The sequence below is a fragment of the Seriola dumerili genome, unplaced genomic scaffold (assembly GCF_002260705.1).
Source record: "Seriola dumerili isolate Sdu_G_001 unplaced genomic scaffold, Sdu_1.0 BDQW01000040.1, whole genome shotgun sequence".
Lineage (NCBI taxonomy): Eukaryota > Metazoa > Chordata > Actinopteri > Carangiformes > Carangidae > Seriola > Seriola dumerili.
In genome coordinates, this window is record NW_019174295.1 from 4,066,028 (window position 1) to 4,204,789 (window position 138,762).

At 41.2% G+C, this 138,762-nt stretch overlaps 12 protein-coding genes across 13 annotated transcripts; 4 read left to right on the top strand and 8 right to left on the bottom strand.

The window, feature by feature from the left end:
- Positions 1 to 2,602: 2,602 nt before the first annotated feature.
- LOC111217234 (lissencephaly-1 homolog B) lies at positions 2,603 to 16,967 on the bottom strand. Of its 2 annotated transcripts, none has more exons than XM_022739013.1 (11): positions 16,823 to 16,967; positions 10,334 to 10,620; positions 8,878 to 8,962; positions 8,683 to 8,757; positions 8,216 to 8,422; positions 6,598 to 6,766; positions 5,880 to 5,982; positions 5,406 to 5,634; positions 4,425 to 4,526; positions 4,178 to 4,334; positions 2,603 to 3,976 (listed from the first exon to the last, which is right to left on the bottom strand). In XM_022739013.1, the coding sequence occupies exons 2-11, from the start codon at positions 10,363 to 10,365 to the stop codon at positions 3,903 to 3,905; spliced, it is 1,233 nt and encodes a 410-aa protein (XP_022594734.1). In that variant the 5' UTR covers positions 10,366 to 10,620; positions 16,823 to 16,967; the 3' UTR covers positions 2,603 to 3,902. The 2 variants fall into 2 exon arrangements, with proteins under 2 accessions (XP_022594734.1, XP_022594733.1); XM_022739012.1 differs by having other exon boundaries at positions 16,819 to 16,967.
- A 187-nt stretch (positions 16,968 to 17,154) lies between these two features.
- Positions 17,155 to 30,867, bottom strand: LOC111217033 (clustered mitochondria protein homolog). Its single transcript, XM_022738714.1, has 28 exons — positions 29,352 to 30,867; positions 28,984 to 29,144; positions 28,708 to 28,879; positions 27,792 to 27,932; positions 27,562 to 27,692; positions 27,300 to 27,454; positions 26,631 to 26,756; positions 26,323 to 26,470; positions 26,093 to 26,185; positions 25,787 to 26,005; positions 25,308 to 25,483; positions 24,882 to 25,193; positions 24,625 to 24,758; positions 24,191 to 24,292; positions 23,972 to 24,072; positions 23,699 to 23,851; positions 22,403 to 22,465; positions 22,053 to 22,300; positions 21,894 to 21,978; positions 21,230 to 21,383; positions 20,339 to 20,478; positions 20,075 to 20,155; positions 19,817 to 19,942; positions 19,214 to 19,335; positions 18,890 to 18,983; positions 18,661 to 18,795; positions 18,499 to 18,572; positions 17,155 to 18,369 (listed from the first exon to the last, which is right to left on the bottom strand). The coding sequence occupies exons 1-28, from the start codon at positions 30,865 to 30,867 to the stop codon at positions 18,243 to 18,245; spliced, it is 5,289 nt and encodes a 1,762-aa protein (XP_022594435.1). The 3' UTR covers positions 17,155 to 18,242.
- Positions 30,868 to 34,543: 3,676 nt separating this feature from the next.
- LOC111217034 (F-box only protein 40-like) lies at positions 34,544 to 42,241 on the bottom strand. Its single transcript, XM_022738715.1, has 12 exons — positions 42,224 to 42,241; positions 41,360 to 41,927; positions 40,583 to 41,058; positions 40,313 to 40,492; positions 39,329 to 39,570; positions 38,865 to 38,996; positions 38,464 to 38,746; positions 38,223 to 38,374; positions 36,383 to 36,531; positions 36,182 to 36,229; positions 34,965 to 35,259; positions 34,544 to 34,820 (listed from the first exon to the last, which is right to left on the bottom strand). The coding sequence occupies exons 1-12, from the start codon at positions 42,239 to 42,241 to the stop codon at positions 34,544 to 34,546; spliced, it is 2,820 nt and encodes a 939-aa protein (XP_022594436.1).
- Positions 42,242 to 43,340: 1,099 nt separating this feature from the next.
- LOC111217035 (F-box only protein 40-like) lies at positions 43,341 to 48,047 on the top strand. The gene is made up of 7 exons (XM_022738717.1): positions 43,341 to 43,370; positions 43,955 to 44,536; positions 44,636 to 45,142; positions 45,836 to 46,122; positions 46,459 to 46,590; positions 47,028 to 47,364; positions 47,829 to 48,047. Exons 1-7 carry the CDS (start codon positions 43,341 to 43,343, stop codon positions 48,045 to 48,047), a joined length of 2,094 nt encoding a protein of 697 aa, XP_022594438.1.
- Positions 48,048 to 49,933: 1,886 nt separating this feature from the next.
- LOC111217036 (TLC domain-containing protein 2-like) lies at positions 49,934 to 52,163 on the bottom strand. The gene is made up of 4 exons (XM_022738718.1): positions 51,985 to 52,163; positions 51,808 to 51,890; positions 51,261 to 51,343; positions 49,934 to 50,143 (listed from the first exon to the last, which is right to left on the bottom strand). Exons 1-4 carry the CDS (start codon positions 52,161 to 52,163, stop codon positions 49,934 to 49,936), a joined length of 555 nt encoding a protein of 184 aa, XP_022594439.1.
- Positions 52,164 to 53,900: 1,737 nt separating this feature from the next.
- On the top strand, positions 53,901 to 62,595 carry LOC111217037 (apoptosis-inducing factor 3-like). Its single transcript, XM_022738719.1, has 19 exons — positions 53,901 to 53,919; positions 54,098 to 54,188; positions 54,882 to 54,991; positions 55,652 to 55,761; positions 55,843 to 55,887; positions 56,659 to 56,740; positions 57,153 to 57,265; positions 57,380 to 57,466; positions 57,613 to 57,704; positions 58,106 to 58,236; positions 58,644 to 58,759; positions 58,870 to 58,941; positions 59,102 to 59,165; positions 60,011 to 60,087; positions 60,207 to 60,324; positions 60,627 to 60,725; positions 61,225 to 61,300; positions 61,436 to 61,540; positions 62,562 to 62,595. The coding sequence occupies exons 1-19, from the start codon at positions 53,901 to 53,903 to the stop codon at positions 62,593 to 62,595; spliced, it is 1,641 nt and encodes a 546-aa protein (XP_022594440.1).
- Positions 62,596 to 64,459: 1,864 nt separating this feature from the next.
- cunh17orf97 (chromosome unknown C17orf97 homolog) lies at positions 64,460 to 80,201 on the bottom strand. The gene is made up of 4 exons (XM_022738720.1): positions 80,130 to 80,201; positions 67,720 to 67,853; positions 67,254 to 67,399; positions 64,460 to 65,621 (listed from the first exon to the last, which is right to left on the bottom strand). Exons 1-4 carry the CDS (start codon positions 80,199 to 80,201, stop codon positions 65,143 to 65,145), a joined length of 831 nt encoding a protein of 276 aa, XP_022594441.1. The 3' UTR covers positions 64,460 to 65,142.
- A 4,494-nt stretch (positions 80,202 to 84,695) lies between these two features.
- On the top strand, positions 84,696 to 85,479 carry LOC111217039 (tumor suppressor candidate 5 homolog). Its single transcript, XM_022738721.1, has 2 exons — positions 84,696 to 85,097; positions 85,303 to 85,479. Exons 1-2 carry the CDS (start codon positions 84,696 to 84,698, stop codon positions 85,477 to 85,479), a joined length of 579 nt encoding a protein of 192 aa, XP_022594442.1.
- A 1,303-nt stretch (positions 85,480 to 86,782) lies between these two features.
- LOC111217117 (Golgi SNAP receptor complex member 1-like) lies at positions 86,783 to 97,365 on the bottom strand. Its single transcript, XM_022738841.1, has 9 exons — positions 97,319 to 97,365; positions 96,043 to 96,163; positions 95,456 to 95,528; positions 95,001 to 95,108; positions 94,763 to 94,854; positions 92,023 to 92,097; positions 88,088 to 88,117; positions 87,702 to 87,784; positions 86,783 to 87,345 (listed from the first exon to the last, which is right to left on the bottom strand). Exons 1-9 carry the CDS (start codon positions 97,344 to 97,346, stop codon positions 87,221 to 87,223), a joined length of 735 nt encoding a protein of 244 aa, XP_022594562.1. The 5' UTR covers positions 97,347 to 97,365; the 3' UTR covers positions 86,783 to 87,220.
- A 3,278-nt stretch (positions 97,366 to 100,643) lies between these two features.
- Positions 100,644 to 102,248, bottom strand: LOC111217175 (beta-crystallin A1-like). Its single transcript, XM_022738929.1, has 6 exons — positions 102,206 to 102,248; positions 101,769 to 101,832; positions 101,490 to 101,608; positions 101,216 to 101,357; positions 100,985 to 101,127; positions 100,644 to 100,791 (listed from the first exon to the last, which is right to left on the bottom strand). Exons 2-6 carry the CDS (start codon positions 101,805 to 101,807, stop codon positions 100,644 to 100,646), a joined length of 591 nt encoding a protein of 196 aa, XP_022594650.1. The 5' UTR covers positions 101,808 to 101,832; positions 102,206 to 102,248.
- Positions 102,249 to 107,428: 5,180 nt separating this feature from the next.
- LOC111217246 (protein unc-119 homolog A-like) lies at positions 107,429 to 126,323 on the top strand. The gene is made up of 5 exons (XM_022739027.1): positions 107,429 to 108,065; positions 122,474 to 122,587; positions 122,787 to 122,886; positions 123,021 to 123,193; positions 123,870 to 126,323. The coding sequence occupies exons 1-5, from the start codon at positions 107,795 to 107,797 to the stop codon at positions 123,980 to 123,982; spliced, it is 771 nt and encodes a 256-aa protein (XP_022594748.1). The 5' UTR covers positions 107,429 to 107,794; the 3' UTR covers positions 123,983 to 126,323.
- A 90-nt stretch (positions 126,324 to 126,413) lies between these two features.
- On the bottom strand, positions 126,414 to 135,443 carry LOC111217092 (solute carrier family 13 member 2-like). Its single transcript, XM_022738803.1, has 12 exons — positions 135,287 to 135,443; positions 132,830 to 132,958; positions 131,624 to 131,760; positions 130,759 to 130,988; positions 130,498 to 130,675; positions 130,288 to 130,410; positions 129,994 to 130,203; positions 129,667 to 129,767; positions 129,383 to 129,498; positions 128,957 to 129,118; positions 128,734 to 128,871; positions 126,414 to 128,213 (listed from the first exon to the last, which is right to left on the bottom strand). The coding sequence occupies exons 1-12, from the start codon at positions 135,395 to 135,397 to the stop codon at positions 128,085 to 128,087; spliced, it is 1,764 nt and encodes a 587-aa protein (XP_022594524.1). The 5' UTR covers positions 135,398 to 135,443; the 3' UTR covers positions 126,414 to 128,084.
- Between the last annotated feature and the right edge of the window lie 3,319 nt (positions 135,444 to 138,762).

Here is a 138,762-nt window from a genome sequence, read left to right on the forward strand (position 1 = left end):
AACCCTCTCCCCAGAACATCAAAATTTAAACTTTATGTCAAAGGATGTCAAGCATCTCAGAGCGTGACAACATGCTGTCAATTTGAATTTTGTCAATTTGAATTTACTGTCAATGCGAAGACATAATAAATACAAAAACAAATTCACATTGATGTTTCTTTCTCTGCTGCCTCCGCTGAGACACAAGATGTTCAGGTTTATTATATTTTCCATGACATCTGTGCGACTGCTGCTCACTTGTGCACAGTGCAGAAAAGCGGCTGCTTTTTTCCTTATAGGGACATGGATCTCTCAACACATGCCACCACTAGAGAGCGCCACATCCTGTAACATACCTTGTCCAGAGCTGCTCCAAACCTCTCCCCATCGTCTTCCTCAGGCTTTGCAGGGATTATTAGAACGCTGGTCACGTCAACTATAGTGGGACACACGTAAGCTATACTGGGATGACACACAAACCTATATATTAACACAGACCCCGCAGCTGTCTGTGCTTGAATCTACTGGTATATGTCTGCATGTGTGAATAAAGAAAAGCCAGTCTGCTGTATGAAATTGTTCAGTTCTTTGTGAGAGAATCAATACAGCTGCATCTAACAGAGACAGCTCTGTTGTATACATTGACCTTGAAACCTCCTCAACACTTTCTCATCATGCTAGCTCATCTGAATCATTGCTGGCTTACACCCCTTTGCGGCACCTTTCACTGTATTTCTTTGCTCCAAAACTGTATTTACAGTTTTACAGTTTTGTCAGAGAGAAGGAGAGAAATGGGTGACCTTACAGCTAGACATATAAGGAACGTGACCCTCTTCTACCCTGTTTTGATGTCTTTTTCTTGCATGAGAGGAAAAAGTGTGCACTAGGCATGAGAGAGTGGTGGCAAGCGGATGTAGGCCAATGTTTCTACTCCAGTTCCTCTGTTGAGAAACAGAGTTTCAGACTGAGACAGGTTTATTATCCTTTCATTAAGTCCTATGAAGCTGCCTCTCACTTCTCTGCATACGTCTAGCACACCAGTTTCAGTTTGCTATATATGTGTGTGTGTGTGTGTGTGTGTGTGTGTGTGTGTGTGTGTGTGTTCCCATTATCGCTGTCCTTTTACTACATGAACCTTGTGCTGTAACCACCTTCCCTCTTGGCATTCGTCCTTGTGTTTTACTCTACCACTCCCTGTTTCTCCACCCTCACAGACCTGCAGGACCGAGCAAGGTGTGGTGGTTGCATGCCTGCTGTTCTGGTAACTGTTGCCAGGATACCGCAGAGCACAGAGAAAAGAGTAATTGCTGTGTGGGTGAGTGAGCAGGTGTGTATGTGAGCACAGAAGTAGGCTGGGGTACAGTGCATAATTGATAAGAGGGCCTGAACTGTCCCTGCTGCCTTCTGGTGTCTTTGCCTCTCCAGTCTGAGCTTGCAGTTTAAGTGACAAGGCTGAAACTGAGGAATAAACGTCACAGCTTATTATACTGTTCTCTCCATATCACACTTAACATCTGTAAGTCTTAGTACTGCATCCTCCCCATCACACAACTCTTCTTTGGTTACCATAACGACTAGGTCAAGACTGATCTGTTCCTCTTCTGTCTGCATCAATAACAGCAATGACAGTCAGTATCTGACCCATGTTCAGATAGAAGCTGCCAAAAGAAGCTAAGAGACCAGTGCAGCACCAGAGCCAGATAGTTATACATAAATAATATTTGCTTTCCAGAGCAGCAGCTTGAAAGTTTTGCCGAGTGACCCATTTCTTTCTAAACCCTTTGCGCTGATGATTCCAGATTTTGTAAAATATTAACACTCAATTTTGTGGGGCACAGGCTGCCATTGGTCTACATGTCTGGAAAAGATTTTTTCATGATTGAACCAAATTTTGGAAAGTTTCTCAGAGCACAAAAGTGCTATTAGGAGACTAGACTTAAGACTGGAGACAAGAAGCATTTTGTATATATAAATTGAACATATTATCGCCACTCTGACTGAATGAATAGTTAAGACTTTAGGGGTTCTCTTAGAAATTAAATTTTTCTTTGATTCTTTATTTTTATTTTGGCAAGTACTATACTTCTGGAGGACTTTCATTCTTTTAATTTGACCACAAGATGGTGCCATCATGGGAAAGGCAAAAAGTAACAATTCAGGTGACAGAGATGACATGATGCATTTATCCTGTAGGATTCTTTGGATGGAATTTGAGAATGTATATAATGTTTGGGCACTGGTGAAACTTTGCGCTTTGAATCAACTTTATGTGGTGTGAATAAAGACGAAAAATACGAACATGCAAAATCCTCCTCTTTCAAATTACCACATTGTACTTTCCCTTAATTTATTATCAACTATCACAGCACCACAACCAAAAAGTTTCAGAGACACTGATGAAATGGTTGAGAATACACTTACAGCTAAAAGTAGAATAAAAACTGCAATAGTCTTGTGCCTCCAGTTAGTTTCAAGTTATTTCATGTGGTATGGACAGGAAGGTGTGCTGTAGTATCTGACCTCACTATGAAACTGTGCGGTGGTAAATCCCGTCTGACTCCCAGAAGGTTTCCTTCATCTCATTTCACCTCCTTTCCTCAAATAAAGCACACAAATAGATAACTTATATATTTACAGAATTTTATTTCATTATGTTGCAAACAATGACATCCAGATATATTGATACACAACTTTTACTGTGCGTGTATGTGCATTTGTGAGTGTATGTGTATGTGTGTGTAAAGAGAGCAGTGAGACCACAGAAAGCAGAATGAAAATCCCGTGAGGGAGCCCTCAATGGGTTAACAAGGCAGAGATAGCGAGCAAGAGGGCACTGGGCGATTCTCTGGGGCGACATACACACACACAAACCTCATAAAAGGTGAGCAGACTTTTTCCTCTGTAAAACACACTTTTGCTATGGGGTGTGTGCCTGTGCTCTCAGCAGCTTAGGGATCATTAAGGTCCTGTGAGTGTCTACTAGAAAGCAAGTTTGTTAAAAGAGATGAAGTAGTATGAATGAACACAGTGGGTGAGAAGCTTTGCCTCCTCTCTGTCCTCCGACCATCAGAGCAGAGACAGTGGAGAGATTCTCCTGTCATAATATACAAACACACACACACTCACACCATGTATACACACATGTACACGTGCACTCGCCCACAGAACCTCGTGTGATTCAACTAGGGAGCAGCATCCTGCTTCGTTTTTTTCTTCAACTTACTATCATCTTCTCCTGGACAGCTTCCACTCATTCTTTCTCTTATACTCACTTTCCTCACATCTTCTCTATCACCATCTGGACAGTGACAGACCACAACAATGGAGGCATGGAGTAAAACTAAAAAAAAAAGACAAAAAAAAGAGAGAAAAAAACCTAAACCCCTTCAACAAGGGGTGCCATTGGTTTTCGTGCACTGTCAGTTAACTGGAATCCACCTGCGGCAGCACACAAGGATATTTACCCTTTGACCCGATGGGAAGTCATGACAGAAATGCAAATTCGGCAAATTTAACAGTATACAATTTTTTGATTGATTGATTGATTCACCATGCAAGGAATACTTCTTATCTTTTGAGTGTGTTTATGTGTCAGAGATTGCGTGACATTTATTAAGCGTACCCTACATCCAGAATAATTTACATAAAAGGACAATAGTCATCTTAATAGGGCTGGACTGATGTAGGGGAGGAGGGAAGGAGAGGGGAGCAAAGGGAGGGGACAGGGAGAAGGTAAAGCGCCATGGTCAACTATGGTTTGGAGTGCGAGAGGTGCGGGGCAGGGTTGGTTGTCAGGACAGAAGGAAGAGGGCTGAGGTGCAGGGGTAGAGGCTGGGGCAGGTTGGGGCTTTAGGGCTACTTTTGGAGTTGGGGTTGGGGGGTGGGGGGTGGGAAGCAGGACAGGGCAAGAGATGGAGGCAGTCTCAGCGGCACTCCCAGACTTTGACTGTCTGATCGACACTGCCTGTCACCACGTAGGGAGCAGTCTTGTGGAAATCTGCAAGAGGGATAAACATTTGTTCAGGTGCGCTGCATTAAAGATAAGCTCAATGATTAAGGCAAGTTCACCAAAATGCTGAAAATCTGACGTACAAAGTTAGCAATTCATTTTGGGCTTAAGTTCTGTATTTTCACAGGTTATTGTTAGACATTTGAGAAGCAGGAGATGCAAAATTAATTCCATTAATAACTGTCTTACCCAAAGAGGTAACAAAGTGTTCATGGGCACACAGGGTCTTCATGCAGCGTTTGTTCTTGTAGTCCCAGATCCTAATGGTTTTGTCATCAGCACAGCTCACTATGAATCTTCCTCCAGGGTGAAACAACACGCCACGCACCCAGTTGTCATGTCCCACCTGAAGAACCAAGACTAATTACCGTCCACTCCTCTCACACTAAGCAGTAACACTGAGACAGTCACAGAAACCATCGTTTAGACTACTCACCAGAGTCATAAGGCAGATGCCAGTGCTGACATCCCACATCTTAATGGTTTTATCTCTGGATCCAGAGAGAAGGAAGGGGCCAGGCTTTCCACTCTTCTTGCTCTATAAAACAGAGATATAGAAAAGATGTAAGAAACAGCGAATAGCTACATGAAAGAGAACAACGTATCACAAAGATGCTTTCTTGGAATGAAGAGGCAATTTTCAGCCATGATAGTGACTTGGCTCTAAGGACGGCAATGTTGGTTGAATTAATTCCCTGAGTTTTCGTCAAGCGCCAACATCAGGTCAAAATCTCAACTTGTCCAGTACTTTGCTTTGTGACTAAATACTTACAAAACTGACATTTCCATTAGTCTCAGTTGTACTTTGTGTTTACTGCTAATTAGCAAATGTTAGCATGCTAACACACTACACTAAGACTGTTAGACATTATTTCCGATGAACATCAGGATATTAGCATCGTCACTGTAAACATCTCAACATGATGTTAGGGTTTAGCTCTGTGTACCAGTGTACTTAAGTACAGCTTCACTGAGCCACTAGCATGTCTGTGGATGTGTCTATTAACAAACATTTAAATGCCATGTTTTTAAAAATCTCACAACCTGAAGATAAACTGTGGTGACTTCTTCTCACATCACCAGCTGTTTGGTCAGGTGTTCACATCATGTTTATTTTGTTATAAATAAACGAGTATGTCACAATCAGTGTAATTTATTGAGTTAAGTCTCAAAAATCCTGACAGTATTTAATCTTTTGTGATAAATTCAGTTACCAATCAGGTGTCCATCTTCCTCATGGGATAGGGCCTGTTCTGTTTTATACTACAGTTTCATTTAATAAAAGAGCATTAATTTGTTATGATACAGTCATTAACTCAGTACACAATAACAATTGTGGGGAAACCCTGCAGCTGAACCAAACATATACAAACATCCTCTGCAGGTTAATGTCAGATCCTGTAGCAGCTGTATTTACCTCTGAGCCTGTGGCCTCCAGGATGGTGGGGTGAGCACTGTCAGGGGCCCAGGCGATACACTCTACCACATGTTCATGCTCCCGCAACTCAGCTTTGCAATCCTTTGAGGCGACCACCCATACACGCACCGTCTGGTCGTTGGAGCAACTGGCGATCAATGAGCCGTCCTGGTTGGGACGCACCATCCTCACCCACTCCCTGTGGCCTGTGAAGGTCTTCACACAGTACCTGTAGATGGAAATATTGCAAGTTGGATTGAGATTGTGAAAGAGCAGCTTTTAGAATAAGTTAATTGTAAACTAATGCTACATCATAAGTCACAGAATTAAGACCATGGGGAGGAAGAATGATTTGAAATTCAAGCATAGAAACAAAAAAAGAAAGCAGAAATGCTCAAAATGTAACATTACATCAATCTCAGTCTCTGAGAGCTTGTGGTAGTGAAAGTTGAAACAAGACCCCCCCTCACTTACCCAGTGGCCACCTCCCACATCTTGATGGTCTTGTCTCTGGAGGCAGACACTATGTGGTCACCATTTGGCATGATGGCTACAGACGACACGTTGTGATCGTGGCCTGAACGACACAGTCAATAGTTTAGTTGTTTAGCTGGTCTGAGTTAATCTTAATACTTAAACCACCACACCTAATGTGTACAAAGTCACAGCAACCAAAATCATTTAAGATTTCTAAAATAAAACTAACCCTTCATTAGTAAAGACTTTTGTTTTCAGTTTCCAAAAAATAAACAGAAAATAACCAGAGTAAATACACATATGCTGTTTTGTTGGGATCATTTCTAGTGAACTGTAGTGAAATAGATTTCTTTCAAAATGTTTTGGTGAGTCCTCATATCGAGAGCCCCTCATAAAACTGCAGCCTTTGCTTCAATTACCTGTTGTGCTAACATCATGCAACATCATGATGTTAGCATCATGCACTGCTAACATCATGCACTGTGAACAAAATGTATATCTAGTGATATACAACCAAAATAATTGTACACCCACTTGCAGTATTTATAAAGGATCCATTTATAAATAATTTTGCATCATTAAAAAAAAATTAATTAAGTAGTTGCACTATTTCTAAATCAGATTGTATAACAATGTATGCATTTGTGTATTAGCTACACCACTTTTGCAGGAACTTTGTACTGTAACAATGATTATTTCTGTAAATATCACTTACCATGCATTGTTCGGATGCACTCAAACCCCTGAAAGTCCCAGAGTTTGATGCTCATGTCAGCTGAACATGAAGCCAGCAGCTTTCCTGTCTGGTCAAAGGAGATGTCCTGCACAGAGTCTGTGTGGCCCTTCAGGGTTCGTTCAAAGTCCCCCGCCTCATAGTCCCACACCTAAAATTACAGACAGACAGCGACACGTAGTTAGTGTGGCACCCTAGCATTACCCTCCCCAACTATAAAAGACAGATGTAAACCATACCACATTGCTAAAATTGGTCAAATTTTATTAAGTCTTGTGATCTAACAGCCAAAACGTGTTACACTGACTATTTGATTTTTTTAGAGCAGGACAGATTGTAGGTTACAATGTGTTTTGATACTGAACTCAAATATGGATATTGAAAACTGTGCAGTTAGACATATAGGTTTAAACACACAAAACTGCAATTTAATTCAAAACAATTTACATTAAGCAATCAGCTGACACCGTTTGCTTCTTTAATAAAAAGTCTTAAAGCAAAGGAAGAGGATGGGCTGAAAGAGGAACAGATTTACATGATACCCAAGGTGCTGTGCTCTGGGAGTGTTGCCTCTGACAACAAGTGCATCAGCCCATCTTCACACAGATGAGCAGTGACAAAGCAGAAAAGAGAAATAGAGTGAGGGAGGAAGAAAGGGTGGGAGGGAGGACGGGAGGGAGGGAGGGAGGGAAGAGAAAAAGGGGGAGGGCTGGGCATGCTGAAACAGAGGCAGTGAGGATAAAAAGGGAGAGCAGCCTCACATCTGCAGTACAGCTTTGATGTGAAGGGTCAGAGCTGCAGAGGCTATGTTGTGGTGAGCTGCAACACTCACTGATTGTGCTGCATTCAGCCATCACTATGCTTCAATATTCTTGCTAGAGACACATTTTCAAAGCGACATCCCAAAGATACATAAGAAAAGCAAGAGAAGTTTTGACATTTCCAAAGAGAGCAAACAGGACCTCATGATGCACAAATTAATGAGTAGTATATCAGTATGATAATGCTATTAATTGGTGTACAATTTTTTTAACGCTGTAAAAAATTCACCTTTATAGGGCAGTATTAAATGTAGGTCAAGACTGTGCTGTTCCCTCAATTTTCTCAAACTTTGGAAAAGTTTTTTCCCAAAAACTGAAGCACAAATATTATCAATGAATAATTATGTAATATTTAAATACCACTTCTCCCAATGTACTCTGACACATTTGTACAGTTACAAACTGCCAAATTACATTTGCCAGTTGTATTGTAGGTACACAAAGCTAAATGAAATATAATACAATGCAGTATCATACAAAAGCCCTGCAACTAAGCTCTTTGTTTACACTGTGTCAGAAGGGTATTGATTTAACTCTATAGGCGTTTTTGAGGCTACAGTGGTGTGGACAGTATTGCATCAGACTGAATGGTCTCTGTGTTTTCTTCTCCCATCGATATAAAGGTGGGTCATCAGCCTCAACATAAACTGAGTATGACAGGTTACAAAAAGTTGGGATTTATGAGCAGGGCTGTTGTATTGTGTTGTATCAGATGTAGCTAGCTGCACTTAATAAACCTGGCAGCTCATTGTGTAAACGCTGTTTGTAAACACACACACCTTTATGGTAGCATCCTCTGAGGCTGTGACCATGACAGAAAAGACAGGGTGGAAAATGACACGCGTGACTGGAGCGCGGTGCCCACTCAGGGCGTATCTCTCTGGGGGACGGGGGATCCACTCCTTGGGGTCTCGCTTCTGACCCACAGATCCTCCATGCGTCATCTCCTCCTTTGCCTCATTCAACTTTGACTCCAACTCCATCACCTGAGGCAGGGCGGCAACACAAGGAGCACAGGAGTCAGAAGTTCAGAGAGTCTGATTAGCAAATGCCTATGTGTGTAATTATTTGATTTACATAGGCAACAATTTAACACAATCACGCTTTCAATCTGGTGCTTTTGATTTTTATAAAGCTGCTGAAATAAACTTGTCTGTATTTAAACTTTTCTAGGTTAGGTGAGGGAACTGTTCAGCATGTATCAAACATCTCATACACTATCAGCAAGCACACAAACATTCCTTACCTTCTTCTGTAATCTGATGACTGAGGTCCATTTTTTTTCCAAAAGTCCTGCATACTTTTTATCTACCTCTTCATTCTATGAACAGAGAAAAGACACAGACACTGAGAAAGGGATCCACATTCCTCTTAGTAAAAACGAAAGTGCACTTTTTAAAATAATTCGTTTCAACATTTTGGTGCGTCTGTCGCTCCTTACCATATCTAACTCTGCCTCTTTCTTGAAGGTGGAATAGGCTTCCTCGTATCCATTGGAACGGAGATAGTCGGCTATAGCCCGGTTTCTGAGAAAAAGTACAATAAAACAGATTTTTGAAAGGTCTCAGGTGTTAACTCATCAACAGTTACAGACTTGGTCCTCAAAGATGCTACCACATACCAGCTGCCAATTTTAAGTTGTCATTATCAGGGCAATTCCATTTGATTGCTCCCAAAATAGTGATAAATGAATTACATGTCAAAAACTTGTGTAATGATAAATGAGATTATCATCTATTAAGATGATGAGATATGAACTCCACCTTAACAGAAATGCTCGTTCCTCCTTAAAAGAGAGGATACCACACCCTGTCTAACAGATGGGAGCAATGGGATTCAAGTTTCACAGTTCCACCTTAAATGTCAGCAAATCTGAATTAGTGCCAAAAGAAATTACAATCTTTCAATGAAGAAAACAAAACGTAAGGGCCACATCACTGGGAAACTGTTTTGTGCTGCTCCTTAGAAACCAGAGATTGGCCACGAGGAGAGAACACTGAGCATGGACGACGAAAGGACAGGGCAACCACAAGCACATGGAAACAACTTTAAACATTCAGGCAGACTCGTCCACAAATACACACAGACGTACATACACACCCCCCCACAAACACACAGAGTTATATAAATGAGTGGAACAGCTCCTTTATGAGATGAAGGGTGAATATTTCATGAGTAATGGTACTAAATTTAGGCTGCAGCTTAAGGGCTACTTTGAATTGCTTATAATTGTAACCCTAAAACTAACTGTTACAGATTGAATATTAGACCACCACGGGCAACAGGATTTCCTCTACATCATCCCAATCAAATCCCTTTTTAACTCTACATTAACAGCCCAGATTATCAAATTCAGACAAAGATGACAATATCTGCTGTTCTACATTGTCTTGACTGGGGTCTGCTGAACTGGGATGAATACCATATGACCAGCCAGCCAGATACCACTGCACAGAGCAGCTCATATAACCAACCATCATTTTTTTAAGTTCCTCCTCCTTCCCCATCCCCCTCACTTCTGTGCTCCTGTCCTGTGGGTTATGAAATATTCACTAAGTAGCTATCAAGTGAACCACCTTGAAGCTCACATCTTGTCACATTTCCTCAATGATTACACATTCTTGTAAAGGAATGCACTTTCTTACAACATCTAAATTAACCTCTTTTGGGTGACTTAGCCCAGACTGCTGATTTAATTCCACTGCTTTGTATCCAGAACATGTAATGTACATCTGTTTCTTGTGGACAAACTTCGAGGTATTGCTAAAAAGCCTATACAAACACACACTTTAATACACCTATAGATGAACTTTAAATGTGTGTTGGATCTACATGTCTGTTCTTGTTTGCATGTGTAATGAGCCTGCACACACACATATTTACATCCAGGCACTCACAGTTCATCTCTTTGTCTCTGTGACAGCACCATGGTGGCTGCTGTTCTCTCCCTCTTGGGGAGGTGAAGGGGAGGCGATGTGCTGAGGGAGTCTGGCTAGGAAGTGTGTAGTGGGGAGGTGTCTGATCCCTCAGCGATGTTTTTCCTTCAGAGACTCAGAGGTGGCAAAAAGAGTGCCACACAGAGGGAGGTGAACTGGAGATACGGCTGTCAATCAACTGCTGGTACAATGCTCCACGAGTATTCACAATGGCCAAATCTCACTCACTGATCACACGTGCCCATCACCTGGTGAGGAGAGATGAAGGGAGAAAAATGGGTTAAAAACAAGTAACACACAGGAAAAGCTACAAAGCTAATGGCAAAAAATACATATTTTTAGTAGTAGAGAATACAGACAGTTGGTAGCTCCTTATATAACTAAGTTACAAGACAAGAAAAAAAAAAAGATTAAAAAGTCAAATTCCATTCTTCTTGGTGATACAAAACCTTTAACAAAGGTTGGGGTAAATTAAGTAGGAAGGCAAGAAAGTGGCGAAGAACAACATCTAATTAAACTGTGCTGGGAAGTAAGGAAAAGCCATTTTAGGGGCTTTATCAACTTCCTGTTCATTCATGCACTCGTGTATGCATCTTCATTGCTGACAAAGCTTTTACATGATATCAATTTCAAAACATATTGAGAAAAAATATTTGTTAGATAACTTAGCTTGGAGTAAGAATTCTCTACCTTCTACACACTTTATGAAGCCCTGGATGTTGCATAAGATCATTTTTAAGAAGTTAGCAGCTGATTTTGTACAAATTATCTTATCAAAGATTTAATCTTAAGGCCTCATCAAGTGTGCAAATAATTACGGTGACTTTGACTGTTGGAGTTTAAAATGTTTTCTTTTATTATAGTTTCAGTCTGACTTTTGGGACAATATGACCATCCCACTAACTAAATACAAGAACAGAGATCAACAGCACAAGCTGCAAAATCAAAACACACCACTCAGTGATTGCGAAGCTAATAAGGAATCGCTTCCTGAGCTTCAACACTGCTGGCACCTGGGGCCACAATAGCACTAAGCTGCTTAGCGGCTAGACCAGGCAACCTACAGTCTCTCTGTGTGTGTGTGTGTGTGTGTGTGTGTGTGTGTGTTTCTAAGTGATAGAGACCACAAGTCCTCCATACAGCTGACAGTGCAATGTAAAGAAGGGACTGGACGGTTGCTAACAGGATTAACCCCAGACATTAAGAGAGGACCTTAACAGCAATCTGCCCTTGTCTGTATCATTGTCTGGTGCATTGTTCTTGTCCGTTTCTCCGTCCGTTGATAGTTGCTGCTTTGAAACATAAAAGACTCTTTCAAAAAAAAGAAGAAAAGAAAATCAAATGATGCCCAACTGGAAACTTTTCTTAACATTGAGATTTTTTTCTGCATGTATTACACTTTACAGATGAGCACTTGAGCATTTCTTTTCTTTTGTTGTCAACTGCTGCCATGCTTCGAAGCATGGAGGCAGCAGTCGACAACAAAACATTTAGCCAGGGATGCGCCTGAGTTGTCCTAGAAAGAACTCCTCTTTCCTGCCTGCAAACATTAGTGCTCTGAGCTGACAGGATAGAGCTAGTGATTTTAGCAAAGCAGCACTCTCAGCGTGATTCAAAAATAGCCATTTGACCAAACAGACCAACCTCCAAACTATTACGCAACTAAGACAATCTCAGTAGCTTCTGCACCTGCCTGAGACTCCTGAGCTTCACCAGCAACTGTATTTGAGAGATATGTTTTGAAGGAACTCAAAGATAAAATAAGTGATAGTATGAGGCCTGGTTTCAGATAGTAAAAAGTAATTTCAAGTCTATTTTCAAGTTATTATACTCCAGTCATTGAAATGAAACGCAAATGTGCAGTTATCTACAGTACAACTCAATGGGAACATGGTCAGAGTCATAAATCAAGAAGGGTTCAAGGTCCTGTCTATATATAAGGTTTATCAAAAGGAAATAATCTAGTGCGTGTCTGTTTATGACCAGTCGTACAGTCTGACCACTTAGTCCATTTCTCCTAAAAGGCAATGATTGCTTTGAATGTATCAGTTCATATTAGATTCTATCAAAGGAAGAGGAAAGCCAAAAGGTTTGTAATGTCAGCGTATCATATGTGTCTGTTGATGTGTTAACAGCACCTGTTCACATATCAACACATAACCTTGATAACCTTTGTTATTCCAGTATGAAGTCACAAATGTCAACTTCCTGTCACTCATGAAGGTGCCTCTTGAAACCATCACAGATCAGATGGTCAGGAGTTTGGTTTTGGAAAACTCAAGCTTAGATTACTAATGATTTTTAATTCTGAAAGTTTGCTTATATAAAAATAATTGCCAACTATTTTGATAACTAAATAACCATTTAAGTAATTTATGAAGCAAGCTTCTTAGGTGTGAGGATTTGCTACTTTTCTGGTCACTGCATTTGAAAACATGACCTTAGACTCTAGAAAACTGTGATGATGACAACTTTCACTCTTTTCTCACAGTTTATAGACTAATTAAACTAAAAATAACCAACAGTTTCATGAATCAATAATAAAAGTTAAAACTTTAACTTAGACCGTTGGAACACAAAACAGTTAGATCATTAATATAACCAGGCAGTTCTGTTTTAGTGAGACAGATCAACAGATAACAAGCCCATGCTTAAAGAAGCACCCCAGTAATTAGTAATTAGTCTGAAGTAGATTTTGCACATTTTCACAAATTCCTGTCAAGTGTTTCCAAAATAGACCGACTACAAAATTATGGCCTAGTGGCAGGGAGAGTATAACCCCAACTAAAGGGCCTCAGTTTGATCTCTAGTGTGTTCATGAGATAAGGTGATGTATCCTTGAGCAAGACACTGACCTGACCCCTTCCTTCACCTGGGGCACAATGACCTGGCTGACCTTGTCAGTAAAACAGAGGAGAATAGACCTCTGCAGTACTTGAATACATTATTCAATTTTATTGTCAATTATTCAAAAAGTACAATGACACAGCACTAGCCTGTATTTCAAGATATAGAACATCTAAATAAAATTTAATATGGATTCATTTAATGGAAATGCCAGTCGAGACCAGTTGAAATTATCTTCAGATATATTTGGTTTTCAGTTTTTTACCCAGATTAAATTAACTGGCTGTCCACAAATACAGAGCCATGAAGATGAAATTAAACATTCAGGCAAGCTGCAGAAGGCAGTTAACATGAAATTTGAGAAACAAACGTTCAATTTCCCATTTAAAAAAACGGTAAACCACAACAAGATGAGACGTTATGACTAATTCATGGTTTTAGTTCTTATAAAAATCAATGATAATCAGTGGGGTGATTACTACATGTGATTGTTCATTGACTTTCTCTAGATTGATATTGTATTCTGGATTGGTAGTACCTTTCTCTCCTACTTTTTCAAATCTCAGTGTGTATAAATCCTGAAAGAAAACAACATACAAACAAAAATTACATTTGAGCTATAATAATGTCTTTTAGATGGAGAATCAATCCAATCATGATATGTGACTGACTGTATGCATCCATGTGGAGGCCACTAAAAGCTTACACAGTGTGATGACACCCTTCAATTTACCTGCTGGTGAATGAAACGTCATTAGGAGACAAAGTAGGCTCCCATCTCTCTGCATCTGCTCATAGTCACAGAACAGATCTAACAACTTACACACCTCTCCTGCTTACTCATGAACTACAAAACGTTCCCATACCGTGTTGTCTTGGTTTAAACTGTGAAATGTAAAAAGGTGAAAAGATTAGCTGACTAAGCTCCCATTGGGCTATAATATCAGTCTGTGACGTCAATTATGCCTCATCTGTCTTTCTCGGAGCACCAACACAGAGCATGTTCAGTTAGAGAAGCCTCGAGTATAGCTGAGATGTGACGCAGACTTTACCTCTATTTTCCAAATGAATAACAGCTATCAATCCTAGCATCAATCAATCCTAACATCCTCTAAAACTGTGGAGAAATATATCTGTAAATGTAATAGCGGGATCCTTAAATGACTTACAGACATATGCACTACAAAAATGTCCATCACGGTTTCTTAAAGCCCACGATTTTGTGATCAAATGTCTTCTTTTGATCCAGTAAGAGGCTAAAACCCAAATATATTCAATTTACAATGATACTGCGTAAAAGAGAAAAAGCAGCAAATCATCAGACTGGCAAAGCTTGAACCGGATGGTTGTTATTCTTGTTTAATAATTGAATTACAAAATCAATTAATCAAAACAGTTCCTGACTTGTTTTCTGTTTATCAAATAATCAACTGATGAAGTAATTCTGTAATGGGGACTTGTCATTTTATGTTAAATTATTGAATATACACTGTTGAGTAAAATAATAGTTGGTGGGGAAACCTTCTGGTGGGGCACCCATTTATATATATACTGATCAGAGGTAGAGCCAGAGGATGCACATACCCTGACTCGCTGTTATGAAAGGATCATTTAATCTTGAGTCAAAGCTGCCATAATAAATAAAACAAATGCAAGAAGATTGTTCAGTGTTATTTTTTAAAAGCAGAAGTTATTAACAAAAAAAAGTAGCACTCAATATAGAGGAAGAGATAATCAATGTAAACAAAAGGCAATGAAACCAGCCACAGGCATTAATTCTGGCTGCATATCAAGCTTACAGTCATCATGCTCTGTTTGTGTCAAGCTGCTGAGCAATGCCCCTCCTTATGGGTGACCTTCAGGCCAAACAAGTCCCTGCTGGCACAAACTGACAAGGCAATGTTTGATTACAAATTCAACAGCAGGGCAAATCAGATTTTTTTCCTTTAACTGAAAGCCTACAGCACTTCATTACCTTTTTTTTTTAAAGCAACAATGTCTGTTCATACCAGGATTTCTTATGATACTAAGTAAATAATTTATTGCCCCACAATAAAAGCAGTGAGTTCAAAAGTTGCTCAAGGTTTATCAAAAACATGCCACATGTGTTATTGATGCCAACACTCTGGATTTAAATGTCCAAGACAGTGAGATGACACCAATGCATCTTTGATTTTCAACATAGTTAAGAAGTACTGCACTTTAGTAAAAGTAGTTCTTCTCATACAGAGGAGAAAAAGAATAAGTGGCAATTAGGTAGAAAAATAGCAAAAGTAAAACCTTGACTACACGTCAACAAGACCTTATTGAATCTCAAAACATGCAATAAGCAAAACCTTGAGATGGTAGGAGTAATTTGAAAAACTGAGCACATATAAAATATCTTTACACACTTAACAGTTCAAAACCTTTTCAACGGACATGGGCCTTCACGTTTGACGCCATGCAATAGCAGCTTCTCGACAATTAGTAAGCATTCAATTAGCTAGTGAAATTCAGCTCATTTTATACATCTCAAATGAAATCTGTATCCGTTAGCTTTGTTCATTATCATCATTTCGCACTGATCCTTGTTTAGACTCCACCCTGATTGTGAATCCTCAAAACTGGGTAGATTACCTTAAGGGAGCTTGCAGCATGCATAAAAACAACCCAAATAGACCAAGGGCCTCTTTGCTTTATGGTGTACAGGTTTGAGTTCAAAATCTGGCCCGGTGACGTCTTTCCAGGCTTCGATGGCCACAAGGGCAAAGTTGCAGCAATGGCTCAGCAACGCCCTTTCCAGCTAACGTTAGCTTAGCACCATAACCTACGCGTTTACTGGAGCTGTCAGTATGAGCAGACTAGATTTATGCTACCACATACACGGTCACCATACCAAAACACACAATGGGCGTTGGTCTACACCAACAAGTAGCTGAGCAACATAACTCACTGTTGAAAATAACATAACCCTTACCTGTTTCAATGTATAGGAGAATGGGGTATGCAACCCAAGTTTGATTATAGGGCTATTAGCTGTTATTCACCAATACAAGGCAGCCCTGTTTTAAACTTATAGTAAAACATATTCGCACAAATTAAACGATTTCCAACACAGTCAAGGCTTATTTAAGAATAGCATTTGATTTATGCATTTTCTAACATAATATTTGCAGCCCCGGCTGTAGAAAACATGGCAGCAAATTGACAGCACATTAGTTAGCCGGCTAACGTAACACGTTAGCTCGTCCCCACAGAACTTCCATAAATAGCCGTAGCTAACGTTAGACAAATGTTCAGCTAGGTTTCACAACAAGTGTCTCAATACAAGTCACGCGTTGACCGAGAAGCGCAAATTTGGTTTTAAGATGACAATCACATTCAGCATAGTTGAGTGATACCACCGTTAGATTATTTTAGCTTTCAGTCTCAAAATCGATGCTCTTGTGAATGCCAACTTTGCCACTTAGCTTAGCTTAGCTTAGCTTTCGGCCTCTCCGCCATTTTGAGATCGGAACGGTAGAGCGCAGACACTGCAGGCAATTCGTCGTCAAAAATAACAAGTCTTTTTAAGTGCCAAACAACAATACAGACGCGTGTAAGAACTACGAACTTACCTACTGACAAATGGTGATACTCATATCCCCTTGAGTGGTCAGAACTTGCGACGGAAAAGCCTGGTTTTGATGTGGTATTGTGACTTTTCACATCACCTGGCACGGCCGCTCAGATTTCTCTCCTCTTTGGTACCACCGCATTCGCCCGGCCCCAGCTAACGGTCGCGATTGGATATCGGTCGCGCGCACGTAGAGGTGAGCGGGGGCGCGCAGCGTGCACCTCCGCAAGCTTGTAATTAAAGGAAAACACACTATAATTTTTAAGTTATATGCGTTATTTTTATTACTATGACTATGTACACAATTTAGAATATGAACAATTTTAATAGTAAATAATATGTTTTTCTTTGAGATGAGCAGCAGAAGGACAGACTGGCCTAGTGATGATGACGAATCATGCAGCTGCTACATAGATGGTGAATAATGGGATGGTGAATAATGGAAGAACTCCCAGGAAACTATAACACTTCAAATAATTTTACACCAACTATTTGAATACATTTTCAGATTAACAGTTGTAAGCCATACAGTGAAATAACAGTTTCTTCGGAAATATCTAAAATGAATTCACTAAGCTCACAGTCAATGATACATTCTATGTCTGTGGACCAATTCCAGAAAATGTCACGTGATATAACAATAATGTAACAAATCATAACAATACCAGTTCAAACTGTAATGCTTTGATTTCCATCTTATGCCATTTATAAACCACTAATCTGACATGTTCTCATAGAATCTAGAACAATTTCTAAGATTATTATTGTTTCCCCACAGTCACCTGGATATTAATGACAACAATGTGTATTAAGGTGTAATGGGCTGCTAGTACACATCCAAAACACTCATAGAGATAATTTTAATATTCAGGCATAGACACATTTTCTGTCATGTTCTGAGAAGTGTTCATGGCTCAAGTGTGAAACCCGGTGGACACACAGGGAATTGCAAGAAGATATCAACAAAAATGTAAGAAATTTGGACTTTTAGTTCATAGATGCTATATTATTTTCTCAGTGGAAGTAGGCCCAGAAATACTGTGCTTTTCCAGTAATCTAGCAGTTTAATCCTTCATTTTATTTAGAGTCTAGGGTTTATGCATTTCTGTGACAAAAAGGATGAGAGTTATGTATTTGCCATCAAAGTTATAGCCTCCAGGGTTCATTCATGGATTCCATATATTTCAACAAACCCTATATCCTGGTTAGCTTGAATAAGATAAGGCTCTTTTCGACATCCAGTCCTTCACAGACAACTGCAGAACAAACTGTCTACACCTGTCTGTGCCTATACTGTAGTTGTTGTCCAAAGTAGGCTAACCAACTTATTAACACCAGCCATGTGCCTGGCTCTCCTTGGCCATTGTTGCTCATTGTCTGTGGTCATTTACAGAAGTCTGGCAGGAGATTGTAATTGTCCATAGTTCAGTGTAGTTGTCCTTTGTGTGCAGTTCTGCAGTCTTTTTGCTTTAATAACAGATTTTCCAGCTCTTCCACTTGAAGCTTTTCCTTTCCTTTGATCTCAGTCCTCAGGTCTGCAACTTCTTTTGCACTACAGAGAAATACATAATATGTAAAGTACTGCAAATGTGAGGATGACTTTCATCAGAATAATCAGCAGGTGAGGTTATCATTACAATCGCATTATTGATGCCATAACTGAGAGTGCTTTACTGTTCACCTGAGGGGGATGAGAATGATTCCACATGTCAGGTTGAGCTGCTGAAGGATTGCAGGAAGGCTCGGAGTGGAAAACTGGAGAGAAACACAGATGAGATAAAGTGTCACACAACCAGAAATGGGCGTAATACTTATGGAAATGGACTTAACAAACAATACAAACCTTTGGAGGTGGAATACAGGCACTAGGTGTGTTACTGTAGATATGGTTGATGGCTTTCTGAAGGACCACAGCCTGCTGAGTGAGGCTCTTCAGGTATTCTGAGCTTTCCTTCGTACTGTCATGGTTCTCACCAACCTTCATATGTGCAAAAATGAAGTCTCTCAGTTAGAATGACGAGCATATCAGCATAACACTAGCAAACATGGTATTGCAGCATTTTAAAACACACCTGGCTCTTATATATTGAATAAGCCTCTTTCTCGTGTTGCAGAGCTGATCGAAACTCTCCTTTGGTCTCGTAAACGGTGGCGAGCAGATGATGACTGCACAGAAGACAGACAGGGAGAGGCAGAGAGGTAATATTAATTAAATGAAGGAAGGGAACAATGAATGCATAGGACGATCCCAGAAACTTATATTTCAAAGCATATTGAGCTTTTTCTATAATCATTATGTGTTTATATCTGTGTGTTTTGTTTGTCTTTCCATTTGCTTCTGAACATAAGAATGTAAAGAAAAACAGAGGAACATGACGATAAACTTGTAATGTTACCTGTGTGCGTGCCTCAGGGATGTGGCACCGCGGTATTTCGAGGTTAAATTTAAGGCATTCTGTAGGAACTTCAGGGAAAGCTCATACTCCATCAGCCCGTGAAGCACTAGACCCAGCATACTCTGATGTCGTGGAGCACATCAGGGACGTTAATAGATCATTTCAAACACACAAATAAGATGTGATTATATCTTCTAGCATGAATAAAAGTGACTGCATGTAGAAGCCTTGCACCGAAAGTTACTCTCTCATGGTTGGATTCAGAGTTTTCCTACGATGTGCTTCAAGTTGTCTATTGCCTATTTGCATTTTCTTGTATTTTCTCTCACTTACCCTTTCTTGTTTGTTTGCAAAAAGTCTTTCCTTATGTTTTATTCAACACTAGGTCTTGATCCAACATTTTAATAATCCTATAAAGTCTCCCTAACAGTACTTAAAGGCCTTTTTTTCTTTCAATTTGTTCCTTATTTTCAAACTTTCTTAACTAACCAAATAAAGCACTGACTAAAGAATGTATATAAACTCCCTTTAATGTCTAGAACTGACTGATAACATCAAATTTATTTAGAGAATGCAACACTTCGCAGATGAGGTCTCACTTACATCCAGCAGTGCGACTTGCGGATGGTCTTCTCCACTCACAAGCAGGGTGAGGTACCGAGCACGATACAGCAGCTGCAGAGAGGTCAAATGCTGGCCTCCGGCAAAGCAGTACAGTGCCAGATAAGTCTGAATCACAGATAGGAGAATACTGTCACATGAGGATACAAGTATTAGATAATACATTAATAGAGTTAAGTGAGAGGTTTTTAAAAGAAAATCAATGTGTCAGTGGATCGCTGAGAAGGTGAAGGAACTCACATAGTCTTGTATGGTCTGTGGATGGTCTATACCTTGGACTCTCTCACTGCTCATAACAGCCTTTTCCTGGTGGCTGAGAGCCTGGGAGACACGGAGAGACAATTCTTTATGAAAGCTCACAGATGTTCATTTTTCCCTGTTTGTATTAAAATAGTCAAAGAGCAAATGACAGCTTTAAAAAAAACTTGATATGTGGGTAATTATTCACAAGTCTGGAACCAAGGTAGATAAAAGGTCATGACATAAATTGTAATGCATATTTACATCTGCATATTCCCCCAAGATGTAGCTGAGCCGTCCCAGGAGACGCAGGCACATGCACACATCCTCATGTAGGACCCCACATACGCTGCTGAACAGAGTCAGGGCTTGGCTGATCAATTCATAGCCCTCTTTGAGAAGCCCTAAAAGCAAACATAAAACACCAATGATGAGCACCGAATGCACCTACATTAATGATATCTTCTCTTCACGTGAAGTACACTGAATCCAGGGGATTTTACCTTTCAGCAAATCCAAATCTGAGAGATCAGTGTTGCATGGATGCATGATCTGTGTTTTAGAGGCTGATATTTCATACCTTTGTGTTAAATTCCACGGTAACATAAGAAGAGCAAATTTTGAATGCGCCACTGATGGGGTATCCACAAACTTACATCTTAAAGAAGGGTACATTGCCATTTTTAAGTCGACTGGTGAATTGTGAAGTTCAGCCGAAGCTAATATCGACCGTCTACGTTGGTCAAATCAACTAGATATCTTCCGAAGTTACAGTGTTTAGTACAAATTTCCCTCTTTGTGCTTCAAGTGTTTGGATTTTTTTCCTGTAAAGAATGTAAAGTGTATATCAGGTGATATATGCTGAATGGATTGATTGATTGATTGATTGATTGATTGATTGATTGATTGATTGATTGACTTTATTGTCAACCTCACTGGAAATTTGTCTTTGGCTTCTCCCAAAGAAAGTACAATAAAAATACATACAATCAGCTCAACAAAACACACCATTAATAACATACAACAAGTACACCATACGATACTACAATAGTAATGGATCTTTCAGTTAAGGTTTAGTTACTTTAGTTAAATGTAAACACATTTACTGTATTTTATGTAGTTGTAAGTGTTTGCACTTGTGTCTGCGTCTCTCACCCTGCTGTACTGCCACCTGTGCCTGTTGCACAAGCTGTGTGGCATCTGTTGCTGAAGGTTTGAGATGTTTGACCACAGGGAACATGTTGACGACATCTTCCTCACCGAACACCGGCCTGTGTCGAGACTCAAACACATACTCCCTCAGCTGTACCTAAATACAGAGAAAAGGAAGAAGGGGCAGAAGGGAAACAGCTGCATTTTGATTTCAGGTTTTTTACGTGGTTTGATTCTTGGCTCCTCCAGCCCACACGTTGAAGTGTCCTTGGGCAAGATATTAAACCCCAAACTGCCCTCGATGTATCATTGGTGTGTGAGTGATACAAAAAGGCCTGTGTGATATGGAAAAAAAACGCTGTATGATTGGGTGACTGTGGCTCTGAGGGGTCGATAAAACTAGAAAAGTGCAAAGTAACTGCAGTCCATTTACCATTCACTATTTCTCTCGCTAGTCCCTATTGCCCACCTTGTTGGAGCCAAGAAAATGTCCTGCCTGTGACAGCTAGGTCAAGTAAAGCAGTATCAGTTGCAACTTTCTCTTTTGCAGCTTCAGATATAATTATAATGATACAAAATGTGTGCTTTCACTTGCAGTTCCTAGAGCAGCTTTAAGATAGACAGAACATTTAATTTAACATGAAGAGAAGCATGGTAGATATCTGACCTGGATGCCCGTCTTGATGGCAATCTCTCTCAGGAGGGAGATCCTCTGAAGGCCGTGCTTTTCTATTACTTCATCTACACTGTCACTGAACACAGAGAGGATGAAAGTGTAAAGTCCTGCTGCACATATCCAGCCACACATATAAACACACACACGTACCAGTCAAGTGTGTAGTGGTAATAGTCTCCAGCCTCAGTCCTGATCCTGCCCCACAGCTCACTCGGGGTCAGTCGAGCCCACACACTATCTGTCAACATGGCAACTCGACTCCCGTGGCTCCGTCGACGTCGGCTCCTGCGACGAGAGAGCAGCTCATCTGAGCAGGAGTCGGGGATGCAGGAGGAGGAACTCAGGAGGCAGTTCAGGAAGTGACTGACTGCAGCAGAGAAGGCTGCGGGTTCCACATCCTGGGAGAAAATAAGATATAAGTTGATATTAGAAAATTTGTGCTAGATTGTTAAATCTTATATCTAAATATTTTATGTGTTTACATTATTTGAGCACGTCACCTGTAGATAGGTCCTGAAGATGTGTTTTGCACTTCTGATGAGGACTTCACTGATAGAAATTCTCTGTGAGGGAACATTTGATCAGTGATTTGATCAGGAAGACAGCATCCATCATATCATGAAAGAAAATGATTAGAGATCACTTAAGCTTTTGACCAAGAACTGTAGAAAAAACTTTGATTGCAACTTCGTTGTGAATGGTCGAAGCTCTGTCTCTCACAAGGCATTTTTTTGTTGAACTTGGCAGCATTATTTTCCCATCTATAAACCTATTTTGTGGCGTACCACAAGGGTTTCAGGGTCATTAGCTGTAAGATATATCCCATATGTACAAGGGCACAGTCTCAGGTCACCAGAAAAAGACCTTCTTGCAGTTTTAAGTGTAGACTTGCAGTCAAGAGTGACCTGAATTTTCTGTCATGGCCACTAAACTGTAGAATGAAACCCTATTTATAATCCGCAGCTACATCTGTATTTTCTTTTAAAGATCACCTAAAAACACACATTTTAAACTAGCTTTTAACAGACTTGTATGATTTCTACAATATAATATTGCTTTATTTATCATTAGTATGTCATTTATCTGGTTTTATGTTTTACTGTATAGTTTTATTACTGTTTCTCATGTCTTTGTTAGAATGAGGATAAAAATTTTTCCAACTGTGCTAAGAAAAGTGTGATACAATTAGCATATATAGTCTTATTCTTCTTTGAGTGAACACATTTAGCTCTTGGTAATGATCATCTTTTGTCTGTCCCATAAATGTGTGGAAAAAGACTAAAATATATTCATTTCCAACAGCTGAGTCTAAGACTGCATTACCGTGAAACATATTCAATTATTTCAGGCTTTGGAAAGCTAATCCTAGTTCATCTCATTAAATTTGCACGATTTTCAAGCCACATCTGTTATACATCAGCAGACTGATAAATTATACATACAGCAAATTTCAAAATGATTTCTGATCACAAAGGGTATTGAAGATTTTAAATGAGTGTAGTGTGACAAAGAATTAAATTATTAAATTCAACACATGTCCAAAACATCTGTCCTGTCACTTAATCCCTACCTGATGAGTGCCAACTCAGTGCTCACAATCGTACCACTACTATAGTATATAATAGTAATATAAGGATATGTTTTATATTCATATGAAATATGGGGTTTGTTTAATACATTCATTAAATATTAATTTATTGAGCATTTATTTATATTTCTTCACTTGACAGCTGGTCAAGAGGTAGACAGCCCTGTTGACTTTACATACATGTGCTGTAGTTAATAATTGTTAGTACCTTTATGTGGCTGAGTCTCCCTCTCTCCTCCACTGTGTGCAGCTCCCTCAGCAGCGTGCCCAGGTACCGAACATTCACACCATGCTGATGAAGCACTGAGGTCAGGGTGGCCCCATCCATCGGCACTGATGTGTGGTCGAGACAGTCCCTCAGCTATCACACACACACACACACACACACACACACATCATTATCATCATCATCATTAACATCACACATTTTAAACTTCACGCACATGACAGCGTGAACATTAATGCTCCTCATGAGACTCACCACAGCTGGAATCTGATTAGACAGCAGAAAAGCAGCTGCATCCCACAACATCTTCCTCTGCCTCTGAACCTCCTCAACAAACTCAGACGAGAAACGAACGCCTGCACCAGACACATTCAATCTTAGTCTGACTTTTTTTCCCCTTTAAACTTTAAATCCACAACCGTGTGTGCATGTGTGTGTGTGTCTGTGTGTGTCTGTGTGTGCACAAGCCGATACCTGGAGAGCAAACATCAGGATTGAAGCGGATGTCAAAGCGACAGTCACTCACTGATCCCACAGCCTCACAAGCTTTCATGATCATATCTCTTCCCTGCAATTCTACAAAAGAATTTGCACATTTCAAGGGCTGATTAACTGTGACGTAACTTTATTAATAAACATAACAGTGAGAATCTTTTAAAATGTCACCCAAAGGTTTTCATTTAGTAGCTGTTTTAGAGCTATTTATCATATCACATGGTCTTCATCAGCAGATGGAGTTTGCCCATATGCTGCTGGAGTTGTAGTTTGATTTAAAGACTTAATATCCATGACAGTTTAAAAGCTAATAATTTATATTGTTATATTGTCATCTATTATATTACAGCCTGTTATCTCCTGCTTTATCAATAGGTTTCATAATTCAATTTCATGTAGTTGGTGTTATTCACCCTTGTCAGCACTGGCTGTGGCTGTATCTCCAGTCGTTGGCTCACAGACCGGCACTTCACTCTGCTCTGTGGCTTTATCCTGCTCTTCCAGTTGGTTGAGCTCCTGGGCCACCATCCTGACATAAAGTTCATACCTGCAGCAGAAAACAATTATAAGGTTCTTTGTTTCTAACTCTCAGTTCCTCCTGCAGGTTCCATTGTTGGTTAAATTTGTGTTCAAACATTCATCAAAGGGCTCCACATCTGCTCCTCCTCACCTGTGCTGGACAAAGGCCTCTATCAGCTCTGGTCTCAGGCTGGCCAGGCTGTGACGATGTTGCCGTGGGTAACCAAAGCTCTGACATTCCTTTGGCACCTCCTCCCTCGTCTCACCTGTCTCTGAGAACTGGAAGTTCAGGTCTGGGGGGAAGGTACGGAGAAGGTCCAGGATGTAAGGTCGTCCGTCATTACCCAGGATGCCTTTGGTCTCGATGCCAGAGCAGAGCTCCACTGGGATGTTGTTGTGGTCGAGCACCTGGTGACGCTGGATTCTCAGTGGTTTACTGGTTTTATCCAGAAGCTCCAGAAACCTGTGGTAAAACACATTTCTGATCAAATTCACGTCAGGATTACTTGATCAAGATCCCAATCCCTAAAATATTAGCCATTATTGTTTTGTGTGAGTGTGTGCGTCTGTGTGTTACCTGGGGTGCGTAAAAACAGTTGCTCCGTAGTCATTCGAGCCATAGACTACACTCTGCTCCTGATTTTTCTCCAGTATCCCAGGAACAATTGTCTGAGCGATAACACGGATTCCACGATAATCCACCACAGCTGTCCCAAGTGTGTGAAGCCCCTCTGTGTCGACAGATGCGTATGCCTGTGGCAGAGCAATTTAATTATTTTTGTTTTAATGACAAGAACATGAAAGCATTCCTACAAATAGGAAAATAATAATAATAGGGAAGGGATTAGATTAGATATATTTGAAAGTGAAAATCTGAAAGGTAGCCAATGCGACTGCAGGGAAGGTTATTATGTTGAAGAATGAATATTGTTTTCCCTTTAATACCCACATATTATACCCTTACAGAGCCATTGAACACAATACTGTCCCTGAACCTGCATTTTTAGACAGTACAGATAAACCAGTAAACCTCACTCTTCATGTCAGGATGTCTACCTGTGCTCCTCTCAAGTCGCAGATGGCAGCAGCATGAGCAGCAGTGTTGCCCCCCAGTGGGCGGTAGTGCTCAGATATGTCGAAGCCCAAGCTGAAGAAGAGGTTGTTCCAGATGAACATCTGCATATGAGGCGCCTCACCTGGGTTTAATGGCATGACGTTACCGTCGATAACAGCCACAGCACCTTGTGTTGCAGCGGCAACAAAGTCACTGTTGGTCTGGATGGGGAGGGGTGAGGGCACAGTCACAAGTCTGCTTCCCTAACCAATAACTGGGAGAACAATGGAAAGAAGATGTGGTGTCACCTTAAATATGCTCCTCTCTCTGTGCAGGCGCTCCTGAAGGGAGTTCCTGGGGAGTTCTCTGCATCCCTGCAGCTCCTCATTCCATTCCCGACTCTGTGGTCATAACACACAACCTAGATATCAGCATCATCATCACCATCAGACCGTCAGTCAGCCTTAGATAAGTTATATATGCTATATATCTTTGCATTTCCAAATTTAGCCTATTTCCCCTAATTTGTGTCTGCAACCTGCCCAGCTGTGTGCTTGTCCTGGCCCATGTGACTGGTGTGTGTCTCCTCTGCTCTGACACAGTCGAGGGCGTGGTCTCCATGAGGGGCAGTCCAGGTGAACACCTGAAAAGGTGCTGCGAACCGCTCATAAGGGTGTTGCTGGACTCTGGTTTAAAGCAAGTGACAGAAAACATTTTTCCATTAGCAAGGTTAGTATGGGTGTGAGAATTTTTATTGAGTTGAAAGTATTATTGGATTGATAGGATATTGATACATGTCACTTGAATGAATGAATTTTCTAACTTAATAACAGAAAGTCTGCTCACCTCTTCTTCTGCAGGGCAGTGAAGTTTTTCCTGAAAGCAGGGCTGACTTGACTCAGCAGCTCAACTAGAGAGTGGCAAAGGATTTTGGGAACTGCAGGTTTAGGGTTGAAGTTGAAGGCAGTTGACCTGGAGCAGTCAGAACAAACGAACTGTAGTTGAATCCAAATAGGTTTCTACAATCCTCATCATAAACAAGTGTTGTTGGTTTTTACTTGTGGAACTTTGAGAGGAAGAAATGCAACGTTCAGAAGAAATTCATAGTCAGAAACACATTTAGAGTCAAAGGTCATGTTAGTGGCTTTGTGTCTTGAACTAAATGCTCACATTGGCAATGCTAACATGCTGATACACTAAACCCAAAGTACAGCTGAAGCTGATGGGAATGATATTCATTCTACAGGTATTTGGTCATAAACAAAGTATCAGACAAACTGCATCATCTGGGGACCATGAATGTCTGTGCAAATGTGTCTGTGCCAATCCATATAAGATATTTCTTTAATAACTGAAAACTTTGACCTGCTGTCGGCGCCTGTGGAAAAGTAAGTGAATCATTTAAAGTCATTAAAATATCTTGACTAGGAACCATTAATGTCTGTATTAAATATCCTGCCAGTCCATTAATCACAGATTGGCAAACTCGCAGTGGTTGAACAGTCTAACACTCACTGATTGAGGTAGAAACCACGGGTAGAAGATGTAATGTTGAGTTCTCTGTCTTCCATAGTCAGGACGTTGAGGTACATTAAGTCCCCATGCATCTTCCTGTTCCCGGGTGGAGGGTTCCAGCTGCTCATGGTCAGAACGCGCAGGCACTGTAACGGCTGTAATGATATTTTCATAAAATTCCACTGTTGCTTCTAAATGATGTTTTATTGAATTTTATATATTTAACAAGTCATATTTGCAATTACAAAAGCTGATCTCCCACCTTCCAGTCATCTCTGACGGGCTGCAGTGGGGTAAGTGGTCGGTCCTTACATCCAGGGAGGATGTATTCTGGAGGGCTGCAGTCAACAGACTCCTTTTCAGCGACTCGCCTCTTCGCCACACTTTCATAATCTGAAAGGACGAATATGGAGGTGGGAGGGTTGAATGATTACTGACAGAAAAGGCCAAGACGAAAGCCCGATGTGAGGAGGTGCGAGTGAACAATGTTACCCTTGTCTCCTCTGGTGTAAAAGGTGAGGTAAGATAGCGAGCTGCCGTTCACTCCGTTGTACGCATCTGCAGGGTCGAGGCTCCTCAGAAGATCACATACATGTCTGAGATGAAGACGAGCATCACGCACTGAATAAGAATCTGCAACGAGATCCGGAGAGATGCTTATAAATAGTTTAATTCAATCTTCCACAAGTGCGAGATGAACTGAGGGTATTTCTTGTTGCTGTGTTGCATTTCATGAAAGAAGGTAACAAACAAATCAGTACATTTATGGACAAGACAAAAACAGTGCAGGATAAGACAAGCATATATGTCAAATGAATTTTCAAAATTAGTGACATATATAAACTTTGAGGCATAGCCTGCGAAAACTCAAAGAAAACATGACATTGTCATGCAATCCTATATAGTGAACATATTTTTTTCACTTCATAGGTGACCTAGCCTTGGAAAATAGACAATACACAGTATCTAAATATTGTATTTTTCACAGAAGGCAGCTGCAAGTGACCAGTACATTTATAGTTAGGTTTAAAGTGAGTGATGCATGAGACAGAAATAATTCTTAGTTGGTGGTGATGTTTATCAAAGCAAACGTAAACTGTGGTTGTGCTGTGTCATAAATGATGTTGTAAACCTTCCTGGATGAGGTTTGGTATTTGGCCATTTTCACCACATTTGCACGGCCTGATGATCTGAGCCTGAGCAGTTTCGAGACATAAAGAGAAAGCATGTGTCTGTCACCTGTGGAATTTATAACAGCTTGAATGAGGGGTTAACATTTTTCAGACTAAAAGTGTGAGTCTTCCTGTGACAATGTGTCACAGGTCCATAATAAAACAATGCTGCTCTCCAAGTGAACTACACATTTAATTATCAGAAAAAAGAAGAGAGAAAAGGAAGAAGCAGTTACCCTCCACCAACTTGATCAGCGCTCCGTCCTGGATGCCCTGGATGGAGCGTAGCTCCGTGAGGCTGTCAAGCGTGGTGCCCCCCAGCTGGAGAGAGAAGCAGGTGCGGTGGCAGGTGATCTCATGGTCCATCAGCACCTGGTGCAGCTCCGCCACCAACATCTGGCCTGACACCTGAGAGTGGTGGAGAGACAGAGAGTTGGATTCGAGTGATTCAGAAAGACATGAAGATAAAGTGAGGAATCTTTGAGAAATTAATGACAGAAGTACAGCAGAACCTGGAGCTCAAAACTTTCTGTTCCTGGAGGTTGAATTTTGACAATAAAGCCTGTCTCTTGGAGATCAACTATGTCACGGATGCTAAGCTGTTCCCTTTTATCAGGATCTGACTGCTCCAGATGATCATCCTTTGGGCTTTCCTCAGTTTGACTTGGAGGTGCTGTTGACAACAGTGCATAAGAGACAAAAATAGGCTGTGAGGACATAAGCTGTCTGTGTGAAATGGAGAATCATTTTACCCAGAAGTGAAATAAAAAAAAGGATAATCAGGACTTAATTACATGTTGAGAAGAAAATCATATAGTGCAAAGAAGGAACATGTTTGAATATGACAGTACTAATAATCCAGTCCAATAAAATAACGCACCTTTGCCATGTGGTGCTGCCAGAAACAGCCTGTCAACTAAAAACAAGGTAATTTGCTTCATCTCAGATCCTTCCTCCTCCACCTGTTGCAGAGCTGTCTCCAACCCCAAAACCTGCTGCAGACCAGTCTTGCTGTTGTCAGCCTCCTCCCTCTTTGGCGGGTGCAACTTTTCCTGGCTCTGAGTATGTTCTGCATTCAAAACGGGGTGATGAGCTGTCTGATGTGTGTGGTCCTCAGACGGACTTATTTTTGTTTCTGTGTGGATCATGCTATGGTCCTTTTCATTTACATTCTGATCTGACACCTCGGTCGCCTCTCCCATCTGGTCATTATCCTGATTCCTCTGTTGTGTCAGGGCTACACGACACTCGGCAGGGTCAAAGTTCTCCCCCATATCAGTGTTGTTAGTGCTGTTTTTTATCAGCTTCATCTGTACGACAGTGTTCTCATCCATGTTGTTTACATTGTGTTCAGTCAGCATCACTGAAGGGCGCTCTGATTGAATGTTTCCTTCTTTGTCTTTTACATCCTCCTGTGTCTGCAAAGTGTGGCGCTCTGTCCAGGGAATGTCTGTATTTCCCCGAGCAGCTTTAGTCTTCTGTTGCAACTGAAAGATACTCTCTTCGTCAGTGTTTACCTCCTCATTTAGCGCTGTGTTTTGTTCTATTTTAAATGTCTGCTTGTGGATGTGATTCTCTTTCAGTTTCTCCTGTTCAGCTTCCTCTCTGAGGGCCAGATTGTTTTTCTCGGTCTGTCTTTCCACCTTCCCTGACTCTTCTAACTCTGCAAAAGCTTCTCTGTCAGACCAGGTTCCAGAGCCCGGTATCCTTATATTTTGTTTCTCTGGCGGCGTAGTAGTGACAGTTTCCGAGCGTCTCTCTCGTGATGTTTGTGTATCTGTTTGTATCTCCAGGAGCACATCCACCTGTTTCAATATTTCATGTTCTTCCTTAACATCCACCGCCATCTCTTTTGTAGTGACAGTGCTTGTTAGTGTATTTACTTCTCTCTCCACAGTCTGATTACTGCACACGAGCATTTCTGTTTGCGTCTGAACTTCTGTCTGTGACTCTGTCTGAGTCTGCACCCCCATACCAATCTGCGTCTCCATTTCAGTCTGTGTCTCAACCTCAGAATACCCCCTGCTCCTCCCCGCGTTGCTCCTCTCTTGTCCTCCATCTCCTGGCTCATTCACCCTCACTCCATCACCTCTTCCCTCTTCCTCCTCAGACACCAGCAGACACACCATCGGCTCCACCAGAGTCACGTCCCCTCCCAGGTTACTGCTTAGGATGATGTCGGGAAACAGGAAGTGCTCCGGTTCGAGGGCCGGGTTCGTCACACCACTGGAGGAGGGTAACAGGTCGTCCTCCAGGTCGTCCGGCAGGCATGGCGATTCACAGTCGCTCTCTTCGCTGGACAGCAGAGGGGACCTCTCCGCCTCCCCCTGGGCCGGTGTGTCCTTACATTTAAAGTAGTGTGACAGTGTTTGGCAGCATTGAACTATGTTTCCCATGGTGCCTTTGTGCACAAAACAGCATACAACTGTGCAGGTGACCTAAGGGAGAAAAGACCACAGTGTTTATATGGGTTCAAGCTATTAACAGAAACTTAGAGGGAAACTACAGCAACAATGCAAAAACAGATCTCAGCCATATTTGGTGACCTCAATGGGATCTGAGCTGATATAATTCTAAAATTAAACCTGTATAAAATAACAGATGAAATAAACTGCATTTTTTCTTTAACAGCAGCTGAAAGTTTTGTTTCACTGACTTACATTGGTTTGAAGTCTCAGCTTGTTGCAGTGATGTAAAAGTGTATTGCAGTGCGGTTAGTATTCTGTCATATCACTGTGGTTATAGGTGCAATATAGCACCTCAGACTACCCCCGAATCACTGTAGTCAGAAGAGAAACTGATTCGAAACTCTCATCCAGAGCGAGCAGCGAAACTCTGAAAATATCAAATGCATGATCACTTTGAATCAAGCCGCTAAGTATAAACTGCAAAAGGTTTTGTCGCTGTCACATGTGTGTATCTGTTTGTGTGGCATGTGTGAATACAAGCAGCTAAGAGCCTTAGACAACAGCTGATGACAGGAAGATTATGAAGTGTTATTTCAGCGGTGTCACCTTACAGTGGAAAGAACTGGAAAACCTCATAGACTGAATCTCATCGGATGAGCTCTGGAATGATGCTGGATATGTGGGAATCCTGAAAAACAGGTGAAAAGATACGATGAGTAAAAAAAATGCCTCTAAGTTAAATTTGTTTGCTACATAAAACTGTCTAAATCAAAACACTAAATAACTGAATAGACACCATTTTGATGTCTTGGCACCTAATTAGGGAGTAACACTCCTTTTTCAAGCTCATGAGGAAACAGTTGCAGCAGAAAACATGTGCATATATCTCAAACAACAGAACAATAAAACAGACCCAACATGACATTGGTGAAATCAATCTGTGGGTCCTACCAGCCAGTGCAGAGAGAGGGGGAGACTGCCAGTCTGTGTCATCATCTCCAGTCTCCTCTGCTGAAATCAGTGAGCTGAGTTTCTCAGGCTTTCCTCCACAGCAGGAGGCTCCCCTGTCCTTGCTGCGAAAACCACGTTACACAAACTGTGTGCATGTGTGTGTGTGTGTCTGTCTGTCCTTCATTGCTGGAGAGGAGCTGTGAGAGAGAGCCTGTAGGCCCTCTATTCACACACATGCACATTCACACACTTAGTACCTATCCAAGTCCAGAAGAGGGCAACCTCTCTGCCGTTTATGATGTAACTTCCTGTGCTTACACCAGTCCATGCACTCTCTATCAACCTTGAATGTGAGCACGTGCACAAGGTGTATAAATAGCGGCAGCATGAGGGCTTGCACCTCGTCACATTTGTTTTCCCCCTCGTGAAAATGACAGGCATGAGTACGTCACAGCACGTCTCTCTCCAAGCACAAAGTCCTGGAAACAGTATTCAGTCTCCGGTCACTTTGCACACTTTTATTAGGCATGAGCTGGAACACAGCTCTTTGGTTGCCATGGCAGCGCTGCAGAGATACATTAACATTCTGAGCACGGTCTCCAAGACAACTGTGGGAACATTCTAGAATGGGACGTTTGCTAGGAGACGAGTTGCAGGTGTACGACACACTGAATACAACATGTGAGTAATGTTGTAGTTTTGTATTAGTGCTTGAATACCAACTCATAATGCCAGTTTTTCTCCACAGTGAGTTCATTTCATTTTTTTTTTTTATCAGTTTCATTTAATTTGTTCACTGCGTATTTTTGATCATTGAAAAACTAGTGGCCCATGTTAATAATAATAAAGATTCACTTCCGCACACGTCTGTGTCATTCAGCAGGATGCTATGTCACGTTGCAAATAAATCTGTGTAGTAGATCCAAATGCAGATTCCCCAGATGAAGGACGGTCAGAATGTGAGTCATCACAATCATCCTGCATATATACCTCCTCTGAGCTCTCCACCCCCTCCCTCTTTTCATTTAACTATGTCAACACTGCATGGTGCATAAACATATAAAGAGAGTTTAAAGTTTAAAGTCTCTATATGTGTCGAGTTTTACTTTCTACTACTTTACTTCTACTTTACATTTTCATCCCAGTCAAGGTGAGGTTTAGGTTAGGTTGTACTGCCACCCAGTGCCAGGATTTGAGATGAAAGCATATGGGTAACACTTTACTTGAAGTCCCCCTATCTAGCATCAATAAGCAGTATATAAACATTTAATGAATAGTTTATAGCACACTACAGCAGATTTAAGTATTAATTCATGTATGTGTTGACCACTATAACTCCCCCTGTGGGCACCAATAACTGAATTCTGCTGTATAAACATAATGAATGACAATGTAGTAAAACACATTTGTGATAATATAAAACATGTTTTCATAGGAGAAGTTATAACTGGTTACAAATGCTGCACATTCATAAATGCTTAATATCCTTACAGCAGCTTACAGCTACATCATAGTGTGGTATAAACTGTATGTATACTGCATCTAGGAGGATTTAAAATAAAGTGGGACCTGTTAAGATTATTATTGATTAATCTTCAGATTATTTTCTTAATTAAACAATCAACTGTGTGGTTTATAAAATGTAAAAGTATGTGAAATGCCCATCACAATTTCTTAGTTAAATGTGACATTACCACATATCTCTAATTGTCTGAACAATAGTCTAAACCCCAGAGATATTCCATTTATAGTAATAAAATACACACCTAACGTGATTAGGAACCCCACTATGTCTCTGGATTTGAATCGACTAACCAATCAATCCAATAATTGTTTATGCTGTAGAGCAATTTGTAAAATAACTGTAAAAACTTCAACTGGGGTCTTGATACAAAACCTTGAGCACCATGACAACCATCTGCCGATAACATAAGACTTCTTTCTCCATATAAGACATTTTGACATGTCACGGTCGAAAAAGCACAGGTGCAGCTAATAAAATGAATGATGGCTGAATTCCATTTAGCTGCTTCAGTTTCTGGCTCTTGGTATTGTACATGCTGGCTCACTGTCAAGACTCACTGGGGCACTTACACAGAACAGAGCCATCGTTAATGTTATTAGTCACACCTGTGCTCCTCCTACTATCACAAGTCAAAATGTCAAACCTATTAACAACTTGAAATCAGACAACATGACAGTAGAAATACTGTTCTGCCATTACTAGGCACATTGCATGAATTTAATAAAGTGCAAATCATACAAAATGTCCCTTTGCCTTCTTGAGTGACTCTGAACCTGGATTCCGGCTGCTGCAGTGAAAAAGCAGTTGCCACTTTGAACAGTACGGTGTAAGTGTTCATAGACTCAGAGGCAAGGCTACTAATTACAGGCAAAAGCTGTGATCAACAGTGTTAAAATCAAAAGGCATCCATACGAAACGGTACCACTATTCAGTCTTTCTTGACCCACTCAGTTCATTTTCAAAGTAGCATGTTGTACCTTCAGTGTGTCAGTTTCCGTTAATACGTCTATGTGTAGATCACACACTCTTGTGCAACTAACTCTAAATATCTAACTCACTTCCTGAAATCTACAGATAATCACAAGGTTACAGCTCTCTCATCTTAAGCTTTTTCTAGAATAACTGCAGCAGATGTTGATTGATGTTGGCCGAGACCCGCTGGAAGACAACGTCGCCTCTCCATCTTCATCACAGAGCAGTTTCTCCCTCTCCTGCTCCCATGTCCACCCTCCTGTGCACCCTGCTGTCTTCTATATCCTCCCACTCATCCTCCATCCCCTCTGCATCCTGCGTTCTGATTGGCTGGTTCAAGCGAAGGAGGCGGTATCTAAGCGGCACCAAGAAGAGGGCGGGGTCGGGCATTGGGTGTGGCCTTCGCGGTGATGTCACTCTCTCCTGTGGGACGCAAGCTCTGACCATCTCCTCTCTCAGGGTGACACGCCTCCTGTGTCTCGCCTCTGGTTGGCTGGGAGAGGCCGGAGGAGGTGGTGACAGAAGCCAGTCTGAGCCCTCCCCTTCATCATCCTCATCCTCCTCATCCTCATCCTCCTCTTCCTCCCCTTCTTCTTCATCCTTTCCTCTGGGTTCCTCCTCTCCCTCTGCAGCAGACCTGGCGCTCTGCCGTTGCTGGAACAGTTTTAAGCGTGCAGTGTGGAGCTCGTGGCAGAGGGTCGTGGTGGTGACATTTTGGCGTTGCAGCTCACGACTCAGCAGCGTGATCTTGTGGCTGCGGCGTTTCAGTTCGTCCAGGAAACGACGCTCTTCTTCCCTGAGGTTCCTACCGAGCGCTGATGTTCGTGCCCGGCCGGCCCGCAGCTCCCCGCGCACAGCGACCATCATACACTGCTGGTCCTCCAGGAGACGCTCTGCAGCCTCACAGCGTGCTGCCAGCTCTGCTTCCTCCTCTGAGAAACACACATACACACATACAGTAAGGACTGCACCATATATGCACATCACACACAAACAGAGCACAGGGAGGATGATGAGGAGATCACTCTTTGGTCTGTTTCTCTACAGCCCTCATTTCATCTGCTTCATCAGTCCTTCTCATATTACACTTTGTACTCTCTTTTCATAGTGCTTTTCTGTCCTCCTTCATTTGCTTTATCACTTAGTGTAAATGTGTGTTATAAATAAATAATACACATATATAAAGTAAGTTTACTGCTCTATGATTCAGAGATCACTCTGCACATCTGCTACTATTGCTACATCTATCTATCTATCTATCTATCTATCTATCTATCTATCTATCTATCTATCTATCTATCTATCTATCTATCTATCCAACTTTTTCTCTCCCAACACTGATGCTGAAAGCTTCTGCCAGTGCTGAGTACCTGCATTACCACTATAGAACTCATTGCTGATCATTTTTGTGTAAGGTGAAATGATGCTAAGGAAGCTCTGGCACTAAAAACTAACTCAATACGCCGCTGTGACGCGATGAATGCAGCTGATATCAGAAACTGTATTTAATATGTATAGATTGTGTCATAGTCAGTCGCTTCAAAAAGTCAATATCAGATTAGGCACTGGTGCATCAATCAGTGCATCCATATTATGAACAAATGTAATGATAAAAACACATATGGAACCTTACACAGCTAAAATATGAGTAAATATGATCAGAAATAATGTTTATCGTCAAGCAAATGACTATAAATATAGAAAAAATGTACAACATTCAACAGCTCCTCATTGTCCCTCTATTGTCCCGATCCGCCTCTGCACAACCTTTCCTCTCAGTAATGATAGTATAAAATTTCAGCATCTCCCACATATCATTTCTCCCCCTGTCAGCAGGGAGTTGTAATATCTTACCTGCTGTGTTTCTGTCAGGAAACCTGGAGTCCAGCTCACAACTTAGCTCTGCAAACAGCAGCAGTGGAAGCACAAGAGGCAGACAGAGGGATAGAGCCAGAGATAAGCCAGGGTGACAGACAGACAAGCAGACAGACAGGTAGTAAAGTGGTCAAGAGACACATAAAGAGATGGAGAGCAGCAGGTCACCGGTAGACTGACCATGACAGCGCCTCTTCAGGTGTGTGATCTCCAGTTGCAGACCCGTCAGCATGGCCAGGTGCTCCTGCTTCAGGAAGGCGATGCCTCTCTCCACACTGGCCACCTGCTGCTCCAGCCTCCCAGCATCCATGGCTGAACCCCCACACAACCTGCACACAGATGTGGGTATCTGGATGTATTAGGATTTCCCTGTAGAGCTCTTTACATCACAGTGGTGTCCCAGTTTGAGCCCTGACATACAACAGTGCTTGGATAGTAAGTGTCAATTCCATATCAAAATAGAGTGATGAACCATCTGTTAGTCTGTTCAATAGAGGGATAATATTGTATCTAACCACTAGAGACCTAGCTTATGTTACAGTGCTGTCTTTCTGCAACATTTAAGAGGTTTATTGGGTAATTCTCTTGTAAGCTTATTTGCTGAAGCCTACTCTCATATTTCATCTCATTCGTTTGCTTTTTCGCCCATAACAGCTTTATGGTTTCTGCACCGTTGGTCAGTAGTGCTCAGTGTCTACCTGTAACTGTACATTCATCACTCTGACCGTGGCCTACCGTGATACTGAAGCGGTATCCTATTCAAAGCGTTTCTCATGGATCCTCGTATCGCCCCGAGATCTCCGTCCTTGATGCTGCAGAGATGGAGAAAACAAAAGGCTCGTGCAAAACGTCCAGTCTGCAAACTGACGCTCGTTTCTCTTTAAGCTCCGGGGTGAAACGCTTCACTGTTGCAGCTGGATGGCGTTTCTCTAAGTGTGAACGGATCCTGCTGCAGTCAGTCGAAATAACCTCCTCATAACCTTCTGCTTGTACGTGCAGTACGGTGCCGCTGCTGTATTCACAACAAGCAGCCCGGTATGAGGGGTGATCAGTGCCACGGAGCAGGAGGAGGAGGAGCTTCATGGAAATGATGGTAGGCCACCAGCTGTTGGCAACAAGACAGGGAATAGGATTTTGTCTTTGTAATTTCCTAAAATGACAGCGACTTAAAGTGTACGTAGATTTGTTTTCCACCAGTCTTTTGGAAAAGTTTATGCATCATATGAGGCTATTCTTACATATTCAGAGGCAGAAGTGAGCTCTGCTTGGAAAATAGTGCCGGTTCGCAGAGTTAAAAATATATTATCATTGTTAGTGTAATTGAGTATTAGCAGCATTGAATGTTGTAGCTGGCTGAGGTGGCACCAGTTTTAAAGTTCCTCTCCAGACATGTTATAAATCAAAAAGACTGCTATGATTAATATTTTGTTTAAGATGATTTCCCACATTGAAGAATGAAAATGAAGACGTAGCGCTGCCCAGAGGGCGTATTATAACCTCTTGTCTTGTAAATGCAAAGATGGCTGAAGCTCTTGTTTAGTGACAATCACCACCACCTGCTCCTAGCAAAAAACTGCGTTTGGCGGCAGAGAAAAGTTACAAATATCCCCTTCAAAGACAGGAGACAATTTAGAGAGGGGATGCATGCGATGAAGACGCAGGGAACTGTGGCAGTTTATCCTCCAGATTCAAATATCATAATACAGTTTGTATGTAGCAGTAAATAAATTAAAGCTGTACATATAGCCTGGGCCATTAATCCCATAATACTGAACATTAGATGGATCATTAAGAAGGAAAACTGCACAAGTTCAGGTTGATTTTATTTGTTGTGCTTTGTGACACACTGTTTAAGACATCATCTTTTTACTTGTCCAGTGTAATCTTGCCATCACTGTAAATAATACATAAATAAATAATTTAAAGAACACACAGCAGGAAGTGTTAAACTCGTTTCTTCATTGTTGCCATCTGTTTCCCTGTGAATTGGTTGATGAGGCTCGTTCTCTCTTGGCTGCACCCCTGTTTCGTGCTCATGCTGGGGAGGGGAACAGGCTCACTGTGCACAGAGGCCTCATAGTAAGGACAGACTTTTAGATGAGCAGATATAGGAGAGATGTCGGCCATACGCCAAGAATCCACTGAGGAGAAGAGTCGACTGAACTCCCACACCTGGAGAGAAACAGGAGAAGAGTCAGGAGGAAAGAAAAACATGCATCACAGTTAGCGGTGGACGGACTGGATGATTTAGTATATCTCACAGGTTTGGCCCTCCACTTGGCTCCTCCGTGTGAGTAGGTCTTCCTCTCCCAGCGGAGGGTGACCATCCCTCTCTCCTGCAGCAGAGAGGAGCACACCTGCCTCATGAGCCGGGACACCAGCGCCAGCTGGGACAGGGACAGACTGTCCAGGAAAGTGGCCACGTGGCACAGCACCTCATACGGCAGCGAGCTCAGAGAGTCCTCCCCTCCTCCTGCCTCACCTCCCCCCTCTCTCTGAGCGGCTTCGAGGGTCGGACGTAAGCTGAAACTCCTCAGCTGCTGACTGTAGTGGGGAAAAAAAATAGTGATGATTTGTTCACTAAACTAAATACAAGCACAAGAGCAATATGACATTTTGTAGACCCAACTATAGGAATCTGATCACTGTGAGTTCTGCTCACCTGTAGGAGACGGTGGCCTTATGTGTGGAGGGCTGAAACCTCCTCTGGCTGTAGGTGCATCCCAGATACGCTAGGGGGCATCTCTGCTCGAACCATCCACTTAGACATGTCTGGATGTCACTGTGGACGTTCCTGGAAAGGAGATGATGATTAATACATTCATTAAACTCACTTCACAGGTCTCACAGCTAAGGAAAAACATTCATGTTCTTGTGGGGGACAAATGCAAAAGATAAAAACAGGATTTGTTCTTATTTTATATGAACAGCAGCCTATTTATCGTTCCAGTTGACATTTCCAATCAGCTGCATCCTGTTCCTCAGACAAATCAACATGTATTACTGTAATGTTAACCCTTTGAGATAAGAGAGATAAACTGATGAAATGACACATGTGACAGGAGTAAGGAGTCACATTCACACCACAAACTCAAACACAACCACATCAGTAGTGTTGACAGACACCTGACATGTGTGGCGAACTCTCTGCGGTGGAAGGTGTGGCCACAGAGGAAGGAGAACACACAGCTGGCTCTGCTGTGTCTGCTGTTCACACTCTCTGCCTGCAGCTGCAGACGAAGCTTCAGCGGTCTGTCCACCATCACCTCCGCCAGGGTCGTCTTCCTTTTGAACGGAGCCGAGCGGAATGAGTGCGTCTGTGTTCCCACGTCAACATAGAGCCCATCGGCTGCCTTTGACTGGCTGATCTGCATGGAAACCAATTGATCACATGACCTGATTAACTGTAGGTAAAGGCCATACACCCATTTTTGCATGTATTTACAGTCTTAAATCATTTTAGACACATTCCAGGATGTCACTGTTTTCCATTCATTTCCATGGTGCGTCACAAATTTGCTGTATCAAAACAAATTGTCGCTAGACCTTTAGCACCGAGCGACAAATCCAGTAAGTTTTTGGACAAACCTGAGCTACTTTGCGAGGAAGAGAATTCGAGTATTACTCCTTTAAGGCTTACACGTTACTGCTGGTTAACATGTACTTTTAATGGGCCATATTTCAGTCACAGTTTCATACTACATAAATAGTTTGGCTCAGATCTGGCCCAGAGCCATCATAAAATCTGGGCCAGATCTGCACAAGAGACCTGGGCCGGTGTCCACGGGCCAATACCGGTGTGGATCAGATTTTTTGAGTCTTGGAGTCCAGATCGGGAATCGATCTGGACTGGACTTGAGCCAGATCTGACCCAATTGTGTGCCAGGTTCTGTATCCATATCAGAACTGGATCTGACCCAAGCGCTAAAATGCTAACTCATTTCTGAGTTTTAGGACTCACTCCTGCAGCACTCCATACATGTGGTAATATGTGTCCACAAAGTAAAACACCAGACATACACTTTACTAAATTCCACTTTCATCTCCCTCATTTGGTCATGCGTACAGTTTATATAATTTTATTTATACTGTCACAGATATCTGACTGACCTTGTGACCCATGACCTCCTCCTCAGCGTAGCCCAGCAGGGTGGCTGCTGCTTCGTCACTGAACCAGTCGTCTTCTTTGACCCCGAGGTCTGATGTGTCCACGCTGCGAGGCTCGCTCTGAGCCCTCGCTGCCGTGTCATACAGATGAACCCGCCGCCTGTAGTGATAACTGTCAGGGACCTTATAGGACGAAATACATAAGAATATACTACATTAGCATATGAACACAACAGTGGCTGCAGTTATCAGAACAAGGCAACTGTCTTGTACCTTGAAAGAGCGCACGGTCTGGACTGGAATAGGCTCCAGGCTGCCATAGACAAAATCTTTGTCCCTTGGCGTGCAGGCCTCGATTTGTCCAAAGGCGATCAGCATGCGCCCATGATGCACAATATACATGTTGTACTCCTGTGGGCTGAGCTCCTGCCCCAGGCGCTCCAGCACCCCCTCCTGCCACGGGGCCTGCCCTGTCTTACTTGTGTCTGCTTCATGGCAGTTTTCATCTTCCCTCTCTGTGTCCTGCCTCTCAGCCTCTTTTGAATCTCTCTCACTCTGGGCCTTCCCCTTTTCCCCAGGATTTGGGTTTTGTTTGGGATCGTCTAGGTTTGCCTGAGCGACGGCACAGCCACCTCTCTCCATGCTGAACATCATCTCAGACAGGTTGTATGTCTCTGTGCTGAGGACTCGCCGCTGTCCCGCACTGTTCTGTACAGTCTCTTCAACAGTATTCTGACGCAAGCTGTTTTCTGCAGGAATGGATGTGTGGGACCCATGGGAGACCATACAAGAGGAGAGATGTTGAGAAACCAAGAAAAAGACATTAGATAAACAAATTGCAATATTTTATGTAGTTTGAAAGACTGAAGGTAATGTACATGTGCATATCAAAAGTTTTTTGAATTTTAAAAGTAATCCGTGTCATATTATTCTCACATGATTTAATCCTCAGATTTTTGCAGTTAAAAACCGACAGACGTTGGTTTATTAGCAGACATCATTCTGTTAAAGGAGGCATCAGTGTTTTATTGATGATTTGCCATGATTCACCTTTACTGGCATCAATGTTTGTGGCACCATTGACAAACCCTCCCACTGCCGTCTCTTCTTTCTTCTCCTCCTTTATTTCCTCCACCTCTTCCTCCTCCATCAGCTCTGGAAAGAGGGGCTTCATTTTCAGGCGGCTGTAAAGGTCTGACTGATCAACCATGGCCATGGCAAAATCCAGAGCCACTTCATCCCGCCCTTCATTTTCCTTCAGCACATTCTCCTGCAGGGTTATGTTACTGTGTGGGTTTGTGTCATCAGTCGGCCAGCGGAGCCACTCCATGGAGCAACACACCACGCTGGCCGGACACACCTGGAGGTGGGCAGCCTGCGAGGAGCGGGGAAGGTGAACCGGGCAGCCGTACCCAGCGTTGAGGCAAGGCACCCTCACGTTAGGGCAGAGCAGCAGGTGATCCTCCTCTTTGCACAGGTGGAAGAGAGCTCCACAGTGCAGGCGGCAGGGGACGACTGCACAGCACACAGAGACCTCCACCCGAGCCCTGCAGCGCCGACTGTAGCAGGAATCACAGTGGACATGCTGCCGCACCTTGGAGGCTCGAGAACGATGACTCTGATTGGATGAGAAAGAGAGGGAGTGAAACTGAGATGAGAGAGTAGTTAAAGAGAAGCATGGGGATAGAAATAGAGCATATTAAACATGGTGCATCAAGGCTGTATGATTAATCCTAATTTTAAAAATGAAAGAAGAATTATATCTGTGACTCACCATATTAACAGCACTTTGAATCAGAAGTTTTGTTATCCTGCAAGAAAACTGACATACAGATTTAAACTTAAATCATGAACCAAAGTATTTGGGCAAATTAAAGTTATTACAGTTCATCCCGAAGGAAACATGAACTGTACCACAAATGTAAACCTCATGATGGCGCAAGAGGAAAAGTCGGAGGATCTCCAAAGTCACTAGACTAACACTTCATGCGACCATGGATTTCTGTCCCAAATTTCACTGCAATCCAGCCAATAGTTGTTGAGATATTTCCATACGGACCAGACCAAAGGTCTAAAAGTCACACAACTAATCAGCAGTGAAAAAAGACAGTTATGGGAAGCATTTGCACATTCATGCAAATTCATGCAAAAACAATGTTACTTGGCTCAGAAGCACTCACCTTGTTACTGTGAAATGAGCTGATAAGCTCAATGTAAATGGTAAATTACAGGCCCAGTGTTGTTCAGTTGTGGCACTGTAAATATCTCAATCAAGCAGAAGAAGCAACTGAAATATTTTACTTCTACAGTTTTATTACTTGTTAGAGAAGTTTCACTTCACTGCTTGCAATTTAGATAAACCAAAATAGACACTATCGAAGGACTTCAACACATTCACAACGGGCTCAAACCTTATCCAGACAAAGGTCTTACCAAGGTGCCGCCGCAGACGTGTTCTTTCCTCTCTTGGGTTTTATAACATTGCTTTCAGTCCCTGTGCTCTTTGAACTGGCGGGTTAAAATTAGCCAAGCAGCACCAACAGGTTCAGCAGGAGAAATAACTCCCCTCTCAGCTTCTCTGTCTACTGCAGAGGATTCAAGCCACAGCCACCAAAGTGTATCAGATGCTTTTTAGCTCTTCATTCTGGGGATGAATTAATGAATCTGTACTCCTGTTTCCGGTACAGTATAAATTATTAATCTCCTGTGAATGCAATAAAATGCACATTGATTAATTGATTAATCTAAAATCTCCACTAGAGGACAGTGTTTGGATATTAAGTCTGACTCAGCCTCATTTTGTTCTCTGCACAGGTTGAAATCAATTGTCAGCAGCACCACAACATGCATCAGAGGGAAGAAGGTGAGAGAGATCTGCTGATGACCGAGTGGACTGGTAACCCAAACCTTGTTTCTGACCACCTGTGTAACATTCTGGGTCAGTACTCAGCTCTATTTATAACATGCACACACACATAGCAAGGACAGACACTTGGTCTTTAAAGCACAAGACGGAGTCGGTAGACGGAACATGCTTTTCTCCTTCCCAGCTCTTACAGTGGTAGGCCAAAGCCTGTTGTTCCCATTGACTCTAATGCTGCAGAACTTTCCTGGAATCCTGCCACTGTGCAGTTACATGCACTTTGTTTTCAAGCTGATTGTATTATGAGACTTCGAGATTCATTGTTCCCTGTCTGTCTTTGCAGGACAGACAGCTACAGATTAAAGAACAAAACTGGTGCAAGAGGATCTGAAGGATGGTATGGTTTTATTTTTATTAAGTGTAACCTCAACTAGTTTGCCCTTTTTATTTCCCCTTAAGTAGCTCTTAAGGTTAATCATCTCATTCCATGTTGAAGTGAAGTATTCAAACCCAGAACTCTATGTTTTCTATGGCTGAATTGTTGATATCTTAGATATGTTTTGCACCATTTTATAAACTAACTCCACAAATTCAGCCTTGAACAATGTCTGGCTGCACAGCACAGTAATAAGTGACCTGTGGGTCAATGGGGTCAAGAGTGCTGCTAATAAATATGACTGACCATGCGAAATGTGAAAAGCAAAAGTAATATTTGTTATGTTACTATACAGTAAAAAAATCTGTTCCTTCATTTTCCATTTTGCCTTTGTAAATCCAATCAGAGTCATCGTTCTCGAGCCTCCAAGGTGCGGCAGCATGTCCACTGTGATTCCTGCTACAGTCGGCGCTGCAGGGCTCGGGTGGAGGTCTCTGTGTGCTGTGCAGTCATCCCCTGCCGCCTGCACTGTGGAGCTCTCTTCCACCTGTGCAAAGAGGAGGATCACCTGCTGCTCTGCCCTAACGTGAGGGTGCCTTGCCTCAACGCTGGGTACGGCTGCCCGGTTCACCTTCCCCGCTCCTCGCAGGCTGCCCACCTCCAGGTGTGTCCGGCCAGCGTGGTGTGTTGCTCCATGGAGTGGAACCGCTGGCCGGCCAACGATGCCCATTCTTATCCAAACACCGAGCTGCATGAAAACCTGCTCAGAGAAAGAGAGAAGGGAGGATGTCTGGACCTTGCTATGGCCCTGAAAGACCAGGACCGCCTGTTTCACTCCATTAAGATGAAAAAACTGTTCCCTGAGCTCATCCAGAGTGTGGAGGAGGAGGAGAAAGAAGAAGAGAGGAGGGAAGAGGAGAGGAGGAGGGAGAAGAAGAAGAAGAAAAAGGCTTCCTTGGAGAAAGAGGCGGCAACAAAGGAAGCCGGTGCTCAGACCTGGGAGTCTTTTAACAAGTTTAACATCCATGTGCCTGATGAAAAAGAAGATGAGGATGAAGATGAGGTTGAGATTGAATATGAGCAGGAGATAACTCAGGAGGAAAGAGAGGCTATTGCCAGGGCATCACTAGTGAATACTGATCTGTTAGACAACTACAACGCCTGGGAGCGCATGTTCAGTATGGAGATGGGAGGCTGCAGGGAAGCTGGAGGGGCAGCTGTGGCAGGCAGAGGCCAGGACTTGGCTAATGGGACAGGTAAAGGCTTGGGCACTCTGACAGAGGAAGACCCAGCGGACACCTGCGTCGGTGCAGCAGCATCAAACAACTGCAAACAGGCGAGCAGCGCATGTATGGCTCTCTCCTCCTCCTCCTCCTCCTGTGGCACCGGCAAACTGAGGAAGAAGAAATTTGTGTATGGATCTGTGGAACCAATGAAGATTATCACTGTGCGTACGTTTAAAATCCCAACCAGCTTCTCTGCCAGGCAGGGCCGCATCCGTAACCCTGGTTTCTACAGGAGAGAGAGTCAAGCTGTGGATACCAGCGACCTGGGGGTGGCACTAGTGGAGATGCCAGTGTGGGAGGAAATTCAGGTGAGAGAGAGAGAGATAAATCGTCCTTATAATCTTTTCATCCCATCGCGCTTCTTTTGGTAAAAACATGATTCTTGGCAGCAGAACAAACACGTTATTATCACCTTATATAGTGGTGCAGTCTGTCTTCAAACGTAACCTCTGAAAGATGTGGCTCCTGAATTGGGGCACAGCTTATGAGAGTGGTGATAGTAAACCAAAACAGTAAAGTTACAGGACATTAAACCAAAACACTGAGTTGAAGAACGTTAATAATGCTCAGTAGAGCTGAGTGTGTTGGGTGGTGATTCTCTCTGGACTCATAACAACCAGCAACCCTGTTCACGTTACACATAATCATTAGATTCACCTTTATTATAAAAAACAGATTGCTGCTAGATTGTTTTAGGCTTGTATTTTCCTGAGGGTCTTTAACTTGCACCAGAAGGACTTTGCAAAGAGGATTAAGCAAACAAATGTAGACAAGCGGTTCTTCAACATGATCAATCTATTACATGAGGAAACAATCAGATTTACCAGCAGCCATATTTAAAATAGGAACATTTGCATTTGTTTTAAGAGAAAAACATTCAAAAGCATTAAACCACTTGATTGGTTGAGTTCAGTGCCATCATGGTTGTTTAAAATGTCCTTGACTCTACTTTTATTTGACCCATGAATATACTGAATATTTACGTTTGATTTGCTCCCCAGGCCTCTCTGCTGTGCTCCCTGGAGAAGGAGCAAAGGGGTCACCTCATTGCAGAGAGTCAGTGCACAGATGGTCTGTTACAAGATGAAGGCACGCAGACCTACAACTTCCTGTCCGCTCCTTTCCGGAGAAACACGTCGCTGGCTGATCTGACTGCTGGAAAACCTCTGGAGCTGCACCTTCAGCTGCAGGTGGAGAGCGTCACCAGCCGACACCACAAGGCTAGCTCCACCTTCACCTTCCTCTGTGGACACACCTTCCAGCGCAGAGAATATGGCAAACATTATAAGTGGGGTTTGTTTTTGTTCTTTTTATCTGAATATCCTTAGGAATTTTTTTTTTTTTAACTTCCTGCCTTCACTGGAGGAAAACAAATCAATTATAGCCCCAAAATATTTAGTTTCTTCATAGATTCAAGTGAGATATAGAACCTGAGGAGTTGTCAAATATCAGTCAAGTTTTGTGTTTAAACTCATCAGGTCAGTCATGAAAATAACACATGGACATGAGACTTTCAGAGAAAGTGAAAGTAAAGGGATGAAAATGCTGGTTTTATATTAAATGATTGTATAGTTTTTTTTGTCATTTCATTTTCTAATGAATTAAAATATGCTATTATATGCAGAAATATTCACAGCGACATACAGATGGGTGTGAATGGATGGTTCGAGCAGAGATGCCCCCTGGCGTACCTGGGCTGCACCTACAGCCAGAGGAGGTTTCAGCCCTCCACGCATGAAGCCAGCGTCACCTACAAGTGAGATAAAACTTATAGTTTGTCTTTATCATTACTGTATTGTGAACATTAAAGTTGCAGACCATAAAAGCAAAGACAGTGAGCTGAAAGATGCTAAAAGGGTTCAAAGACCTGAGGGTAGTTTGGGTTTGTAACTACAAGCTTTCACATTACACACGGTCATTTCATCCATTGTTATTATGAAAATGTTTGATTGTGGCAGCTTTAAGTTTGTGCTTAGTGTTTGATAATCTTCAACCTTTATCAAATTAGAGGGGAACTCTGGGGGTTGAGTTAAAAAGAAGTGAGTTTATTATAGCATAACACACTGGAATCTCCGTATCATATCGATTTTTTATCCTTTCTTAAAAATTGTCCATTTGTGCAATTGTGAGTCCCATGAAGTGCAGAAAAATCCACTGCACATTTAAAAACTACAATTTTAACTTTGCTTTCAGTGAGGATCTGGGCTGCTTCAGCCTGCATCCCACCACCCCTGCCTCTCTGGGTGATGCCTCCCAGCCGTCCAGGAGCTCAGTGGACTCCTCCACCACTCAGAGAAGGAAGGGAGGTCGGGCGGGAGGAGGGGAGGACTCTCTGAGCTCGCTGCCATATGAGGTGCTGTGCCACATGGCCACTTTCCTGGACAGTCTGTCCCTGTCCCAGCTGGCGCTGGTGTCCCGGCTCATGAGGCAGGTGTGCTCCTCTCTGCTGCAGGAGAGAGGGATGGTCACCCTCCGCTGGGAGAGGAAGACCTACTCACACGGAGGAGCCAAGTGGAGGGTGAAACACAGGGTAAGCCAAGAGCCAGTGTGTCACAACAATAACATTACATTAACTCATTTGAATTAAATTGAGTTAAATAAATTACACTTAGATTATTAATTAAATTTAACAAATTAAATTCACTAAATTTAAATAATTTTAATTAAATTGAATTAACTTTTACTCAATTAAATTAAATTAAATTTACTCAAATAAACTCAACAAAAAATTTGCTCAGTTTATTACATTAAATATTACGTTAAATTTATTAAATTATACTCACTCAACTAAATCAAATTAAATTAAATGAACTAAATCAAGTAAAAGCTACTCATTTAAATTAAATTAAGTTGAATGAATTATATTGGTTAAATTGATTAAATCAAATTAAATTAACTTAATTATCTAAATTAAATTAAGTTAAACATCAATTAAATCAAGTTAAATTAATCCCTCTTAATCTCCCTCTGGTCTGTGTCTTTCTGTGACTTCAGGTTTGGCAGTTCAGCACCTTGTTCTCTCCCGTGGACACTTGGTGTTTCCAAGACGTGCCGTCCATATCGGAGCATCTAAAGGTTTGTCCCTTCTATGAGAGGGAGTCCAGAACAGAGAAGATTCACCTGCCACGTATCAGAGAAGAAGTCCAAACCAACACAAGCTGCAAAGGTCCCACTCTAGTTAGTTTGTTCCAGGGGAAGAGGATCATGATGTAGAGTGATTTGCTGCTCTAATCTGTTATTATAAAACAGGTGACCTGCCAGGTTTGGGTGCTACCAGGGATAGCACCTCTGTTTCTCTCCCCATTTATTCCTTGTTGCTGCTGTCCACTTCCATATGAAAATAAGGGAGAAAATGCCATTAAAAATAATAAAAGTGTGAGTTATGGGGATTAGTATATTCTGATGTAACACTTTAACAGGAATTGACTCAGTCTTTAATCTTAGCCACATAATGAAGTAGAAAACAGAATCAGTTATTTTTGACCTGGAGAAATGCAGTGCTGCCTCCCTCTAGTGGCTCTTACTAGTATTGTGTGTATTAGTGAGAAAGTCTGCTCTGAGCAGTCTGTAAAACAGCACAGTGTTCATGGTAGAGATGAGACTCAGGCCCGCCGTCCCCATCATCAGGATGTAGCGAGGTATATGTTCACTATGACCTGCCAGCCAGCGGGCCATCCAACCCAGCGTACAGACACGAAACACCAGAAACCTGACGGCAAGACAGATAATCAGTGTAAAAACCTGAGCAAACAGACAAACAAATAGTCAATACATCAGGTCACCATATACAGTACTGCACAAAAGTTTTAGGTACCTTAGATATTTATATTCTTATCCATCACACAACACCATCAGGGAGGCGTCAGATTGGTCCCAAAGTCACTCTGCTGATGCAGCAGCACTACTGTATGTAACAAACTGCTGCATTTATATGGTGCGTCTACCCAAAGTGCTTTACACTTTGCCTCTCATTCATCCATTCACACACAACCACCAAGGTACTGGTGGGATCATTGGGAGCAATTTTGGGTGTAAGTATTTCACCCACAGACACTTTGACGCGTTGTTATGCCCCACCCTTGGGTGGTCCTATCGTACAACACTCTGCCACTGAAAATATTTGTCAGATGTGGTGATAATGAAAACAATTGTTTGTTGCAGCTTGTGATAGATAATGATACCTTTCCTCAGGTTTTCTGTGTGTTAATTACTTGACTTTACTTATTCAAGCAAAACAATGGAAGCATTTTGATAAAAAACAGCTTCACGACAAACAAGCTCAAGATAAACTAAAAGAGTCAAACTAGACTTTGACACAGATTCCCTCCACAAGACCGGGCCACAAGGTGGAGGATGGAGGACCTGTCATAGGTGATGTTCTACTTCAGTGGTGCAAATTTCTGACCTATTTGTGATTAATCAAACTACGTAGACCCTAATGATATAGAGTAGACCTGGGGCATTAGGGGTCTCTGGGGGTCTGAGGTTGCCCACTTTGCCCTGTTGATAATTCAGCTTGGATTGTAGAAGACAGACACCTCTAACTCCTCAGAACGGTCACAAACTTTACTGCTTATTGACGAACATGAGCTTGTTTGGTTGCGCTGTGATCAGAACCACCAGCTGCTCCTCTGTTGTATTTCTGACGAAGTAGCTGCTCAGAGAGTGTTTGTTGAATTATTAAACTGTACTTTCCTGTTACCATGGTAACCATATGTGTCACCAAATCATCCAGGAATGAAGCCTTGAGATGTATTTCTTTAAAAACACTATTGAATATCACTATAATGAACATCCTGTGGATGAGCCAGCAGCATATTAAGGCAGGTTGAAATGAGATGAATAGTCAGTAATTTGAATATTGACCTCCATCATAATCTTTCAGTGTATGACAGATCATTCATTTAAGTAACATAAAATGTGATGATGTGTGTTCAGCAGCATTAATTATTTTTCTCGTGAAAATACACTAGTTGAAATTGTATTCTGGGAACTTTCACACGCTCACATATGAAAACAATCTAGTCCAAGAAGCAGTTTGACAGTGGATTTCATCACGTGAACTGTGTGAAAGCTCCAGCAGAGAATCACTGCACCACCTACGTTCCCATGTTGAGCCAGCTGGTCGTTACGTAGGCCACAGAGGGGCGAGGGGCTGTAGCTTCAGTCCCGGGCCTGTTCCTCTGTCCTGACAGGAGGAGGAGCTGTCTGATATGAAGGAAAACAGAGTTGATCTCAACAAACAGCGACACCACAGCGAAGCCCAGATAGAGACGGGTCGTTACAGCAACACTGAAGCAGGAGATCACCTGAGGAAAGAGTTTGAAGAGACGAATCAAAGGTTAAAACACACAAGCAGCAAAACTTCATCCAAACTCTCACTTTAACAAAGTCACACATGCACAACTTCAAAGGTCACCTCTTCTTACCCATAGTTCTGCAGAGGAGGGTCTTACATCAATAATTAATTAATGTCTTGTACACTATGTGTGTTGTGGTAGCGCTTTCTAAAGGTTTAGAGTATGAACTAACTGATTCATTCATGTTAATGTAGATTTCTGCAGTTGTCAACACTGATAAGCAGTTAGAAGTAAATTTTGATCCAAATGTGATTAAAAGTGATCAAACAAACGTGTTGGAGGATGATGGAGACACATTGAGAGGGTACACTACTAACATATTATTCACAACCTGGCAACATAAAGTCTAATGCATCATTAGAAAGTTGTACTGAAACATAGTGAGGCTCCAACACTGCAGAAGTTGAACTGTGATGAAATAGAGGTGTTCAAGGTCTCACTTATAGAGGATCTCTGTGAAGATAAAGGTTTTATGACCTCTCCTGTTAAATCAGCAACTGCACAGAGGCTCCTCAGCTCAGCTACAAGCAAACATATACGAAAGGCAGCCAATCAGCTCCCTCAAAACATATCTTATATTTTATGACGTAGTGACACTAAAGTCGCACACACACACAAACACACACACACACACACACACACACACACACACACACACACACACACACACACACACACACACACACACACACACACACCAAGGCAGCGATGTGTTGGCCTGCTGGAGGTGAACCAGGTCATGACCTCTGTCACATACAGAGATTAAACTGTGATACACATCAAGGCTGAAGGATGACTGTGCAGTTTCATTCACTGACCTCGTCATTATCACAACACATAGGTGTGTAAGGGTTGGGCCAATTAAGAAGAACACCTCACAGTGTTATGACAAATATAATAAATATATATATGTATAAAAATATATATATAAGTTGGATTGTAAAAGTGCATGTGTTTTTATCTATATGCATGTTTTCTAAAGGTGCAGTGTGTTGAGATTTCTCCTCCACTGTACACATGTGTACACACACACACACACACACACATAGGGTGTAAAGTTTATTACCACAGAGTGGTGGAAGAGCAGCTCCCAGGACTGTTTGAATGACTGATTCATGGCCAAGTCCAAGAGGTCGTTGATAAAATAACCTAGGGGAGAGAGTTGTATAAAAGCATGCATCAAATATACACATTTACATGCTGCACAAAACATCATGAAATGTATAATATCACAACAGTGAACTCATGACTCACAACTCATTTCCCTCAGTGATTCGCAGAATTGAAATTCTCTTTCACTGGTTTAGTTAAAGCTTGTTCAAACCCTTTGTTAAATCTTGCAGAATGCAAGTTTTGGTGGATTACATTTTTACGGTCAGTGTATAATCTTTCATGATCAGTATTTGGTTTGTTACTTGATCAAAGTCATAATTGTAAAACTCTCATAGATCCAGACTTTAAAGAAATGAATGCAAATGCTGGTGGAGAGGGCTGAGTTCCATTTTCTGTTTCCATTGTCAATGTGGTGAGATTGAGAATTGATCTGGGGCCTAATGGCAGGATAAAGTAATCTGTCTGCCGATCTTTTGTGTGTGTTAGTGTCAGAGTCTCACCTGTAGACACAGCTACAAGACTGTGGGAGAGCACAGAGTGAGAGGAGATCAGGTCCTCCACCGCCTGAGGTTGAAGGTAGAAACTGCAAAGCAAGAGACAAACCACAGGAACAGTGAAGAGCTACTGAAATGTGACTAAATAACAGTACTAACCCAGACTGCTGTGTCTTTACGCACCACAACACAGCCCATGCTCCTGTCAGCGAGCTGTGAGCTAAAGAAGTGCTGATATTCCTCCACCTCCAGGCTTTCTTGCTTGCTGGCACAGGTGTTGGCAGAAGTCTGACAATCGTGTTCAGCAGTTTGAAGGAGCACGCAGATCCTCCAATGACCAGAAGTGTTGACCTCAAATCCATAACTAGACTTCACCACAGAGCCCAGTGCCCTGAGTTCACTTCAAATGCAGCACGCTTCTGTTTCCGTGCACATCTTAGGTGGGTGGGTGTCAACTGAAATTCACTTTGAGGAGGGAGAGAAAGGAAAACATATTGCTTAAGTGTCTTTAACATGCAGTATATTTGTAAGTAATCCCTGCCCTCTTACACACATTCCCCCTCACGTGGAGTGATAAACTGATCAGTGATAACAGGTGAAGGGTCCTGGTCGTACGATGGCTCGACATCATAGTATGATTCCCTCCCTGGCAAAAAATAGTCCAATCCACACACTGTTTTCTTGCTCCCATAGCATTTTTTATTCATTTATTGTTGCTTTGCCACTTAATAAGCATCACATTTACATATCTCAAAACGACAAGCAACAGTCGTCCATTCAATACAACCCAAGGTAACTATGTATTCATAGTCAGGGGAAAATAGATCAGCTACAGAGGGACAGCAGTTACAGTGACAAAACCTAAACATTTCCAAAAAAGAAAGGAAATGAAAAGGGAAAAAGATAAAAATAAATAGGACTAAGAGTCTTTAACCATGTTTGCAGCTCTCTGGTCCTGTGCATATGCAGATGTTGCTTTGAGCTCAGACATGCTGATACTAAACAGGTATAATGTTTACAGCTGAAACTGATGCGATCATCATTAGATGAGGAGGATGGTGCTAGATTAAAACTTTAAGAGTCACCTCAGTGATTACAGATCATCCTGCGGGGATCATGAATGTCTGCGCCAAATACCACAGCTATCCATCAAGTAGTTGTTGAGACATTTCACTCAAAACCATGAATGTGAACCTCACGGCCGCACCAGTGCAAAAAGTCAGGTGATCAACAAAGTCACTGGGGTTCATCCTCTGAGGACCATGCACAAGCAATATCAGAACATGAAAGAAGAAAATTAGGAGAAAATAGAAGCAAATGGTGAAATGTTGGGTAATTCTACCTCTCTGGGTCTTGAACAGTTTATGAAAGGAAACCATGTAGAAACCAATAGTCTCTGCTAGAGTTTTATATTGTGTTTTATAACATGAGTAGAAGAGTAAAGTAGCAGAGATAGAAATACTTAAGTAGTAAACTAAAAGTACCCCAACAGTATAACACTATATACCTCAGGGAATGTACTTGGTTTCTTTCCACCACTGCTCAGTAATATTCTTCAGTTTTTGTCATTCAGTGATTTTCTAGTATTTTAAAATCTTTGAGCTTTTCGGTGATGAATCTTGAAACTCCTGAAACGATGCGTGTGTGATGGTACGTCCCTCACCTCCGGTTGTGTAAGTTGAGTTGTGTCCTTTCAGTGTCGGCGGCTGCTGCCTCGTCAGCCTTTTCTCTGTGCTGCCGTTGTGAAACACAAAAGACCGTGGTCGCTTTTCTGTGGGACAATAACGGGGCTGAACATGACCAGGGGCATCACTGAAACTCTTCATTCACTGGAGTCCAAAAAAACACTTTTTGGTTGATTTTGCTTGTCTTATCAAAGCCAAATTGTCCAGTTTTCACAGCCTGTCAGGAACAAGGGATGAGGGTTGGGGATGGACCGGTTGCCGTGGAAACGGTCTCCTATCCCGTCATTCAGCTGAGGAGCAGGAAACAATCTGTGAGCACGGACGGCTGTTTGAGGGAAAACTTCTTCTGACTAACTTTTCATGTTTCCGGAGGCGTTGTGTGGATCTGTGTGGTGTTACTACTAAACCAGAGGCATGTCTGGTGCAAAACCATGTGAGTAAACTTTGAATTCTTGTTGTTTGAATGACAGAGCAGAGGGCAGATATTGAAATTTAATTGAAATTAAAGTAATAATGCATATGGAGGACTTCGATTTCACTGATAAATAAATAAAATTCTTAAATTCATTTGAAATGCGTGTGTTTGTGTGTTTGTGTGTTTGTGTGTTCAGCCCAACAGGAGTTTTCAGACTCTGATCCAGAGGACACATCAGAGGAGCTGACAGCCGTGGTGTGTCTGGAGTCAGACCTGCAGGATGGACAGTAAGGAGGGGAGGGGGGATGTTCACAACCTGGCAACCTAAAACAGTGACAAAGTGATAAAATCAAAAGTGATAAAGTCATAAACCATTAATCAATAAAAGATGATAGCCACACACATATGTAGCCACACCTGTCTTTCTTTGACAAACTAACAAACAAAAACAAAGATTTCATGGCAATCCATTTAATAGTTATTGAGATAGTTCAAAGTGGGACTGACTGACAGACTGACAGACTGATGTTTCCATCCCTAGAGACGTCATGCTAGCATGGCTAAACACAGGTCTGAATATACAAACTTTCAACACAGAGTTTAACCAAACGTACAGGTTTACTAAACAAAGATCGCAGGTACAAAATCTCTATTTTCAAGCTCACCTTTTGAATAACAGGCAACACTTTACTTTCAGTCCCCCTATTTGGGATACATGAGTAATACATGATGTAACACAAAATAACACAAAATATTTCTACATAGAGAAGATAAAACCTGACAAATACTGTATGCTAACAGTAGCTACTACCAACTACATTATAGTGTCTATAGTATAATCTCATTCTGGTGTAAAAGTTATTGCATTATCTATGTGTGTGTGTGTGTGTGTGTGTGTGTGTGTGTGTGTGTGTGTGTGTGTGTGTGTGTGTGTGTGTGTGTTTGTGTGTGTGTGTGTGTGTGTGTTTGTGTTATCTTAGGATGATGGAGGTTGAAGTGGGACATCACAGTGTGTTGTTGACACGCACCGACGGCATATACAGTGCCCTTGGTAACCAGTGTACACACTACGGCGCACCACTCAGCAAAGGTAAAAACACAGGAGGTGTGAAGTCAACATTTGTGCGAACAGAGTAACTTTATGAGACTCAGTTTGGAGGATGGGATATTTTCAACTTCATTTAGGCTGATAAAACATTAAATGAAACATGAGAATAGTTTGACTTCCATAGAAATATAGCATTTTTCAACATGTTCTGCAGTCTAACAGTTTATCTTAAATTATTGCTGTGTTTCTTAACAGTAACACTGAACATGGACGGATTATGAGATAATGGGCCCCTGGGCGCAAATATGTCAAAGGCCCCCCCTGCGCCCCCCTTATATAGGAGCAAGACACCCAGAATGAAACAGATGACAGATTTTTTTTGTCACGTTTGCGCCCCTTTGGTCATTTTGTCCGTCTATATGGTCGTTTTTGTGTCTCTTTGTTTTCATTTTGCATGTCTTTGTGTGTGTTTTGTGTCTCTTTGTTGTTCTTTTGTGTTTCTTTGCAGTCATTTGATTGACTCTCCAACAAGAAATGTTAGCAGACGCTTCAAACAAGCTCCAGCCTAGGGGCCCTGAAACCCCTTTTTGCCCCTGGGCCTGTACCTAGCAGGCCCGTTCAGTATCCATCCATGGCAGTATGTAAATGATGTGTGTGTGTGTGTGTGTGTGTGTGTGTGTGTGTGTGTGTGTGTGTGTTCAGGGTTTATTTCAGGCAACAGAGTGCGCTGCCCGTGGCATGGTTCCTGTTTCAATGTCCTCACAGGAGATCTGGAGGAGTACCCCGGCATCGACTGTTTACCCTGCCACAAGGTACAAACCGGACGGACAGACAGCCATGTAGCTTATGGGGAAATTTTCTTTCATTTTAATTTGTTTTTATGTCTTTTGAAGGTCAAAATTCAAAACAGCAAAGTCTACGTGTCTGTAAACAAAAAGGTAAGTGGGTTAACGTTTCGTTTTCAGTGGATGTTACTTCTTCTCATGGTGCTTCCAGTCTCCTCAGATCATTGTACATTTACTCTGCTCAGTGTGGAAATAAGGCCACACGGTTTGATTGTTTGGACAGCCATTAGCTATTGTATGGCAGCAGCTTTTCTTCCTGGGGTCCATGTATTAATGTACACAATGACAACACAAATCAACACCACTAACCACAGACAATAACTGACAATAACAATACAACACACAACACTACTGATGAAATGATGGTTGACATGGTTAGCACAACCCAACAGGAGCGCACCAGCCTCCTGTAGCCATGATGACCTTTGACATCATGGTTACGATAATACGTACGCTGTTAAGGTTATGGACAGGTGATGGACAAAAGTAACAACGTTGATTATCAGCTTTACAACCAGCCCCTGTGGTCGGTCGACTACCTATCTACTATCTACCCCAACCTCCGTCTATAACGTGGACTTTATACCTTGTCACCCGACTTCCTCCTTCGGTATCCGTCAATCAAGCTCCGTCTGTGCACACATAGTCCTCAGAAAGTCTAATCAGCCAAAACAAGTCAAAACTTCTGTGTGCACCACAGCTGTGTTTAAAACCAATAACATAGAGTCGATTTTGCTATATCTGACCTGTTGTAGGTGACTAACAACATATCCTTTATACCTTTGACCATTTTTTATTTGTAAATAATTTCTAATTCTTCCTGTTGACGAGTTTGTTTGATGGCGTGTTTTACGTGTGATTCAGACTCTCAGGCAGGAAAAGAGAATAAAGGGTATGGGAGCTGCAGTGCCAGGAGTCACTCACACTATTCTGCTGCTGGGAGGAGGTGAGTGTGGACCACTCTGTATGTCTTTGTATCTGTAGGTGTGTTGTATGTATGTGTGTGAAAAGTTGAAACAGTTGATTGATTAATCGATTAGTTAACTGACGGATAATTAATTTACAGTTATACAGTTTACAGCTATAAACCTAATATACAAGTTTACAAAACGTCACAGGTGAAATGTTTTCAGGCTCACTTTTGAATAATAGGCAACAAAACAAAGGAATATATGTACAAGTATGTAGTAAAAGGCTACATGTACTAATTATACAGTTATGGTTATAATTTCATTGTGAAAGTGGGTAGTAAACATTACTGATGAACATAGATAACTAAGTAATATATAGACTTCTATAGGCTGCATGTCAGTGTGTGTGTGTGTGTGTGATGGTGTGTTTACTCTGTGTAAGCGCAGGGGCTGCGTCGTTGATCTGCGCCGAGACGCTCCGGCAGGAAAACTTCAGCGGCAGAATCATCATGGTCTCCAGAGACGAGCTTTTACCTTACGACAAAACCCGACTCAGCAAGGTGCTGCAGAGTACACAACATAACATTGACGCCAAACAATTTAGTGCCGAGTATGTGTGTATTCTGTAACCATTACTTAAACCAACACACACACACCCTGCGCTCATGTTACAGGTGATGAATGTGGAGAGTGACAGTATTGTGCTGAGGAGGATGGAGTTTTTCCATCAGTCTGACATTGAGGTGTGGCTCAGGAAAGAGGTGGGTTTGTCTCCTGTCCACTCACATCTTCAGTCTTACTTGTGACGATGTAACCTAGACTTGATCCTTGTCATATTTTGAACTGAATTTGCATGTGGATAGGTTGACAGTGTTTCAGTTTTTGTGGACTCTCGCTGTGTTGACAGGCGCTGTCAGTGGACACAGACAAGAAGACAGTCACATTCGATGATGGTTCAATCCAGAGCTACGACCAGCTCCTCATCTCCACAGGCTGCAGGTACAGACAGATACACACACGAACACTGTGCGAGCATGTGCAAGCAATTTCATTTGAAACCAGGGCCAGTCCAAGCCTTTTTGGGGGTCCTATGCCGCCACCCCTCATCCCTCAAATGGGCAAATGTGCACACAAATAATGACGTAGAATTTAGGACAATTAAAATCAAATCACCAAAAAATTTATCAGGTAAAAATATAAAATACTAGTTAATGAAATCGTGAACAGAACAAGTAAATTAAAAAATTTCCAAAAAATAGTTTGCCACCTTATGGATGTTTTGATTGTGGCAGTTTTGGCCAAAATATTTTAATCAGTCAACTATGACCAACAGCAGATATGAGAACTGCGCTTTGTGTATGGAAAGTGGTCATCGTTGAGAGTCATGGCCTGTCTTTTAGAGCAAAGGGTCTGGATGTGCCCGGCATGAAGCTGGACAATGTGAGGATGTTGGAGACACCAGAGGACGCGCGGCAAATCCACGCAGCCTGTCTGGGCTGCAAGGTCGTCCTCGTGGGAACCTCGTTTGTTGGTACTGTGTTTGGCAGTTTGCAGAATGGAAATGTGTCGGAAATGAAGCAGACAGCATCAGAATGTAACGGCTTATTTGATGGTCAAATGCAGATAAAGTATAAAAAGTGTTTTTTCATCAGTTCATCAGTTTTGTAAAGGCCCGAAACCCAGAGAGGATTATCAGATGAGCCAAAAATATAAAAATAAAACTGATTACATCAATAAATAATACTGTTAGAGAAATAAATGAAATTATTAATTTATTTACTCTTTATATTTCCTTTTATTCTCCATTTTAATAATCTAACTAAAAGAATTATTTAATGATGTGTTGAGTTATATTTTGTTATACTTTTTGCCATCTGTGGGCCTCCATATGTTTATAGTTGTTTGCATTATTTGAATATTATGTTATGTTTTTTTCAGGAATGGAAGTTGCATCTTATTTGATAGACAAAGCCTCCAGCATCACAGTGATAGGCAGCAGTGAGCTGCCGTACCAAAACACACTGGGTCCTGAAATTGGCAGACTCACCATGACGGTAAAAAAAAAAGAGAGAGAGAGAGAGCGGGAGGGAGTCCTGATTTGTATCCTCAGATTTCTTCTCTACAAGTTCAGCTAACTGCAGTTTAAACTCTGTTGTTCCTGCAGATACTGTCGGAGAAAAATGTGCGATTCTACATGAATGATAATGTGACAGAGGTCAAAGGTGTGGATGGCAAGGTAAAGCGAGAAAACACACGATGTGCCAATTTGTTTTGTCACTCAAAATTCAGACGTGAACATCAGTAAACACGCAGTGACATTTTGTTTTGCAGTGGAAAAAATATAAGCACTCTTACCACTTCCTGTCTTCTGTCTCACTGTCGTTGTCTTCCTCAAGGTGAAGGAGGTCGTGCTTAAAAGTGGAAAAGTTATCCCAGCTGATGTTTTGATTGTCGGTATCGGTAAGTGCAATGTAGACACATTTCACATCGATGCATGACACAGACTGTGAAGTGGTGCGAGCATCGTCAACATCCATGTTGCAATTTGGGTTTGGTAGGTGTCGGTCTAAGAGAAGTTACAGCGACCTGTGTGTAAGATAAAACAGTGTAATCATCAAATATAACATTGATACTATGAAGTATGAATTGATCAAAAAAAAAAAAAAAAAAACAGCTTCAAAACCTTTTTCCTTCAGTCTTTGTGCTAAGCTAACTGGCTGCTGGCTGTAGCTGTAAAAATTCAACAACAACAAAAAACTGAAGCAATAACATCAAAGATATAAAAATCTGCAGCCTCACAGAAAGCTGCCACCTGCTCTGTCCCTCACGGCTGCTAAGGCCTAGTGACACACACCTGTTTCCCCTTCCCCTCACTGAGCTGCTGATCAATCCCTCTGACCCACAAAAACAACTGAAAATATACAAACCTACAGTCACATCAGTCACATCTCACAGCCAATGTATTGAATGACTGAACCTGAAAAATTGATAGAAACATCCAACAAAAATACTGATTAAATAAAAATGATAATGACAAAACAATGACACTGTGGGGGATCAGGGCCTAATGAAAAGCGAATGGAGCAGCCATTTCACAGTGACAGATATGAGAGTGTACAGATCTTGTTTTGTAACTCTCCAACAGAAAGAGAATAAGTGTTTTTCCCAAAATGTCAAACCTTTGCTTAAAAAGTTTTTTTTTGTAATTGTGTTCTATTTATTAATGACATGCAAAAAGCCCTTAAAACTTTGATGTTTTAGCTCAATAACCTACTCAGCCATGTTTGTTCTCCTTCCTCCACCAGGCATCATCCCTAACTCAGAGTTCCTGCGGGGCAGTAAGATACAGATGGATGCAAAAAACTTTGTAGTAGCCGACAAGGTCAGCTAATAACCAGCCCGAACAGAAACTAAGGGTTAATAAATGTGTGTTTCTTCACATTACTCACTATATTCTGTACCATTAATCCTCAGTTTCCTGCCTGTATCTCCCTCCTGCAGTACATGCAAACCAGTGTCCCTGATGTGTTCTGTGGTGGTGACCTGGCCACCTTCCCCCTGGCGATGGCCAATAACCGGCTGGTCAACATCGGACACTGGCAGATGGCACAAGCACATGGTAATGTGGTAACAATGTAAATGTGGTCACACAGCCCTGACTGCTGTCTGTAAAAGCACTATAATCAATAAAGCAAAGGAGAAAACATATTAGTGTAGCAGTCCAGATAGAAAATAGCAATGTCTTTCATGGTAGGTGGTGTTACTTTAAAAAAGAAAAAAATAGACTTTAAAACAGCTGTAGATACTGAGAGATACCCTGATTGTCTCTTATTCTTTTTAATATATGATGTGTTTGATATCTGTCTCTGTACAATATCTTGTTTAGTTTTTTATTTCCTGTTAAACTTTAAATGTTTTTAGGGAGGATAGCAGCTCTGAACATGCTGAATAAACAGACTGAACTCAACTCAGTTCCTTTCTATTGGACCGTCCTACTGGGTAAAACCATCCGATATGCAGGTGGATACACACACACACACACACACACACACACACACACACACACACACACACACACACACACACACACACACACACACACACAAACCCCCACATGTGCATGTGTATGCATATGTTTGTGCGTATCTTTGCAATTGTTCAATTTGACACAAAACCCATAATGCTGAGTGCAGCCACACTGAGAGGCTTTCATAGTCACATGACTGAGGTTGCAGCAGCACTATCGGACACAAACCACGACCTCACTTGTGCAGATATAGAGACAAAAGTTTTTTTGTTGTATATTTATTATGATATTTAAGTCAGTAACTAACTCACAATTTAGACCCTTTAATCAAAGAGAGCAGCAGTAACAAATTTAACGTGCTCTGACCTGTTCATCCTGCTGCTCAGTAACTCACTGTATGCACAAACTATATTCACTGAATGCCACCATGACCGAATTCTAATTTCCCCACCTTCACCATTAATGTCACGTATTTATGTTGGTTTTGTGCAGGCTACGGGGAGGGATACACTGAGATTGTGATGAAAGGAAAGTTTGAGGACATGAAGTTCCTGGCATTGTACATCAAGTAAGCCAAGAAATAACAAACTGCTGTTGTTAACGAGAAGTATCTTTAATTGGAAAAATGTGACTCTCTTAATAGATAAATGTCCAAATATGTACATGTATGTTTTTATTTATTTATTTATTTATATTACCATAGGAATGATGAAGTCATCGCAGCAGCGAGCCTGAACTACGACCCAGCAGCGTCTGCAGTAGCTGAGAGGTTTGCAGCAAGAAAAGTCATCACGAAGAAAGAGGCTCAGTGTGTAAAATGTTTCTTTCTTTCTTTAGATAATTTTGGTTGAACGTATTCTGAATGGCAGATGATGTTATGATGTATATTCACAGAGATGTAGAGTTTCATTCACAGTGAACAAAGTATGCACCCCTCACAGTGATCAGGGTATTACATGCACGTCGAGATAAATGAAATAAACCTTTATTATAGAAGGAGACAGTAGAGAGCTAACAGGAAATGAAGGGAGAGAGATGGGGAGATGCAGCAAAGGCCTCTTATTATACTCAGACACAGACATTGCAATTATATCTTCATCAGATTTAACCCAGGGGCCACTAGGAAGCCTCATTTTCTGGTTTGTTAGAGCAAAAGTCAACATTCCTCCTCCAGGATCTGGGTCATTTTGTTGTACTGGAGCTGATATGGTGTCTTGAAATACAATAATACAAGACAATTCTTTGAGGATTCAACCTGAGAGAAATGAACAATGAACCTACAAAGAATCATCACCGGAGTCCTAAACTGCCCTAAGTTTTACAGAGCTTTATCCCATATTTCAGCCCATTGTTTTTTCCTTCACTCTTGCGACTCTTATAACCTTGTTTTCCGACGCACCAGCAGCTGTTTTCAAAGAAGAAGCTGTAAAAAAAAAAAAAAAAAACTCACTGTATGCTACCTGCTCAGCACCAAACAGCAAATACACAAAGTTAGCAATTAGCCGGTGAACACAGTGGAACATTTAGCTGTTAAAGCATCGGATATTTCCCTCAGGAGTCGGTAGAGACCAAAAACTGAACTAAAAGGAGAGTGAATATTGGACGTACATTCCTGAGGTGAGCAATAAGCAAGCATAAGTTTGCTAGCAAGTTAAAAGGTGATAATATGTCAATGTTGTGTTCACAGCTTGTTTTCACTGCCCCCAAGTGGCCAACAAAATCAATTATTTAATTTAAAATGACCTGCGTTATTCAAACATTGTTGGATATGTGTTTTTTTTAGCTCTGTGACTCAAATTTAAAAGTATTTCCTCTCTTTTTCCTGACAGGTCAGATGATCTGAGCTGGCTGCAGTTGTCCTGATCTACACTTTTCCTCCCCACTCACCCGCTCAACACATCGTCTGTACAGTGTCGACGTGACTCCACAATGTCCTTCATCTGTCTCTTCATCAACACCACTCTCACCAAGGACAAACAGTTTGGAGACTCTGATGAAAATGATTGATTCAGGAGAGACTTCAGTGATGCCATCAAAAAGCAGCAGCCACAGTGAAGTTTATATTTAGAGTTGGGTGTTTTGATGCAGGTTGAGTGAAAGTATTTGATTAAAATTGTACGTCATGCGGGGTGGGGTGGGGTGGGGGGGACTCCACCATGCAAACAACAGATACCTCAGATGGATGCAGCTTTTGGGACTTCTTTTTTCTTTTTTTTTTTTTTATATTTTGTATTATTTCATTAGATTTTTTTAATTTCTTGGTATTTCAGTAACAGTCCAGAGACATCACATTTAAGATGCCTCAGTATGTTCTCTGCTGTTAATATTATAAAGGCGGTTTGTTAGCGGCCTTTTACTTAGATGGGGCTGCTGGAAAAACACAAGTGACCTTAATGCCCACTGCAGCCATGTACGTGGTGCGGTCAGTGAGTCGGAGGGGGGATTAGGAGAACAGAGGGGGAGTGTTCATCTCTTTGAAGCAGAGATGCTGAAACAGGCAACGGTAACAAAACACACCAACGGGGAACAATAAGCCTTCGGCAAACAGCGCACAAAGGCAGTGTGACAAAACCTGCACAAAAGAAATGCTGTGTTTTTCTCTCTTTCCCCCTCTGTCTCTCTGCTGGTTTGTCACTGTCTTTACTTCACACCTCAACATTTACTTTTAGCTTCACTGTCAGCAGCATGCCTCATGTTCACTGTGTCCACGGCTCAACTAGTGCAGACTTTTCAAAGCCAGTGCAGGTTATAATACTCAAGGTGGCTAAAAGAGCACATTAAATACCTGGCATCAATGTTTTTTTCACACACTGATGCAAAAATTGTTAATTGTTTGATAAGACCACAGATCATTAAGGATGGATTTTAGGCACATTTCACTGCACATCTTGTTTTCCACTCTTGCCAATTTTAAATTTATTTTCATCCTGCTGCTCATTTTACTGGCAGAAGGCAACCCTGCCCTGATAATCCTGCAACCTCACATCTTTGAGGATTGCATTTACAGCATTATAATGTCAAGCAACGGCTTATTTTCATTTATCTACAGTGAAACAGCTTTAAGCCTTACTTTGCACCCAAACACATTGTTACAGTGAGTAACTGAGCATATTATGAATTCCTCAGGGAAGAAAATATAGATTTTGTTCTCCTGAGGATCGTAAGTGAAAGATGAACTTCAGCTCTCGTAAGCATAAGAACAATCCTGAACATCAGTCCTCTTGTTCATCAGCTTTGTTAAGCGAAGTGAACCCTGATGCCAAGGGAGATATAATAGGGATGTACTTGTCATTTAAACTTTTTGTCCTGTGTTTCACTTTGTTCATGCATAAAACAAACATCTCAGTCACAACAGTATCGTCTCGTTTGCCTTCATTGTGTTGGAGCCTCTGATTCATCAGGGAATACATGACTTTTCTGCCACCTATTGTTCAGCAGTGGTGGTGTCTTTGCTTTCAGCATGGACAGGAACAACACATAATGTGTCTCTCTTTGTAAAATACTTTTCTATGTTACTTGATGTCACTTGCAGGAGGTAAACAACATCAGCTTCATCACAGCAATGAAATTTAAACTTGACACTGAAAATATTATTAACATATCACTGCTAGCTACCGTTCAATGAGGAGGTCAGACTGGATATTGGATTTTAATTTCCTTCTCCTTTGCCTTTTATACTTAACAATAAACAACAGCAAGAATGAGAGAAAAGCATATTCCTGCACATTAGATCACTGCTCCACCAGATCAGCCAATATACGACAGTTCGAGCTTTCAAACACATTTTATTAGATAGTGTGACGGCATTGTAACAAATAGTTACAGTCACATCGCAGTTTTAATTCAACAGCTCCACACCCACCGTGGTGCTGGAAATATTTGTAAAAAAAAAAGAAAGAAGGAAAAGAAAAGAAAAGAAAAAAGAGAAATGCTAACCTACTGTATATTTTAAAATCATCAACCCCCATACATTCAACCCTCCTCTTTCTCACCAACTTGATGTGATGTGAGGGGGGTTCAGTGGTATTATCCTGATAGGGTTTCAGTCCTGGAAGATCAACTTTGGGTCTTCTCCGGAAGTGTTACATAATTCAGAAGCACAAGATAAACTCTGAAAATCCTCTATTAAGTTTTTAACAGGCCTATTCAGCAGGAGGATTGTCCTGTCCTCGTCTACTGACAGTCATGGCACTGCGGATACGTATTTTGTACCTGCCAGAGGAAGCATCTCTAACGGGTGCTTTAAAGGGTATTGAATTGGCAACATCCTCAGTTTGTCTTCAGTCCAACGTCTTAACAGCACCCAAGGACCTTCACTCTGTGCCTCACCATGGCTAAATCTATTTTAAACTGTGAACAAATAAAGCCTGTGATGACTAACAGCATAAGGCTCCCATTTGCTTCTTTAATTCAGTCTATGCTCAAATGCAGGAGTGACGCATTCTCATGTTGGTCAGATTCAGTCTCTGTGCTCTCTTTAGGAAAAGTCTGTCTCAAGGCATCCAGGGTTTCCTTTAATAGAGCCTCTCTATGTGCGTTGTAACGCTGTCGCCGGCTGGCCCTGTACAGCTCCAGCCTCTTCTCCTCAGCCTGGGGGTCCTCCAGCACTCCCTCCCACCTCAGGCTCTCTCTGGCCTGGGTGCTGAGCTCTGACAGATGCCCCTGTGCTGGAGCTCCACAGCTGCTGGTTTTGTTTGTTGCTGTCAGTGGAGCTGGTGAATCCTTTGGGTGTTTTTTGCTCCTCCGGAAACTGCCAGCAAGACGCTCTCCGTCCTTCTTGCTAGTAGTTCTGAGCCTTGGCAGCTGGCCTTGGGGCTGACCGGGACTCTGAGGGGTCAGCAAGGACACTGGCGAGGTCTCTGGATGCAAAGATACAGTCTGAGGTTTCTCTGTAGAAAGGCAACATAAACATGTAGGCGCATGCACAGCACCAGACAACTGAGGGTTTAGATTACTAATGACTCCCTCTGGAGTTGGAGGGCTAATGGCTTGGTTTACAGTAATGAGCTATACAAGGCTGGTGAGGGGAACGACAGTGGGGGCCTATTCTCTAGTGACCTATTCAACCCTGCAGGGTATCCTCTACCACCCCCACATGATCCAAACTACTTTTTACATTGCGTACATTTACATTGACCTTCATTTAAACTGCTGAAGCAATGAAAAATTAGGGTGAGTTTAAACTCTTTTTCCAGTTCTTGGTTCAGTCTGTTCTACTTAACTCTGTAGCATGACTAATTACATCTGCATGCTATGAGAGAAGTTTTAGGACTTTTAGGCTTTTCATTATGTGACAGTTTATATGACAATACTGTTCCTTGGCAACATTTAGTGCATCAGGAATATGTATTTCATGGTCTGCTTCTAGAGGATCTTATTTAAATAAAGAGAATGTGGCACAATAAGTTAATTTCCTTTGCTGTTACAAAGCCTCCCGTCCCAAATCTATTTTTCAATCCTCCATTTCTGTGAGGGGAATGCACAAAAAGATTACAGATTCCAAGCTGGTTTGTCTTTGAAGGCCAGTGAAGGCCTGACATGTAATTAATTTTTTTTAACAAACATTTAGAGCTTCACAGCAACTATTGTGTCTGTATTGGAGACCAGATAACCCAGCCAATGTGCTCCTCGATATGCATCGGCAAGCTATATAGTTACCTAGGGGTACAGACCATGAAGTACAATGTCCCCAGTTAAGTCCAGGTGGAGACCTTGGCTGCATGTCATTCCCCATCTCTCTGTCAACTCACTAGTAAAGACATAAAATGTCCCACAAAAAATTCTGAAAAGAAAATGTATGTAACGTAATTAATTGTTTGTCTATAACACGTTAGTGATGACTGATGTCAGTGACCATGATGGAACAGTAAACAGGCCTGTTGTATGTATTACTAATTCTTTTACTATAGTGTATGATATAATAATAATTGTAGAACTAATCTATCAATATAATATTCCTGGATTCAAATTAAAACAATTAAAATGTAATTTTCTTCAGAATTTAAAGAGTTAAATCATTCATTCTAGCAGTACTCTGTTGATGGACCGGGTGGTGTATCCATGCTGTTGGGCATAGTAGGTACTTGAGTAAAAATATTTATCCACTTTTTGGGTTAAAACTAGATTTATGCCACTTTAGTTTTCTGCTTCATCAAATTTCAGACATAATTATTGTGCTTTTTACTTCACTTATTTGACAGCTGTAGTTCCTAGTTTGTATTATAAAATTGTAAATACAAAACCTAGTGAGAGTTTATAAAATACAGTGCATTGTTACTAATATAACAATGCTACTAAAGTAGTTCAAATTAGCTCCACCTCAATCAAACACATTAACATGCTACTTACACATCTAAAGCTATGATACAGTATAATGTAATTGGCTGTGGTCATTTTCCTACATACTGAGTGCTTTTGAAACTATAAGTACACTTTGTTCATGCAATTCTGACTGCAGGATTTTTCCTTATTATGTTTACATTGAGATGCTGCTACTTAAAAGAAAAAATGAAGCTATTTACGTGTATTTTCTGCAGGGGTGGTGGAGTCAGTTGCTTTCTTTCTTTTCTTCTTTTTCTTCTTCTTGTCAGTAGACCTGGACTGCTGCAGCAGCGTACAGCTTTTGTTTTCTGGCATGATGTAGTCCTGGCACGCAGTGCTGATGAACCTGTGCAGAATAAAGCAAGTTAACCGAGTCAGAGAACGAAAAGGATACAACTGCGAGACCATTCAATTTGGAAACTTAGAACAACAGCAACAGTCTGTAAGACAACTGTAAACTGCAAAAAAAAAAAAAAAAGTAAGCTAATCCTGTACACGGAGACCTGGAAATCTTCGTTTACTCACAAGAGGCGGGACTGTACAGCGAGTATCGGCAGGTGTCGTTGCACAACAAACTACTTTATTTTTCGTAGCTCATAAAAAACGTTTGTACAAACCACGAAAAGGCAGAATAAAAGTGGGTAATGCTGGATACTACATCGCTACCTTTGATACTTCCTATTTGTTCCGGGACAAGCATTTCCATAACCCCACTTCGCCGTGTTGCCCAGTGACGCGTCTCCATGGCAACAGGACACACCTTCTCTAGGAAGAGCAACGTGTGGCGGAAGAAGACTCAACTACCACAAAAAGACACAAAACTGTCATAAAGAGATACAAAACTAGACAAAACAACTTCAGAGACACAAAACTACCACAAAGAGACTTAACGAATGCAGACACAAAAGTACGACGCTGTGTTTATTCAAGTCTAGGTGTAAGGAAGGGTTTTTACATATTTGAATTTTGGACTTATTATAATCCTATCGCATCTTATATTTAAGATGTTTCATATTATGTGTTCTGTAATTTGGCGTCTAGAGTAGATATGAATTCCCCCCCTCTTCACAATAATAAAAAAACAAGGAAGAGATTCAAAGTGAGACTATGTAACTTACAAAAGAGGAAATAATACAATGTTCCTTTACGAATAAAGATGTAAACTAAAGCATGGGTACAGCCTGGATTATTGTTTGAAAGCATTTAACAAAATATTATTTTATCTTGTTGATGAATTGGTGTCTTCAGTATCTTTTATTTTTGTGTCAAAGGGAAAAAACACTGCTGCAATGTGTTTTTACTATTGTTCAAGGAACTATTTCTTATTAGATTGCTACATTGGGATTTTTTTATGTCGCCTCGGACAATATCCACAGCACACAGCGTGGTATTTCCCAGGGAGTTTCCATCCTATTCCTGTCCCACAAAATCCAGTCCCCCACTGGTTCCTCAATACAGAAAACACACCACACACACACACACACACACACACACACACACACACACACACACACACACACACACACAGTATGGCCCTTTGAAGCACTGTCCTCTATAACACACTCTATTACACACACTGTAGCCTTTCTAATAATTACTGGATAACTAAATTTGAATCTTGGAAGCTATGTTGTGTCTGCTGTTAAACCAGTGCTAAGAATAGGCTCTGAGCTCAAACAAGTCTGTCTCGCCTCTGCCCCCCCCCTCCCCCCCCACATATCTGAGCTCTTCCAGTAATAACTACAGGAAGAAAGAGGATAAATCATGATGCTGAGTCAGAGAAGACACGTCACATTTATCCATGCAGGAGTAACAAAGGTCACAGTGAGATGAAGACCTGATACAGGTGGTTTTTAAAGGGCCTCTTCTTACAAGTGACAAAAACAAAATCATAGAGGGAAACTGAATCAGTTATGGCTAACACAAAGCACATTTAGCTTTGAAAACTAAAATTATGTACCTTTGATCCACAATTTGTTATTTATTCTACTAGGTCATGTGACTTGTTGCATTTTTATGTGTAGTGAACCATGCCCCTGCCTACACGTCTTGTTCTGATGAGCTTGCGAGTCACGAATGGTGGTGGGGGGGTGGGGGGTGTACACTTCTCCATCTGGTGCAGACATCATTATACAAACAGATCTTAAGGTGCTGTAAGCGCACTGGCATTTGCCTGCAAGGCCATTTTTCAACAACAGCTCAACAGCTTTTGCAAACATACCAAATTAGATTTTGTTTGGAGGGGACTTGTACATGAGAGCACTCAGAATTTCAAACCAATCATTGTGAATGTTTTACAGAAGGGGGTTTAACCTGACGGGTATATCGCCAGGCACTATATGTAACATGTACAGCAGTTGGTATATGTTACATAGTGGAGTAGGTTATTCTGTGTTAATTATGTTGAGTAACACACAGATGTAGCACACAGATTATTCTTTGAGCTGATTTAGTGCCTGAAATTAGTAAATGTTATACAAAGGCATGAAAAAGTTTGTCAACCCCTTTGGAATGACCTGGTTTTCTGCATTAATTGGTCATAAAATGTGATCTGATCTTCATCTAAGTCACACATGTAGACAAACACAGTATCCCTGAGATAATATCACATAAACAATTATAACCTTTTGTGTCTTTATTGAACACGGCCGTTAAACATTCACAGTGCTGGTGGAAAAAGTAAGTGAACCTTTGGTAGCAATAACCTGAAATAAGAGCTCCTGGTAGCTGCAGATCAGACCTGCTCAATGATCAGGAGGACTTTATGACCATTCTTCCTACAGATTACAGTCTGGGCTCTCACTGAGCCACTGCAAATGGTGGATTTTCTTTGTTTGAAGTCAATTCTGTTGTATATTTACTCTGATGTTTAGGGTCATTGTCCTGCTGCATCACGCAGCTTCTACTGAGCTTCAGCAGGTGGACAGCCACCCCGACATTATCCTGTAAGATACCTTAATAAACTTGGGAATTCATTTTCCCCTTAATGATATTGAGCTGTCCAGGCCCAGAGGCAGCAAAGGCCCAAATCATGATACTCCTTCCACTGTACTTCACATTTCAGATGATGTTTTCATGTTGGTATGCAGTTCCCTGTTTACTTTTGTTTCTTTGGAAAGCAGTAGCTTCCTCTCTGTTGTGAATGGCAGGACATCATGCTCCAGGCAACCATGTACTATGATTTGCATATGGTAGACTTGTGAGCAAAGATGTTAACCATTCATTCATTTAAACCTTTGGCTGTTTCTCTAAGCTGGATGCCCACTTCTAGGGACAGTAGCCACAGAACCCAATCATCTCTATAGACATTCTGAGTACTGATGAATATCTAATCGCTTTGAGATGACTCTGTAACCCTTTCAGTTTTATGCAAATCAACAATTCTTGATTGTCTTTCTGAGAACTCTTTTTTGCAAGTCATGCTTCACATCAGCAGATGCTTCTTGTGAACAACAGAATCGAAATGTTGAAGTGTTTTTTATGAGTAAAAGTATCTCTAAACCACACGTCCAATCTGGTTTCATTGACTGGACTCCAGGTTTGATAACCCCTGACTCCATTTAGCTTTTGTTGACGTTATTAGCTGTGGGGTTCACATGTGTTTTCCAGCCTGCAGTATGAATGTTTGAATGGTGTTTTCAATATGGATGAAGATCTGACCATATTTTAGTACAGATTTATAGATATATGGAGGTAATTCCAAAGGATTCACCTGTTTTTTTTCCCGCTCTATAATCATTTTCACAACAGACATTTAAACTCTAACCAAACAACCACAAACTATTAGAGTGGTGAGCCCATGACAAAAGATTCCCAAATATGTACACAGCTGGCTTCATGAGAAAGGCCACATGACTGTCAGGCAATAAGCCACCTGTAACAGTGAGCAACTTTGGACTGATTAGCATTTTCACAGACACAGCATCATGTCCATGTAGTAGGAGGTCATTAAAGTTTCCTGGGGAAGGGCAGTAACTCACAGAGAATCCATGAATTTACCAAGGTCAAAATCAGACGAATGGTTTTCATTAATTCATATTCAAAATCTGAAATGTCACACTAAATCTACCTTCATATTCAGGGGGAAAACTAAATCTATGAAGTTGTTTTAAAACAGGCAGAGGGAGGAGAGGACATGGGCATGAGACAGCGGATTTGGTCTCATGTGGATTTGCTGTGTGTGCTCACTGTGTCAGGTGACAGTGAGGACGCAGCTTCTCCAACTGCAGCAACCTTAAAGCTGCAGAGTGACAAGCCCAGGAGACGGAGAGAGAGAGAGAGAGAGAGAGAGAGAGAGAGAGAGAGAGAGAGAGAGAGAGCGAGAGAGAGGGAGAGGCCTTACAGTCCTTGCTGCCTGAGTGTCTGTGTGCGTCAGTGTTGAGGCAGAAACAAATTCATTTTGACCTGCTGATGTCTCTGGCGGCCATTTGCAGACTCTTATGCTGCCTTATCACAGCACAACTTTTGTGCAATTAGATGCAGGTTTAAAGTGAAACCTTGAGAGCTGCTTTGTCAGCAAACTCATCCCGGACATTTTACCGTAAACGCTGACAGTTCGTGATTTTCTTTCTCCCTGAGACTTTCGACACACTTCAGTTTTGCATTAAAGCTGCACATGTGCTGTGAAACATGGTTGTAGCATAGCTGGGTTTCTGACCATAGTTAGATAAATCTGTTAGGGGTCCCTGGACCAAAAATAAGATACTAAAACTAATTATACAAATAAATTTATGAATGTACATCATGTAAGCATAAAACTGAAATAAGATAATCTGATGAAATGTGACACACCCTAAAATGAGGAAGAAAGAAGAAATAACACATTCTTTCCTTCTTACACAGGAGGTGTGCCATGTGCAATAAAAGTATACTCAATCACTGTGTTTCAACACAGCCTTGCTTGGTCTGGTATGACCAGCAGCTGATGGTGACTAAAGGTAAGATTAAGATGGTTGAGGTTGCTGAGGTTGTTGTATGTTAGCAAGTTATGATTTCAATAATCTTGTTTGACTTTTGTGATTAAAAAAAAAACTGAAAATAAAAAGAGAAAATAAAGCGTGGCAGTAGCACATGTAAGGATAGATTATAAAGCCAGCTAAGCTAATCACTTAGAGTGCAACATCTATCTAAAGTTTGCTAACATTGGGCGCTGTAAGCTACAATCACAGCTGGCCAAATGAGGAAGTAGCAGCAAAAAACTACAACACTGAGTGAACTGAAATGAGCAATGGTGTAATTTACTGGTTATTATTTATTGGAAATTCGATGTTTCATTTGTAAGAGAAAGACTGTGTTATTCATTCTCTGAAAAGTTACATTGCCTCACTTTAATGCCCCTTTTGTGTCACTTGATGTCAGCTGATAGCTAACCATTTGCCAAGTATTGTACCAGGGTTTTATTAGGCCCCTGGGGTCCATGGACCTTGTGCAGCTGCTTGCCTTGCCCGGCTTTTTTTTCCTGATGTTTGAAGCACACATTTAAAATTACTGCTCACCAATTTGGAGGTGGCAGACAGATATTATTATTCTCATTGTTATTACTTGCTGCTACATTATGCTGAATAGTGGATATTGTTATTGGATTATTGTACTATTTTGCTGTTTCCTATAGTTCTGTATTGTGCATATTTAGTAGAAATGTAAGAGTAGAAATTATTATTATTATTATTATTATTAGTAGTAGTAGTAGTAGTAGTACTATTATCATTATGCCCATCATTATCATTATCATTAATTTATTGCTTTGTCTGTTTGTTCGTTGTATTACCTTATTATGGAAATGCGGTGCTCTAGTACTCTACATGAAAAAAAAAATTTGGTCATAGAATAAAAAAGCAAATGTACATATTTACATACAAAACATATGATTATGTTATAAAATATTTGATATAAACCACCCAACTGACAGGAAAGACATTTTTCTGTAAGTGATTAAGGGTATTTTTACATTGTGGTTTCCTACTTTGACTTCAGTGGAAAATCTCGATACTACTTCCTCCACTGATTATTATAAACAGGTCAATCTGCTGCCTCATGGGCTCCATACAGTAGCCCTGCGTGTACACGTCAAATCCGTGCCGATTCTGACGTCTGCTTCTTGTGGTTGTCTACGTCATTACGTTGCCAGCTGATCGGAGTGGGAAGCCGGGAGTGTGTCTGACTTGGGTGTGTGTGCGAGAGAGAGAGAGAGAGAGAGAGAGAGAAAGACAGAGAGAGAGAGAGCGAGAGAGAGAAAGAGAGAGAGAGAGAGAGAGAGGAGAGAGAGAGAGAGAGAGAAAGACAGAGAGAGAGAGAGAGAGAGAGAGAGGAGTGGGGCAGGAGTTGTGTAAAAGGGGCTGAAGTCCTGCGCTGCTTTCTCCGCTGCTGCGTTGAAAAGTGGCCTCACCACCACCACATGTATAAAAGCTGCCGAACCGTATTCTGTCGTGGATGTAAAAGAAACCAACAGAGAGCGACACACCCTGCTGAAGGTCCAGGACTCCGCCGAGCAGTGGGCGAGGCAGCCTGAACTCCGCTGGACCGTTCAGACGGGCTGTCCGCGCAGGAGCGACCCGGCCGGTGGTCAAGGTGGGGCGTATTACTGAGTGTCTGTGAGGCTGTCTGTGTGTGTCTGCCGGCTAAACGCCTGTTCCTGTCCGCCTGATTTAGCCTGTGGCGGCTTGATGACCCAGTTTGCGTGGAAATCGGCAGCTGGGAAACCGTCCTTAACACGACTTTATTCAAGTGAAATTCTCCTCTCCAGGTCTGATTCCTGTCTTACAGGGGCGGGTTTGGGCACAGTTTGGCGTCGTCTGATTCTCGAGGTTGTGGATTTGATGTTATAGGAGTTCTGGCTGAAGGCCTGCCTGTGTGTCACAGATCATATCGTCCAGGCCCACTGACACAGGGGAGCTAGGAGGATTTATGGGCACCCTAGAAATTTGACATTTGGCCACCCCACCACAACCTCCCAGCTCCTGCAAACGTTTAATCAACATTTAGATGATTGACACAGTGAAATTGTGGGCAGAGGCGTTGGTAAAGTGCTGCATGGAGTATTTGCACATGCAAGGCTGATAGCAACTCGAGGGCTGAATGAAACGTGCTAAAAAGTCAGGATTATGTCTAAATTAATACAGAAGGGAACAGAAAAGCCAGCAAAGGTACACAGACAGCATGTTAAAAGATTTACAGGTTTGCTTTTACATTATATTAAAATCTATTATGTGTCATGGCTGCCACATTAAGAAAAGCAGGAATCTTGTATCCAGGCCTGTAGGGAATTTGTAAGCAGTTCACTGTCAAATGTTGGATTTATAGACTGTAACAAGATGTTGCTGTTGCAAGTTGAGGTCTGCATTTATGTAATCCAAACTTGTCAAAAAGTGTCAGCGTTTAAAGCCTCTTAAAATTTGCTGAGTTCATTATAGGCCAAGGAATAAGCCTGTGCTCAAGTAGGGGATAGGTGAAAATCAGGAAGATAACTGAGGCCGAGTCATTCCTCAGAAATGCAGTGACACCAGCAGGCATCTGGCAGAGATGGGGGGGATTCTTCAAATGAAGGATGAGTTTATAAACACAAGTATATGACTGCAGATGTTTGTGAGATTCAGTAAAACATTCTTAAAGCAGGTGACGTAACAAAGAATTTAGGCCTCCCTGTCCGGCTCTGGGCTCTCGAGTCTCCTCAACTCGTATACAATTCTTTACGGTCTTTTAAACTTCTATAAAACATTTCAAAAGCAACATGCAATTGTGTATAAGTAGTCTTTCTCTGGAATAAATGGCTAGAGGAGGGGGGGGGCTTACTGTAGTATATATTACATCGATGGAGCCTGTCTTACATAATTGTTCAGCCAGAGTTCAGTGCGCTGGTAGGAATGCGCAATAGGCTGTGTCACGAGCTGCATTTCTGCCATTGCAACCCAGGAGTGTGACATAAGCCACCCTGTCAATGAGGATCACATGCAAATAGCAGGGTGTCAGTTAAAAAAGAAACTCATCTTGTCTACATGTGTTTGCCCTGCATCCAGGCAAAATACGCAACCTCCCCGAGCTGTTTTATTGCCTGCATTTGCAGAAGTGAAGCCATCTTGCTCAACTTGGGTTACACCCTTCATTCCTATTGCGTGCCTTGTCAAGGGAGGATGGGGCAAGAAGGGATGTGTTATGTAGGTTCATTTAGGGGGAAAAAATCCAGTTCTTAGAGACAAAATGGCACTGACTGCCGGAGGACAGGCTTACAGGCCTCATACCGCACATTACCATCCCCCAGGATGTCATGAATTCAGAATGGCATTCAGCTATTCCTCTCAGCAAATATATAAAAAAAAAAAAACCTACTTATTTGTGGTGATCTCAGGGTTAAAGTCAGATGGCCTTTAAAGTCCAGCAAACAGCGAGCAGCAGAGCATAAGAGGAGGCTCTCTGCACTATGATCAGAGTGTTGCCAAAGCCACCGCCCTTTCACTGTCTTTGTCCCCATTCCCAGTCTAAAATAATCAGTCTATATTACAGAGTGCAATCTGGGGCAGTAAACACTCTCCAACTGGACCACACCCACAGCAGAGGAATGTACCTGAATTGATGAGTGAAATGAGTGGGCTGGTAGCATGGAGAGAGGCCTGTCTGTCTCTTTCTGACCCACTCACCCTTTTTTTTTTTTTTTTTTTTTTTTTTTCCCCCCCCCCCCTTTTTTTTTTTTTTTTTTTTTTTTCTGCTCCTGTTCTCCATCTTCATCAGACGTGTGCTGCTTCTACCTGTTTTCCGTAGACCACAATTTCAAGCTCCCTAGTTGAATGAATCGAAACTCCGCTCTTGCATTTGCAGCTAAGGCCTGATAAGCCAACCTTCTAAAGAGTTAAAATGTCACTAAATGCTCCTTGCTTTGTGACTGGTTCATTCACACCCTCCTGTTTACACACCATCATTCCTATTTCTCTCTGACACGCACATCCTGCCCATTCAACTCCAGTGTGTCTGTCCTCTTTCTTATCCTCCTTGCCATGGCAGAGAGTGCACGTCCACAGTCCCAGATAAGCTCAGTCTTTTGTGTATTAGACTGTGTGTTATCTCTTTTGCCCCCTGTATAAAAGCCTGTCTCAAGGCCTTCCACACTGGCTGTCATGTGGCTCTGTCTGCCTCCCTCGCTCAAAGAAAGAGTAGGAGAGGGGGAGGAATGAGGTGCGAAAAAAGGAAAAGGGCGGAGGGGAGGTGAGGGTGAACCTAACGGTGAAGCCACGTCCGCCCCGTCTGGTGCAGGCCAGATGTAGACGAGTACATAGAGAGGGGATGGGTGAAGGATAGAGGGATGGAAAAGAAGGAGTGGAAGAGACCATGCGAGCCCACAGCAGCCGGATGGAATTTCTAACATACGCAGCTGGAATGTCAGGAATGCAGGACAGTCTGATCTGACCGAGGGAGAGAGGGTGGAGAGGACAGACAAGTCAGGAAAGACAGAAAAGAAGAAGAGACATGGGAAAGAGTGGCACAGCAGAAGAGTCCGGGGCTCAACAGTGCCCGTCGCTGTGAACATAAAGATACAGTCACTGTCTGTGGAGGGAGTGGTACGCTATGGAACAAATAACTAATTCAGTTTAAGTTTGAGGTTGAGGCAGCCTTAGTCAACAGTTATGACTGTCAGTGGTCCTGTGTGTGGCCAGAAGCCTTGTACTGTACGTCCTCTTCCCTGACTTCATGAGCATGTGTGGGGGCCTGCGGGTGGGGGGGGGGTTCACTTTATAGGCCCCTTTTATACAGCCTGTTCAAGGTGGGGATGTTGCGCCCTTAATCCGCCTCGCCATTCTGTTTTAAAAGGAAATGAAAACAGAATTGGGCTAACGTTGCTGTTCGACACTAAGCCGCTAATGGAGGGAGTCACAGACCTGGATCGAAAGCAAAAGTTGGCATGGCGGTACAAACGCCAAAGCTGCTGTGTGACACGTCTGGCCCCTGATTCTGCACCGGCATGCTGTCACTCACTGGGGCTGCAGTATACCTGCATTGTTTGATTCAGTGTGAATAACCAACGTGGGCATGATGAAGGGTCTCCTTAACGACAATGTAACAGGATCTCTATGATATTGCTGTGACGAATGACGGGCTTCATAGGAAACTCCACTCCTTTGAAGACCTGCTGCCCATGTATTTTACAATACACACTGCAAAAGAACATTTCAACAACTGTTCAAAGGTCATGAAATGTGGTCCAGATATGTGTAGTGCCGAGGAGATGAATCCCAGTGTTTCCTCTAGCACCTCTAGTGGCGGTTTTGAGTGAAACTTCTTAGCTGTTTCATGCATTTCCACAAAATGACCTGTCAATGGACGGTAATGTCAGTCTGTTGGTAGATCCACCGCTTTGGTCCGGACTAAAATATCTCAGTACCTGCTGGATGGATTGCTAAGAATTGTTATACAGACATTCACAGCCCCCAGAGGATGAATCCTAATGATTTTCATCTAGCTCAAAGTTTTCACTTATCCAGTAAAATAGCTCACCATCTACTTGATGGCTTGGAACAAAATTTTGGAGGTACATTCATGGTCCCCAGACAGTGATCCTCTTACTTTTCCTCTTGTCCTACCAGGGCGTTGACATTCGTGTTTTTAGCGAAATGTCAACTTTTGGATGGAAGGCCTTAGCTACACACATTCATGTCCTGTTCAGGGTGAACTATATGAACTTTGGTGATCTCTTCACTTTTCATGTTGCACATCATCAGATAAAAAAATTGTGTCCGAGACTTTTTGTTTATGACCAAATATCTACAAAAACTAATGACAATTTAGCTTTACTTTGTGTTTAGTGCTATTTTGTTAATGTTAGCATGCTACCTTAAGGTAAGATGGTGAACATGGTAAACATTATACCTGCTAAAAGCACAAAGCGTTGCTGTGATAAAGTAGAGGTGCTAGCAAGGCTGAAGACGCGTGTTCCCTGGTGGACGATGGTGGTACTGCAACTATTAAAAATCCTCTGTTGCCCAAAAAGTGTTTCTCTAATAGATCTCCACTATAAAAGATATGTCTTTACAAAAGCCCAGGAAGGCCATTTTTATGTGCATGACATTTCAATGAGAAGTCCGTGGGATGAGACGCTAATAATACCAAAAATAACTCAATAATACAGCGCCGTATTTGATTGTCCAAATAGGAAAAGTAAAATACAAACATAAAATATAAAACAAGATAGAGAGATGAGATAATTAAAACAACTGTAACAACTAACATAATTTAAGATGTTAAGGCCCGCTCACCTTTAATATACACATGTAATGAGCCACACAAAGTGGAAACAAACCAAACAAAAGTAAGATTTTTTTCGGTGGTGTAAAGCAGCAATAATGTCAAGCAAACCAAATACTGGAGATGTGGAGACTACGAGACTGAGAGCAGAGTTTAAGCCCTGACTGCAGACTCCTGAACGGGAGGAGAGGTGAAAATCCTGCAGGCAGAGCAACAGGGACATAGAAGAAACTTTCAGTGAATAGGCGCCATTTTGGAGTCAAGTAATCAGTTACATGACTCATAAATTACAAAAATCCATACTTGATTTTGAAAGATTTATTAGAAGTTTTAAGTGTGTTTAAAACAGATAAGGGTAATAGATTTGGTTATGGAAACTTTTTGTAGTGTACATCAGTCACAAGTCAGAACAGGCAGCCATGGCCTCTGTGTGATGACTCACCCATTAAAAAAAAAAAAGACTGATACGTGTCATGTAGATAGAGTTGTCACGAGGTGGAAGAAAATCCTATTAGTATTTTTCCATCTACCATCCATGTACTTTTTATATAAACGACCATTATACGTCTGAATGGAGATGACTCTCTGGCCTTCTCAGGATGACACTGGAGTTGAATCAGAACAAAGTGTGAGACAAAACCATTTCTGCCCGCGGCGGTGTCTGTAAAATCTTCATAAGTCTTGTTGATTGTGACCCACCCTCCCCTGCTGTGCACAGTCTACAGGCTACGGGGCGTTCAAATACCTGAGATTATTCTGGTTCTCCTTACTGCAGGAATGTACAGCATGTGTTATTCATCGTCAACCAAAGGAGTGGAGCATGTCCTCAATATCTCAGGATCACCACCAGATTACATTCTTTGAAGGCAAGAAAAGTACAGACCTGCTTTCGCTTTACATGTGTTAGTCTTCAAGTGATCAAACTTTCAGTATGTTTAAACTCACTGTGAGCAGTACAAAAGTACAAAGCAGAAATTTTGACCTGATGGTGGCGCTAGAGGAAATGTTGAAGGATAACCAGTGCTATTATAATTCATCCTGTGGGCGACATGAATATACTTACTTTTATGGCAATCCATTCAGTAGTTGTTGAAACATAATGGGTGCATCAGTGAAAAAGTTCAGAGATCCTGCTATATTGCCATAAAGAAGATCGTCCATTAACACAACAGCGTCAGTGTCTGTCTCGTCATGCTGCTCTCACAGACATCAGTTCAGCTCTGTGTCCCTGTTGCTTGTTCTTACCTCTTATACTTTTTATGTCTTTAACAGGGGCTAAAGATCAGTCAGATCCATCATAGTTCAGTCTGGACCAAAGGGGTAGAGCAACTGCACTGTTAGCATGGCTAACAGTTGTATATATAGTGGCTTTCATTTACACACAACCAAACCTATTTATATTTAACCATTGTATGTGAACATGACCATTGTAATTTCAGTTGCAGAAAGCTGCCTGCCCAAGGCATTTATTGACAGAACTACTGTTAACACAGCACAAGCTCCAGATGGCTAGCTAATAGAATAGATTAGCTGCTAGTAGCTACTTCTTCACATGTAAACTTACAGCTTAGTCAGACATATACAAAGTGTGTTGTGAAACCAGGTGTGGCGACAGGTTTTCTTTCTGGGAAACACCTGAACGTTTTCCGCAAAAACAAATAACTCTTCTGGACTTCTGAAAGGATTCCAGGATCTCTGCTGTCATATAGAAGCCGTCTACTCCTCTTCATCGCCTCCTGCTCATGCTTCGTAACCACGGTAACTGACATAAAAAAGTAGAGTGTTTTTTTCCAGAGGCCGGTTTGTGATTTTGAGCATCATAACTAAGAGAATATCTAAGAATTTCTTACTGGCACCGTGTAACGTGCAGAGGCAGAGCTGAGCTGCTGATGCATGTATCTCCCCCTGGTAATCTGACGCATGATCTTGTGTGTTCTTACATATCAGCTCATTTCACCCACTTACTCACAGCTGATCACACACACACCGTGGCTCCACTGCACCCACTTACTGTACATGTGTGACTGGCTGCGGGCCACCTCATACCCACGCTACCGGAGCAGGGAGTTTGGAGCGGAAGTTAAATGATTTCTTCTTCTGTTTCTGCAGGAATACGTGCATCTAAAGCAGAAGAAGGGAAGAGAGGGAGCCTGTCTGTTTCAAACTCTCACGCTCGCTGGCTGACTCCCAGCGCTCCCTCACCCTCGGCCCCAAATGGCTGACACACAGCAGTTCTTCACTGGCAAGCTTTATGTTCCTGTACACATGCTAAAGCTGCCAGCTGAAGAACTGTTCTGGTCAGCCCTGCACCGGATGACTCAAGAAGAGGAAGCAGGGGTGGGGGGGGACTGAGGAAGGCAGTGTTTCACACAGCCAGTAGTCTAAAGTGGACTTTAATACCCTGCTGGATCTGAGCCACCATTGTTTCTATTCTTGTTGTTAATCACATGTAAAAAAAGTGTATTTTTCCTTTAGGCAGGTTAGGACATTTATTTTTCTGGTAACATGCTGTCTTTTTCTCACAGGCTATCTGCAGGTCTCAAAGAGTCTTAAAAGGAACTGATGAAGAAGGTATTAAACAGTTTTAAGGTCTTGAATATTTTTCTCTATTAACTGTAGGTGGTAATGGTAATTATAAAATGTTTTTAAGTGTGACTTTTCTATGGTAAGTACCATTGTTTTCAACCTGGGACTATGTAAAAATCATTAATTCATTCAACATTCCTTGACTAATAATTATTTTTAATTGTCATTCATCCATCTGCTGCTTCTCCAGGCCCAGGTCATATTTTAATGATTAATTAATGATCTTCTAAAGAATTATCGTTATGTACTACTGAAAAATATAAATGCTTTCATACTTAAGTCAATATTACTGTGAAACTGGTGTGAAATTGCTTTCTCTGTGGTATAAAATTGGTCTTAAAAAGACTTAAATTCTATCTGGTTAACCCTGCAGAAACCCTGTTAAATTTTGTTTTTTCTTACAATAAAGAACATCATATTTTCTCTGACTCAAGGTTTTTGTGGACAAAACTGCACACTATGGAAAATAAAACATATCCCAGGACTAAGGGATCTCCAAAAATAAAACACACACGCAGCGAGGCAGACAATAAATTTATGCAAAATGTCACACACTCATCCCTTTTAACTTTTAAGTCTCTGGTGATCCCATTAAAGGGGAACAAGAGGGATCAGAGTAAATTAAGATGCTCTTTAAATGTAAAATAGTCGAAGTTTATTGGCGACGGATATGCAATAACCTCTCAGGCTTTGTTCTCCGGGAGGCTAATCACCACATAAACAGTAAACAAGCTGGCATTTAGTCAGGACTGCTTCCGGTTAGATCATTGTAACATAGAAACCAGACAAAGAAGAAAAACTTACCAAATGTCTGCTCATCAGAGACTGAAGGTTTCACCAGCTGCTTCACGGGATTTCTTCACACTATAATGTTCACTGCTGAAAGCACAAGATCATCAAAAGCGGGAGGTGAGATCACTTACTGAGTGCAAAATAATGTTGACATCTGACCAACATTCATGACAATGCTTTTTAGTTTATTTGTTTTCAGCAGCAGGTTAATGTATTACTTTATTAATATAAACTGAATTGGTTGAGTGGGAAACATTGAAAGTTCTTGTTTCAATTTTGTGTCGTCAGTCACTTTATAAAATAGTCCAGTCCTCATAGAGTATTTGTTAAATCCAGGGCATGTCATTTTTGAGTGGTCCTCCCAATATAAATCTAACTTGAGAGTATATGTGCAGCACACTTGACAGCTTTTCTTTACCAATCTGAACAGGCTGTGGTGGTTTGTACTGCCAGAAACAATCACATCCGAAAAATGAATTAAATGACACTAGAAACACTTTTTGACACGGGCTCATAGGAATATTCTGGATACAATGTCTATTAATAAGGGAAGATAAGGCAAAACTGGAGTGTTGCTGCACTATTAAACCTACAATTTCAGGGTCTTGTTGTATTTAATCTAAACCACCACTAGATGGCGTGATCATCTGCAAACTGAGGTTAAAACATGACTGGGCCGGTTTCACTGCAGGACAGGGAGGGAAATATAGATGGTATTAAATCTCTGACAGATGGAAAGAGTGCTGGAAAATTATACTCAATTAAAAGTACTTTTACTTACAGGACATTTTACTCAAGTAGAAATAAAAATGTACTCATAAAAGTGCAAAGTTAGTCAATGTACTGTGATAAAACGATTACATTAAACAGCATCTTTAGGCTACAGGTGCATATGCAGACATGTATGCATTGATATTTCAATAAGCTACACCGTTCCCAGGTGAGAACTGCACCTTCTGCAACCAATACATTTGTATAGAATTAACAGTAGAGTAAAGCAGCAGAAAATGTGGGGATGTATAAACAACATAAACTCCACAGCGGCTACAGCGACAGGCGAAACACTATGTTGCTAGGCAACGCAGTAGTTGTTGATGCTCTCCTCTCCATATCATTCATTTGCTGCACTCACCTGTCTTAACATCACTGTGATTCTTGTGCACTGTGAAGTCCTCCACAGTCTGCTGCAAATCCCACTTATCTGCTCGTTCTTTCTCAATGGTATACAATGCAAAATAGGACCAGCCCACTCAGCCTCTCTGGTCTCACTGCACTTCAGAGAGTTCCCAAACACTGAGCTGAAGGAGCTCTGCAGTCACAACAGGAATGACCAAAAACAGCAGAAAGGTGGAGAACACCTCACTGGAGGTAGAAGTGAACGTAGAAGTCTCAGCTGAAGGATCCAACATCAGTTTTAGCACGTAGCATTTAGCCTGACTCAGCATGCACCTGTTGGTCATGCAACATGGCAGGTGTGTTTGATTTGGGACACTAATTAAATCAGCAGCTTCTTCTCTGCTGCAGCTGCTGATTTGACTCTTTTCATTTGTTGTCTGAAAAAATGTCTGTTCTACTTAAGTAAAAATACTTGACTAATACTAAAAAACAGTTAAGTAAGAGCGAAAAAAGAAAAAGCTACTCCAAAAAGTTCAAGCACACACGCAAAACAAACAAACTTTAAAGTAACGAGAGTAAATGACTCAAACCCTGATCTTCGATGTGCTGAATTCTCAGTGGATTGGAGTTTAATCACTATGAATGAAACGTTGCCTTATCCATATGTTAAAAGTAGAGCAGGGTAGAGTGATGCTGTTCAAGTAAGAAAAAAAAGGAAAAAGAAAACAACTCTTATACCAAGTTTCTTGATTCATCCAGGAGAGTTCTTCATTATCCCCATCAATAAATGAGTCTGTCAACCACAGTTATAGTTATATACATTAGGCTACAGTATAATGGAGTTAGAATGAACCTCACCTTGACCAACTACAAGTTAAAAGTTACTCATTATAATACTGCAGCATTCACAGTGGCCATTTTCTTGTTTTATGTGTAGTCTACTTTTACTTTGGAGACTATTATTAGATTTTGCTAATAATACTTCTTACATACTTTTAATTAGGTAAATTATCTGAAAACGTCCTCCTTCATATGTAAAATTTTAATGTGATGATGGTTGTAGAGCACCCTGTTGTGTTATAATACTTGGGCCAGGTTGTTGAGTGTGAGTATTTACATGTGGTTTGGTCGCTGTGGGAAGTCCCCAACAGATAACACAAGGAATTTAACATTTTTACTGTGTATTGACTAATTTAAAAACGACACAGTCACAGTCACTTATTGACAAAACAGCAATTAGCCAATTTACTGTGGTAATGGTTGAAGCCCATTTCTTTTTATAAATATACAGTGAGACTCCTGTTTAAACGCTGCAATATGGCAGAATAGGACTTTATAACAGGACCTGAGTCAGCTGGTCGTGCGTAAGTTGAGAGGCTTGTGGTTCATAGCGTCCACCTTACTCCCTCTCCCTCACACACCCTGTGCGGTGAGTGACCATGCTGATACAGCTGCTGCCTCCGCGCGTAAATGGAAAGCTTTTACGCACCGCGCGTGTTCACTTCAAAGGCGGTTTACTTGCTGTTTTTGCATTGTCACACGCCTCGCCTGGTGCATAAGTAGGCCTCAGACAATTGGGATGTGCCGTGGAGATGTAAGGGATGCGGCAATACCTCACTACATAATAGGGGGGGTGGGGGGTAAAAGGCAAGTCGTGCGTCCGGACTCTCACCACCAACTCGCCTAAACGCAAGAGGGACTCAGACATCAATAACGTCTCGCTCATCAATAAGACATTTTGATGGCGCTAGACTTAATTAAATAGGTTGCCTTGCCGATATTAGGATCTTTGATTTCATAATACTGAATCTGATGACCCCCAATGGAGAACATCTGAAGGAAGACTCTCAAGCATCTCCATCCACAGGAAAGCGGCTCGGTCAGAGAGATAATAAGACTTGGAGACTTCTTAACTTTCAGTGATGGCTATCAACACTGATGCTGCCTTTGGGAAAAGTGCCCTCGGCGAGAGGGAAGTTTCAAATCTCACCGACTTCCAGGACACGGAGAAGCTGCTGAGCACCGTGACCACCGAGCCTACCGGGCAGAGCAACATCAAGCAGTCCGACTCCTTCTCCCTCAACATCAGAGGGAGCGTCCGGTCCCTGGACGCGGACCAGAACGGACACAGGTCGCCGCTTAAGTCGGGCTCCGTCGGGCAGCTGGCCGCCACACCCAAGTCCTCGTCCCGGCTCAGCCTGGGCCCGCTGCCCTCCCCGGTGCCGCCCGGGTCCGTACCACCGACTTACCTCTGGCTCGCCGTGCTGTCCTGTTTCTGCCCCGCTGTGCCGCTCAACATATGTGCCTTGTGGTATGCAAATGTGGTGAGTGTTACATTAATTTACAACTCTAATTTTCTTCATTATAACACAGTTTAGAGTTATTATCATCTGCCTGTGCTTTAGATGATTGGGTGTATTCAAACACAGTTGTCAGATTAGTGTTTTCAAGCACTACAGGTGTTTTCCTTCTGTGTTGCATCTAAATAATTCATTGTTGGTCACTTCCTTCTCGTTTCTTTCCCATTAGTCGAGGTCTGTTCTCCATACAGGAGATATTGAAGGAGCAAGGAAATATGGGCGTCTGTCTATGGTGCTCAGCTGTCTGGCAATGCTGCTGGGTGTGGCTGTCATCATCTTCATAGTGTTTACAATAGGTATAGAAAAACGACACATACCAATCACACACTCAAAAAGCTCAGTGTAAAGTGTCTGTGAATGTTCTCAATCGTCCAGGTCATAGTTATCTCTCTCTCAAATTGAATCGAAGGCAACTGGACTTGTATTTGTCTGTGGAAGACGTTTCGCCTCTTATCCAAGCGGCTTCATCAGTTCATCATGTATTGGTCTCTCTAGTCCGCACTAGTCTGACCCAGACTAGTGCGGAGTCTGACCCAGACTAGTGCGGACTAGAGAGACCAATACATGATGAACTGATGAAGCCGCTTGGATAAGAGGCGAAACGTCTTCCACAGACAAATACAAGTCCAGTTGCCTTCGATTCAATTTGAGAGAGAGACTCAGTGTAAAGCTGTTTAACTAAATGTCTCTTTTCTCTGAACTTTCAGAGACCCAGCATTGAACTGTGGAAGGAGTCACACTACAGTCTTCTTTAACTTCATCTGATCTCAAATTTGCACAGAAGAGAGGAGGAGGAAGGATGTGATTTTTGAAGATGAAAAAGCACAAAATCTAAGTTGAAAACAAGCTGAAGAGACTAACATCTGGATGAAAGAAAGAAAAATGAAAGAAGTCGCAGGCTGTTTCTCTTTTTCTGGCAACTCTCACGACCATTTACTCCACAAACTCAGGAACGAAAGGAAGGAAGATGAAAGCTGCTCACAGTTATTGTGTCGTATCACCAGACAGCATATTCTGGGAGAAAGTGTAGCTACTCATATCCCAAACTAGTGGTGCACTGATGTACACACCTGCCTGACACACAGACAGCTCCACAATTTGATTATTAAAAATAAATCATACGGCTTGATTAGATAAGAGGATATCCTAAAGACTAAAGATGACAACAAACACCACCTTCATCAAAAAACAAACACACATAATAAGATTCGTACCTGATGTGAAGACTCAGTGCACCTCTAGTCTGTGATGCAGCCACTACCTGTCCTGTTTCTCTTAACATTTGCATTTAAGACTCTTCTTCCTGTTTGGCACAGGATGTTCGTGGCTGTGGGACGATGTATAAGCTGTTTTCATACACTGTTTACATCATGTTTAAAACTGTACATGTATCACAACAATGCCCTACTGCCGTCATAGTGTGATATCTTGCTTCGCGTGCTACTATGATAAACTGAACAGACTCTAGTGAACTGCCTGGATCTCTACACCTTGTTATGTTTACAATATACTGCAAGATATGAATGGGGTTCTTCTCCCTGTATGCACTGTTGTTGGCACTCTGATGCTGATGTTTATACATTTATACTGTATGATTGGTTTACTGTGCCATAGTTCTGCATGTATGAAATAAACCTGAATGAGCATGATAACTTCAAAGTGTGCTCATCACCTTTATTTTATTAGGCACTGCCAATACCATATAAAAAAAGTCTGACTTGAGCAGTACACAATCCCAGTAAAATTTTACTTCATACATTTATAAAGAGATAAAATTACAACAGGATATAAGCAGCAATGTATCAATTCCCAGATGGAAATGTTATAATTCAGAAAATAAATAAACTCTCCAGGCTGAGAGTTGAAACAATTTCACTTTCAATTAAGACTTACTTTTAATCTGATAAATCTTTAAATCATTTCTTAACCTTTTAAACTGTTGTCTTAAGCAAAGTAAATTACAATAGAAGGAGAAACATATGAAAACATTAAAAAAAAAAAAAAAAGGTCTTGCAACTGTTGGATTGAGTTACAATGAAGATTTTTTGCTCTTAAAGAAAGTAAAGGTCAGTCAACTGACCAGCGAATCAGTGGAAAGTGTAGAGCAACAGGAGTATGGTGCAGATGCCAATCACTCCACCTAGAATTAAAGAGTCCCGCCTCTTGCGCAAATTGATTTTCTGGATGAGACTGTTGATGGCAGGGAAACGATCTGAGGGGTGGGGAAGTGTGGTGAAGGAAAAATAATTAAGATCCAATACAGGTTTCCCTTCCTTGCAGTGATTAAGAGAGACAAAGAACAGGGAAAATACATCAGCATGGCTCCTAACACAACTAGGAAAAAGAATTAGTGGAGCCTAATGGTGTAGTCTACTATCCTTATGCCCAGCTTTCACTGTAAGTGCGTTACGTTATCCCTGCTCAGTGCCAGCATGTGCTGCGGGAAGTCCTGCACAGATGCAACTGAGACAATATCTGTACAAATGTGCTGTAAATGCAAAACTGAGATTTTTTATTTGTACTACAGAGAAACTGAAAAAAGAAACAATTAAAAAGATAAAAGGATACTGGCCAAAGTTGTGACCCTGGTTTGGATGGACTTCAACATCCCACGCTGAAATGTGATGTTCTCTTTGGTAGCCATGGCGATACTGGAGGCAGAGAAACCACGAGGGATTAGTGGCAAGAAAAGAAGCATATGGCTGTCATCACAGCGACACATTAAGCGAGTTTTACAGTTTCAGTTGAGAAGCCAAAAAGTAGAGAGGCAGCTTGGTCTGATTGAAGAGACCTCAATGTTCTGTGTGTGTGTGTGTGTGTGTGTGTGTGTGTGTGTGTGTGTGTGTGTGTGTGTGTGTGTGTGTGTGTGTGTGTGTGTGTTACTGTGTTGAATGAGTGACTGAAAAAGGAAAAGGAGGGAGAAGGAGAGGAGAGATCAGAGCAATAAAGCTTACCTTATTGCATTGTCAATAAGTCTATCTGAGCTGTGAACATGAAATGGAAAAAATAGAGAGAAGTCAGTTCAAAGCACCTGAAATAACTTCATTTATTAAGTCTCATACAAAGATTTACACTGTCTACAATCCTTTAAAAAGTGACATAATTTAATGAACCATCATCCAGCATTCACCACTTTTAACAAATAAGCTTTTGATATAATTTCGAAACTGTATACATTTCTCCAGGCACTACACAAGGAAAGCCTGTGCATGAAACCACACAGCTCTCTTGGTCTATTATCATAAAAGGAGCACTTCCCTGTGATTCCTGCGAGACCGGAGAAAGTGCTGCTTAATGGAGGATTTTTGAGAAAGTGAGAATCTGATGGGTCAAATCGAACCCAGCTGCAGCAGAAGCCAGATAATCTCTACAATAAATCTGCTCTGAACACATGCAGTAGATGTATGAATTTTCATGACGGTGATCTGATCACTGTGTTATCTGTTTTAGGTGCACATAAGCAAAAGAGACATGTAGATGGACAAGCACACACATGAACGAGGTTTACGTCAGCTGCAATTAGCTGCGGAGGTAAATGACGGATAGAAAAATGAACTGCTCAGTCCAGGCCTGAGCAGAGCACATCAGGGCAGCACTGTGCATCCTGGCAGACTCCACTGGAGACCAAAAATCAATACTGTGCTTTATACTTCCTCCATCTATCCGTCCACCTCTTCCACTATCTGTCTACTGCTGTCCTCTGCTTTTTCTCTCTGTCCTTCATTAGCTGGCCGGGTCCTTTTTGCTTTTTCCTTTTATACTTGGGACTACTTTTCTCACTCACTAAACCTCACAAAGTAGTCTGATCCTGTTTGTGTCAATTGTGCCTAGATGACATTATTGCTACATTTAACTTAAAGAAATCAGGTAAACAACAAGTTTCTTTTTGTGATTGCGTTTATATTTTGTGAGTACAGGAGAGCAGACTGAATCCTGTATCCTCAAGAAAATGATCAGATCAGAAAAGAGCAACAGAAAATAGCCTTACGGATACCTTAAATATCAAATACAGCTCTTGTGATTATTGTGCTGCAGAAAAGATTTGAGAGGTTCATATGGACGTTTTCTAAACTTTCTGCACTTAGATACATTTATGCAGAAAATCATGGACCTTCAGCTAATAAGCAACAGAAAGTGAGACGTATCATCAAGCTACAAGATGCTTCAGTGACATTTAAGTAATCACTTACCAATCATTTCTCCATTTAATATTAATACATATTATTTTTATAAGGTTCTCATGTTGGCACATCATGACTCACGTTTTCATTTTTAAATGAGTTCATTCAGTGAAGTGAAATGTGTCTCAGCATGAGCTCCATAAACCTGAACATATTTTTGAAAATATGGAAAAACAATATATTTTTGTCGTGAGATTTTAAATATTTCAGTGACTGCCTGCAACTGAAGCTAACAGTTATTTTCATTATCAGTTAATCACTTTGTAGATTACTTCATTGTTTGGTCTATGAAATATCAGAAATGGTTAGAAATGCCCATCATTACCTCCCGGAGCCCACTGGGAAGTCTTCAAATTGCTTTGTCTGACCAGAAGTCTAAACCCCAAAGGTTTTCAGATTCATGTCACAGCAGACTAAGAAAACCAGCAAATACTCACTTTTTAAAAAGCTTTTTCCCTTTTTTAAACTTTTCTGTTGATTGACATAATAACTACAACTATAACTATAGACATGCCAGTATTGAGGTGATGCTGCAACATTGCTCCATTTATTTATTTATTTAAATCATGTGTTCAAACAGGCCTTTGACTTTTATTTATTAGTTCTTGTTTTCAGGAAACTTTCTCTGTTGTTCCCTGGAACTACACACATGCCAATATTGAAGTGATGCTGTAACATCTCTATTTACTTTTAAAAATAATGTGTTCAAACATGCTTTTGAATTTCCACTTATTACCTGTAAGTGCTGTTACATAAACACTCTGTGTTCATGATGCATAACTGATAAATGATTCATAATTGGTTTTATAAATTAATGCAATAAATAAATAATATATTGGATGTAAGATTAAACTTAAATCTGATGTGGTTTGATGTTCAGTACATTCACTTGTTACAGTTCAGATATAATGAGGAATGACATCACGGGTCTGGTGAGTACGTGCTGCTACATTTAGTGGAACTGACAGAAGTGAGGTTTCTCTCTCATGGACAGCAGGTGAGCAGATATTTCTCACATCTGCTATAAGCATTCAAAGTCATAATAATTGACATGACGCTAAAGCAGACGGTCAAAGAGACTTTCAAAAGACATGCTGATGACAAGCGCCCAACAAGGTATTTTGTGACGTTATGTTGTCGTGTATTTTTATATTGTGTTTATTCAAAAATTATATTTCTCACGGTGTGACTAAGGCGTGGATACATCGGAAAAACACGACGTGCCCCAACAATAAACGCCCGTTTCAAAGCGTCAACCTGTGTCTGTGTGGAAGTGAAGAGAGCCATAATACCAGCTCTTGGTTTCAGTATAGGAAATGTGTTAATGGCACTCTGATGGACAAACATCCTCCCTCCCTTTAGATAATGTGGAAATGAGGACACAAGCTGCATCAATAAAACCTGTTTTGAAGCACAGAGTAAAATGCTTGCACGCATCTTGCACGCATCACTGACATGATCACACCTGTGCAGAATATCTGAGAAAACACCAAATCAACCTCACAGCACAGATCGACCACCTCACACTCTCCATGTATCGGTCATCTCAGTGAGCAGCGGTTAGGTTTGATTTTCACTTTAGTTGTTCCGGCGACCAACCAGCACCTGACCGTTAATATTGGCTGTGCATGGGGAGTTTTGTTCACTGCTCTGTCTTGTATCTTTCTTGTTTACGTTTACATGTTGCACATAAAGCTGATCCTGTGTCTGCAGAACAGTTCGAAATCAAAAACATTACAAACAGACAGCGGTATTTGCAAATAGTTAAAATGAAAAATTCTAAAATATAGTACGCACACACAATGTGCAGATTTCTGTGCAGCTGTTTTTGGAAACAGAGCGAGGCACAGGCTGCACCTTGAGTGTCATTTAAAGTTTTGCATGTGTCTGTTCGAATGACAATTACGTGTGGTGGCAGTGAGTGCGAGTTTTATAACGCTGTGTCACAGAAGGATCCATTTAAGGGAAACTCTTCTGGTTAGTTTGTGGCTGAGAGGCTGAGCTACAGTTAGTTATGGTTACTAACAATCATCCACAGAGCTAATGGCTGACTGTGAAACACATCATGACCGTCTGGCACGACACAAACACCACAAAGCCACACAGATAATTACAAAACTACACACACAACAGAAGTAATTGTACATACAAATTCCTTCATTTAGAACAAAAAAAAAATGTGAATGTGAATCTGCCCAGCAACAACAAAAAAGAGCACAAAAAGAAACGTGCAGGACATGTATAAAAGTGGAGTCTTCCCTCATCAAGTCAACCAGTTCACCACAACGGCCCAGGACAAACAACTGACACCAGCGGTAAGACAAAGACGGCATGTGTGTTAACTGCTGTCTTTTAAATACAATGCAATTACTCTCATCGTTTAATTTTGCACTTTATACTGAGATTATGACAGACTCTCTTACACTTGCTAAAGTTAAATAATTCAACTTTATAATTTAAATTCAGAGAGCCCAGACAAGATAAATCCAATAGTATCTGAACAAGTGTGGAGAATTTTATCTGAACTCATTTTCATAACAATCGCTGTTTTACTTTCCTCTTAGTCATTTTCTCCCTTTCCAGATGCCAGCAGAACCATTCAGTAACGTTGGTTGTGACGAGGGGAAGGTCGCTTCTGACAAAACATAACAATTTCCTGCAGTTCTGTTCCAGTGTTTCTAAGTGATAACGTTTTAAAGAAATCTTACTTTCTGAGATGTTCATGTTCCTTCAGGAAGAGCTCAGTCTTTCTGTTATTGACCCCAGAGCTGCTCTTGTAGGACCTGAACAAGAAAACAGAAGAGAGAAACATGGATTGATGGGGAATTGGGTGACAAATACAGCAAATGAAACATTTTCTTGTAATTTTTCTGCCTTTATTTGAGATAGTAGACCGCACAGGGAATGTGGGATTAGACAGAGGGGTACAAATGCAGTAAAGAATGAAACTGGACATGTGGATGTCAAGTGGGTAAAATGTTTGCATGTTGTGAAAGGCATGTTAACATTAATTAGCACCGAACACAAAGTAGGACTGGGAGTGGTGGAAATGTCAATAGTTTTGCAGGTGTTTGGATGTAAATCAGAGAATTAAACAAGCTGAAATGTTTTACCTGATGATGGCGCCTAACCCTAAAGTCAGTTAGATTCGGTGCCTGGGAATCTTGAATGACGCTACATCATTTTTTTTTTTTTATGTATGTTGAGATATTTCACAGCCCAAGTGAAAAGTATGACCTGATGAAGCTAGAAGTTTTCATATCAAATCTACAGCTGCAACAATTATTCAATTAATCAATTAGTTGATTGATAGAAAAAAAAAACAGAACAGAAACTATTTCTTAAGTCATTTTATAAGAAAATATGTCAAAGATTCTCTGGTTTCAGCTTTTGAAATGTGAATATTTTCTGATTTCCTTCGTCTTCTATCTCAAATGACTCAATATCTTTGGGTTTTTCACTATTTATCAGACAAAATAAGACATCACCTCGGGCTTCAGGGAGTTTTATGACATTTTATTGCCCAACCAACTAATCAATAAATAGAGAGAATAATGAACAGATTAATCAACAGTTGCAGCCCTGATCACATCTCATTAAAAGTGATAACCACCTTTTTCATATAAAAAAAACAAAAATACATTGTTATATAAATCTGTATGAATTCTTTCTCTGTTTGGTGCAGTGTAGTTTAACTCCTCTCTTTTTTGGTTGCTCCATGAAAGCATGAAGCAGCACCTTACCCTCATAATTATGTTTAAGTAGCTTTGCAATTGGCTACACATGCCACCAAAGACACGTTTTTCCTCCATCTCTGCTCCGGTCTGAACAACATGTTTCACTCCCTGCTATTAACTGATGCCTGGATGCTGATTATGTACTTCCTGCGTTAAGGCTTTTAAGTGATTAGCTCTGCTTAACCTACAACTCTGTCCTCCATCTCTTATTTACACTCCCTGTTTGGACTGATCATCAATTCATCATCCATTATCTCCTCTGCCCCTCTCCCTCCCACTGTTGCTCCACACCTCTCACCTCTATGGGAGTAATTAAAATTCACTCTCGTAATTTTTGTAATCAGTCGACATCAGCTCAGGACAATGTCTCTCTCTGCCTCTTTCTCTCTCTGTACTGTCTTGCTCTCCCTGTCCTCCCTTGATAGGGCATTTCTCTGTATCACGCAGCCCAGATGTAACCACTCTCCCTCAGCTTTGGCTAAATGAAAGCCTTGCGGTTTGATTTACTGTAGAAGGCACTTAGGAAAGCTACCCCCAGAGAGATTGGGGGGGGGGGGGGGGCGGGTAAAAGAGGGGGGGGGGGGGGGGGGGGGGTCTGCTGATAAGAGTTGGTGCCTCTGCCTTTTTAGAGGATGAAACATTAGAGATGGAAAGGAGAAAGGAGAAAGGGTGGGGAATTTCTGCAACAAACTGGACGTTTCTGCCTCCCACTGGTTAAGGATAACATAGCAGAAGTTCAAAAAGAATTCAAAGGAGGGTGAGGAAGAGAGAGAGAAAGGAAAAATAAGGAAGGAAGGAAAAGAAAGACAAAAATGTAAGAAGTAGTGCAGAGGAAAACCTAGGATGGAAGGAATTAAGGAAGGAAAGACTGACTGTGCCAACATAACACAGACTTGAAGGAGTACTCCAGGTATTGCACTTCCATAAAGTCAGGGGAGTGAGAGAGAGGATTTAAACAAAGAAATAGTCAAAATCAGTAGAATGACTTAAGAGTGCTCCCTAATAGATAAAAAAATATGTAAACTAGTAGCATATAAGTATCTAGAACAGTCTGAACCATATTTGCCAGAGCTTTTCCAATTACAATATATCATTTAAACTACCACATGCATCTAGAACAGAGATGATCAGTTGATAAGTTACTGAAAATCAATGATGACTGAACCTCTACTTCTGCACTTGGCATCCTGTTTCACTGACTATGAGAATTACAGTAGATTTGCTGTTTTACCATCAGAGTTGCATTACGATACTTCTTCCTAAATATTTAGATGTGAAGACGACACCTTGGACTCTGGGAAACTCTATTTGATGTACCTCACTCTTTTTTTATAGACCCAAATGTTTACTTGATTAATTGATGATAAAAATCTGCAGATGAATCAATAAGAGTTATTAATAAATAAGTATAAGTTGTCACCCCAGTCCTGACGTAAATCACAAAGTCAATATCAGACTCTTGCCAGTGACAGCTGAGATGAAAAATAGTTAAACTGCTTTATAAACCTATTAATACTGATTAAATAAACATTTTGTTTTACATTTTTCAGTGTAAAATGCTCCTATTGATGACACAAGTTTAAACAGATGTTCTGCTCAAGACAAGCAAACCACAATGTCGTGCTGAATGGAAAAGAACGTGGGGATTACGTAATATTTGCTAACAACATACAATTTCTTTTATTATATGTAGATGCATAAAGGTGCTTACTCAATGTCTCTGTGAACAGAGCCCAGCAGGTCCTCTCGCTCTCGCAGGCTGAAGAAGTTGCTTTTGGTTTTGTGAAACTCATGGGTGTAGTCCTGCAGGGTACAACATTATAAACTACAGTCAGCAAGACTGAAGGACAGAAAGGGGAATTAACAAAAGAAAATGCTGACAATCACTTTTTTGGAGCTAAAAAACTTTTCATCATAAGAAAGTAAGAAAGTGAAGTAATTGTATGTACCTGTAAAATATCTCTGTGCCTCTGTAGGGTGTGCATCAACGCAGCGTTATGTGATGATACTCCCGGGGTGTTTGTGTATTCTGCCATTTTGTCATTAACTGCTGTAAGCTGAAAAAAAACAACAAAAAACAAAGATTAAATTCATTTGAATGATTTGACAAGATTTGAATATCTGACTACAGTAAAGCAGATTTCAAAGTAAGCATGAATGTATTGCAATAAGTATAAACTGCAATTGTAATAGACTGTACAACCAGTAAAATAAACAGTAGATATCTCGGCAGATAAAAACCCAGGATGACACATCTGTTTTGGTTAGCTGCTCAATTGTTTCCATTGGAGAACACTCTCATTTAAATTACCTTTGATATTTTTGGTATAAACACCATCACCTTGAGGTTTCGCTAAAGCCCCTTCAACTATGGCTGGTAGTGACTGTGTGATATGTGACTTACATTGGCCAAGAGCTGCTCCAGCTCAGTAGTCATGGCAATGAGCACATTGTCTTGAGTTGAGCCAGAATCAGACCTGATGAAAGGGAAATGATGCTAAAATTTAAGTTCAAGTTTATATTCTATACTTTACATTCCAACTAGAAGAAATACAGTTGAATGACAGACAAAATATTACTGTACAGACGAAAGCAGCACAACAAGGTTTTCAACACCAATTCCTAATTTGGTATCGGAGCTGTCGGTGCTCAAAATAGTAAACAAACCGGTTAATGTCCACAAATTATATTGCAAAAAAACCACAAAATATCATATTACTCATACATTGTGCACAATCAGTGGAAATAATAATAATATGATATATATTGATATAATATGATAATAATAATGATGTGTTAAATACAAAAACATGTGTTTACAGTATTCAGAAATGTACTCATTTTCCACAGACTCTGAAAACACAAATACATTTTGAAAATCTCAGCAGATTTCATTTGAGCCAGATGAGTTCATACAGATATTTAAACTGTACATCCAAAGCTCATAGTACAGCTACACTGTTAAAGTGAAGTGAGAAGTGTGCTGTTGACCTGATGTCTCTTTTCTGCTGGTCCCAGTTGCTGCTGCTGCTGTAGCTGGTGCAGAGCTTACTGAAAGAGACCAGCTTGAGGTCCAGCTCATTCTCCAGCTGTCTGGCCTGTTTACGCAGATCTGAGTGCAGAAACAGAGACAAACATCTCAATATGGAAACAGGCTTTACATATCTGACCAAAAGAAACTCATGACTTACATCTGGAAAACAAATCACAAAAAACAGGCAATAAGAAGCAAACAAGACTGAATGCATCGCAAAGATGCAGCTAAAAAGTCACATCAAGCAGAAGCCACACAGGAGACTGATCTGGCTCAGATATGGCTTCAAATGGCAACTCTGTATCCAGAGGAGACTTTCACTTTCCAATAACAGTGTTGATTTGTTTTAAATTTTGGCAGCTACAATTAAGTCAGCACATATGAGTACTATGTGGGAATTACTGAATGAATTAATAAAAAATCAAATCTTCATACCAACTCTGTTTACAACAAAATTCAATTCATAGCTCACTGACAAAAAAACATATATAGTAGTATATAGACTAAAGAAATACTGATTAAATAATTCATCCTGTCTTCTTTTTCAAGCTATGGAACAAAGTTAGAAATCTTAACGCGTTGAAATTAAACAGCCGTTCAAAGTTTTTAACCAGCATATACATATATTTTATATTATATACATATTTCTAGTTTTATCAAGACATTTCATGTAAAATAAACTCTCATAAAGCATCACAATTTGTAAAGTCAAAAGGATACGCGAAAAAGATGTAAAACAACTGCAAAGATACATAAAAAAACAGAGACCACAAAGTGACACAAAACAAGCACAGACACAAAACATCCACAAAAAAACTCAACATGTACATCCTATCTTATTTTACTGCCGTAAAGCCTCAACGTGTACATAAAGACACTCAAAACAACCAGAAAGAGACTTGAAACGGCTACAAACAATGCGGCCGTTTCCCTTTCAGTCTGCGGGGGTCCGATAAAGGAGGGGTGGGGGATCTTTTACCTGTCGGTGCTCAGAGGCCCATTTTCTCTTAGTCCTTCCGTACAGATGACAACTTTTTAAGTTCGACATTAACGACCAACAAGCTAACAGGTTAGCTCGGAACCGGCTAAAGATATCTCCTTCCCGCCGACATAAAGTTTATTTAACGTTACATATTAAGGAACAATGTGAATGTGTTTGACCTGAATCTACGAAGAACAATAAATCATGTAAATGCAGACAATTGTTTTTAAATTAGATACTGTATAACTTACCTTCCCAATAGTTGCTGCTGGTTGCCATGTTTGTTGTTGACTTGTCATCATCAGCCGTCAAGAAGAAAGAACTGTCGCAAATCCTGATTTAAAATCACAGCGGCCTCTAGTGTTTCCCGCCCGGAAGTACCACTTACTGTACTAAATCAGAGATGTATAGACCTTTGCTTAACTAGAAGCACTAATACTGCGCTGTAAAAGTGCTCACAAGTTAAACTCTTACTAAAATAAAAGTATGTAAGTAGGCTATATTAGGAAAATACATTTAATCATTTATCAAAAGGAAAAGTAGACTGCTCAATGCAGAGAAATGCCCCCTGTTACAGCAGCAATGAAATTTGTTACAGCATACAGCTGTAGCCTACCATTTCATGGGACCATGAAATGGTAGGCTTTGATTTATTAAAAAGCCTCCTATTCTATAAGTCATGTATAATTTAATAGTCACAGGGGACATAATGAAAACACTACTACTTTTAGTTTTGATAGTTTGACTATTTTACTGATAATACTTCTTCACCTTTACTAAAAAAGTAGGATTTTGAATGCAGAACTTTTACTTCTAATGGAGTATTGTTATATTGTTGTATCGGTACTTTTTGAATTTGAATACTGGTGCATTACTGTGAAAGCAGCATTTTAATGTTGTGGTTGGTTGAGCTTGGTTGGAGGTCACTTAACTAAGCCTTCTTTATGGACATTACAGCAAGGGCTGCAGGAAGTAGGGGTGTTGCAGATGCTGCAGCACCTGGCGAGAGCATAGTTTTTTTTTTTTTATAGTATAGTAGTATATTTATATGGATTTCATCATTCATTTGGCTACACACATAGTTCCGCAACTGGACTGGTACTGGACTGTTTCTAACAACACATTTTCCTGAGCTGCACACAGCTTGCTACTTTGTCTACACTTACCTCAGGTGTGCTAATCGAAGGATAAAATCATGATTGAAGAAAAACGTATTGCAGTTTTTTTTTGGCTAACCACGAGCTAAAGAGAGCACAGATGAGGTCCAGCCTTCCTAGGAGAGCAGCTCCACCAGCTCTATATCGCTTTTGGTTGGTTTTAATTTTTCTTGGAGACGGGGACTTCCGCCGACGGCACCGGAGTATCCGAGCGCTGCCACAACCGAGGAGCGTGCTGGTAACAGGTGTTAAGCGAGGAGTGACCTGGCGGCATTTGAGGAGCCTTTCCAGCCACCCAACTTCAATTTTCCGGCCAGCGTTTTTTGGGAAAGAAACTTTCAGCCGTGCATTTACACCAACTTGGTTTGCTAAATGGAAGTGGCTTCATTATGTGGCAGAGTGTGGTCAGGTTGTGTGTTTTGCTTGCGTTAAAAAATGCAGCAGAGGGAAACCGGCTGATTAGGTGCCCTACCTGGCCTGAAAACATGGCTACTTACTACCAAGACTCAGAAGAGACAAACTCACCTCTTCTTGATGCATGTCCACCCTGAAAGTTTGAATTTATTGGACATCCATGCCCTTTTGAGAGACACACAATTTCCAAAACACGTCAGCGCAAGGCAACATTTGGATTATTAAAACTACTGGAGCACCTGCAGCTCAAGGTAAGTTATTTGGTTCAAGCTGCCCCCGAGCAGTTTAATAATCAGTTGTCAATTACTTATCACACTGATATAACTTTGTTGAAAAAGTAGTAGTTGTAGGCATATGTTGTATTTGTATGGGTTATATTGTATGGGTTGGGGTATAATCCTCCTCCCACTACAGCAGCCCCAACTTAAAACATCCTCAGGCGGCCCAGAGTACAGCTGCAACTAATCCTTATTTTCATTTTTGATTAGTCAGTCAATTGTTTTCTTGATTAGTTTGTTTCTTCTATAAAATATAAAATTATAAAATCTATAAAATCTATAAAAAATCTATAAAATTATAATTTCATACAACTTCAAATGTATTGTTGTGTCCTAATGACAGCCCAGGGCTCAAAGATATTAAATCTACTATCATGTTTTACACATAAAAGTATTAAATACTCACATTTGAGAAGCTGAAACCAAATGCTTGCCATTTTTGGTCAATTAATCAACTAATTGTTACAGCTCTAATGTGTGGTTTGCAGCATGTAAATTGATCAGATGTTTTCTATGTAAAATCATAATACATAAAGTAACCCTAACAAACTAATAGTTCCATGGTATTGGTATTAAGCACTACTGGTAGGTCTGTTATTAAAAGGTCATCACAGCATTTGTCCATCAAAAATTTTCAGCTAAAGTGAATTAGTTTTGGAAAATAGGAAGATATATAAACAGATAAAAACTGAAATCTTAGAAGATACTAACATTATTCTGACGGTCTAATACATCCTGTTACATACTGCTCTTAATTCAGTTTTCAGTCAGTCTGCCCTTTATGAGGCTGTGCCTGCTCAGGCGTTTTGTAAAGAATAACCATAGAGGCTTTTTCTGGATCTTTACCCTTAGTAGGTAGGATTGTGAGACTTGTATATATTGAGGTATTGATGTGTATGTATGTGTCTGTGTGTGTGTATATATATATATATACTTTACATTTCCCATATTGCCCACAAACATGGCTCACAACAGGACTCATTGTAATCTGTTTTAGTTTAAACTCTCATCATTTGTGTTCTAAACTGAGTTTAGGTGATTTAATACTCAGCACACATAATGTGTAAGAGCTCAGGTCAAACCTAAATGCAGTTTCTGTGTGTATTTAATTCCCATCCATACTTTGACTTTTTGTTCACATTTCTCATGTTGATTATTATAATTTAAGCTGTTTGCTGCTGACCAGAGACAAGGACAAGGCACAGATGTGATTGAGGTACATGTCAGTATTGCAAATCTCTGTTTCTTTGCTCATTCTTTTTATTCATCATCTTGAACATAGGCAGTCATGGATATCACAGGTATCACTGGTTCTTGTGTTGATGTAGAAGACAATGACGATGATCATGATGATGCCATCAGTGTTAGAGATGCAATAGAGCAAAAACTTTTAGGTGTTTTCACCGTTCTGCAGCCAACCTCGGCAGATGAGGCCTCTCTCTCACACTGTTTCAAGCTTCTCTCTGTCGTTCCTATTTTCTGTCTTTCTGACATCTTTTTTCCTTTCTTTTGCGATGTTTCTTTAAAAAACAAAAAGTGTGAACAACTGACGTCAGTAAGCACCTGAAGACCAGCTCGGGATCCTGCTTTGACTAGTCGGACCGGTGGAGCCAGGGAGATGGAAGTTGGGGGAGTGGAAGAACAGAAGGAGGGTTGGAAGTGCAGGAGGAGGGAAAGGAGAAGGAGGGGGAGAGGAGTTAAGGAGGTGAAAAGGAAACACTCCCTTCTCAGTGCTGGATCCTCCTGATGGACTGAATCTGGGGAGTCTGGGAGTGGGAGCCAAACTCACGGTAACACTTGTACTCTCCTCCGCGACAGTCGGACTCCATGATGTACTGGTGGCCGCGGTAGCCAGGGAACTGGTAGCACACGAAGCTGAAGAAATAAACAAGAGCATCCTGATTAAACTTCACAGAAACACTTCAATAATCATAGATAGAAATAGTGATGTAAGTAGCTGATGGTTCTCCAAGCGGATTCTTGTGCAGTATTTTCCCTCAGTATGTGTTTGTAGCTGTTGCTCAGGACTAGCTGAAAGTGTGTAAGTGTGTCATGTCAATGGACTTACGCTCCACTCTGGATCTGCATGGATCCAACCTCATTGTTCATCCAGCCCATGGCCTGCAGGGAGGGGTAGTCGTCACACAGCTCGAACTGACGACCATTCATGTTCTCATTCTCGAAGATGGTCATGCGGGAGTCCTTGTGGTTCTGTACAAAGGAGGAAAAAGGAGGCTTAACACAACTTAAGGTGAAGCTCAGCCAGAAGTGAGCTAAGGTTATTGTATATTAGACCTACAGCGCAGCAGATGGGCCTGAAGGAGATCATCCTCTCAATGCGGTAGGAGTTGCTGCCGCTGTAGGCCTCAAAGCGAGGGTAGTCTCCCTTCTCCAGGACGAACTGCTGGCCGCAGAAGCTGGAGTGCTCGTAGCCCACCCAGCTGCAAGCAGGAAGTGGAGTTCATAAAGTCAGAAACCAAGGAAATCTAAAATAAGTGCACTCTTTAAGCTCCCCAAAAATCAAAAGAAGGCTTGTATTTCTAAAAGTAAGGAAAAGCTGTCTGGATACATACGCGCCACACTCAACCTTCAGGGAGCGGATGTTCTCCATCCCACACTCCATGATGTTCTGGCAGCTGGCGGTGAACTCCATACGCTTGCCCTGGAAGTACTCCTGATCGTACACAGTGATCTGTAAAAGAATGAAACGGAAGATTACACATTCACAGTGTAATGTTTCTTAAGTCAGTCCATAAACATAACAATTGAAATACTTCAACGCCACTGAAACCTCTTGCAGCTCCCTGTGCTCATGGGTAATGTAGAGTTACGCATGTACGTCATATGCTTACCTTCCAAGGGCCCATGGGAATTGGGTTTGTCTGAGCCATTTTGTCTTCTTTATTTCAGGAGTACCTGAGGGGAAATACACAGGCAGTCAGGGTGGGGACGGACAATTCACTAAAAACAAACCTGTATTAGTTAAACACCATTTTACTCTCAAGTATCTAAATAACCACTTATTCTTTATTCTGTTTGCTGCTCTGGGTGGGGTTTTAGCTTCCTCTGAGGCTGGTACTTCACTGTTTACAAGATTCAACAGTATAAGCCTATGAATGCCTATAAAATCTCTTACTTCCAGTAAAGGCAATAAACAGCCACTCTGTCTTCACTCTGAGCAATTACGATTCCCTGGTGTTAGTTGATATATCGAATTAGAGGCCCATACTACATCATGTCTATAGATTGGGAGACTGTTTTGTCAACTACTTCAACTAGTTTGACCTACCCAAACTGGTGAGCTGTGTGTCGCAGTGTTCCACTGAATGGTCTGCAGAGATGGTGTGTATGGGGGTATATATACACCCGCGGGTGCCAGGGGCCGGGGGGCAGGCACGCCTGGACTCATGTCAGCACTTTGCTTTGGACTCCATTGTTTTGTTGTGTGAGCCACAGAGGGGTTAACACACAGACACACAGTGATTCATGAAAACACAAAGGGACCAAACGGCTATACTATGTTACCTATGCCTCTGTGGTAAATCTGTATGTTGAGAGGAAAAACTGGGGTCACTTTCCCAATCAGGATATAGATCCATTATTAGATAAACATATGTGAAATAGGGATTCAGTGGTAAAACACTTCATGTTGCTGTTTTGTCTGATGTAAGATTGTCAAAAGACTCTTTTAGTAATCAGCATGTTGTGATTTATCAAATGAGTAAATGACACTTAAAGTAGTTATTAACTGGACGTGGGTAGTGTGGGTGCTGGACAGGCTTAAACACCCCCTGCCATCAGGGATTATAAAAATCATCAGTATATAATAAATATATTTGAACTTATTATATATTGATTTCCTCCCTTTCTTATTGTGGAGGTTTTGTTTTGTTTGCTTTTATCTGTTTGTAATGTGTGACTGTCCGGTGTCCCTGCTCATTAAAACATATGTATCAGACATGATCGTTTGTTCGCCAAGACTCGGGTCAGTTGTATGTCCTTTCAAATCAGTCACTCTGTTGACTGATTTGAAAGTGCATTTCAACAGCGATGTAATTCCCTGAAACCTGAAAGCCATGTGTAATGATGACTGGACAAACTGGATCATTGACATTTACAACAGATTTGAAATAGGAAGATGTAGGTGTGCTAGAAATCTAATTAGGATGCCTTATTGATCTCAAAAAAGGAGGCAATCCATGGATGGTGCAAAGGAATAAGTTTCTTGGCAACAGAATCAGAACTTTTCAGAATTGGCAGCAGTCTGGTGGGTGAACAGAGATACAATATTTTACCTAAACCCAGCCTGTCCAAACTGATTCACTGTATCTGTGAACACCAGCAGAGGTCACAGTGATGCGTTTGTGTGCCTTTTTTTTTTTTTTTTTTTTTACAATGTGGTTTAAATGCAAATTGTGAATGAAATCAGCTGTTGCTATTTTTGGAATACCTGTACAAGTGTATAAATCAACAATGAAGGTATAAACAGGGGGCAGTGGCACCGGCTGAAAGGCCTCATTGGCAGGACTGGCAACGCTTTGGCACAGACCGCAGAGCTATAATTGGCATCTCTACTTTCAGGTAGCAGTGTGACTGGATCGCTGTAACACAGGCAATGTGTTGTGGTAATTGTATGATAGAAAATGCAGCCAAAGTCAAGCGGTTCATCACTTTTTATGCTTTAAATTGATCTGAATCATGTTGTCTTATTCCTTCCACTTTTAAACACAAATTTTGTTGAAGCCATTTTAAAGCATTTTTAATACTTATTTAATTTATTTCAAACATCTGAATTAAAAGGTGTGTTATAGTATTTTACAGTACTGTTCTTTGAACCGTTAAAGTAAGCAAGCATAGAGTGAACAAAAGTAGCTGGTGGGTACAGTGCATTCAGAAAGTGTTCAATTTTCACATTTCAAATTCAATTTTTTCACATTTTGTTATGTTGGAGCTTGATGTTAAAATAAAATAAAAAAAATCAACTGCCTGCAGAGCTCAGAGACAGGATTGTGTCAAGGCACAGATCTGTCGAAGGCTGCAAAAATTAATTCTGCTGCTGTGAAGGTTCCCAAGAGCACAGTGGCCTCCATAAATCTTAAATTGAATAAGTCCAGGAGCTGGCTGCCCACCTGATGGTCACTCTCGCTGACCTCCAGAGGTCGTGTGAGGAGACGGGAGAAACTTCCAAAGATCTCAAAGATGGTCAAGAGAAATGGGATTCATCTGAGTTAAATTGTCAAGTGTCATAGAAAAGTATCTGAACATCTATGTTAATGTGATATCTCAGTTTTTCCCTTTTTAATAAATTTGGGGTCTGAACATTTTCTGATGGCGCTGCATGCTGAGTCATTACATGTTTTTCTGACTCTGAAGTTCAACAGGAAAAAATAAAATTGCTTCCAAACTTAGATATTCACTTTTTAAGTTTTCAAAAGCTCTGCTCTTCAGAAAAGGAAAGTCAAAAACAGCTTTTTCCAAGCAGATGTTAAGATTTGTAAGTTGAACTTATTTCTTTGTGATCAGTAATACATATGCAGGCTGTTTGTGTGGCTGTGAGAGACACTGTCTGTCCTGCATGGTGACATGGTCAACTGCAGGTTTTAGTCTCTGTCAAACGTGTATAGAAGGAGCTGAGGTTTTGTTATGTGGATGTGTGCGATATCTGTATGTGCACACTGAGAGTCGGCTATATGGTCACTGTGGGCTCTTCACACCGGCCTGCTGAGTTTGCTCGTCCCTTTGTCACGTCTGAGCTGCTGCTGCTATCATCAGCAGAAACACACACATGCGCGCACACACACACACACACACACACACACACACACACACACACACACACACATACACAGACACACATACACAGACACACAGACAGATGTATGCCTGTCCTGTCTCACATTCTGACCTGAACAAATCCACTTTGATTAGGAATTTGTTCACAAATATTTTTATTGTGATACGATCTGTGATATGTCCACATGGATCTCTGTCTCTCCCTGTTGTAGACACAATCAGGGAATTACGTGGACACACAGACATGCACACACACACACAGACAGAGAGTCTGGGCAATGTGCTGACCTCAGTAAGCCATTCCTAAATGTTTATTGTTCAGTGCAGCTAGAGGAGAGAGGAGGGTGTACGTTCAGTTATGTACAGTCCATTCAGAAAGTGTTCGGACCCCTTCAATTTTTTTCACATTTTGTTATGTTGCAGCCTTACGCTAAAATGAAAAATATTTTTCCCCTCAACAATCTACACTCAATACACCAGAGAACAGAATTTTATACATTTCTGCAAATTAATTAAGAAGGAAAAATTGAAATATCACATTGACATAAGTATTCCAATAACACTTGAAATTTAAATCAGGTGCTTCCTTTTCTCTTGATCATCTTTGAGATGTTTCTGCACCTTGATTGGAGTCCACCTGTGGTCAATAAAGCTGATTGGACACGAACATCTGACAATGCAGATCAGAGCAAAAATGAAGCAATGAGGAGGAAGGAGCTGCCTGCAGAGACAGGATTGTGTCGAGGCTCAGATCTGAGGAAGGATACAAAAAAAAAATTCTGCCGGATTGAAGGTTCCCAAGAGAACGGTGGCCTCCATGGTTCTTAAATGGAAATGCCTCGGAGCAAAGACTCTACCGAGAGGCTAGCTGCCAGCCAAACTGAGCAATTGGTAAGAGAGGTGACCAAGAACCTGATGTTCACTCTGGCTCAGCTCCAGAGATCGTGTGTGGAGATGGGAGAAACTTCCCGAGGGACAACATATCCTCCTTGGGGCCAAACAGAAACCAATCTTGGCTTCGTCAGATAAGGGAATCCACGGCATCCTAACATAAATCATCCTTACTTCTTCCTCAACTACCCAGAAAAGGACAAACCAAAGTCCGTATTAGAAAGTGGTTTGCAGTAGATGCTGACTACCTCTAGGGTGCAACATTTCCACATAAACAATGTGTTTCCAGGTCTGTTGTGGTTATCAATTCAGGGAATCATCACACTCGTAACAACTCTGATCTCAGGTTTTCAGTCAGTGCAGAGCCATGTGTGAAACATTGATGTGGCTGAAAATGCCTTTCAGGAGTGACTCCTTGACTTTGTCCATGGACCTGAAATCTCCATTTACTCTGAATATTAAGGCAGGCTTTTGTCTCAGTTGGTGCTTTGTTGCTGTGGCTGATGTTAAATGCAGTTACAGTTGGTTTGGCAACTGTTATCATCACACAGTGGCACTGCAGAGCCCTGATGAAGAGTCATGTGTGAATGAGATCTCCAGTGACTCATGCACAGACTTTACAAGCATCAGTAGAGAGAGAAAGACAGAAATAGGATTAAAACCTTGCAGAGCCGTTTCCATGCTGCTCTCTCCTCAGCTTCTCCAGCTGGGTTACAATGATCTGATGATGTCTGTTTGCAGTTACAATGATAAACTTCATTTATATAGCACGTTTCTTAATATGTTAACAGCATGAGACAGGTGCATGTAGACTGGATAAAATGCAAGTAGTTAAAACAGATTTTGTCAAACTAATATATATTTGTGTACGTTTGTGTATTTGTGTATTTTGTGTGTATGGGGCTGCTGATGTGTCTTTCAACATATATGTTTTTTGGGGGGAATTTAAGTAAGCTAATCACAACATAAGGAAGTATCCAGATCTTACGTGTGGCAATATCACACTATAAAAATACTCTATTACAAGTAAAACTCCTGCATTGAAAAACATACCTAAGCAAAAGTACCGTAGTAGTAAAATGTACTTTAAGTATCAAATTATGCAGAGTGACTCTTCTCAGTGTTACTGGATCATTGTAATAACAACATTAGGATGTAAGCAGGCATTTTAATGCTGTCAGTGCAAGAAATAGAAGTGGAAGTTGTGTTGTGTCTCTTTGTGGTCATTTTGCATCCTTTTTATGGTTGTTTCTTTGTTGTACTCATGAGTCTCTTTGCAGTTGTTTACATTTATTGCTGGGAAGCCAGTTAAAACAGTCACTTCAAACAGAGGCTCTGGCCCTGGGCCCACTTGACCCCTTGGGCCCCTGGACCTGTGCCCAGTAGGCCCTTTCAGTAATCTGTTCATGGTCATAGACATCTGTAAAGAAGCCCCGACCAGACACTGCTTTTTGTAAGGAGACTCAAATGGTTGGGAACCACAGGTTGATTCTTAACTATGTGTTGTAGCCTATTTTAAAGTCAATTTAAATTAGATTTTACCATTTCCTACTAACCATTGTCTAAACTATTGTCCTCATATGGTTTTGACCTAATAATGATATTTCACTGAGGTTTTCGCCTTGTTCAGCGGCTTCAATAGAAAGAGAACACATGCTGCATATATTAGTGGGTGTTTTTGAATGAATGGACTGTTTGTCATCTTGATTGGTGCGCGCATTCGTCAGTTGTAGCGCAGACTGTGCGCAGAAGCACCAGCCGCTCTCTGTCAGCCGCGGAGCACAGAGCGCGCTGCTGAGAGCTCACCCCCCTCCCTCCCCTCCGCCTCCTTGGCAGCAACGGCCATCTGCCGCCTCTTTTAATTTCAAACCGAGCAGATTATTTCCCACAGACTTCTAGCTTCACTTGACACAACCCTAACAGCGTCTCAGAGAGCAGCTGCGAAGAAAAAAGCAGCAGAGGAAAAGCCCGCTCTCCTCACATTGCGCTCAGCCAAGGAGAGCCGGGGACGTTTGCATGCAGCCCGTCTGCGGAGACAGACTGCGGGCTCATAAAGACGAAGAGGATTTGAATTAAGCACCGGATAACAGACAGCAACTGTGCATCCTTCAGTGAGGGAGGGAGGGAGGAGAGGGAGGCAACTGTTTTGTATCTTGGAAGCCCTGGGTGAGGAGAGGGGGAGGAGGAGCGGAGAATGAGCTATTCTTGTACCAGCAGGGGCAACAGCCAGGACCCATCAAGCGCTAAGAAGCCTGCCGGTGATAATCCAGGCAGAGACGCCGCAGGCACAGACAGCAGCGCAGACAGCAGCAGTAACGGCAGCCCGAAGCAAACGGCGGCGATGAAAGTGAAGAAAGGATGCAACTCGACCGACGTCGGGGTCCCGGTGACCACGGAAGAGGACCTGCTCGCCAGCGCGATGATCACTCCGGAGGATGTTCTGGGCTTGCAGAAGATCACAGAGAGTAAGTTCACTGCTGCCGTGTCGGTTGTTGGGTGAGAAAAGAGGACAAGGGTGCTAAAATGTCACAGACTCCCCATATGAGTCACGTATCACGTCATTGCCGTGTCCCCTTATTTATGTAATGTATAGAGGCCCTATAGAAACACATGATAATGCATCACAGGAGCCCCCTCTCCAGGAGACGTTGCCAGCCCGTCTGCAGATGTGTCTGAAACCTCTGTTGGCATCCAAATAGCCCCGTGACCTGTGGAGGTGAGGTGTCAGCCTTCCAGTGTTGTGTGGAGGTTAAATTTAGCACACAGCCATGGAGGTGAGTGAGCCATGTGTGGTGCTTAAAAACACCCATGTGTGCACTTTGAAGAAGTGCAGCCAGGCTGGAAAACTAGGTTTGATAGAGCAGTCAGTGATGGAGCCCCCAAAATGCAGGTGACACTTTAATTGCAGAACATGCATGACTTAATGTTTTATCCTCCATCATCTCATCACCCCCGGAGCAGCAGGTCTTCACTTCAGGATGAGTTTATTTGACTAGAAAGGTGCAAAGTGAGGTGCAGGGGTGAGTCAGGGGTCATGCTTCAAAGCAGACTGTGTGCTTCCTTTGCATAAGTTAACATGTAGTTCAGTGCAGAAGCTTTCACTTTTTTTTCCGATTCCTCTTCAAAGAAAGCAGACAAACCCAACATTTCCTTTTATCCACTTATTTATTTATTTAATCTACGATGATATCTAAACTACAGATATCTAAAAGCCCTTTTCCAACTTGGTGGAAAGTTTTCTAGCTGAATTTTGCAGTTAGTCTGGTATCTTTAGGATTCAAAATAGTCTTAGCAGGAGGGCACCAACAGGAGGGTGAAAGTGGTTTTATATCAGTGATGGAGGAAACATTCAGAGCTTTTACTCAAGTGAAACTAATAAACAAGGTAAACAAAAAAAAACTCCATTAAAAGTAAAATACTTGCATTCAAAATCCTACTTAAGTATACAAACTATCCAAAGTAAAAGTAATGTTCTGTAGACAAAAAACCCTGCTGAATGGTTTATTGCATATTGCTAATGATACAGTAATGTGTGATTAGTACTTTACTGTAGTAGTTGGTCAAGCTGGGGCTAATTTTAACTACATTATACAGCCTAGTGTTGTGGATGGTTTAATTTGTAACAACATATCAAGTTACAGTAGCTGATCATTTGATTTGTATATAAAATACCGAGCAGGAAAGTAACTGTAGCTGTCAGTCAGACGAGTGAAGTTCTTCAAAAAAAAACACTTCCCTTTGAAATGTAGCGGAGTAGAACAATCAAGCAGCAACACAGGGAAGCACTGAAGTGCAAGTACCAGTTCCTCAAAAGCACATTTGCTACTTGAGTAAATGTACTTAGTCACATTTTATCACTGTATTGTGTTAAACGTTATGTTAGAGAAAATATCTGCAGATTAATGATGTAACATTCAAAATCTTAGTCTTTTTTACCTCCGCTAAGGATGTTATTTTTCACCCGTGTTTGTTTATTTGTCAGCAGGATTATGCTAAAAGTCCTAACCCGATTTGCACCAAACTTGGTGGAGGGATGGGGCATGAGCCGGGGTAGATCCCATTAAATTTTGGGGCAGATCCAGATTATTTACTATGAATCTGTTTTTGTTTTTCTCTGAAGTCTGGTGTATGTTGTTTGACATTGGCCTTGGCAGAGGTCTGTGCTCTCTGAGTGCCCTTCTAGTTAAGTACTGCTTTGCTTGTGTTGCTGAGACAACATTGTAATTTCCAAACATTTTGTGTACACCACAGTGCAACATTTATGTGTCTCACAAAGTAATGTTTAGACACGTTATACAGTCGTTTAACACAAGTAGAGCTGCTTATTTACTGATAAACCAAGCAATTTGCCATAGGCCTTTTCTGCCACTTGTGACATTTTGATTACCAGACTTGCTGTTGAAAAAGCTTGAAACAGATCATTTTCCTTCGCTTATTCCTAATGTCACAGTGCCTGTCTATTACTTAATGCTGTTGTTTTTTGTTTTTTTTTACATTTGTCACACCTCTAAATCTCAAACAAGCCTCTTACAGAGAAACACAGGGGGAGATAGCAGCCAGGAAGCTCTTATGTGCACACCGACAGCTCTCACCAACTCAGGTCTTAAAGCAGCGGTTAGCTAACAGGTGGCCAGCAGGGCTTTTGACTATTTAAAGGCCTATTTATTTATTTTTATAAAGGCTATTTAACTACTTTACTTACACAACAAGGTTACATTAGCCTTACGATACATACTGAGCGTGATGCAAACATGCAAACACTATGTCGGGTCTTCTCCCAACTATTTCAAAATGTGTTTGGGCATTTATAGTTAGCAACACAAGTTCACCTTTTTCTTTATTTCTACTTGTTTTGATGATCATGCATCTTTCAAGAGCAGCCGTACTGAGTACATTTCCGCATGTGTCTGTGAGATGCCATAAGCAAAATAACGAGCGCTGTCTTTTTACTCTCTTGAAACTATTCCCACAGCGAAGATACCTCCACTTAAATCATATATTTTGTAATCCTTTTTCCTTTCTTATTTTCATTTCCCTCTCACTTAGCTGAAGATAATACAGGAAGTTTATGTTGTAATAAGGAATGAGATCTTGCCCATCCAGTCCAACATAATCACAGCTTACAGAGAAGAGGAAGAGCTCTGGGAACATCCTTTGGCTCAACTCGTCCTCCCTCTTTATTTAACACTCACCGTGAGATTCTTTATGTGCTTTAACCAGCCGCTTATTAGGAACAGGAGAGTAGCTGCAGCTGTATTTTGACTTGATAGTGAACATGTGAGTGTCTCTGTCTGTCTACTTGTTGTGGGTGATGCCCACAGTGAGTGAGTCTATGTGTTGGTCATCGTCCAGCTGCACGGTGACACGTATGGGATCATTGCAATGATTCTGTCTCCCGCACTGGACCTTATTATGGTCTTGGAAACTCTCACTTTCCTGTCTCGCAGCGTCATTGCTGGAGGCAAGAGGAGGCATGTGTGAATCACCACAGCAACGTGGAGACACGCTTGAATCACTACGGCAACATGAAGCATCTCCCCTTGGTTACAGCCAGTGGAACGTGCATCTCTGCTCCCCCACACACTTCCTCCCCGACTTTCCCTGCTTTCTCTCTTCTTCCTCTGTTCTCCTGTTTCACAGTGTAGTTGTGCTATCGCTTGATGGGCTACACCGACGTAGCTGAACATGTGTACATGCACACTCACTTGTTTGACATTGGTTCTGGCAGTGAAACAACAACCTGAGCTTTCTGAAGCCCTTGTGTTGTTTTGTGATTCATCTGTCTCTGTCTTCCATTCTCGAGTAGCTGAAATTGATTCCCTCTCCAAGTGCCGAGGAACACGAGTGACAGTACTCGCCCGCACAGCTCCGACAGACTTGACAAGTCCTGAGTCAAAGTTTTTTGTTTGTTTTTTTACTCAGTGGTTGTTGTTGTTTGAACCTGCTTGGAGCACATCTGTCTCAATCTGAAATTGATGATGATTCGCACATTACACAGTCATCTGATCAAAAACTATTGTGAGATAAATCCTAATCTGCCATGTTTTCTCTGTTGAATATTGTAAGCAGATTATATGTTTAAGACAAAACAGTCTTTTCAAAACATCACTGTGAATCCTGGGAAAATGTGATAAGCATTTTTCACAAAAGAAATCTTGAAATGCATCTATTCGGATAATCGGTTAATTGTTGAAGTCATTTTTCAAGCAAAGCTGCTTCTCTTTGTCTTTTAGTTAGAGTTGAGGTTTTAATCACATTGTATTTTATCTAATCTGAATCCGTTCACATTCCTCATCAAATTTCATTAAGATTAGGTTTCATCATTTGAAAGTAACTAAAGTTATAAATAAGTGTACCTCAAATATTTAGTTTAGACCTGTGATCACCTGTTGTTGGGCCAGAAACCAGAAACACTGCCGCTTTTGGAGGAAGTGACTAAATTAATCAACTTTAAAATCGATGAAAGTTGCCTAATTAATGTTGACAACCTATAGCTACAACATGAAAATAAGATGAGCAGCAGAAGATATGAAATGTGGATTGACATTGAGTGTTTTGACACACTGAAATCACAGCTGTATCATACTTTCTTACACACCAGATTCATAACTCAGAGGTTACTGAGCTAAAAATATTGATTGATTTGACCTACAATGATCAGCTAAACATTTTTCAAGAGAAAAATCGACACTACAAAAATAAAGGTGACTCTTAGTTGTAGAGCGATGTTACTGAGCTTGGAGAGAGTACATTAACCATTATTTCTGTGCTGTTACAGAATTAACGTTAATTAACTTTCACCAGTATAATCTGCTGCCGCTGATGATGGTCATTTTAACAGGTGAAAGAAATGGCTATAAATGAAAAGCCTGCCAACATTACCTGCGTGTTTTCAGCATTGGTTTTCACTAATAAAGAAAAAACAAGGAGAGATAAAAGGTTTTATAACAGATTAGTTAAAGTTGGAGCTTAACGAATCTGCGTATTTTGCCAACCAGGAACCAGATCCAAAACGGAACCAGCTTTCGGAACTCAAGCCTAATTATAGTTCATTAAATATTTTGGGGTTTCAGACATGTTTTGGATACTTTGAGTACTTTTGATTTAGCTACCGGTTAGCTTCAGCAAGTTTAGTCTATAGTGTGCAAAGCATCAAATTTGTTGCTATGGTTACTAGCAGTCTAGTACAGGATAGAAGCATCAAATTTGTTGCTACGGTTACTAGCAGCCCCATCCTGTCTGAGGTGTTATGAATATGATAAACAGGATTTAAACGGACACCTGAGCCAATCTGTATCGTGTAGCCATACTATATGTTTTAACAGGTGTTTTAACGTCACATTGCTTCTGTTGAGACACCCACCTGAAGCAGATAAGCTCATGACTCGAGCTGTGTCGAGCTAAAATTCAGTCTGTCTCAGAAGTCTGTCACACTCACCATCATCACCGGTGTTGTTTCACAGCTTTAAATGACATTTCCTCACTACCTTAAAAAAGATCCGCGGTGGGTGTGAGCTGGCCCGTGAGGTGGGTTTTACAACCCACAAGGTCTGTTAGAGCTCAAATAACCCACTTAAGCCTGCAGTGTGTTGGCTTGGTGTGTGCTGGTGCAGATGTGATGCAGTTCAATGCTCCACACTGTGAAGTTAAACGGGGTGGCAGGTGATGAAACCAGGCCAACTTTATTTGCTTGTCATAACCATTATAAAATGACACACATGGGTCATATAATTCACCAAGTCCCAACACGGATATCATTTATTTTTCATTCGAAAACAAAATAGAACGACTGAGAATCTCAGCTGCTTTTTACCCTAATGTGAGTCTTTGCACATGACATTTCTTGACCTGTCTTGTCGCCTATCTCATCATGTCATCTGCAAGCAGCTACTCACTTCATGCTGACAGCGAACGAAGGCAACTAGTCATGTGAAATTACGTCTGACTTGTGTTTTCTCTAAGCTGCGTTCACATCTGGAGTCCTACAGTGAACCTCCGCCAGACCAGATCTCAGGCTGTCTCCTTCCCTCTCTTTCTCTTATTCCCCATCCTGTCTTCTCTCCCCTGTCCCTCATTGTAAAACCATCCCCATTTTTATGCCATAGCACTGTTGCCATGACGCTGTGGTCATCGAGAGGCAAATTCAGGTCAGTAAGGCAGAGGCGAAGTGCGTCACCCCTCTACACCAGAATGCTGTCAAACTAAATCACAGTTCACACGGAGCTCAGAGGAGGAAATTGTTACAGAGCTTGTCTGTTTTACGCTGAGCTGTATTTGGGTACAAAAACAAGAAGTTCTGTTATTGAAAAACACAAGTTTCCATTAGACTGTAAGTTTAAATACTGTACACTGAATCGCACCATGATATATATACTTATCAAAGTGTAGTGTGTAGACTTTTCTGTCTGTTAATAATGCCTGAATATAGTTAACTAGCTGCTTTCAAGTCAAATTTGGATTGAAAAAATGTAAGTTGATTGCAAAAGAAGATCTACTTCTTTGCCTGAAGTCATTTCTAAATGATGAATGAAACATTTTTGGGGTGTTAATTATATCGCCTGGTGCCACATCAGTGAATAAAAATGCCTTCCCTATTAACAAACCGCCGTTTAACTGCAAGACGATCAAAGTGGTGGCAGGCATGAATGAGGGAAAAAAAACAAGTTCACTCACATTATGGCATTTCCAATCAATATTATGATTTGGATGTTTAGTTCAGTTTAAAGAGTCGAGGTTCACCTTTTCTATAAGCCAAGAGATTTAATAACCGTTCAAATGAACTTCAGTATGAACATCAGGAAGTGAACACAGCACTGTTCAGACCGCCACGACTTCAGCGCTGATTCTGGCTCACAATGCAAACTAATCAGGAAGTTGTAAAGTGATGATGACGTGACATTTTAGAGCATCTTCTTCCTCTAATTTGACGTTTATCAGATGATGCTGAGCGATCACAACGTAGGAAGGGTCATTCAAGAATCCCAAGTGCTTTGTTTTCCTCTGCACCATCCTCACTGCACCCCTCCATCTCCATCTCTTCTCCCCCCTCGCTGCATTAATCCCGCCCCCTCTCTACAGCGATTAGTTGGATTTGCCTTCAAATAAGAAACTAAACCGGATTAGTCCGTGTGAGCTGTATTGGACCTCCCTCCAGCCACATAACTGGTAGATTACTTTACCAAAACAGGCCAAAGTGGGGCCATGGTCATGTCATATTTTCATCTCTCTGTTTATAGTAATATCCTGCAAGTGTCAGCAGGAAGTGGTAGTGTTTTCTCATATTCTGTAGAGCTTGGTCGAATCCTGATATTTCAACCAATACTGATATTTGAAGAAAATTAAATCGGATATTAAAATATCAGATGATATTAGTATTCTACACAACATGACACATAATATAGCATGTAATCAAATATACTGTATATACTGAGAAAACAAGATTTTTATAAATAAAATCTTCAGCAAAGACAATAAAAATATATTTTGAATATAAAGTAGTAAATAGTCGGTTCAGCTCAGATATATATTGGCGACTCTAATTGTCATTTTCTCAACGAATCTAAAAGTTGCACTAGATCTGAACATGTTGATCCTGTGTGCAGTTTTCATAAACAGTAATGCAAATTTCAAATACTATTCAGTATCATTTTAAAACATCCGACATACTGACTTGATTAATATTTTCTCTCCTTAATATTTTTCCTTCTGACTTTCAACACCGGCTTGTTTATATTATATATAAACGATATACAGTATCACACTGCACACATGCTGCTTCTGCTTTCATGTCTTCAACCTGTCTTTGATAATGCCTATTTACAGCAGCTGTGTGTGTGTGTGTGTGTGTGAGTGAGTCAGAGAGAGAGTTTGAGGACCCTCATCTTGATGCAGTGAGAGGAAATCAGCTGTATGTTTGTCCACTTGTGATACTCTTATAGCCCTGATTGCTGCTGTGAGGGGGGCACTTGGGCAGGAGACAAAATGTTTGTTTTCCATGCCATCAGGACAGAGGACTCCATGCCTGAGAGGCGGCAGACATCCAGCAGTACAGGAGCTGGCTGCGTGTGGTAGAGAAGCACTCACTGAGCTGAAGGGAAGCTGATTGCTCATGTGGGATAAATGGAGTTGCTCATGCCGTGCCACGCCGGCAAAAATAACCTACAGCTGAAACAAACCTGAGAGTCGTGGGTGTTAATCACTGCACTGAAACACACAATGGCCTTCGTACAAGAACATGTTCCTACTGCTAAATCTCTTACTGTTTCCTGTGAGGTTCGTTTGTATTGAGTGTTGTGAGTGTTCGTCAAAGGTTCTGAATTACTCAAACTTGTCTTTGATGCTCCTAAATTACTGTACAAGGATAACCCATTGGTGGTCAAGTTTCGTTTATAATAAGACTAAGAAAACAGGTGATGAGGACATGGCGACTGAAGTCATTTCTAAATGATGAATGTAACATTTTTGGTTCACTGGTAAAAATCATTATGTGGTGCCACAACAATGAATGAAATTTTTTTTTGCCGTGGTGTGGGGTGTTCTCTTCAAACCGACCTTCGACTAGAACCTTAAACATGCAGCGGCTAAAAGTCAGGCTGTACTTGAACGCAGCAGTTCTTTGAGCTAAATGCTAACACCAACATGCTAATATAGTCCCCGACTCTCTGGTTTTCTTTTTTTCTTTAAGTAAAATCCTCACATCACTTCAGTATAAACATCTGTAAGTGAACACATCACTGCCATGGCCTGAGCGCCAACTGCTTATTCACGCTGCTTATTCACAACAGTTATCAATACATCGTTTATGTGGCTTTGGTGGTCTGTTGATAAGCTTTTAACCAGTGAAGGTGTGGAGCTCTGCTGCTAAACATTACTGATTTGGATTCGCTGTAGTCAGTTCAGCTTAAAGATTCACTCCTACAGATTTGTTTGTACATGTACTGAGCACCTGTAACTCTTATATCAAAGTAACGTCTTCCCTCCTGTGGAGAAATGACTGTTAAAATGTTGTCCCTGCCACAGTACTATGTCCCATACTCACCTGTGTCACCTGACATGACTGTTGTCACATGACCAACCAAGACACACAAACAGTCCATGTAAAACTACATGATAGAGAAATACTAAGAGACTTGATTTGGGCTATTGCTGTTTGTTTGTAGGACTCCCAAGAATATGCCTAAAATTATCATTAGTAATATTATTGCAAGATATTGAACACAGTTATTTATCACTATTTTTCATCAGTTTAAAAATATTGTAAATGCATCTGAACATTTTAAGGTTTGTCATTTTCAGTTTTTACAATTTATTACAGAAAATGTCATTTAAATTTGTAGGTTTAAATTGATTTTCACTCAGATTTATGTCCCTGTGGATGAAAATGTTTTCTGCTACAAGAAGGAGGTTTTTGTCTCTTTGTGACGAGAACAGCTCAGAAAATGCGTCTGATAAAGAGAAAAGAGAAAAGAATTATGGGCAGAAAATGGAAATGATCTGCTGATTTTAATTTACATCTTGGTAAAAAATGTTCAACAACAAATTGTTTGTGCTATATTGTATTCTTCAAATCAGTTTTCACACAAATTTGTATTATTGATTTTTGATGAGCTATTATCATTTTGAACTATCAGAAAATTGCACTCACGTTGTTCAGCAATTAATGAACCTACAGTTTAATTGAAATGAACTGCAGCAGCTGTGGAAACTTCCAGTGAGGACGGACCCACCAATCCACAGCTGAAGTGGGACAGACTAAAGTAGATCCCATTATCAGTGTCAGCTATAATTTTTTGCCAGCATGCATGTTGTGTTTATAAGCCTTTAATATGGTTTCATGTGGCAGTGATCTTAAATCCTCATACTGGAAGGTTCCTAAGATCTGTCCTGTCGCGGCGTTATCTGGGTGAAGCGCTAAAACGAGCCCCGAACTGTTTATTTTGGCTGAATCTAGGTCATGTGATGCAGTATGTGTTGAAGGGTGGACCTGACCTAGTCTGGCTGTAAACTGGTGATTTCTGCCACAGCTGCAGTGACTACACAGGAAGGGAGGAGTACATGTAAGTATCACACGTACCGTGTCTTTAAAGTTACACACAAAGGCAACTGGACTATCTGTTTACAAAGCAGCCAAACAAACATGTTTGAATAAAGAAGTCAGTCAATATCTGGCCTCCCTCCATCATGTCATGAGCAACCACAATCTGATATCATGCTCCCAATACATCTCCTACAGCTCCCTCACACTAAAAGACAGCCCATGTTTTGCCAGTTGAATGCTTTTAATGTGAAGCAGGAGAAGGAAATGTTCAGCGAGCATCAGCAGAAACTTGATATAGCTCGGATCCGGCTGTAGGAGCGTAACAGTGAGTCCTGGGACGGTCCATGACTGAGCGAGTGTTTAGTTCTTGACAACATGAAGTGTGAAGTTTTTTTTTTTTTTTTTTTTTTTTACCCCGCTAATGTTGAAGTTTGAAGAAGTGGTTTGTAGACGAGCTTCCTGTTTCTAGCAGAGTTTGACTGCTGAGTTAACACTCGCAGCTCAGCTTTGACTGTTAATAGTCCCCTTGATGTGTTGCATAATTCAGCTTCGACTGCTGTGACCAGACACTTCACTGCACCATCCCTCCTCCCCATGATGGTTTTAAACCAAAATGTGTCCACACAGCTGTGGAAAGACATGTACGTACACACACACACATACACACACACATACACACACACACACACACACACACACACACACACACACACACACACACACACACAGCCGTCTGAGGATAACTTGCTGCTAGAAGCCAGTTTATCACTGTCAGCTCTCCTTCTGGGCTGTGATAGTAAACACCTCCAGACCGAACATGTCCTGTGTGTGTGTGTGTCTCTCTGTGTGTGTGTGTGTCTGTGTGTGTGTGTGTGTGTGTGTGTGTGTGTGTGTGTGTGTGTGTGTGTGTGTGTGTGTGTGTGTGTGTGTGTGTGTCTGTGTCTCTGTGTGTGTGAGTGTGTGTGTGTGTGTGTGTGTGTGACTTGAGGTAACAGACTGCATGTCATTTACTACAAACACCTTGGGTTTTCTGAGGCAAAGTGAGAGTGCACACATACACACACACCACAGAGACACAAACACACACACATACACGTGCACAACACAAACTCATTGTCTCTTATTCAAACTCAATGCGCTCCTGGGACTTCATTAGGAGGCTCAAAAGTAACAATTAGCACCAGGTTAGCAAAAGGATGAGGACAACACCAGCTGTGGTTCAGTTTATTAAACACATGCAGACCCACCCACCCCCACACACAAACACACACACACACACACATCCATGCACAACTGTTTATTATTGGTCCCACTCCTCGCAGGCACAGATATTGTACAGTATTAATTAAAACTGTGTGTCTGCTGAGGGTTTGTTTGTGTTTTTCCCCTGTTTGTCTCGTGTGCGGGCGAAGGCTGTGTGAGTCTTCAGGTGTTGCACGGCAGTAAATGGAGCGACGTATTCAGAGCCGATGTGTTTAGAAGAGCATTCAGACTGACAGAGGAGCAAAGGCATCACGGGGTCACAACGAGTCAGATCAGCACTGTCAGGAACACTCACCCCGTACAGTAAATGGAGTTGACAACATACTGTGACTTCAGGGTATGGTTCTTCTTGTGGGATGCGCCGGCATGAATACATAAGCATGAAAAATAACATGCAGGGAGCATTGGGAGGAGACCTCCAGGGGGAGTGAATGCAGAAATAAACACTATCCAGGAAGCTAAAGCAGACAGAGGCTGCGGTCTCTGTCAGGTTCAGGCTCCAGCTTGTTAACCCTGAGAAGTCACTAAAAACACCTTCATCCTAAATGGACCTAACTTACATATTGTCCCATTTACATTTCACATGTAGGGACGCTGCTGAACTGCTACTGAAGGTTAATGTCTGCTGATGTCATCATTCTCCTTTTGGCTGCTAGAGAGAGTTGGCCTCTTGGGGGCAGCAGACACAAGTTTTTACCTTGTAACCTTGTAAGTTGACATTATTAGTAAACAGTTATTCCCTCTGTGTTTAGCTCTGATTTTGGTCTCTACTGTCTCCAGAGGTAAAATCTGGCTCTTTAAATGCTCCACTGTGTTCACCACCTACTTGCTTCAGTAGCTTCGGTGCTGAGCAGACACTGTACAGTGGATTTTTAGAGCTTATTTGTTGACAACCGCTGCCTTGTTTAGTGAAAAACAATGTTAAGGGCACGGTGAGAGTGAATTTAACAGATCCGACGGTTTAACAGCTTTAAACTCGTTGCTCCTGTGTAAAGCCAAGGGGTGCTGCACATTGAGGTGGTAATTTCTCTGTAGGTTACATCAAAGTAAAATCCAATATTAACAGTAATACAAACAGTTCAGCTCATGTTATAGGAGCTATACACAGTTTGTTTGCATCTGGTTTCAACTGCTACAAATGCACAACAAAAGTAGCTGATTTAGTCCGTTTATCTGCTGTGACTACAAGGTTCGTAGTCAGACCAGCCATCTTGAAATAATATGTGAACTCTCAAGTCGGAATAACGGGTGTTTTTCCCGTTCATCCCGTTCTGCCGACATTGTTTGAATGCAGCATAAACACTAAACACTTTATAGTATCTTGCGAGTCTCTTCACCGGAGGAGCAGAAAGTGTTTGTTGTTTAATTAGGTTGTTGGTGCATTTTTAAAGATAATTGTATTTAATTTGTCAGGCTGATTTTATCATTCTTTTTATTAACATTATACGATTCATTATCTGCCCCTGTGATAACCACCTTCTCATTTTGTCTTAGTATTTTTCAAAAAAGTTATTAATGAATCCTTGCTCACTGATGATAATTGAGATAACACTGCCAATGATCGTTTACAGGTACATGTGATGAATTAGTGACTTGCCACAGCCATGTGTAATGGCCACATGTACTGTAATGACATCTGGTAACTGTGCTTCTTCTTTTTCTCCACCACAGTGATCTATAAAACAAATCCAATCCACACAGTTTATGAATCAAAAAACATTGTGTATGCATATTTCTGCATACACAGATATTTAGCTACGAACCTGCACACAGTTTTCACACTGGCCCTCTGAGTGAAAGCTGCTTCCTTTATATAAAGGTAGATTCTGACATCATCAAGTTAACATTGGCAATAAAAATTCACATTTACAATAGAAATAGGAAAAACAGACATGAAATTCACAACTGGGAGCTCATGGTAACATCTGGTGATATGATGTCATGTTCTTTTAGTAGGAGGCTGCTGCTGTCGAAATGTTACAGAGAACAGCTGGTGAGGTGATTGGTTATCATTAGCAATTAAATGATCCCTCTCTTTACTGACAGACGTCCATGTCTCCACTGTCTCACTGTTGTCTTTGAGCAGACAGATGTGATCGGTTTACTGTCTTCTGACCTGATGTACCGTCTGTGTGTGTGTGTGTGTGTGTGTGGTGTGTGTGTGTGTGTGTGTGTGTGTGTCCATCAGGAGAAGCAGCAGAACACGCAGAGACAGCCGCACATCTGTTAACATCAGATGAGAAGGAAAAACAGTCACTGAGCTAATAAGGGAACATGGCATGTAATCACACACATTTACTGATCTTCTAAACTCACAGTGTGACTCTTGTCTGTTTCTCTCGAGGCTGTGCAGTGATCCACTCTCAAATCCCTGAAACAATGTCACCTCGAATTCACTTTTTGACTTACTTGAGCTCTGTGGCGAGCCAGTGGGCCTCAGAGGAGGCGATGGAGGGATGTTGCAGTTGCACCTCCCGGCCAGTGGTTTCATGGGATCAGGCAGGAGGCAGGAAGTGTCTGCTCTGCTGGGGAACGCTAATAAGCAGTGACACTGCCTGGTGAGGGCAGGAAGGATAAGAGGAACAAAAATAACTCTGTGCGTGTTCGTGTGTGTGTGTGTGTTGTCGTATATGTGAGGAAATGTCTCTTTTAACACAGATTGTCCTAAAGATTCATGTAGGAACGTCACTCTAAATGATCAGACTGAGCTTTTTAACACTTTAGTCAGCAGTTGAGAATGACTTGAAACTACAGAAAACAGAACTGATAATATTATTTGAATATGTTGCTCATTTACTGTGAGGTGTTTTTGGGGTATGTGAATGTTGGAGCACATAATGACATCTATTATCGGTATAACCACTTTTAGCGTATTTATTTTCTTGTTAGCGTGATCCGCTCTCAGTATTGTCATCTGTTCACAGAGAGGATTGAAAGTAAAGCAGCTCTTCAGATTAGAGCTTCCTCCTGCTTAATAAGAGAATTTAATTTCTTTGCAACGGTTCACTTTTGCTTTTCATCAACATTAAACAAAGTTCAACATTATAACCTTCATTTATTCACAGTCATAATTTTCATCTTTGCAAAGTATATTCATTAATAAGAAAAACATGTTTAGTAGCTGGAAAACAATTTAATATTGTGATAATAAGTAAGTAAGTGAATCTCCTTCTGAGGGTGGAGATTTGTTTGAAACCAGTTTCCTTAGAAACAAAAACATGTTTTCAACCTTTTTACTATTTAACAAAATATAAATATGGCGTTAAAATAAACAACTATATCCTAAATGAAATGTGATCTAAATATAACTTATTGAGATCAAGAAATATTAAATTAAAGAATAAGTTCCAAAAAAAAAACATAAGTCAAGAGCTATTTAAAATATTTTAAAGTTTCAGTCTCAAACAGCATTGAGATTTGGTCCCTGCTTCCCAGTTATATTGATCAGGAAGTTAAGGTAATGACTAACCTTTTATTTTCATTCATGTGCTACTTGGTTCAAGTATCTAATGTCTAATCTGTATCTCTCTCTCTCTCTCTCTCTCTCTCTCTCTCTCTCTCTCTCTCTCTCAGATTATCTGTGCAGCCCGGACGAGAACATTTACAACATCGACTTCACCAGGTTCAAGATCCGAGACATGGAAACCGGCACAGTTCTGTTTGAAATCACCAAACCTCCATCCACAGGCGAGTCACTGAACCGCTCTGTGGAGTTGTTTCATTTAACCTTTATTTACCATGAAAATACCTGCAGTCATTCAGTCTTCATGCATGAAGGCTGCTAGACAATGAACCTGCAGAGGCATCCATGTAAAACACACACTGATGACTATATTTCATTTCATGTCCTTCTGTTCTGTTCCATACAAACCAATCCTCACCTTAGATAAAGCAGGAGAGAAGAGGGATATTGACCCAAACGCTGGCCGGTTCGTCCGTTACCAGTTCACCCCGGCTTTCCTCCGGCTGCGGCAAGTTGGAGCCACGTAAGTGAGAACGTGTGTGAATCTTTATTTACAAGGACGCAGTCACCAACAGAGTAATCGCTGTGTCCTCTGCCTCTCTGTGATTTCTCTTGTCTCACTCCCCTCTCTCCGTCCGTCTGTCTTTCTCTGAGCAGCGTTGAGTTCACGGTCGGAGACATGCCCATAGAAAACTTCAGGATGATCGAGAGACATTATTTCCGCGAGAAGCTGCTCAAGAGTTTTGACTTTGAGTTCGGCTTCTGCATGCCCAGCAGCAAGAACACCTGTGAACACATCTACGAATTCCCACCTCTGTCTGAGGACATCAGTGAGTCTATAAACACACACACACACACACACACACACACACACACACAGTAGAAAACTATTTGGGCGCCCTGTGGTTCAGGCAGCATGCTTACATACTCTCATGCTGTGGGATTAATTCTGTCGATGTCTGTGCTCCTATTCATTTATGTTTATAAACCAGACAGACCATAATGTGCTACAGCAAATCTGCTGTGAAGGAATTGTAATGGCACCCAGATAATGGTTTTTATTAACATCATTTTTAATGAACTTGTCTGAAAAAATAGTAAAGTGTTGATACCATTTAGGCTTAGTCCTTACCGCAGCGGCCTGGGTTCAAGTCGACCTGTGGCCCTTTGCTGTATGTTCTCTCTTCTCTCTTTCTCCCCAACTCTCTCTCTCACTGCAACTGAAGGTGAAGCTGTTTTAGAGAGGAGTTGATTCAGGTGTGTGAGCATCACACAGTTGGTGGAGCTGATCAGCTGTATTGCATTATGCAGAGAGGGGTTCCTGTTATTCAGCCTATCCTCATTAATACACAATGAGGTGGACAAAATACTAAAACTAACTATTCCTCTTTTTACCCTGTATTAATCATCATGGGACCCTCCTCAGATTCATTTTAAGACCTCATGGGTCCTACGTTTTCTAACAGCTGTGATTTTATTTTTGTGTGTGTGTGTGTCTGCTCACAGTCAGAGAGATGATCCTGCACCCGTATGAGACGCAGTCCGACAGCTTCTACTTTGTGGACAATAAGCTGGTGATGCACAACAAGGCAGACTACTCGTACAACGGTGGGACGTAGAGATGACACACCAGCACGAGAGACAGGTGGATGTACGGACTGACCTGAGGGACGATCAGAGCACGCTGGTGGGGTTAACATCCTGTCAATCCAGTAATCTCTTTCTCTTTCTCTCTCTTTCTCTCTTTCTCTCTCCGTCTTTCTCTTTCTCCTTCTCCCGTCGAGAGAATGCCGTCCAGAAAACACCCATACAGATGTGTCGGTTACAGCCTGTGTGTGTGTGTGTGTGTGTGTGTGTGTGTGTGTCTGTGTGTGTAAACACGTGTAAGTTTGTCAAGAAGCCACATTCACACAAACACACACATGGACACACACAGTTCACAGCTTGGTGTGGCGTCGCTGTGACAAAGTGTGTTTGTGACATGATAAACCAGCACGTGATCAAATTTTGGGGAAACATCAGATGGCTTTCGCTCTCTCGCCACGTCATGAAGTGAATAAAGAAAAAAAAAAAAAAACCCTGTATCTTCGACTATTGATAGAAAATTATTTTTTTCATTCCTGTAGCTGTTAGGAACAAATCTTGCGTCTAAAAACGTGTATTTTTAGGACTTGAACGACCAGTGTGTGGGATTTAGTGGCATCTAGTGGTGAGGTTGTAGATTGCAACCAGCTGAAGACCCCTCCCCTCCCCTCACCCCTCCCTCTCCAAGCGTGTAGGAGAACCTGCGGTGGCCTTCAGGTAGCGAAATACGGCCCTCTGTAGATCCCAGTGTTTGGTTTGTCCATCCTGGGCTACTGTAGAAACATGGCGGGCAACCCCCTGTGTAGATATGAAGGGCTTATTCTAAGATAACGAAAACACAGTGATTCTTAGTTTCAGGTGATTATACATTAATGAAAACATGATTATGAATATTATCAACTATAGATCCGAATGAATCCTACACACTGGTTCTGGGGAAATTATTTCTCAGATTCAGCGAGTGTGTGTGTGTGCGTGTGCGTGTGCGTGTGTGTGTGTGTGTACTCTTGCTTTTTGGAGTGTGTGTGTTTCTGTACTTTGTATGATTGTCTGTACTGTGTGTGTGTCTGTGTGTCAGTTTGAAGCATGATTACTGGTCTGGTAGAAATATATGAATTTAAATGTCAGTACTGTGGTCATCTGGTTTTAAAAAGGTTCAAATAGATTTCCAAAACCTATTAGCACATTTTCTACAGAGTAGACAGTAGTTAGTCTTTTTGACTTTATATCAGACCTATTTCCTGTTTCCTTATTCCTTTGTTCCTCATTTATTTCTCCAGTCGTGTTACCTGTATAAACTGTAGAGCATATGCGTTTATTGTCTTTGCTCAAAGCACAAAATCTCCACGAAGACATCAATGAGGAAACAGTGAGCTGATCTGACCATAAATGTACTGTGTGATCTGTGTATAAACTGTACTGTCCAGCCCTCCTGTTGCTTCATGTAGGTGATAAAGAAGTTGTTAAGAACCCTATTTGTCCAAGTTAAAGTTTTACTGTTTGCGAAGAAAAGGGAAACTTGGAGGAAGATTGGGGAATGTAGCAGAACTCTTTTAAAGATCAATTCATCCTCAAATCATCATCGGCCTTGTCACGTCTCCTGCGTCCATGTCCTCATTTTCTTGTGCGGTTTCTCTGTTACTTGATTTCTGCCTCATCATTTCCATTCTGAAACGTTGCAGTCAGTGAGGACCTGAGTGCGCTGATCTGTTGTTAATCGAGGGCATTTATTACACAGATCAAACAGAAAATCTGTAACTGAACTGTCTTTTGATGCCTCTAAATTGTAATATGCACACTTGGCTTTCTATCTTCTGACTCAAACAGTATAATTCTCTGTCTTATTTCCAGCATATATCTGCACATGCTGTCTGATGATGATGATGATGTGCATCAGTCTGATGCACTTTAAAACCAGTTTAGTTTCTGTGATTCTGCTTAAACTGCAGTGAACTCCACCCGTCTGTTACAGCAAGTGTGTTCAAACAAACACTGCAAATCATTTGCAAAAAAATATCTGTACTTCTTACAGATCTGATTGAAAGGAAATTACTTGAATGCACCTGTTTGATTCAGATTGTCACCTGAAGTGATTCAAATCTGAATGACTGTTTTTGTTTTGGGCCTGTACAAGTTGCTGATTGTGAGTTACAGGGAATAAAAGGTTGAGAGACAAAATTAGCAAATGTGCTAAAAGTCGTGAAATGGGACAGGAGGGGGAGTCCAGTCGGCTCAGATTAACTTGAATGTTATGTCAAAAATGTAACACAGATTTGTAGAGCAGATTTATTTATGATCGATTGTGACTCGTGTACAAATTATTTTGATTCAAATGTTGGTGTGACTGAACAAAAGTAAAATAAATAAAGATTTATGGGACTTTTTGAAATATGGCATGTGTGTTGATTGTTAATATTGTGGGTGTCAAGTGAATGGAAGAGACATTGTTCACACGATGATGCTTTATTTTCAGAGTAGAAACAGCTCTGGTACATATAAAATGTGAAAAAACACACATTACTCTGCCGGGACGTTCTGTCTCTGTTTCTGCAGTTTATTACATTTAGCTGTAATAAACATGATAGAAATTGACCTCCACTCAGATTGTATCTTATTGGCAGCCTCTTATCTCAGTCTTATCCTTGAACCAACCTTTACATCTGTGCTCACTGTACGCTGTATTGGTAACACCTTCCTGCTATTGATTTGTGCGCTTTCTGTGTTTCACCTTCCTCAATGCTTAACAGCATTTTTCAGTGTCACCTCAAATTTGTGAACATGTCCCAATAATTACTGGAGTGGGTTTGTTAAAGGAAGAGTTTGACATCTTTGGAATTGCTATACGTTATTTTCTTGCCAAGAGTTAGATGAGAAAAACAGAAAAAACTAACCCCCCCCAAAAAAAACATTAACATCTTGTTTATTTAATCCCTACAGAAACTTAAGTGACAAAATGACAAGTTGTGTTTCAAGGGGAGTAGTTTCCAGAAAGTCATTGAGCCCGGCCAAGAAATAAACTGGCATGTAATAGTTTTTGTATTAAACAAACAAGATACAACATGTTAATCAGTAAACTTTAGAGGTGCTGTTGGACAGATTTTATTACCTTTGGAAACTAGCTGTTTCCTGGCTTTATTCTGAGATAAATGAATATGCTGTGGGGTTAGAGTGGTATCAATCTTCTGATCTAACACTTGACAAGAAAATAAATAAAATTCTGAACTATTCCTTTAATTTACATTTATTCATTCAAGGAGCATATTGCCAGAAATCCCTTCTAGGTTAACAAATAATCCCCTAAAGGCACTTTGACACTGGCTTTGACAATTTACACATGTACAACAGTGGGATGAAAACATTGATAAAAAAAACCAAAGACTCAAGGTCCAACAAAAGGACCACAGTAATAAGTTAAATTAACTGATACAATTAATTCAATTTCACCTCATTTACATGGTGTCTGTAAACACATCACTCGGAATAATCACATTGTTTTAAACAATCACTCAAACAAACTGTGAGCTGCATAATTGGTAAATGATAAATAGATTAATGAGATGACATCACATTCAGGGAAAACAGTACAAGGAAATGACCTCAGTCTTTTTTAAAGCAAGAAAAAAAGAACACGCATCATTTCTCTTCTGTTCAGTCACTGGAATGACACGAGGAAGTACCGGACACTGACGGCAGAGTGGGTTTGATAAAGAAGCTACTAAACTGATTCAAGTTTATCTCAGTGCTGCTTGTTTGTTTGGTTCTGGTTTTTACGGTAAAACAGTAATCACAATGACTGATTCAGAGTGTTGGGATTTGTACAGTGCAACTGAGACTAAATGGTGTTTTATTCTGGATCAGGTTCATCTTTAAACTTTGTTTTCCTCACCACGTTGACTGTGGCCAACCTTTCTTTTCCTCCTTTACTTCTAAAACGATCAGAGCTCCTGCTACAGCTCTTCTCTCCTTTAAAAGGCCCTGAAAACATTTTTTCTCATCGGCTTCTTTTAATGAGCAAAGGGATCCTACAATAATGCACTATTTTAAGTTAGAACAGTTTAGCTTCTTCAAAAGATAGATAAAACCAATTCTGTGTCATTCTCTCTCCATCTCTCTCTCTCTCTCTCTGTCCTTCCTCACTCAGGGTTCACTTGTAATGTTGACCCAATGAGGCATGGTGCCCATGTCAAACATGGCGTATCCCCAGGTATTGATGCCTAAGTTAATGGTCAAAATCCCAATGAGGTTCAGCATGAAGCCGGCTTTCACCTGGAAGAACAGACACATTCTGATCAGTATGAGTTAAAAAAAAAAAAAACTAGGGTATGTGCAGGTTTTGAAAAGTCTTAAAAAGCAATGAAATTAGTTTCCTGAAATAAAGGCCTTAGAGGTTATTTAAAAAGTCTCATTTTATTAAATTTTATATTTTAAGTCCTACATATTTTCTTTGCCTGTTGTCGACAACAACAGGCAACTGCAAGCTACAGTTTCTAGGAAGCTCATCCTCTCAGGTGTCAGGCGGTTAATCCATGTATTGTGTGCTGCTTCAGTGGGTCCAGGTCATGTTAATTAAGTGATTTATATCATAAGGGATTATTACTACACACTGCAGTCTATGTAAAGGACACTTAACTCCCTTCTACCTCAACAGACACAACCTCCTGACTATTATTATCCTTTGAATTAAATCAAAGAGTCATGGGCGCAGCCATCTCTAAACCTTGATCATGTGAGTGATACTTGTGACACAGATGGTGTTTAACGGACTGCATATGTGTGTGAATCTCACCATGTCGATGACTCTGAGCTTTCCGAAGGAGAAGGCGATGGCGTTGGGCGGTGTAGCCACAGGCAGCATGAAGGCCAGAGAGGCAGCAATGGTGCAGGGCAGCATCACATACAGTGGGTGTATCTTGATAGCTGTGGCCTAAAGAAACAACGGTGTAATCAATGAGAGAAGAATCACGTGCAAAGCTGTTTGTGCATGTGGACAGTATTTGTACTCAGTTTACCATTGAGGCCAGTATGGGCAGGAACAGCGTGGTGGTGGCCGTGTTGCTGGAGCACTCGGTGAATGTCGCCACCAGCAGGGAGAGCAGCAGCGAGATGGCGAAGGGGGGGATCTTCTCCAGAGGTGCGAGGCTCTCTCCCAACCACTTGGACAGACCTGACTCCTGGAAACAAATAAACAAGGAAAGACCATTGTACTATCATGTTATTTGTCGTGCTAGCTGCATGGCTCTAGGGATATATGTTGGTTGATCCGCCAATTTGAGTAGAGTACAGTGAAATAGCTCAACAATATTATTCAATTCAGGTATTCAATTTATACTGAAACAAAACACACTCATTGATAAGTCCACAAATCCTTCCAGCACAATATAAAAGGGATCATGAAGTCTTAAAAGGAGGAAACACGGTGCTCTTGGGTTTTTTACCTCACTGCCAGCAGCCAGAGCGAAGCCTCCTCCCAGCAGCAGGATGATGTTCCAGGGCATCCGCTCGTGCACCACCTGCCAGTTCAGCAGAGTGGAGGGAGCCTTCACCGCCTTACCTGTGAGACCCAGATGAAGTTTGAACATGAAACAGTAATTACTTTGAAAGAGCAGTTTCATATCTGCTCGGTAATTATCACCCAGCTCTCTAATGAACTGAAATTTAGGTCACACAAATATCACAGCACAATATTATCAGGGATGTTTTCCTGTAAATGTGATTTCACCTTCGTCGTCGTAACCATAGCCACCAAACCTGGGCAGCTGGGAGGGGATGGCGAAGAAGAGCATGGAGACTAAGATAGCGACGGTTCCATCGGACACAAAGCTGAGGTACAGAAGATAAGACGACATATTGTTGTTTGAACATGTTGCCGCAGTGTTTCCTGCTCTTTGTCACAAGACAAAGGGAACAAGCAATATTAGGCTTTTGCTGCACAAACAACACTTTTCAGCTTTTTTAGCAGGAGCATTTAGTACGAGTTTATCCTCCATAGTCATGTCAACAACAACAACAACAACAAAAAAAAGGAAAGAGAAAGTGAGAGACTCACGCCTTCTCCTTGTTGAAGAGCACAGTGGCCCAGCCGTCTATGAAGCCTGGCTCCCTGGTGAACCACAGGGCCACCAGCAGGACGAAGATGCTGAGCACCGCCCCCTCAGCAAACTTCATGGGCCCCAGCTTGTTGTACTCCTCCCTCATCACCGCGCACGCCTCCTTATCCCTGTCGCTCTTCACGCCACAGCCGAAAGACTTCTTCAGGCTGAGGAGTAAAAAAAGCGCTCTGGTCAATAAACGTCCTAGTTGTTCAGGGAAGCGGCTGACTGTGCCACACTGGTTGCCTTACTTGAAGCCCAGGAAGAGAAACTGAAGCCACAACCAGGAGAACACCAGCATGAGCACCATGTTGGGAAAAGCAAAGCCGAACCAGCTGGCAAAGTTGATCACGTCACCGTTGTTAGGGAAGAGCCTTCACAAAAGATGGAGATGAAAGGAGGTTACTTATCTGGAATAACATCTTCCCGTGCTTGTTGACTGATATTTACTCAGGCCTTACTCGTCGATTTGACCCTTGAGGATGAGGTTAGGAGTCGTGCCAGTGAGCGTGGCCGTGCCCCCGATGCTGGCGGAGTAACACACGCTCAGACTCATCCCTTTGGTCAGGAGCTCGTACTTCTCATCTATTTCTCTTTTCCTGGACTCCCGCAGTGCAGCTTGACTCATCTCATGTTCATCTGGAGCACGACACATCAAGTCACGATTATTGTAAGGGTTACTCACTAGAAACTTTCCATGGCCTCAGATATGTTTTACTTACGCTCAGTGTTGGGCTGTTTCTCTTTGGCCATCTCCCCCTTAGTTTCTGCGAGCTCCATCTCAAATGCATGGTTGTCTGCGGCCTGGAAATCTCGTTCATCCGCCTGCGACTCGGTGTCTTTGAGCTGCTGCAGCACGGCTTGGGCAATGGGCAGCATCATGGCTGTGGTGGCCGTGTTGCTGATCCACATGGAGAGGAAGGACGAGACGATCATGAAGCCCATCATTAACCTGTGAGAGAGGTGAAGGGGAGGGAGAGAGCATGAAGATGGTGACCATGAGTAGCGATGTGTTGAAAATGATGGAGATGAGCACTATTTCCAAATTTAACGTGTGGTTATTTGCTTACATACATGTGATTTTTCACATTGTCAGTCAAAGTAAAGTCTTAATAAGATGATATTTTATTAGCATCTCACTTCTGTAGCTCTTCAGTAGTGTTCTGTATCTGGTTGTGTTTTCTCTTTCTGCAGCATGTTCCTCTAATTAAATGTGTTTTTTTTTCCAAATGCTGCACGTGCATTTCCTGCATTTGCTTTTGTTTTGTATATTTGCATATATGCTCTCAGGGCCACCATACAAATCATATTACATAACTTGTTAAGATGTTGATGCCTCTGGTTGTTGTGCAGAAATCACTCAACAGTGTAAACTCAGAGAACACTATCATCCTGAAAGATGAGGAGGATCTGTGTGATCAGTTGAACATCTTTGACATGTGTTGTCACTGTAAATAAATGCAATGTGAAAAATGATCTTAAACACATGAACAATTAAGATCTGTGTAGGCAGTGTTGATCCTCTAGTCATGGCTTTGCTGTGTGCTGTAGTGTACACAGGTGAGCTGTATCACAGGGCTTTCTTACAAGGACGGACGAACACCAACCAGCAGCAAAACTCGGAGAGCGATGCGCTTGTGGAGGTTCCACTGCTCCACTGCGATGGCGACCAGCAGGCCGCCCATGAACAGCATGTTGGAGTCTTTCAGATATTCAATGCTGACCTGAAACAGATCGCACAGACACAAACCTCAGCAGAAGAATCAAGTAACCCGCTGAAGTAACCTGTGAACACGCTGTCTAATGCAGAGGTAATGTATCATCCCATTTGTTTTATGAGCAATAAAAGCCAAACACTGGGATCAGCAGATCAGATCAGAAGCTACAGAACGTCCTGAAAATTACTGTCACATCATCACTTTCAGTATGCAGCGTTTCATCAGTTAAGATAAAGTAAATTTAGTTGTGCTATTGCTGACAGGTGAAGGGACCAAGCAAAGACAAATATGAGGTTATACTGAGGCGGTAGATGTTTTGTCACGAAGAACAGAAGGTGAAGTTTAGACTGATGTACTTGGACTTAATTTGAGGATTTACATTTTATGCTACTTTGAACTTCTACTCCTCCAACGATCCCTTATAAACATATTATGTCTGATGTCTATAACATGTTAGCACGTCCACCAAAGAAATGGTTTCATTTAAATAACTTAAGAGATCAAATTATCCAGCATTGCTTGTGTTTATTTTTACTCTTTACTACCTCATTAATCATCTCACATCTCATGGTCATCTCGTCTCTGTATCCTTGAAAACACCTGACTAAGCTATGTAATTGTATATAAAGTAATTAAAGCCAGCTCCTACTCGAGCACTAAAAACAGTAAAATGCTGCTTACACATTGATGCATACATTTTAACAATCAAATAATAAAGAATAATACTATATTAGTTACAGTAATCATTTTGCTTGTGAACGAGCACTTATATCTTGTACCATGTATTTTGCTGATAATGCTTCTTTACTTGCAGCAGTAATGTATTTCTACACTGTTGTATTGGTACATTTACTTAAAGCAAAGGCTCCTGTGACCCAGACTCTTTGAACACTGTGGCAGCAGTGCAGAGATACGCCCTTTTAAGGCTTTTTAGCAAGCCTCGCCTTTCTGACCAATCAGAGAAGGCCAAAGTCAGGGGTCACAAGCAGCTGTATTCACCTACAGGGATAAATAAGGCACAGGTACATATAAACTGGCTCATAATGACACACAGGAGTATAAATAAGGTCTTTACCGCTCCGGCCGTCATGATGCCCATCATAGGAAACAGGACAACTGGCAGTAGTGCCGTCACAGCCAGAGGCATGCACTCCGTACACCAGTACAGAGCCATGAGGATGATGGCATAACCACATTTCGCTTGCTGTAAACACACAGACACACACACACACGCACAGTCAGAAGTGGCAGTGAAGTAGAAGTGTTTCAATACTCTAACATCAGTGCAGCATTTTGTCATTTTACATCTGAAGTCATGAAAAGACACTTGACACACGTGCTTCATCTGATTTGGCACAGACAAAGACACACAGAATTTCAGCTGTCGCGTCCTTCGTCTTATCTTCGACGTCTCTTTAAAAGGCAGTAAGACTTTACACATGCAGATAGCAGTTACCCTTGATCATAAAACAAACAGTTTGTCATACTCTTGTCTCGGGAGATAACTCTTTATGGGTTCTCTGTAAAATCCTTTTTCTTAAAGACTGTTTAAACTACCTGACACAAAACTTTCCACTGCCACGCACACGAGACCTCGTTCAACTCAGCAGGTCACGCACTGAGCGACAATGTCTGCTTCATATGGCACTTACACTTTTAAAACATTAAGACAAAGCGAGATAAAGGGAAAACAAAGTGTGTACAATGTGTGAATTATTCTGACAAAGTCATATAAACCGTATGAAATTACTTATTACATGCACACTGCAACAGTATCATTTATGAGCACTTTTGCACTTAGTAGCATTACTTTACTACTATAATATACTATCTGTATAGTTTTAAGAACATCAAATGCATCATATTTTCATTAAATTGTGTCACATCACCCTTTTTTTAGGTTTTTTAGAATTATTAGTATTTTCAAAAATTATTTACTAATATTTTCTTCACTTTCTTGCTGAGAGTCCTTAGAGAAGATTGATACCACTCTCATGTGTACTCTAAATAATAATTATTATGATAAACTCTATTTATATAGTATTTTCCTAACAAATTGCTTTACAAGCAAAATCACAAGAAATGAAAACAATAAGTGAATAACATCAAATAAATAGAAATAATCAGTATAAACAAAAACCTGTGTCAAACATTTCTGAATGCTTTCACAAAAAGAAAGATGATAAGAAGGGATTTATGTGTGAGGAGTTTCATACGGTGAATGCTTTAATAGCAAAATCCCAGTCACCCTTTGTCACAAGCTGTGAGCTGGGAGTCACCAGCAAGGATCCATCAGCAGATCTCAGTGGTCAAGAGGGCACATACCAGGTCAGTAATTTAGAAAGGTATTTAGGAGCGAGGACATTTAAGGCCTTAAAGCTGAGCAGTAAAATTTTGTAATCAATTCCAGATCGTGCCTCGTTGGCCTCTTTGGTGAAGGGAGCCTTGGCTGATGCCTGAGTAAAGTGCATTACAGTCGAGCCACGAAGAGATAAAAGCATGTACAAATTAGTGCAGATTAGCAGTTGATAAGAAGGACCTAATTTTAGAGTAAGAAGCTGAATAAGAATAAATATGAATCTGGAGCCTGTAAATTGTTATCTCAACTTAGCATAAAGACAGGAACCAGCGAGACAGCTTCAAATACATTTTTTTGAAAATAATCAACCATTCATTAAAAAAAAAAAACCTGAAAGAGAAAGAGTGAATGTGACTCAAAATGTCTATTTAATGAAAACATGCATCTCATGTTGTTAAAACTGTTTTTGAAAATTACTTAGCATGCATTTTATTGTGGGAGTTGCTTAAGGGACCATTTGAAATTTAGGAGGCAGCCATTTTCATGTGTCTCGTCAAGGGTTCAAATGCGGTCTAAGATCAACTGTACACTGTGTACCGTTATCGTACCTTTGCCTCTCAGTCATAAAGTAACTCAGCCTTTTTGAATACAGTAAATCAACATGCTAATGAATGAATGCTAAAGAATCCAAATGTCCATTTGCAGCATAAGTGTTTGGTTTATATTGAAGCCATTTGTTGTTGTTGATCAAATTCCTGTCATTTTCTTCTGTCTGCGACACATAAACCTGGGCCAAGGTCGTACTATTCCATCAAAGAACTGTAACCAACAATTGTTCTCATTATCAATACATGTGACGGTTATTTCCTTTATTAATTGGTTAATTGTTCCGTGTAAAATTGACAGATGTGTTGTGAAGAAAAAAACATATTTACATATTCAAATTGCAGTAAAAATGGTTTTGAGTTTACTCTCATAGACAACTACGAAAAACAACACACACACAAAACACATTTTTGACCCAGGGCCCCCTGTAACGTTAACCTGGCTTTGCTCACCAGGTGTTAATAAATTGGACAAGCTTAATAAATGAGTGAAATCGCTTCCCTGGTGAAGCTCTCTGACATGAGTGTGAGAACAAACATCTTCTGCAAACAATGGTGATGTTTCAGTCAAGAAAAACAGATTAAAACAGCCAGTTACCTCCACTGGCACAAACACACACACACTCACCGATGTAGGGCTTATGATTGGCAGGGGAAGGAGGACCAGTGGAGTGACGAAGATGATGATGTAGTTTCTGTGGTACCACAGCCACCTCAGCGAACTACGTATGAATTTCATGGCAAAACTGACAAGCAACTCAGAGGCAAAAAAAACCCCAAACTATCCAGACGTCTCCCTGGTTACTGAGAGCAGACAGCTGATCGAGACAAACAGCAGATGATTAGAGTGAAGCCGAGACAGAGGAGCGGACAGGAGAAAATGAAGCTACACACTAAGGTCAGGTGAGCACAGAGAACAGTAAGTACCGGTGATGAAAAGCAGAGATGTGCACCACAGAGAACCACTGAGGTGGCGGGGCTTTATATCTCTGGTAGTATATCAAACATTAACTCAACACCAAAGAGATCACAATCCTTGACAGAGAGGCAACAGTGAAGGTACAGAGAGCGGGAGGGATTTGCAGATGAAGAGAGATAGACAAACAATAGGCAGGGTCATAATCTGGAGGAGTGCAGCTCTGGCAGGTGCAGTCAAAGGTCACCAGGGGTGGTGCATGTGCCCGCTGAGCTGAAAAGTACAGGTGGCCCACAGACGGAAAATGAGAAGATGGGCACCTGGACACAGGCCGACTTTGAATTACTCTGTAGTTATCTTGTGTCTGTTGATGATGGGTTATGTTGAAACTAACTCCGCAACTTTCTCATTTACATGTTTTACCACGTTTGCTAACAAGCTAGTCCGGTATCCAAAAGTAAAATGGGTTTTGTGCAAAGTTACAAAAGTTTGTCAATTAAATAATTAAACAAAAATATATCTTGTGCTTTTTATTTCTATGTGCATTAATTACAGAGGGTAACTTACAACATGAAAACACAACTAGGCTGCCTCTGCTCAGTTAAGTTAAGCATCTTGGACAAATCTCTACTGACTTTATGAGATACTGAGCATCAACATTTTTATAATTTCTTTTTCCAGAAATAACTCACGATTCAAATATCAGCTTCCTTAAACTTTCACTTAAAAACAATATGGATTCCAACTTTAAGGGCGAGTTGTTCTGACTATAATTCACGTATCACCAATAAAAAGCAACATGAGTGAACAGTGAATGTCTACTATTGATCTGTTCTCAATAAACACATCACATGTAAAATTTTATGATCTTATGCAACACACGGAAGTCACCTACAATCACAACAGAAGTCTCTGTTGTTTCATACATATATAAACTTCAATTTACTTCATATGTGAGATAAGAGATATCTTCAGTCGAGTCATAAAACACACTGTCGGCCATATCAACAAGTGCTCATGTCCTATCACAAGAAAGCATGTTTTGCCAGCTCTGACAAAATGTGTTGAGGATCAGATGCATGTTCTGGTAATATGTATTTAATCATAATACAACAAGTGTAATTAAAGACTGCTGCTTGGTTAGTTTTCAATCTTTTTGTATTAAGCGTTGACGATTACACAGTGTGAGCATGATGCCAACAAAGTCATAAAAGAGAGAAAAAAAGAAATGAAAACAACAAAAAAATACAAAACAGCAAACTGAGTACCAAAGCGAGAGATAGTGACTGTAACCACATCTTTACCACAGTCGGCGTGGTTCCAGTGGGTTTGGGTTGTTTGCTTTGTTTATGACTGATTTAAAGTTGGTGTATGATGACAGCACTGTGGTTAGAAAATAAACACTGTCTTTTCACTCAAAATGGGTTTTCCACATCCTGTGTAAACAGTACAAGCCTTTCAAAAGTATTCAGTGTTTCAGAGATCTTTCGGATTAAGATCTAACATCTTCTCAAGGGACTACATCTGGCCAACTGAAAATAATCGAGTTAGAATGTGGAGAAATTATTATTAAATCAGATAAATATTAATGTCATAATTTCATAAATATAATATTTAGGCCACACAATATTTAAGCTTAACCACCACCATAAGAGAGTTAGGATGCTTTCAACATTTTATGAAAGGGGTACAACCAAACCCTTTAACACTGTCTGAATATTTTTATCACTCAGATTAAAGAACAAGACTGATCTGCACACTGTGCAGGTTTTATGACGGGCTGTGTTACAGCATCCCGTCTATAATGTAAAGCTCAAAGGTTTGGTGATCACTGTGCGCTGAGAGTCAGGCTCCTCATCAGAAGGGCAGCTGACTGGTTCAATGACTGGATTAATATTTGACATAAAAAAGCATATGCCAATAAAACCTATGCATATTTAACACGGTTTATAAGCCTGCACCGTCATCCATCTTGAAAATCTACCACACCCTTCAGGATCTACAGCAGGGTTGAAGGTAACAGAACCACCTGCCCTCTGATTGGACTCTGCTTTATGCAGGGATTATCCAATCAGATTCAGGTGTAAAAATAGGGTCAAAATTCTACTTATAACTTTATTGTCACACCTTGGGAACTTTGAGCACCGAGACTCACAGTTTTCTGCTCTGTATCACACAGTACACAGACTGACGGTGATTCAAATCTGAACAAATGACATTTGTGATGCAGTAATACAAAGACATTGTGAAAGAAGAAGTGCTTTTATAAACATCTGTGTACATCTGTGTCCACCGAACACCCGGCTGTCACTCAAAGCGGCACGTCCTCAATTCTCCAACTTTAAGCCTTAATAAAATGCAAACAGGTGAATTATATAAACAGTTGTCATGAGCTCTAGAGCCCAACACCGTTTGTTATACCAGGCTGTAAACATGTTTATTTCTGTTGTAAAGTTGAACATTTTAACATGGCAGTCTACGGGGATTGAATCACTGTTGGAGCCAGCCTCAAGCGGACAGTCGGAGAAGTGCAGTTTTTGGTACTTCCGTGTTGCCTTCATTTTTCAGCCTCAGATGTTGCCGCTTAATTTTGACCCAATTTTATTCATTTTTTTTTTTACACATGAATCTTATTGGACAGTAACAATCCAATCACAAAGCAATCAGGGGGCAGGTGGTTCTTTTACCTTCATCTCTGCTGTAGGTGCGGAAAGGTGTAGTACGTTTTCAAGATGGACGACGACGCGGGCTTGGAAATCTACAACTGCGGCCATCATATTTGCTGTGTTTGCTAAAGAAGAAATGGCGGGCTTTCTGTGTGTAGACAGTGTAGCTATCGGCTGCACTGTTTCTTCCCCGACCCTTCCTGCTCAACCACTTCTGCAACTGCCTCAGGTGCGTTTTGTTGTTTGTTTGTTCTGCTTGTTTGTTTGGTCACCAAAACAACGAGCCGTTGAGAGCACGAACCGGAAGTTAAAAAAAATTAAATTGCCCAAATAAAAGTGAAATGTGTGAAAACTTTACTGTCAGGAGAGCAAAACACTTTGTGAATGAACTGGCAGCCGGTAGGTTCAGATTAAGCTAAAGTTTAGCTACTTAGTGTGATATAAGTGATATTATTTTAGTTGACTGGTATTACTCAACGTTGTGGAAACTGTTGCCCCCACTTTACATTCCCTACCCAAATA

What these genes read in the sequence shown, in the direction of transcription:
- LOC111217234 (XM_022739013.1), bottom strand. Translation starts at nt 10,365, where the DNA reads ATGGTGCTGTCACAGAGACAAAGAGATGAACT. An exon ending in AAGAGGCAGAGTTAGATATG is followed by an intron (nt 8,758 to 8,877) that starts GTAAGGAGCGAC and finishes CTCTGTTCATAG; the next exon opens with AATGAAGAGGTAGATAAAAA. An exon ending in TCATCAGATTACAGAAGAAG is followed by an intron (nt 8,423 to 8,682) that starts GTAAGGAATGTT and finishes GCCCTGCCTCAG; the next exon opens with GTGATGGAGTTGGAGTCAAA.
- LOC111217033 (XM_022738714.1), bottom strand. Translation starts at nt 30,867, where the DNA reads ATGGGAAACATAGTTCAATGCTGCCAAACACTGTCACACTACTTTAAA. An exon ending in GAGAGAGGAGCATATTTAAG is followed by an intron (nt 26,006 to 26,092) that starts GTGACACCACAT and finishes CTCCCCATCCAG; the next exon opens with ACCAACAGTGACTTTGTTGC. An exon ending in TCTTGGGGGAATATGCAGAT is followed by an intron (nt 20,156 to 20,338) that starts GTAAATATGCAT and finishes CGTGTCTCCCAG; the next exon opens with GCTCTCAGCCACCAGGAAAA.
- LOC111217034 (XM_022738715.1), bottom strand. An exon ending in AAACATTGATGCCAGTAAAG is followed by an intron (nt 41,059 to 41,359) that starts GTGAATCATGGC and finishes CCATTCCTGCAG; the next exon opens with AAAACAGCTTGCGTCAGAAT. An exon ending in AAGGCCACCGTCTCCTACAG is followed by an intron (nt 38,747 to 38,864) that starts GTGAGCAGAACT and finishes TCCCCACTACAG; the next exon opens with TCAGCAGCTGAGGAGTTTCA.
- LOC111217035 (XM_022738717.1), top strand. Translation starts at nt 43,341, where the DNA reads ATGCTTTTCTCCTTCCCAGCTCTTACAGTG. An exon ending in CGGCAACAAAGGAAGCCGGT is followed by an intron (nt 44,537 to 44,635) that starts GCTCAGACCTGG and finishes TATGAGCAGGAG; the next exon opens with ATAACTCAGGAGGAAAGAGA. An exon ending in AGTGGAGGGTGAAACACAGG is followed by an intron (nt 47,365 to 47,828) that starts GTAAGCCAAGAG and finishes CTGTGACTTCAG; the next exon opens with GTTTGGCAGTTCAGCACCTT.
- LOC111217036 (XM_022738718.1), bottom strand. Translation starts at nt 52,163, where the DNA reads ATGGATTTGAGGTCAACACTTCTGGTCATTGGAGGATCTGCGTGCTCC. An exon ending in GGAGCATGGGCTGTGTTGTG is followed by an intron (nt 51,891 to 51,984) that starts GTGCGTAAAGAC and finishes CTTGCTTTGCAG; the next exon opens with TTTCTACCTTCAACCTCAGG. An exon ending in TCTTGTAGCTGTGTCTACAG is followed by an intron (nt 51,344 to 51,807) that starts GTGAGACTCTGA and finishes TCTCTCCCCTAG; the next exon opens with GTTATTTTATCAACGACCTC.
- LOC111217037 (XM_022738719.1), top strand. An exon ending in AGGTGTGGCTCAGGAAAGAG is followed by an intron (nt 57,467 to 57,612) that starts GTGGGTTTGTCT and finishes CTGTGTTGACAG; the next exon opens with GCGCTGTCAGTGGACACAGA. An exon ending in TGTTTTGATTGTCGGTATCG is followed by an intron (nt 59,166 to 60,010) that starts GTAAGTGCAATG and finishes TTCCTCCACCAG; the next exon opens with GCATCATCCCTAACTCAGAG.
- cunh17orf97 (XM_022738720.1), bottom strand. Translation starts at nt 80,201, where the DNA reads ATGCGTCAGATTACCAGGGGGAGATACATGCATCAGCAGCTCAGCTCT. An exon ending in ACAAATAGGAAGTATCAAAG is followed by an intron (nt 67,400 to 67,719) that starts GTAGCGATGTAG and finishes TATTCTGCACAG; the next exon opens with GTTCATCAGCACTGCGTGCC. An exon ending in CACCCCTGCAGAAAATACAC is followed by an intron (nt 65,622 to 67,253) that starts GTAAATAGCTTC and finishes GCCTTTCTACAG; the next exon opens with AGAAACCTCAGACTGTATCT.
- LOC111217039 (XM_022738721.1), top strand. Translation starts at nt 84,696, where the DNA reads ATGGCTATCAACACTGATGCTGCCTTTGGGAAAAGTGCCCTCGGCGAG. An exon ending in CCTTGTGGTATGCAAATGTG is followed by an intron (nt 85,098 to 85,302) that starts GTGAGTGTTACA and finishes CTTTCCCATTAG; the next exon opens with TCGAGGTCTGTTCTCCATAC.
- LOC111217117 (XM_022738841.1), bottom strand. Translation starts at nt 97,346, where the DNA reads ATGGCAACCAGCAGCAACTATTGGGAAG. An exon ending in CAGCAGAAAAGAGACATCAG is followed by an intron (nt 95,529 to 96,042) that starts GTCAACAGCACA and finishes CCCTTTCATCAG; the next exon opens with GTCTGATTCTGGCTCAACTC. An exon ending in TGGAGCAGCTCTTGGCCAAT is followed by an intron (nt 95,109 to 95,455) that starts GTAAGTCACATA and finishes GTTTTTTTTCAG; the next exon opens with CTTACAGCAGTTAATGACAA.
- LOC111217175 (XM_022738929.1), bottom strand. Translation starts at nt 101,807, where the DNA reads ATGGCTCAGACAAACCCAATTCCCATGGGCCCTTGGAAG. An exon ending in TTCCCATGGGCCCTTGGAAG is followed by an intron (nt 101,609 to 101,768) that starts GTAAGCATATGA and finishes ATTCTTTTACAG; the next exon opens with ATCACTGTGTACGATCAGGA. An exon ending in ATGCAGATCCAGAGTGGAGC is followed by an intron (nt 100,792 to 100,984) that starts GTAAGTCCATTG and finishes TTATTTCTTCAG; the next exon opens with CTTCGTGTGCTACCAGTTCC.
- LOC111217246 (XM_022739027.1), top strand. Translation starts at nt 107,795, where the DNA reads ATGAGCTATTCTTGTACCAGCAGGGGCAACAGCCAGGACCCATCAAGC. An exon ending in CTTGCAGAAGATCACAGAGA is followed by an intron (nt 108,066 to 122,473) that starts GTAAGTTCACTG and finishes TCTCTCTCTCAG; the next exon opens with ATTATCTGTGCAGCCCGGAC. An exon ending in ACCTCTGTCTGAGGACATCA is followed by an intron (nt 123,194 to 123,869) that starts GTGAGTCTATAA and finishes GTCTGCTCACAG; the next exon opens with TCAGAGAGATGATCCTGCAC.
- LOC111217092 (XM_022738803.1), bottom strand. Translation starts at nt 135,397, where the DNA reads ATGAAATTCATACGTAGTTCGCTGAGGTGGCTGTGGTACCACAGAAAC. An exon ending in CTCAAGGGTCAAATCGACGA is followed by an intron (nt 130,411 to 130,497) that starts GTAAGGCCTGAG and finishes TCTTTTGTGAAG; the next exon opens with GCTCTTCCCTAACAACGGTG. An exon ending in AGCTCAGAGTCATCGACATG is followed by an intron (nt 128,214 to 128,733) that starts GTGAGATTCACA and finishes CTGTTCTTCCAG; the next exon opens with GTGAAAGCCGGCTTCATGCT.